Source organism: Mytilus californianus, unplaced genomic scaffold (genome assembly GCF_021869535.1).
Source record: "Mytilus californianus isolate M0D057914Y unplaced genomic scaffold, xbMytCali1.0.p SCAF_5, whole genome shotgun sequence".
Taxonomy (NCBI): Eukaryota; Metazoa; Mollusca; class Bivalvia; order Mytilida; family Mytilidae; genus Mytilus; species Mytilus californianus.
In genome coordinates this window covers 105142956-105255993 of record NW_026262701.1, presented here as the reverse complement: position 1 = coordinate 105255993, position 113038 = coordinate 105142956, and the positions used below count along the sequence as shown (strand labels likewise).

The 113038-nt window shown below is 31.9% G+C and overlaps 2 protein-coding genes across 6 annotated transcripts; one reads left to right on the top strand and one right to left on the bottom strand.

Annotated features, from left to right (window-relative positions):
* The first annotated feature begins 14399 nt into the window (after positions 1 to 14399).
* LOC127700450 (high affinity cGMP-specific 3',5'-cyclic phosphodiesterase 9A-like) lies at positions 14400 to 76119 on the top strand. Its single transcript, XM_052203923.1, has 17 exons — positions 14400 to 14733; positions 32204 to 32274; positions 35464 to 35541; positions 40543 to 40586; positions 44848 to 44902; positions 47276 to 47346; positions 48938 to 49046; positions 53963 to 54059; positions 57465 to 57539; positions 58261 to 58347; positions 59244 to 59431; positions 60515 to 60671; positions 65335 to 65451; positions 66890 to 66994; positions 67534 to 67662; positions 70176 to 70253; positions 73834 to 76119. The coding sequence occupies exons 1-17, from the start codon at positions 14665 to 14667 to the stop codon at positions 73861 to 73863; spliced, it is 1560 nt and encodes a 519-aa protein (XP_052059883.1). The 5' UTR covers positions 14400 to 14664; the 3' UTR covers positions 73864 to 76119.
* Positions 37657 to 104965, bottom strand: LOC127700449 (uncharacterized). 5 transcript variants are annotated; one of them, XR_007981577.1, is made up of 4 exons: positions 104727 to 104965; positions 91628 to 92865; positions 84665 to 87415; positions 37657 to 37706 (listed from the first exon to the last, which is right to left on the bottom strand). XR_007981577.1 is itself a non-coding variant. In XM_052203920.1 (3 exons), the coding sequence occupies exons 2-3, from the start codon at positions 92861 to 92863 to the stop codon at positions 86756 to 86758; spliced, it is 1896 nt and encodes a 631-aa protein (XP_052059880.1). In that variant the 5' UTR covers positions 92864 to 92865; positions 104727 to 104965; the 3' UTR covers positions 83845 to 86755. The 5 variants fall into 5 exon arrangements, 3 of the variants coding, with proteins under 3 accessions (XP_052059880.1, XP_052059881.1, XP_052059882.1); XR_007981578.1 differs by lacking the exon at positions 37657 to 37706 and adding an exon at positions 37915 to 38085 and having other exon boundaries at positions 85043 to 87415; XM_052203920.1 differs by lacking the exon at positions 37657 to 37706 and having other exon boundaries at positions 83845 to 87415.
* Between the last annotated feature and the right edge of the window lie 8073 nt (positions 104966 to 113038).

Genomic DNA, 113038 nt, shown 5'->3' with positions numbered 1-113038 from the left:
AAAGTGAATAATAGAATAAAATATGAAAAAACGCCATTTCCATTAAACTGTATGGCGCCATATCTTTCTCTTGATTCTTACATGCGGATATCACGCATTTATCTTTCTGAAAAAAGGTATGAAAATAACAAGGGGAAAGGCAAAATTCATCAGTCTATGAAAGACAGACAATATGGTCAAAATTTTAAAGAATTCATATGTCAGAACGGGTAAGCATTTAATATTGCTAATGACGAGAAAACATTCGATAATGGCATTTTCTGATAAAAAAAAAACAAGTAAAGGGGACGAGATTGTGGATACTACAATCAGAAGTCAGCTGTAACACAGATATATCCCAATGGTCTACCTAATCACGATGGGATTCGTAAAATTCAAAGAGTTGATGTCAAATTTATTATTAGGAACCCTCGTTTCAATAGATTCCTTGTGAGAAGCAACAATCTATATATTTATGATTTCCCTGAATACCATATCAAATAGGAGATACATACCAATAAAGAGGTGCTGCAGGAATATCGTTTCATAAAATGAAAGGTTCACAATGGGGATATCTAATTTATCGTTTTCGTCCATTTTTTCATAGAGTTTACTTATCAACCGAAAGTATTTCAATTTCAGAAATGTAAAGCAAGATATATATGAAGCAGCGCTAACTACCGTTGTATATTCATTATTGCAAATTTGATCCTAGTCATCAAATTTTAATTATAAAATGAAAGGATATCATCTACATAACGAATTATAAACTAAAGGAATAATACTACGTTTTATCACATTCATTTCAAAAATTCCACGTAGAATGCCTGCTTCTTAAGAATAAAGGAAAAAATAAATAGAAGAAGGACACACTTTGTTTCGATTGGACTGCTTACTGTCTGAAGACAACAAAAATGTAGTTGGTGTTAGTTTCAGAGAATCAAATTGTTTTACTATCTATTATGTATCCTCTCTTAAAGTACAACGATTGGAGTCATTATGAATTATACATTGATTCTGTAAATTGACGAAATCACAATTAAAGAGCAGTAATGGTAGTACCACTGAACTGGTCGTGAAAAAAATATCGAGTCAGTTCACAATTACCATGCACGAGTTCATCGCACAAAGATCTACTTCACAAAATACACATGATGTTTTACGCAGATATGCAAGACTTGATTTATGAATGAAATATTTTTCACTGGTTCAATAAAATTTCTGTAGCTTCTTTAACGCGATATTGTGAAAATGGTGATATTGCTTATGGCGTGAAAATTAATACAGAAAATGTACGGAATACCCGATAAACTAGGCCAACTCCATTTGCAATTATTGACTTTCATCGAATTCACAACGATATCCGTAATAATTTTTGATATTTCACCTCCAAATCTGAGTTTTCATATATAAGATGGAATATAAAATAACCTGGTGCTATTTAGGATTGTCTGTTTTCTTTATCTATCTATTGCCATGGATTTGTTTAACCTGTTCATTCACTATTAACACTATATATGTTACAATAGCTATTTAGAAGCAACACATAAAGAGTAACCGGAAAGGTGCAGTTATTGCTTGAGAGATGCTGAAACTATAAATAAAATATACACACATTCGATGATTTTTGTTGGACTACCATATAACATAAAATTAGATGAAGTCAGTTATGTTTACCAACGAGACAGCTATCCATAGATCTAGACTTAAGAACAAAGATAACAACAAATACAGATTACCGAGGGGCCTTCAACATTTCATATACCTGGTCCGGGTTGAAAATTAAATGACATGACCTTGCAAGAACATGAGAAGCGAAAGTAAACACGACCTTGCAAGAACATGAGAAGCGAAAGTAAATACGACATTGCAAGAACATGAGAAGCGAAAGTAAAAAGATCAAAGAAGAGTTACATGCAACTAAAATGTTTGAAATAATTATGAGGTCGACATAACATGAGCTTTCCGATAAACTACAGACTAGTTGCAAAATAATAAAATTGAGAATGAAAATGGGGAATGTGTCAAAGAGACAACAACCCGACCATAGAGCAGACAACAGCCGAAGGCCACCAATGGGTCTTCAATGCAGCGAGAAACTCCCGCACCCGGAGGCGTCCTTTAGCTGGCCCCTAAACAAATATGTATACTAGTTCAGTGATAATGGACGTCATACTAAACTCCAAATTATACACAAGAAACTAAAATTAAAAATGATACAAGACTAACAAAGGCCAGAGGCTCCTGACTTGGGACAGGCGCAAAAATGCGGCGGGGTTAAACATGTTTTTTGAGATCTCAACCCTCCCCCTATACCTCTAGCCAATGTAGAAAAAACAAATGTACAACAGTACGCACAGTAAAACTCAGTTTAAGAGAAGTCCGAGTCTGATGTCAGAATAGGAAACAAACGAAAATAAACAAAATGACAATAATACATAAATAACAACAGACTACTAGCAGTTACTGACATGCCAGCTCCAGACCTCAATTAAACTGATTGAAAGATTATGTCTTCATCATATGAATATCAGGCACAATCCCTCCTGTTAGGGGTTTAGTATTATACCATCATAAAAAAGTATATGAGAAGAACATTACCCGTGTCATGCCAACAACTGGTTTTAGAATAAATATGTTTAATTCCGATGCAAAGACCCTATAAGTGAATCAATATTAAAGCCAAAATATGCAATCTTTAATGACCTGACAACAGTATCGTAACTATATCCCTTCTTAATAAGTCTGTTTAAAGGTTTTGTTAGCTTTTGAGGTGAATACTAACATTTTTGTGAAATCAAAAACCTGTTTCTCATTACAAAGTGCTTCCTCCCTAAAATGAATGCGATTGTCTTCAGCATGAACATTGAATTTGTAAAGACATAATAAATGTGAGTTGTGAACAGATTATCCATCAGATTAAAGACAAATGTTAAAAATAATGGCCAACGTAGATTCAAGTATCTTATCTTAGGTATGAATAACTTGTAATTTGTAAAAACATCATATTTGTTGCTCGGTCTTTAGTTTTCTATATTGTGTTTTTATGCTGTTGTTTGACATTTGATCGTTCTTCGTTTTTTTGCCATGGCGTTGTCAGTTTGTTTTCGACTTATGACAATGCTATAAACACAATGCCAAATCTTTGAATGTTGACAAGTTGAATCCTAGTCCCGATAATCATGATGTCTGCGGAAGTTATTTTTCTATTTTGATTTTAGACCCCTTATTGACGTCACAGGAAGGCCTCAAAGCAAAAATTAAAATAGACTTCAAAGACGTCATACCTATTTGTACTAGTTATTTCCGATCGTATCATACTATGCTACGTGATAAAAAAAAACATGTCAAAAATAAAGAACTTTTACTGACCGGTATGTTACCATATATTCTGCATAGTTTTAGAAATTTTCAAAGAAGAAAATATGAAACGTATCCAAAAATAAATTTCCCATTCTTTGTGTAAGAAATGAAATTTAATAGAATAGAATAGAGTAATGTTTATTTTGTATCACAGCGCCCATAGCTGAGCTAAATAATTTAGATAAAAGGATTGCAATGATTACAATGATTCTTTATAACTACAAAAAAGAAACTTGTAAATAATAAAATAAATATATGTAGTAATTTAATTTTAACCAGCAATAAAATATAAAAATATAAGGTTCATGTATGGATAAGTAACGTGACCCAGTACCATAATACCGACAAGCTGGGCTATACCTACCCGCCATTTCTATCTATGATAGTAATAAAGTATCACTATAATCCGATTTAATTATCAATTGACTATTATAGTATGACAAGATAATTGTTTACAATTTGATAATCACGGGATTCTCAGAGCTAATGAGCCAGACAAATTAACACTCACCAGTTCATGTCAATAAATATTGAACCTTTTTAATACATGCAAGGAGAAAGCCATTTATTTCACTGAGACAAAAAATGACGTAAAGAGTAAAATAACAAAAATGCCAAACTCCAAGAAAATTCAAATCGGAAAGTCCCTTATCAAATGGCAAAATCAAACGAATGGAAAACAACTGTCATATTCCTGACTTGGAGCGTATGGCGTACAGTGTGATTTGTCGTGATTCGGCGCAATACAGTAGTTCGTTGGATAGTTTGTCTTCTTTTGTAGTAATTCTTCAATGTTTGTATTATTTATGGCATAGGGAATCACTAAAGAGGAATTACTTACCGAAATATCCATCTAGTGCAGTACAATTGATACCATTTAATGTTATATGTCAATATAGTTGAATAAATGCAATAGATAAATAGAAAATATGTAATGCATTTCAATTCAAATAGCTTTGATATTGCAGAAGATAGTATTACATCGTTCAATACAGATGACGATTTCAACGTGAACATCAAAAGCAACGCCATCTCCTGTTCAATCAGCATGATGTTTATGGTGGATCAAGTGGTAGGGCAAAGAGGAAGACGCTTATCTTATCGACGCATCCGGTCTCCTCCTTTTGGAGTTCCTGCAATCTCTCTGTTTTTGTTTGTTTGTTACTTTGATTTGTATCTTCTTTAACGATTTATGCGATTTGAACATCGATAAACAAATGTTGCCTAAATTTACCACCCCAGTGTTAGAACTATTAACACCAAGAAGTAAAAGCAACGTTACCTTTGACGACTGACATCCCTTACACGTTTACAGAATAATCATATCTATTTTTTCAAAAGGTGTTGATGAGTTTTTGACCTTTTCGGTTACATACAATGCAACTATATTTGATAAGTCTTTGGCAGCAATGAACTTCAAGAAACAATAAAATCCCACAAAATATTTTGATTTATGAATATGATATATCTGTGGTTGTCCCAATGGTATTTTCTGACTTTTAACGAATCCATTAATACACGAATAAATATGTTTAGGATTGGCGTCTTCTGCATAAGATATATTCAAAACGTTTCTGTATATGAGAGTGAATGCATTTTCCACATCAATAATAATCTATCGGCAATAAAATATCTAATCATATATGCATTAATATATGGCGGCTTCCTTATAATGAGCGACCGTTGCAGGTGATTAAACGGTGAGGGTGTGTGCAGCATAGACACTCCTAAAATAATTTGTAAATATTGAAGGTTGTTTATTCCCTTATTTTCATCTAGTTAGATCACAGTAAACAAAGGTTTTGAAAGCCGGTATACGATAACTTTAGAAGCTCGAAAGCAATAAATACAAACATAACAAAATTTACGACGGAAGAGACGATTTATTTGTTCCATATTGTTGATTTTCCTTTATTGAGTGGTGATGTTACTTTGGACCCTTTTTGCGGGGTGTATATTACCTAAATCGATCCCTATTGCCGTGTCTGTAGTGAAGTTTTAGATTTTGGCGAGCGTTATCTATGTATAAGTAGTAAATTGTAAAGTCTAGGATTTCTTTGCTGCAGATTTCTCAGGACTCTGTCTGGGTTCTTTCGTTAAGTATTTGGTTCGGAAGTTTAGTTATACCTATATAATTCTTATTAGATATGGGTAATCATGACTTTTACGGTGATTTTGTTTGTGGAGCCCGTAGATTTGGATGAGGTCCATGTGGACTCATTAGTCCTTTGGATTGACTTATTTTTGAAGGTTGTCGGTTTGACACCATAGTGGGATCTTTGGATGTTCTATTTTATCGGTGCTGGTATCGATTTTATTTTTGATGATTGCGTGTGTGTAGCTGTACGGTCGTAAGGGCGTATGGTCCTGCATCCTGTCGATACTATTTACTTATTTTGTCGCATTGCACAAATTCGTTCTTAAATTATACTTTTTATGATGTCTGTACACTAAGTCCGTTAATGTTTACTTATTGATACACTAGTCTGGGATAATATGATTTATAATATTTACTCTCAGATCGGTACTTTGTGTCTTTTGTATTTATGTTAGTTGTTATTGTGCTTCATTACAATCTGTTTAGTTCAGCCATTTCCGACTGATTTTTACAGTTTGCTCTTATGTTGTGCTGTAACACCACTGTCCCAAGTTTATGGAGGATTGAGAGCTCACACACATGTTTAATCCCGCCACATTATTTATATTCCTGTCTCAAATCAGGAACCTGTAATTCAGAGGTTGTTGCTATTATTTATATTTATTTTTCGTTAATTGTTTTGAGCGTTAATCAGGCTGTTGATTTTCTCTTCTTAAATTGTGTCACATTTTGTTATGCCTGGGTCTTTTATAGTTTATTATTTAATGGGTTTTGCTCATTATTGAAGGTCGTTTGATGCACTGTAGTTGTTTACCTCTGTGATGGAAAGTTGTCTCATTAGCAATCTTACCACATTTCCTTGTTTTTATAAATAAAGGAAAAAGAAGGATTCGAACAAAAAAGGATTGTTTTGTTTTGATTTCCTTAACTACGGCAACAAATAAAACAACTAGTAACAGTAATGAATCGAAATTATTACATTCTCCCTTTTTTGTACGGATAAAACACGTTAATTCCTTTATGTACGGATAAAAAAACTTCGACAAGACAGGTATAATTTCTGTTCTGTAATTGTACACTGAACACTTTACTTTCCTTCTATCCTACACTCTGTGATTAGTTTTTTTTAATTGTTCACTGTAATATTCTTTCATCTTAATCTCTCCCTTCAACTCTATATGTTTTTGTAATCTTCCTTTTATTGTTACCTTTTTGAAATGATCAATGATGGTTAACCTTTAATCCTAGCCCGTTTCGTAAGTTTCTTTCCATAGTCACTTGATTTTCTGTCAATGATTCCATTGGTTCCATCGATTACATGATTTGCTTCCTAATCTCTGATAAAACCTTTTCCCCATCGTTTACTGAATTTTCTCATTTTGTAATCTTTCGTCCATCACCGATATATTGTATTGCACTTTTATTATATTCTCTGAAAAGCGTTCCTCTAGTGTTTATTGGATCGTGTTGCCATCTGTATCTCTTCAACTCTTCAAAAAATCTGTATTCTCCTTGCAGAGTAACTAGTATTAGACTTAATTGTGACCCCTAGTCTCTCCTGGGGGAATATCTTTGTCATGTAATCTAGTTCCATTGTGTTGTCTAATAGATCGGTAACAGCACTATTGATATATACAAACTCAATTTATCGTCTACAATTCTGTTATATTCCAATGCAACCTTGTCTAGGAAATCATTTCAAATTAATCAAATTTACTGTTAAAATAATCTAGAATGGCAATGTTCAAATTGTAACTGTCAAAATGTTGTAATGGGATTGACCTTCAAATCAGGACGGCGTATGTAACAGTCAGTTTTGTCAATTTTAAGCATTCATTTGAAAGGACATTACAAGGATCTGTGTCAATTAGAAGCTTAGAATATATTAAGAAAAAATGGCTGAGACAAATGTACCAGCGATTATTTAGATGCATGTCCCATAACCTTGATCTACCTCAGTTGAGTCTTTTTCAATGGCATACGCACAGAAAAGTACACGAAGCCTACAATAATAAATGACGATCTCAACAATACATTTACATGTCGGATTAACTTAAAAAGGTAGCGAAGACTTTCTACCTGTTAGCGTAAGTTCAAGGTATTATATTAAACTCATTTTTTATGATAGATTCCCGTATGTACGTTTTATTTTGAGGCCATCATCCTAAACTGAAATATTGTCATACACAGTCCTTCGTTATCGCTACACACCAATTTACAAGTATGTGGTTGCTACTACAAAATGGTTTAATACTATATTTACTATATGCTATTGAAGTAGTCAGTTACCATTTAATAAGAATAAAAATGAAAACAACACGTTATAAATTCCGTGCGTCCGAAGCGCTTTTCTGGATTTACCTTCATCAGGAACGCTCAAAGCCGAATATTTGAGGCCAAGGATTATAATATTCTAAACAGTTGAAGAGCTATATGACCAAAAAGGACCTAAAAATAACTCTTTATAAATCTCGTGCGTAATAAGCGCTTTTCTGGATTGACCTTCATCAGTAACACACAAACCTAAACATTTAAAGGTCAAGGATGTACAAATACCCGTATACATGAGGAGCTATATGAGCCAAAGGGGCAAAAAAGGAATAGCCATTCATATAAGGCAACTTTGACTGGAGAATCATATAAGGCAACTTTGACTGGAGAATCATATAAGGCAACTTTGACTGGAGAATCATATAATGCAACTTTGACTGGAGAAGTTACAACCTTAGTTTCTGAATAATTTCTTAATTTCTAGATACATAGGTTCTAGTTTAGGCTAGAACATTATCGACCAACGACGAATCTTTTAATTCTCCCATGAGTTTCGTTTTACTTGCTTATTTTACAACTTGCTTGGGTTTTTTTTTTTTACGACATAATCATAAACCGGTTGTCTATTTATAGATCTTAATTATATCTTTTCCTATCTCAACAAATCTGTCAACATTTACATTATCATCAACAGTTACGCCAGATTCATTATAATGAATACTGTTCGGGCTGAAGATTAGATTTCTCATTTTCAGAAACTCACAAAATATCTCAATTACTCTGTTGCCATGTTTTGTTCTAGCTTTTTTTCTGATTCCTCATAAAGCTCAAGTTAGTTTTGTAATTCATATCGGTGAATTGCTAATTAGTTGCTTATTTTCTGTATATTGCGACAATAAACTAACGGGGTAGCTACTTGACTCTTTAACTTCGCTCAATCCTCGACCATAACCTAGTACTTGTTATTATCATGTTGACATTGTTTATCTCCATCTTGTTCCCTATATATATTTTCGGACGTCAAGACTAATCTTTTATATAATTTGACTTTCGAAGTTTTGGGTTTGAGAGTTCCCTGTGTGGTAAATCCAGAAAAGAGCCTTATAGTCATGAAGGTCGCTACCGTCTGTCGACGATAAATGAATGGTAGAAAATAAATTTAGAGAAGCTGTTGCTACATTTCTAAATATGAAAAGGAAAAGAAGAACAAATGGTTTCTCATTCATTTTTGTGAATCTTCCAATCCGATAAGTACCATCATTTTCCTTGTTTTCGTATATAACTCTATTGTATATTCCAGGAGGAAATGATTTAATATATTGATATATCTACTGATGTACATATGGTACGCTGCCTACACATTTGTGACAATGTGATGGGCTTCAATATATATTAATAGGGAACTGTCCTTCAAGAGAATCATGCAGTAGTTATAAGTTGTATAAGTTAAGAGTTAAATTACGCTCAAGTACATGCATGTAAGTCATTTTATAATGATAATTAATCAATGTACTGGACATACGTAAGTTTAACAACAATTAATTGTCCAGCTTGGTCAAAACATGCCAATAAGCGTCCTCTTGATGGATTAAAATATCCCTACATCTATTGAAGAAAAGATATAATTGTCATACTAAAAGTAACGTTGATGTACTGTTGGTTTCAATTGTAATTGCATATAAACTTGAGGTTGTGTTGATAATGGACACATACCGGACTTTGGTTAAATAAAACTGTTGTTACATCTACGTTGTTTTGTCACATATTGTAAACTTAAGAGGTTGCTTCACGATGAAAATTTTGTTTGACATCAAAATCTATCCTTGTAATGGTATGACGTGTGAAAAGTATTCCATTACAAATGATCATTTTTTTTATGTGTACTTACAGAGAGTAGTAAACTCAAAAATGGCTACAAGGTAATCTACTAGTTTCATGGACGATAAGTGACCATGCACAACCGAGTCCGGTGGTTATTTTAATCCATCAGGATACTTTAAAGTCATAACATATCTTTAATTTTGAAATTAAAACTGATAAACTATGAAAGTCAATATTTGAAATTGCTTTTAATATACATGTATGTATTTATGGTAAAACAAAGATAATTCCACGGTCGTTAATATGAAAGTTACCCTTGATTTCACATTGTTTCTAATAGTTAGAAATTATTAAGAATTAAAGTTCCAACTTCCTCTTGCAAAGTTGACTTTACATGGACTTCATTTTGTCATAAAGCTCCTTATACGTTTCCAAGTACTTATACCTGTACGTCTTTGGTTTTCAAATTTTAGAGTTTTAGTGTTCCTGGTGACGGTATATCCAGAAAAGCTCTTAGGACTCGCTATTTATTTTTTATTTATAAAATAAATTCTACATAGACGCTTCTTCGTATAAGTGTGATATTGTTAATTCCAAATTACTCGAGCTTTTCCATAAAAAAGAATTAACCGCATGAAACATTTATTACACGTGTTTTTATAGAAAACAATACTAAAAACAACAACTTAAAATCATTATGGCATCAATTGGCAATCGAACCAAAGTGTTGACCGGAGTATTGAAATATGGTCATTTTCTTGACTAGCAGTCAAACCCCTGCTAAAGATGGACGTGCGTTTAGCTGTGCGCAATGTATAAACATGCAGCCACGTTCGGTCGGAATGAGGACGTTATAATCGTTGCATCATGTAAGATGAATGCCTAGACCTCTGCGCGATAAAAACTCCTTAGATGGATTTGGTTTTTCTTTTATGACTCATTAGATCATATAGATCTTTGCGTGTTTAGATGGTTAAACATCCATAACTTTCATTTTGTTTTAGTATCAGCGTTTCTGATGAAGGTAAATCCAGAAAAGAGCTTTGGACGAAACACTTATAAAGTTTTATTTTCAATCTTTGCAACAATTCTCTGAAGGAGGGAGTCCTTAGTTGGCATGTTGCAAGGAAACATGTCTGCCTCTATCCAACATATCCTCATTTTCCAGTGATTGTCTAAAATTACCGCCCATTATCACCTTCCAGAAAGTACGTTTTGCATTTATTGTTAAGTTGTTTTCGTCCTAAATATGAATAAAATATTTGCCACTGGACGTTAAGCAATAATCAATCAAACGATCATCTTAAACTTTATTGTATATTAATCGAAGTGAATAATCACGAATTTTCCTCCTACAAAGCAGGAATATATGTAGGAATACATGTCGTTGGATTTAGATTTTGCCGCGTTTTGTGATAGACCTATGTTTTTGATTTATTGTTTTGATTGTGTTACTCAAATATTGTATACTCAATATTGCATTTATACATTTTGGTAACATCATTATAATGATCATCCTAAACATGCATGAAATATTTGCCACTGGAGGTCAAGAAACTAATAATCAATCAAACAACCATCATTATGTTAGTCGGCCGGCTATCTAAAAATAGGACATCAAATTCCTAGATGAGTAATTGCTCTTGCTATATCACGGTAGGTATAGTGTCCGGCTAGGATCGTGGTTTTTCGAGTGAATCTGTCCATTTTTTTCGAGTGTAGATCGGGCTTTTTCGAGTGATAAAACATGCGATCAGGTCAATTAACTACTAATTCGTAATTATAATAGTTTTTTACGTGACTACTTATCTTATTTTGAATACTATACATGTTTTGAGTAACAAAGAAGCACAATTTCCTTGTATTTAACCATTAAATTCAGTGTTTGTTATTGTCCGGGCTTTTTCGAGAGGAACTGTGAAACCGTCTGGGTTTTTAAACAAATGGTCCGGGTTTTTTAACGAAAATTTTAATAAGAAAAAAGTTATTTCTGGCTTTAAAAAATGACTTTTCTAGTATATAAATGTAATTTAATGAATGAAAATATCATATATTCTCAATAAATCACCAAAACATATTACTACGTTGATCAAAATTAACCTTTTTCAATTTAATGCAAGTTTTCTGTTCGGAAAACGTTCTACCACAACTTTCCAGTATTAAATTAGAAATTATTGGATCCTTTATAAAAAGGTCTTAAGAACATAGTGCAGGAGACTCATAATCTTTTCAACTTCATTTTATGGTATTTTTGTTGTCACAGTTAATATTATTTTTCGTGGTGAACCCCGGAGTTTTAAAACGGTACGTATTATGGTATACCGTTGTCCGTCCGTCGTCAGCATGTCGGACAAAACTCAAAAACGCTGTAACCAATTTACATGAAACTTCGTTGAATTTTTTTTATCTATTGAGGTATCCTCCCTTTCAAATTTTATAAATTTTAGATTTTACGTTTTCGAGTTATAGGATTTTATTAAACAAACTAGAGGCTCTAAAGAGCCTGTGTTGCTCACCTTGGTCTATGTGCTGCAGTGCATATTAAACAATGGACACTCTTCTACATTTAAGACCAGAATATAATTCATGACAAAATTCTCTGTTTTGGTGATGGTGACTTGTTTGTAGATCTTACTTTACTAAACATTCTTGCTGTTTACAGTTATCTCTATCTATAATGAACTTGTTCCATAAGTATTAGAGGAGAAGATTTCTGTAAAAAATAGACGTATATATCTGAGCATCACGGGACGACACAATGTAAAAGTTAACGGACGACGACGGACAACGACGGACGCCAAGTGATGAGAAAAGTTCACTTGACCCTTTAGGGCCAGGTGAGCTAAATAGGGGTGATTTTACAGTTTTTGGACAATATTTTTAAAGTGTTTTGAGGAGTTTTCATGAAACTTTGGTGACTGCTTTATATAGATTAAGGTTACCTCCCTTTTAGTTTTTTTTATAAATTTTTGATATGACATTGAGAAATTATTTATAGGTTTCATAACGAGTGATAATGGATATCGCTTGATATCAACTCGAGTTATTTAATTTCAATATAATATTAAACGATGCTCCGGCGAGTTTGATATCAAGCGTATCATGCGCCCATGGCCAAATGTTTACGTCCAACGGAGTAAGAAACCTACTGGACAGCAAAGAAGAATCAGAAAAACGCATTTTGTTTTGTTAGATGTATTTCTATTTGTATCCATCTGATGAGTTAAGCCTTTTTCAACTGATTTTTATAGTTCGTTCTTATGTTGTACTGTTACACTACTGTCCCAAGTTAGAGGGAGGGTTGGGATCCCGATAACATGTTTAACACCGCCACATTCTGTATGTATGTGCCTGTCGCAAGTCAGGAGCCTGTTATTCAGTGGTTGTCGTTTGTTGATGTGTACATATTTGTTTTTCGTTTCTTTTTTTTACATAAATTAGGCCGTTAGCTTTCTCGTTTGAATTGTTTTACATTTGTCATTTCGAGGCCTTATATAGCTGACTATGCGGTATGGGCTTTGCTCATTGTTGAAGGCCGTACGGTGAGCTATGATAGTGGTTAATTTTTGTGTCATTTGGTCTCTTGTGGAGAGTTGTCTCATTATCTTCTTTTTTATATGTAATAAAAAATATTCTACTAAAAGACACTTTATCCGACCAGTTTTTATTCCCATTGACAATAACATCTGAATTAAATTTCATATATAGTTAACAATGAAATTAATAATTCATCAGCTCAATTCATTCTTTGTACGTACGTCTCAACCCAAATTGTCTATGCTTACATTAGATTGTTGACATCATGAATATATACTGTACATGTTATTTATTAGATGTGACAAACAACAATATATACAGATGGCTGATACTTGTTTATAAAGTCTAAGTGTTAGTACACCTTTACTAAACTGATGAATGCATTGGTTTCGTGCCTTAAAAAGTACATTATTTGAACCCTTTTTTATTGTTTTTAAACGTAAATACACTGACACACAACATTCTAAGCTATAGGAAATTTGTATAATCACTCGATAAAACACGGACGCACTCGAAAAAGCCCGGACTGCTCTCGAAAAAACCAGAACACATAGAAATGAATTTAGTCTCAAAATATCGTTTTTCAATGCAACATCAAGAATTTTTGTAAAGTGTCTGTATATCTAAGGATATATGGATTCCATGTATGCATTTCCATGGACGTTTGCATTGGTATATGTATAAACATGGCTTTATTCTGTTTTTTGGAATAAAAGCATTGTAAGGCTAAATTCAACTTTTTGAACGAAAAATAATGTCGGATTGATAATATCTTTTTATCTCAAATACTAACACCCCTTGTATATCCTTGTATATTAAACTCAAGCTTCTATATCACGTCTTTTCAGAAAGTAAGTCTGTTTGTTTACATTTTTGATCATATTCATTCGAAAAAAGTGGTCACACTCGAAAAAACCCGATCAAATCACTCGAAAAACCACGATCCTAGCCGGACACTATACCTACCGTGTATATTATATTTTAAGAATGTCAAGAAAAAGTGGATTAAGTTAATTTTTTTACCTATGTAGGAGCCTGAATATCGATTCGAATCTGCTTCCTGTATATATTTTTGTTCTCCCCAATCAGCAAATTTAGATTTTTCTAACACGACAGAATGTCACATCTTAAGTGGTAAAACGGAAATATGTAACTAGTCATTATTTTTGCCTGATGGAAATTTCGATAAAAGTATGTCGGGATGAATTGGCTTGATTTTATATATTAATTCGCGACAAGTGAAATGCCTGTTGAATGATAATACCAAATATAAATTCCTGATCAGTCTAATTATCGAGGGTATTATTGATCTCCTATCCAGCGACAGCCGTACAAATTGTGACAGTATTGATACAAGTGATCGGTCACTTCACAGCTTTCAGATATACCTATATATAATTATACGTTTCTATGACAATCATACGCACCTTGTGTTACCAAGGCGATAACATCAACAACATTAGCCAATTGATTCCTGTGTTTAACGCGAGTAAAACGTAGAATCAGATTCAAATATTGATATGGAAACAGTATATTGAATATATCGACATGCTAGACTTTTGAAAATATTATATGTAGTTACTTTTGAAATAGACATGGGAAACGGATCGTCAATAGAGAGTACCAAAACTGTTTATCTGGACATAAATGGAAAGTCAGAAAAGGTAGGCAATTTATATTGTTTTAATCAACATGTAGATTGGAAATATATTTCAATATCTATCATCTTTATTGTGTAAGTTTGTTTTATTTCATTTTATATGTGAACAAATATCAATTTATTTCTGTAAAGAGTGGTGTTGATTGTTATATAATGTTTGAGTGTGTACGTGTGTGTGTGTGTGTTTTGTATTTTTTTATATTTTTTTGTTGGTTATATTTTGAAAGGCTTAAAACAATAAAAAAAAATAGTACAATACTAAGATAAAATATTTTGGTATAAGTGACAAAGTGACAGTATAGATGAGTTCAAAGATGGACAAGCTTTAGGATGAAAGCCTTATATAAGTAAAATATGTATGTTTTTTTTTATATACGCTGATAAAAGTCTATTATGCATATAAAAAATAAAACGTTTCCCATGCAATATTTGGTGAAATATTGTTCCTAATTGCTTTCAGGAAAACATATTTACCGCTGCTGTTTTTGGTTGTTTTTATCGTTGGGTTGCTTTCACATTGACGTATATCCCACTTCTATTATTCATATTGTTTGATCTGTCAGTTTTTATTATAATGACCAATCCTTGTCGAAAAAAGAGTATTAAATTGAATAGTTTAACACTTCGGTGTGAAGTGAGACAAACAACCCAGAGTAAATTCTATGTGTCATCAGTTACAGTTAAGTCGTTAATTAATACCTAATACATATTATTAATACTAATAAGTTTTACTGTCATTATTAGTGCTGTGACCGTTTTGTATTAAATCATGTACAAATTAATCACTGTATTTTTGCCTTGTGTCTTAATTACTAGTTAAATGTTAATGTTGAGTAGTTAATTTTATGTTCACATTCGAGTAAAAAAAAGTCTCTTTGATGCCAGATACATGAAACTTCACAAATTTTACAAATCATAATAATCACAAATTTCATGCTGAATTGGTGAATTATTTCAGTATTCTTTTCTGGACGTGCGAAGACATTGTCAAATTCATTATTCAACAACTTAATGAATAGTTAATATTATATTTTTAAAAAAAGGATACACATTAAATTGTTATGAAAAGTCTATGACGTGAACACTGTTTGTGCTGTTTATAGGCAAAACGCAGATGTTTAAAATCTGATTTTTTGTCCCAAAATTTGACTTGGCGTAAAAAAAGTTCTGATGTAAGGTTGGTTATGACTCCAACCGAACTGTTGAAATAAAGTTCAAAATATTAAATTGAAAGTACATCGATAAACTTTCAAACATGTGTCAGTTCATTATCAAATTTGTTTTCAAAAAGTACTTTTCAACAAAACAAAAATAAAAAAAAACTAGCAAAAATGAAGCCGCTGATTGCCTCATATTTAGTTCAGTGTAATATGATCTTCCCCAAAAGTCGATTAAATAATCTTTTTTTATATAACTTTTGATGAAGCCAACATGTTTACCTTAATTGTTGTTTGAAGCCGAACAAGGAAATAGTATCTGACATTTAGATGGTTGAGGGACATAGCTGTTATTTGTTTGTGACCTTTTGTTATTCAAATGTCAAGTAGTATCAAGGAGACGCAATAACAGTAGCGAAACAACGCAAAAATGGAGTCCTTATTATATAAACAATATAAATAGGGAGATAGTAGGAATGCAAATGAGATGTAACTATCCACTCGAGATCAAAGGACGAGGATGTAAGCAACCACACAAAAAGTCGTATTTTCCTGAACGCTGTAAATTGTAACTTGTTTGTTTCCTTTCTGTTTTGGTAACGAGACTTTCTGTTTTGGTAACGTGACAAGGTTTCCTCGTAGTGTTAATTATACAATGTATATCCTTTTAACGGGTTTAGTGCAGCTCGAATATCTTTGTTTGATATATATGCCAAAAATTGTTAAAATGTTGCATCTTGGACATTCAGGAATAATTTATAAGTCGATCGCAATATTGTCAAGAATAAAAAAAAATTATCTTTCACTAGTCTTTTTTCGCTCAAATTTGTAATTTTAATCCAAACCCCAAAAAGTACTGGTCATTATAGATGCATTATAATTTTTTTTTGAGAAATGACCTTTTTGTGTGTCATTAATTCCACTTCTAAACAGATTCCAAGAAAATCTCCACATTTCTTTGCAGCCTACCAAAGTTCAGCTTTAAATAACCAGAAAATTTGCAAATCATTCAAGATTCAAGATTCAAGTTGGGATAACGTTTAACAATTTTAATAAACGGTCCAACAAGTATATATGAGATGTTACAATATTGAGTTCGATGTTTTCGGTTAGCGCCCTTTTCCAAAACTGAATATAAATTATTGTAAGAAGTGTATAAAAACATAATTATAAAGAAATAAAAAAAAAACATAATTATTAAGAAATACATGTATTTGGGGATAAAGTAATTATTGTCCATTGTCATGATATGTATCTGTTTAAAACTGTCTTTGGTTTTATCATGTATATCTATTATATAGTCATTTTATAATATTTACTGTTTGCAAAATTATAAATAATTCTAAATATAAAGGATGTTCTTATCCCAGGCAGAAAATCCTGGCCGTGTTAGGCGCAACTTTTTGGGAGTTTTGATCCTCGGTGCTCTTCAGCTTTGTACTTGTTTTGGCTTTCAAACTTTTTTTATCTGAGCGTCACTGGTTAGTCTTGTGTGGACGAGACGCACGTCTGGCGTATTGAATTTTAAGCCTAGTGCCTTCTGCTAGCTATTATTCGTGTGTTTCTTTGTCCTATATGTTCTCCCATTTATTTGTATTGTGGTCCTGTCATGTGATGTTGTCGTTTTGGTGTTGGGTTTGACGTTGCCATAAAAGCGGGAGGTTTGGCATGCCACAAAACCAGGTTCAACCCACCATTTTTTTCTTAAAATGTCCTGTACCAAGTCAGGAAAATGGCCATTGTTATATTATAGTTCGTTTCTGTGTGTGTTACATTTTAATGTTGTGTTTTCGTTGTGTCGTTGTTCTCCTCTTATATTTGATGCGTTTCCCTCAGTTTTAGTTTGTAACCCGGATTTGTTTTTATCTCTATCGATTTATGAGTTTCGAACAGCGGTATACTACTGTTGCCTTTATTTGACACGTAGATACGAAATCCATTATGGATTTGTTAAAACATGCATTTGAATTAAAAAAAAATAACAACATGTGAAAATTTGAGCTAGAGATGACATTTAAAAATTTAAATAATAAAAGTCCGAGAGATAATAGTCCAGCTAATTGAAATGATTTTCGTCCGGTCATATTTTACAGACAAATGTTCCTAATGAAAATCTTATAACGAGGCTTGAATTACATATTGCGTGATTATGAAAAGATTTATCTTTTGTTTGGCATTTGGCTTTTATGGATTTGGCTTTATTTCTCAATCTTTCATTTTTATAATCCTTTCTAAATCTATTACATATATTAACTTAGAAAAGTACCAAAGGCATTTTTTATTTTATTTTAGTCGTGTTCTCTCATTTTAAATCTAATTTATCAATTTTAAAACATTAAGAATATGTATATCACATACAAATGTACATCATTTTTTAAATTTATTTTTAGATAGTAATCTCAACATTTCATAAACAATAGTTTTTGTTCTCTTTGTATACATATTTTACATCTAAACATTGATAAATATTGTGGTGATCTAAGTAGTTCATCTTAAGTATCACTAGCCTGTCAACATTGATGTTGTGAGTTCGAACCCTGCACGTAGCAGGGTGTGCTCGACTCGGATCTTAATTGACTAGGATTGTCAGTTTTCCTGCCGCACGTAAGTGGTTCTCTCCCGACCCTCCGACTTCCCCCGCCAATAAAAGCTGGCCGTTACAATATAGCTGGAGGGTTGAAAGTGGAATTAAACACCAACAATCAATCTCATTGAATTTTAATGAAAGTGGTAATATTACCGCAAAGGAAATACGTTTTATATTTAGATTACACAAATATTCAATAACAACAAAATATAGGCGAAAGCCGACATTTAAAACTCATAAGTAGAGAGAAACTGACATCGCCATAGCAAAACACGAACATAAGACAGAAGATACCGAGGGGAAAACCAAAAATCTTTATTAAAAACAGACAATACCATGGCCAAAAGAAAAACGACAAAAAGACTCGCAATAGTGTACAAAACACTACACGGAAAACTAAACATCAGCACAAACTTCACCAAAAAACCGGAGGTAATCTCAAGTACTCTGGAAGGGTAAGAAGATCCTGCGCCTCTACTGACACACGTCGTTTTAATACTGGCAAGTAAAAGTTAGGTAAAAAGTCGCATTAGGTGATGTTATAATCACCGACTAGAGGAATGTAAGGAGACTAATATGATTTCAGTCAGCGTTATTAAATAACTTATTTTTCAGTAGTACTGTATTTACACTATTTCATTTCGTATTGCTTCTAAGAGTGCGGTTAACAAGTTAGAGTTTGAGTTAAAGGCCGAGTTATATAAATCGGGGGTTTCTTCAGTCTCTGTCTTTTGTTTTCTATGATACTCAGTACTGTTTAAATTAATGAAAGTGTAAATAGTAATCTTTTGTTCTGCAAAACTACGTTAACACCTGCACATGTTTAATATCATTGTTTTATGTCGTGAACTTCGAATGTGCTTGGAGCTATGTATTGTTTCTATGCATTGGCAGTAATATTAAACTTTGGTATTATTATTCAGGTTTTCGGTTGTGTCATGTGATAGTGTACCTATTTGTATTCCTGCCGCATGAATACGTATGGACTATTAAAGTGTTCATGTTTAATACTTGTTGTATTGGTGTGTCTTTGTTGTTTGGATTGTTGTGTTATACTATTAGTTACATAGTGTGCTAGTGACTTAATACGGTATATATGGAATTTACTGACCCCATATATACCGTATTACGTCACTAGCACACTATGTAACGAATTTATCTTACCGACTATCTTAACGTGTGAAATTTAGACTAACATGAGCAAGTCTTCAATACCGTAAGAATTAAGAAACTACTTCCATTGATCCTACAAAAACAGATGCCAACAATAACAACTTGTTAGGTTTAAATGTGTTTTATGAATTCATTTCAATCTTTCATCATCAATTTCTTCGTCTGCTGAAACCTTTAAGATTTTTTCTCATTACCGTTTTGTTTTTATAAAGGGACATAACATCACTACTTACCGTGTATGAAATAAGCCCCCCCCCCTTCTAACCTAATATGTAATATACACGGTCTCCACGCGGACGCTTTTAACCAATCATATTCCTAGAAATGTATAGGAGGTAAGATAAAAATGTCTATTAGGTCTTTCTTAAGTGTTATATGAATGTCATTGACGTATACGAACATCTGCGCTCATGCCAAATAAATAGTCCGTTTGGACTCACATTTCAAATTACAATGCAGTGCTAAGGGAAATATAACATAGCCAAGCGTCTAAATAACTTGCATCATAAACTCACTCCCGTAATGGAGCCGATAGAATGTTTTATATATCTATTATAAGGGCCACCTGTATTTCACCCTTGGTTTTTGATTAAGGTCGTGTTTCCTTAAGTTTTTATGTGTAGTGTTTTGGTGACTATTATTTATCTGCATGTCTATATTTCTGTTGGTTCGGTTGTTATATGCATGTCTATATTTCTGTTGGTTCGGTTGTTGTCTGTTTGTCTATATTTCTGTTGGTTCGGTTGTTATCTGCATGTCTATATTTCTGTTGGTTCGGTTGTTGTCTGTTTGTCTATATTTCTGTTGGTTCGGTTGTTATATGCATGTCTATATTTCTGTTGGTTCGGTTGTTGTCTGTTTTTCTCCAGCTTGTGGATTTTAATTGACACCTTCGTGTCTTCTTCCCGTTTTTTCTGTGCTTAATGAACAGTTTGCCTTTATTTAAAGTATAGATAGCAGCTCACACACTCAACAGCCATGGAATACTTTGGAAGTCTAACGACCTTGTTTTATAAGTTTAATTCATGTTCGTTAGTTTCCGTAGTTCAGGTGATAAGTACATTCGTTCTTACCTTTTTAATGCTACTGTTTTCTCAATTACTAATTTTGATATTTGCTTTTAAACTTCGTACTTTATTTGGCCTTTTAACTTTTTTGGTTTGAACGACACTGATGAGTCTTTTGTTGACGAAACGCGCGTCTTGCGTACACAATTTTAATCCTGGTATCTGTGATGGATTTCTTTATAAACGTTTTTGATTCATTGTAAATTGATCAATTATAAATGTAAATGTCACAGGAAAAAAAGGTTCTAATTTCTGTAAGTAAAGTTGAATTTAGATGGTGTGGTTGTTCCTGGCTATAGTTTGATACTTTAGATTTTTTAAAACGTTATTGACCGCTATGGAATATCTATGTCACAGAAGACCACGGATTTGTTCCCCTTGTCGTTACCACAATTCCGTCCTCTATTTTCTCGGTTGTGACATTAGCGAAGCGAATTATCACCGGATGTTTGCCCTTCCGGATCACCTGATCTCCGGTGTTATTAAACCTTCAGTTTTCTATGTAATGTTTTGTTATTGTTTTTTGTCTGTTCGTCGTTTTAATATGTAACATGAAGTTGTCTGTTTTTTGATTGGTCTAATAATTTTCTATTGCCCCCTTGTTTTTTTTTTGTTTTTTTTTATCTCTCTTTTGGTCTCTTATCGATCCTGACGAAGATAGACCTGAATAAAGGTGTTTCGAATGCAGTAATTCTGTATGTTTCACTTGGCTTGATTAATTATTACACTTAACTTATATGAATCGACGACAGGTGATACAGCAGAGAATAAATATACCGGGAAGATTTATTACATTCATAACGACAAAATGGCAGGTGGCGCTAGCATAGTAGACGCTGTTAATCTTGTGGACGTCATTCCTCTCTGTATCGGGTTATGTAACTTAGTTTTGTCAATTGAAGTTTAGTTGTGTGTCCACTGTTATACTTTTTCATAATGAAAGAAAATCAGTGACATGTACATTTATGGCTTTTATCACTTTTTTAGTTGTGATATCAAAAGCAAATTTTATCTAAAAAAAAAGAAATTCATACATACGAGTTGTTTTAGCAATACGATAAATCGGACGTCATATTGATGCTAAACATCTTGGGTACTTAATTCGTATTGATTTTTATTCCTCGGATAATACATTTTACACAAAAATAACCTTTGACAATAAATGATTAGCTTTCTTTGAAATGCTGTCGTTAACCAGAAAAATGTATTCTGTGATAAACGATATCTATACAGTATACCAATAACCTGTTTGATAAAAGTGGTTCCTTCTATCTGGGTGATGAAAACATGTTTTTGAATTTTTGGGCACCTTTAAGGTATGGGCATTAAAAAAGAAATGGTTAAGGAAATTGTTTTATTCGTGCATTAGAGTGATAACACAATGTAATTCGTGCATTAGAGTGATAACACAATGTAATTCGTGCATTAGAGTGATAACACAATGTAATTCGTGCATTAGAGTGATAACACAATGTAATTTTATACGTTAATGTTATTTGGTATCAGTACATTTTATATATTTTATTGCTAGTCATGTTTAACAGATAAACACGTTATTTGGTTTTAGCATTTTATAATTGTTTACTAAATGCTGTGCTCAACGTAGTATTTGTTTCACTTATATTCATATTGGACATGAAAAGGTAATCTTACACGAATCTCACGGTAGTTTAACATTGATTTAACCGTTTCAGAACAAATTAATGGACCAAATATAGATTAGAATTGTTTATACCAACATTAAAATGTTAAAGCAGACAAATTGGCATTTTGCTAATCTTTCGGCTTAATACAATGAGCTTTCTAGCAATACGTTTCGCCAGGAACCAAATATAGATTAGAATTCTTCATACCAACATTAAAATGTTAAAGCAGACAAATTGGTATTTTGATAATCTTTCGGCTAAATACTATGAGTTTTATAGCACTACGTTTCGCGAGGATGAATATTATTGTAATGTCTGTTATATTTTGGCCTTTTAAACTTTTTTGATTCGAGCGTCACTGATGAGTCTTTTGAAGACGAAACGCGCGTCTGGCGCAAATACAAAATTTCAATCCTGGTATCTATGATGAGTTTATTTACAACCACTGGGTCGATGCCACTGCTGGTGGAGTTTTTATTCCCCGAGTGTATCACCAGCCCAGTAGTCAGCACTTCTGTGTTGACATGAATTATCATTGATATTGTCATAATTATAAATTAACTGTTTAAAAAACTTTACATTTTGAAATACTAAGGCTTTTTTACCTCAGGAATAGATTACCTTAGCTGTATTTGGCAAAACGTTTAGGAAATTTTGGTCCTCAATGCTTTTCAACTTCGTACTTTATTTGGCCTTTTTAACTTTTTTTGATTCGAGCGTCTTTTGAAGATGAAACGCGCGTATGGCACAAATACAAAATTTCAATCCTGGTATCTATGATGAGTTTATTAATGGACGTTCAGTTTGATTGATTGATTGATTGATTACTGCTTAACATCGCGTCAGCGCAAAAAATGACATTAAGCAACGACTAGTCAGTCATTATAACAGTATGTTTTTTATTTCATTGAATGTGAACATTAATCTTAAAGAATGTTGATTAAGTCAAAATAGAACTTTTATGGTTAAACCAATGGTTATATTTTACGATCAGGGTAAAATCAAGTGGCTTCCACCTTCTTCGATTGTAAAATAGCAGAAATACAATCGGTCTAGAACTTCAATTTTTACAAAAGAATGCGATCAATTCGTAAGACTTTTCCAAACTGAAGAAAATTATTATTTCGAATCTTTTTATAAAAACAGAATAATTTTTTGTTTGATTATACTTACTCTCAACTCATCGATGTAAGAGGAGGTGACTCGTATAATATAATTCTATTAAGGAATGTATTGTAAATTTACCTATTTTGTTTTGTTAAAGTTCCGTTACCCCAGGAGTTTTCTTCTGAAAGCACATTTTAACTATGGATATTAAGTTTGATTTTTTCAATGTATAATATATATATAATGTGATAATATCGTGATATAAATTATATTTTGGCAAATTATTAAATTTTTTAATTGTATTTAATTTACACTAAATCCCTAGATAGCTTTTCGGTTTTGGTTTTAAGTGAAGTAACCAAATAAATGTTTATTGAAACCGGTGTCGCCTAAAAATGATTTAACGAGATACAGTACCATATCTATGTTGATCTATAGATGTCTATTTGATATTGTTTAGTTGTTTAAAGACGATTTAAAAGGTTAACATTTTGTAAAGGCACCTGTCTTTTGTTGAAAAATGTATACCTTCTAAAATATTCTTTTGGTTTATTTTGCCGATAGGTTGCTGCCTTTATTGACATATAACAGACATCGCATTTTGCATATGTGTATTAAGAAGATGACATGACAATCAGGAAAAAATTCACAAATACAAAACAGTTCAAACATATCTAAAGTTTCGTGGTAACCTTTCTATAAACTTTCCTTCGTCATGAAAAAAATCCGGAAAACCTATATGTAATCAACTTGCGTTGACATATTTATATGATCAAATGTCAGAAGGCTACCGGCGTTAATAACTCAATTATAAAATAGTTTTAAGCTTCAAAAATCAATTAGTTTGATACTGCATTGATGTCATTCTAAGATAAAATATCTTCAGGTAATCTTACAACGCAATAGATCTTCTTCAAGTTTTCTTTTTAATAGAACCAGGTGCAAAAAAGTATTAAAGTAGCGTTGATGATACTTAAAAGACACTGTCAAACAATACAATGAAGTAACCTTTGTGCTATCAGTACGTTAAACAGAGGTTAATAACAAGCAACCTGAGATAACATATCAGATAGAGTTGTTCAGGTTTATTGTCAATATGCTTGGTGTACTAAGTATTATAAGTTTTCTTAGTAAATGATTTTATACATTTTGTTAAAAATAAAAGCGATGAATTCTCTCATCGTTAATATCAAATATTAGCAACCTAAAATATCCTCACAGGAAATAAATCTCGTATCTTGTTCATTTTCCCTCACATCTCGTATCTTGTTCATTTTCGAACACAGGGAATAGGATCTCGTATCTTGTTCATTTTCCTTGACAAGGAATATGATCTCGTATCTTGTTCATTTCCCTCACGAGGAAAAGGATCTCGTATCTTGGTCATTTTCCCTCACAGAGAATAGGATCTCGTATTTTGTTCATTTGCCCTCACAGGGAATGGGATCACGTATCTTGTTCATTTTCCCTTACAGGGTATAGGATCTCGCATTTTATTCATTTTCACTCACAGGAAAGACGATCTCGTATCTTGTTCATTTTCTCTCACATGTTATAGGATCTCGTATCTTGTTCATTTTCCCTCACAGGATATATGATCTCGAATCTTATTAATTTTCCCTCACAGGATATAGGATCTCGTATCTTGTTCATTTTCCCTCACATGAAGGAGGATCTCGTATCTTGTTCATTTTCCCTCACAGGGCATGCAATCTCGTATCTTGTTCTTTTTCCCTCACAGGGAATGGAATCTCGTATCTTGACAATATTCCCTCACAGGGAATGGGATCTCGTATCTTGTTAATTTTCCCTCACAGGGAATGGGATCTGGTATCTTGTTTATTTTCCCTCACAGGAAAGAGGATCTTGTATCTTGTTCATTTTCCCTCACAGGGCATGGAATCTCGTATTTTGTTCATTTTCCCTCAAAGGAAACAGGATATCGTGTCTTGTTTATTTTCCTTCACAAAGCATAGGTCTCGTATCTTGTTTATTTTCCTTCACAAGGAATAGGTCTCGTATCTTGTTTATTTTCCTTCACAAGGAATAGGTCTCGTATCTAGTTTTTCCCCTACAATTAACGATGTCAAATATTTTTACCTGCCTTTATGATATGTGCATTGTAATGGTTGGAATTGAAAAATAGTCCGATAATTACAAATAAAAAAATCCGTAAAAGTTGTTTTGAAACTTAAGGTTTTATAAGCAATATATAAAAATGCAAAAACATTTGGGTTTAGGAAATGTTCTGTCTTTTTTTAAATGTATTGTTCTATGTCAATGTTGCTATCGGTGTGACACATAGCATATCTTCACTTAAAAATAATATTACATAAATGTTTCATAAGAATCTGTAAGTTTGATTGGCAGACAAAATTTGCGAGACATTCAATTTAAAAATTATATTTCTTTTCCTCAATAATTTCATCATTCATGATTGCACGTGCTGTCTTGACAACGTTACAACAATGCATATGAAAACAAAAGAAAAGCTTTATTTAACTCGTTATTCCATATTTATAATACAAATATAATTATAAGTATTTAATGTTGTAGGATGAAGAAGAATGAAACGTGCGCACATTTTTAGTATGAAGCGCTTTGACACGTAAATAACATTACTAAAAGAAGCATATAGAGAAAATACACGAGCAATGCACATTGTGCAACTGTATGGAGTGGATGAGGATTAATAGAGCTCTACAATGCTCTTTAATTGACTGATAGCACAGTATAAAGCCAATCATTACAAATGTTCGACAATGATGTTAAACTAGTTAATTTTTATCTGAAACAGTCATTTTGATCTGAACAGGTCTAAAATGACTGAACAACAAATTATTATTTCGTTAATAAACGTACATTTATTTTTTTCCTCGTCATATGTATTAGGTAGTTATGCACGTACCAATCTGTTATTACTAGAAATGGTAAAAGGATAACATTGCTGCCTTGATGATTGAGTATTTAAACTATTGACATTTAAATAGACATTGCGTGCGAGACACCAACCGTTTTATAGAATTCTGGGTTGGATAGTTTTAATCTCGCATAATACTGGAAACGGCAAGGTTGTAAGCATATACAATCTGTTGAATAGAAGTTAGATTTGTCTTTGTTTCGAGTAATTTAATTTCCTACCAGAATCGATTAGACAATTTATCACTAACTAAATTCAATTAGATAAAGTTAAGTAATCAGTTTTAACTGTCAATTTTAACTGATTGATGAATTACATTAAATCACTTTAAATCGTCCATACTGTTTCTGCCTTGTTTTCAGAAAACATTGAAGATACAATAAATAATGCAACAGAACTTTCATAATGTTGTCGTGGATACATAGTTTTGATCTTGAAAAAAATATATATTGCCCTGTACTTATTATCATTAGTAACCGAACGTTGATCTGAAACGGTCAATTGATCTTAACAGCCCTTAAAAGACTCAATAATATATTCATTAGTCATTTTCAGTCTTTCTTTTGATTTTCAGAATTATCCACTGCAGTAAATTCAGTATTGTTCACACAATTTGTGTGCAGTCAATTTACAATCTGCTCAGACTGTTCAGTCTATTTTATGTACCATGAATACATTGACAACATACTGAATTGTCTGAAAAGTTACTTAACAGTACTGAATTGACTACAGGCGATTTGTCTGAAGAGTACGGAATTAACCGCAGTGGATAAGTATGGAAATTGACTGAAATACTAAACATTACTTAATAATTTATAGCTCAGACTTTTCTGATAATGTAAAGATCAAAATGACGTAATATTTATTTACTAGTGTATTAATGAGCCAACAATGACCATTTGGCATGCGCGTGTGCAAAGTTTTGTACATGACTTGATGTCGTATCCACAATTGCACCATGGGTTCTTTATATAAAAATCTAATATTTTTCATACGTACTAATTCAAATCTGATAGTGAAGTCATTGGTGACGAAATCTGACATAGTCGTTCTTTTGAATTTATACATGAATGTTGACGTGAAATATCTACCATTCCCACGTTTATAAGGGAAAAAACTAATCAAAGATACAAGGATTATAATGTTGTACGCCAGACGCGCGTTTCGTTTACAAAAGACTCATCAGTGAAAATGGGCGTTTATATTTAAATTTGACTACAATAGTTTGACTTTTTGGAAATGACAAATTAGTGGGTCAAATACAGATTGTAAAAACAAAATAGTAAGTATGTTTTGATACGATACAAGCACCAAAAAAAATGCATTCTTATTTTCATTGGGGGAAATTCATTGAGTTCTCCCAACCGACTGTGCTGAGAGTGCATTTGTCTGGTTGTGCTATGAATGCGCTTAATGCACCAAAATAGAACACATTTAAAAGCTGTTTGGGGAATTTTAAGATGACCTAATGCAAGACCAAATTTGTACTGTTACCCAAAAATACCCCTTTTCCAGTGACTGTCTAAATCCCACCTTCACGCTTTTGATAGGATGTTTATTTTTCGTTATTTTACAGACCCAAAAAGCCATAAAATGTAACTTATCTTTATATGGGCATAAACCCTGTCATTCGATGGTGTATGTTTGGACGCTTGTTGTTATTTCCATAGAGATTTTCAAGCGATAATTAACTATGACAAATTAACACGATATTAGCTCATTGTTTCGTACCTAACCAAACATGTTTTAGTAATTAAAATTGTACATAATAGCACTGAATGTAGAAGCATTAAATGTTAGACATTGACCAGCGTGATTCATAGTTTTGTTTATCTACACGTAACTTAGTTGAGCAGGAACTTCTGAACCTTCTAGAGCATCAGGTTTTTTTTCTTTTGACCCCGATGGTGTCAGTTTGTTTTCGACTAATGTTGTTTTTTTACCCCTTGTTATCGTCTTTCCTATTCGAATAAAATATTGTCTAAATAACTGGCCTTTTGTAAATTTATGGACTCAATAATACCATATGAACAAACAAAGACCTCTATTGATTCTAGTAAAAATTAAAGATCACAACAATTATCATCAGATGGTTCTGGCAAAAATTTAGTGCATGGAATATATCTTTTGAATTACGTGCCCAATTTTACAAAACTTAGTTTGACAATGTCTCTTGGAATGAAAAGAATTAATTGATTTTTAGGATATCAGATCAAAGGTCAAGGTATTGGTCGACAATTGATAGACTGAAATAAGAGTACAATGTTGGTGCCGGATGATATCGTTTTGATCATAAGTCTAATCTCCACCAAAGTTTAAGAATATCCCTTGAAAAAACAAGAACCCTACTAATTTATTTTGAGATAAGTTTAGTTCAAGGTCACAGTTCCTATAAATAGAAAGTTTTGGCACAAGTTTCGTTTCTTAATATAAAATTTTGAGATATAAATAAGGTCTTTACAAATCTTTGGTTGATAATGCGCCTTGAGATGAAAAAGACCAGCATTAGTTTTTAGGTTACTAATTTAAATATCACAGTAGCGATTGATATACTGAAACTGTGACAAAAAATACTTCCCGTATGACATCTTTTGAATCATATCTCAAATGACTGAAAACGCCCATGGAAAATAACACATTATCTTTTTCTACATGGGTCAGTAGGTCAAAGTACTTATACATAGACTGTTTTGTGACAACATCTTTTGATCCGTAAATAAAAACTTTCCAATTTTTGGTGGACAATGCACATTGCATTGCAAACATACATTTGTTGTGGTTATTTTTTGAAAGGTCACGGTTACAGCAGCAATTAAAAGACTACATTTTTCTTAATTTGATTTAACATTGATTGCCAACAAACTTTACAGTCTTCATCCCAAAAACCAAAGAAAAAAGCAGTATCCATCACAAAAATTACCTGTAACTTGTACAATACTTCTATAACAAATCCATAAAGATTGCAAATTGACTGATGCAACTTTGTGACAAATATAAAAAATATAGCCATTGCACTGACTTTCACCTATTCCATGGCATTTTAAAATATCCTTGATTAGAAGAGAGTGCAGCTGCTAGTACTTCTATGAACCAAATCCATTATACAAACTTAGTTTCCTGAAGCTAATTTAAAAATGCTCAAAGCAACAAGTACTGGTGTTGACATTTTCTCTTTCGTCGCTTTTCCTTAATTGAATGTGGACCACTTTAAACTCAAAGACGAAACAGGATATTACTTTTTGTAAAAAGGTGAGGTCAAATGGTAGCGAAAGAATGATATTTATAAATAGGTTTATTTCATTTCTGGAAAATGTTATATATATTGAAATAACCTTTATGCCACTGTCATACAAGTAAGAGATTTAACTAGCCATAAAACCATGGTCAATCCACCATTTACTACATAAGGAAATGTCTGTACCAAGTCAGGAGTATGACAGTTGTTTTCCATTCGGTTGGTGTGTTTAAGCTTTTGATTTTGTCATTTAATAAGGGACCTTCCGTTTTGAATTTTCGTTGGAGTTCAATATTTATTTATCAATATAAGAAGTAAATAATTATAAACGGTACTGTAACAGTACACCAACAATATATGGAAACTAAAATTAAAGTCAGGCGTATAAATGATCCAGAGGAATGACTCAACATTATTATTATTTTTTTATGGATGGTGAAAAAATAGCAATAATTAATACTAATTAATGAAATGATCCTTATTTAAAATCGTCACTGACCTCTACAGTTCCGTTACAACACATTGATAATAATGTGTGGTATATAAAATAAAAAGACGGTGTGGGGTATGATTGCCAATGAGATAATTATCCACCAAAGACCAAAGGACGAGGATGTAAACTACTGTAGGGCTTCAATAATGAGCAAACACCATATCGTATTGTAAGCTTTAAAAGGTCCCGACAAGACAAAATGTGAAACAATTCAAAAGAGAAAACAAATGACCTGCGTTATGCTTTAACAACAATGATAAAAACAAGACAGACATTAACCAACGACAACCACAAAATTACAAACCTCTGATTTGTGTCAGGCCTATAATGAATGTGACGAGGTTAAAGATGCAAATTAGAAACGATATCCGAAGTGCCAACATTACATATGTTTATACCCGAAATGCCAAAATTACAGATGTTCAAACATTAATCTAGAAGTTTGATTATAAAATCTCATGTTAAACTTTTGACATAGAAAGATGAATTGTCCATTAATAAACTATAACTGATAAATCGTTCGATATAATATTGAAGGAACGAATGGGTTAACCAACCTTATTTCATAGAAAACGTCCGTTAACGCTTGAGAATTAATGTTACTTTGAAACGAATTGAATTTCATTATCTTTTGATCTCTCAAAAGAAATTACAAACCCCATTGATTGTCTATGTTGGACATCAAATGCTACTTAAATGTAATGTCATACCATCATTGATTGTAAGCGACTAAATAAGAACTGTATGAGTGAAAGAAGGATTAATTTGAAAGATTAGGTAACGAACCCGTAATGAAAAGAAATTCCATATTTCTTGCCATTATCAATGTGAAATTAATTGTTATATATTTTACAAATTTTCTGAGACGGATGTAGAAGTAGATTTTAAATAGTATCACACGATATGAAATGTCACAAGGCAGAAGTTTTCTGTAGCAAATGAATTCGTAATGGGATCTATTTAAATAGCGTTCAGTCATGGAAATTTATTGGTGTTAAGAAATGACCGTATATTGTTCAAAGATTGACTTTTTTTGACGTGTGGGATTCAGAATAGTATTTTCTGAAATATTCATCTAGTAGAAGCGCTGGATTAATGGAACTATTTCAAAATTAAGCTATCGATAGATGAAGTATAGACCACATTAGCCTTTTTTTAAAGTCCTTTTTGTTGCGAACTCTCTCTCTTTCTACTTTACTAAGTTTATCAATTATTTTTTTTCACTTTTTTAAGTGATTGAAGAACGGTTTGCAGTCAACTTCAATGAGACATAAATCGAACATTACAATAAATCAAGACATTCAGGATTCAACAAAGATCTTAAACATAAAACAAGTGTGTATAAACTATGTAATCCTCTAAATCGCCCAGAGTAAGGACACTTGTTTTTCAACATTATCATTCAAGAACACTGCCAATTGATCACTGTGAACAAAAATACCTTTTCCTTTAATAGTACCGTCGTATCAAGTTCAACTCCTGCATACTGCGGGTTGATATCAATTTCTTTCACTGCTTTTCATCGGTACCGATTTGTAAAACTATGCAACATGGCAATTCAAGAAAATTTTAAAAGTTAACTCCCAAATTAAATGGAATCCGTTGTTGTAAAGAATGTATACTTGTGCTAGAAATGAAAATAACACACTATAAATTTGGTAAGTCTGAGACGTATTTCTGAATTTACCTTAATCCGGAACGCTCAATGATGATACATTTTGCGTTAAAAAAATGATTAAAAGATAATAACACATCATTTTGCATGTAAGTCCCGATATGAACATTGACCTCAAATCATACGTTCTGCTTATGTCTCGCGATCGGACTGAAAAAGTGTCTTACGGTGGAATGATGGATAGTAATCTACATGTATTAATTTAGTTATACTATTGTATAGATGGGATTAACCTCTATCATAGTCCAAACTAAATACTCTTTAACATATGTATTATGTTTTGGATTTCCATTGCAGTAAAATTGGTACTATCAATGTTACCCTTTATCTTGAGTTTTTGAAAAAGTACATTCTTGAAGGATATGCGCAACACATAAATACATTTATCAAGTACATTATTTTTTTCCGTTTTAGATCATTTTCAGTAGACATTGTAGTTCCAGAGATATACATGACCTTATTGCACAGGTTGCGGGGGTCGGCAAGTAAGTAGATATAATATTACTTGTTAACCTTTGAAAATTCCTGTTAATTCAAATCAAAATGACGTAACAAAAGCAGTAGTTCCTTCAGACATTTGTTCGAAAATTTTAAATGTCATAATTTTGTTATCCTGCCTCCACGGTAATTAAACACGATAGTTATTTAACGCATTGAGCCTACTGATATTTACTGAATACTGATTTGAAAAAAAACTAGACTAAGTTGAATTTTATGTTTAATCTATCGAAATGACACACAGCAAAAGGGTTGCCATGTGCCTGAACAGTTGAATATGGATAAGAATTATCAGAGGGGTAAATAGATTAAGGGTTGGCAAAAAATTCATAAAGTATTGGAATTGGAAAACATTGTTGGCTATTCGTGTAAGAATAAACCCCCCTGTGCCAGTCCGCTGATGTATCATGGATATATCTAAATTCGCCTCCATGTATATATATGTATTGAAGACAATACTACATGTATATATTTTTTCTACACCTCCTTTGTAAAACATAAAACAAATTAAGATTCGACAATATAATACGTAATCATGATTTTACCTTTTTACTGTAAATCAAGATGACTTTTTCGATTAAGAATAAATGAGGCTTTCAATAAATATTTCTCAATGGTAACTCTCTAAAAAATTTTTCCCCGCAGTAACTATGATAATATGTTCATCATAATATATGATTTGCTTTATTAATTTGTTATGTTGCCAAAATATTGAGGATGAAGGTAAGGTAATTGCTGGCAAAGTAACATATCACGAAAATTTTTAGAAAATCCAAATAATCTAATCTACACCAAAACGGATACTTTTCCGGAAATAACATTCAAACAAAAATAAAATCAATAAGAAAAACTATATAAAAAAATTATTTCACGATTGACGTCTTGACAAACAGAAAAATTGTGTAAACAAGTGCATGAATGTAGAAACACGCGTGATTAGCTACGCATTTGTTTGTATAATTCAAACTATCTAATTGAAAATACATATTTATAAATTCACTCAATATAAAATAAATTTTGAAAACTTGAACTATAAATCTGATCATGTATTTGGTCATTAACAATTTTCTATATCTGTCAATACTGAGCTGATGGTTATAAAAAAGTTTTCTTTCAGCCATACCCATTAAAACCCGAACAAGAAAGGAATATGACAGTTGTTTACATTCGTTAAATGTGTTTGAGCTTTTGATTTTTGCCATTTGCTAAAGGACTTTCCGTTTTGAATTTTCCTTGGAGCTCGGTAAATTTGTTCTTTAATTTATATTACTGAATATTTGTTCAAAATAACTAACCCCATCAATTGATATATTATAGTTAAGCATTAATAATTCGAATCACGTGATGTAATCTTGACTTAAAAAGTAAATATGTGCCCGACCAAACTTAAACATGTGTACAAGTACAGATACCCCGTTCAAAATTTCAGAGACGTTCATCACTAAATTGTATCTGGATCCCCCCACATTTGTCAGAAAAATTAATATAATCTAATCAAGAATAAAACGGTTACTTTTCCAAAAAGAGCATTCAAACAAAATAGTTCTATATAACGTAAACATGAAACTAATTTTTATCATTGACGACTTAGAAAATTGTGTAAAAAAATGAGGAATTTAGAAACACACGTGATTAGCTACATATTACTTTACTCTATTCAAGCTATCAACTGTAAAACACAAATTTATAAAATTACTCGATTTAAAATACGTTCACACGGTTTTCATCTCCTATTAAGGCATAACATGATTTATATATCTATCAGTTCTGTGCTAACTGTAATATCTAAAATTTTATATTGAGTTTTTAAAAGAAATCTTTTGCGCCATATCCTTTACAACATTAGCAAAACGTCAGTTTCATTTCCTTTTTGGAAGATTGAGAACAAGCAAGGATATAAAATTGAACGGGAATAATTTTAGATTCCAATGACAAGTATAATTAAATTTTAATACGATGTAATGTTTTTTTGTGGTTTAATATTTAATCAAATCAATAAAATCGTCTAGCATAGACGTAAACGGTTGCATATAGTGCAATTTCCAATATGAACTTCTTTTACGCCTGAAGTTTCATAAAAAAAATCATATCCTGGAATGGAAAGTTCATGTGAACTACTAATGTCAATAACTTTAAAGGTCAAAACATAATTATATTTTGCAGCATTTTTTTATCAATTTATATGCATCGAACAATTTAGAGTTAAGGTTTATATCAAAATTCAATGAATATTAAAAAATCTTACCAATAGAGGTCCTGATTTGTGAATCATCTTAAGTTACAAAGTGCAACCTATACCATAAAATTGAGAATGGAAATGGGGAATATGTCAAATAAATGCAATAGTAGTAGTATGCTGTTCAAAGAGACAACAACCCGACCAAAGAGCAGAAAACAGCCGAAGGCCACCAATGGGTCTTCAGCACAGCGAGAAAATCCCGCACCCGGAGGCGGGCTTCAGCTGGCCCCTAAATAAAAATGTGTACTAGTTCAGTAAAAATGGACGTCATACTAAACTCATAAACATATAAATGAACTAAAATTAAAAAAAAATAATACAAGACTAACAAAGGCCAGAGGCTCCTGACTAGGGACAGGCGCAAAAATGCGGCGGGGTTAAACATGTTTTGTGAGATCTCAACCCCCCCCCCCCCCCCCCCCCCTAAATACCCCTATACCAGTATACATAACATATTTTAAACTTTGGTGGGAAACGTTACAGCCTCTTGTTATCGACCCTGTATAATCCTTATTTTTGTATAGATAAATATACACTTAACCCTATTGTGGAATTTTTTTAAAGACAATTAATCCCAGCAATTTACCGATCTATTATATCAAACTTTAGGCATAAATAATTTGCAGAAAAATGATGTAATAAAGACGTAAACGGAAAGCCTTTTGTAATGAAACAAAACTTAAAGTAGGAAATGCGTCAGAACAATTTGAAACACGTGTATGCTGTCAAGTACACTTATCCAGTTTAGAATCAATGAGGCTTTCAAAATGTATTTCATTTCTAAATGCCGAGTTCCCACAAATTACTTTCTCGCCTGAATAGCTATTATATTTATAATAAATAAAAAATATCTGTTTTATGTATTTCTTATTCATAAAAAATATTATGCTTCAATATTTGTTTATGATATCATTTGTTTGATTGTTTTATTCTTCAGATTCAGCGAAATATCACTCAAAGATTGCCAAGGAGCACATGTTTCATTGGCTCCTACAATGCCAATGAACTCAAATGGGTGAGTTATACTGCGAGTAATAATCTTATGATAATACGTTTAAAAAAAACAATCGGTTACGTTTGAAACTGTTTACTCTTTGGGGGTTGTAAGGGTTGTTTTTTATTTTTTGTATTATAATTAATATTTTCATTGTTACTAGATTCACATGAAAAGACTAAATCCCTATTCAGAGCATTTAATTTTATATAATTCAAAGTCTGTCATTCCTCTCAATGCTGTTTACTATTCTATATTCCCTTTCTTTTGTTTTTGAACGCTATTCATATTTTACCAGCTGTTTTATCTTTAAGTAAGACTTCAATATATTTGCGTTTGTTGTCAAACTGGCTGAACGCGACCACACAAAATTGTCTACTGCCTTTTACTTCATTACTTTAATTTATCTAAGTTCAAAACAGCAAATACTGCGTTTAAAAGTTTTTTCATGAATTTATCTTTACTTAGTATGCTCAAGATCAAAGTTTTGAAGGCCGTGGATGCACAAGGGAGCTTTTAATGAAAGAAAGATGGAAAAGAATTTATTAAATTCCCAAGATCAACTTAACCATTCATGTAGAAAATTGATACATTGATTTTGTCAATATTTCATTATTAAACACATGTAAATTTATCAAACTGTACGAGATAAACCCAGTTTTTGTGATGATGACAATTTGTTTTCCATGTGTACATCTCATTGTTGGCTATATATGTACGGCAGATGCAGTAGGTAACAAACATAGAAATATGCTGTACCCGATAGCAAATTCCATTGTATTGCAAAGGCAATCTGGAACACAGACAAAAATATGTTGTGTACGTTAGCCTAAACAATTGTTAAAAAAAAAATCGGGTAGGCATATCCTTTTATATCTACAATACCGAGTGCTGTTAATAAGGTGTGATGTGGTCATCTTAATTTTCAAAACAAAAATTATCCAATAACATTAAGGGTACCAATTTGGCTGAACCATATTAGCATTTTGACAATAAATGTCACTTCAGTGATGACCGAGGCCAAAATATTTGAAAACTCTAAACTTATTAAAAAAATTAAGAGCTTAAATACAATAGAAGGAAAAAAAGTATAGCTAAATAAGTTTTGACTAGATATCTAGTGCCTGCAGGCTTGGAAAACTATTCATACTGTTACACTTTTAGAAACGTCGATCAAAATCTCAAGCCAGGAGGTCGTTTGTTATATAAATTAATGGCATTCAACTGTTGTATATTAACACATCAATGAAATGTAACTCCTGGCAAATATCCTCAAGTACCATGCATTGTTTCCTAATTACTGAAATAACTTGATCGTCAATTTAAATTTCCAGTAATAATAGATTTGATGAATTTCGATAGAAACTTAGGCATGCTATCCGTCTTTCAGTCTATGATTAAGTGAAACAAATAATAACATGTCATCGAGACATCATATGCTTTAACGAAAGTAAAAAAAAATATTAAACATTACTTTATTTTCAAATGATTCATTTTTTTCTTCTGCAGACTCGACAAAAAGTTATTTGTTTTTTTCTGCTTTCCTCTTAACTATGTCATATTTTGCAAAATGACACAAAGTTAATGGTCTGTTTTTTCAATAATCGGGATAAATTCCGCAAAACACAAATATAAAAGCTAGTCTCGCCAGGATTGACTCTAAGCTGACGTTATCAGTACAATAATAAGAGAATGGCTATAAACTAACGCCAGTAACGGTATCAGTTCAATAAGATTGAATATGATGTAACGTTATCAGTACAATAAGATTTGATTTGGTATTAAAGTCATGGCTCAGTTAATGGGTTAACCGGAATTAAAAACAATAAAAAACAATTCGCTTATCCCTTCTAATTTTCTGTAAATGTTTGAATGTATTATTTCGAAATAGATGTACATTTGTATAGAAACAACTTTTAACCAGGAAAACATACTTAAAAGAGTTTTATAAAATATCAAATCTCCTAAAGCAGTCCATAGATTTTTCTTATAAATTGATCCGTTTTCGGGTACATACATCTCTGTTTGATTGATATAAAATAATCATTTGGAAACTACTTTCGTTTGTAGTGTATTGACCAATTACTATTACTGTGATGCTAGGAAAATCGTCGGAAAACGACGTTTTATAGGTGCCACGGTAGTATTTGCATTCCGGAATTTAGGTTGCTCTTTTGTGTACCCTACTTAAGTCAATGTATCTGAATAGTGTAATTGAACAAAAAATACAGTATCAACTGAACATACTTTCCCAAACTGAGGGATGAACCAGGTGTAGAAAAATATGAAATAATTTTACATACAGGTGAAAATGAATTTTTGAGAATTTTTTTAAATTTTGTATTCACTGCATGATAAAAGACATAAAAGCACTAGTGGCCTTAGGTTTTAAAGATAGCAAAAAAAGAAAACGGTCATGATACATATTCAAATTCATTTCTGAATATTATAATGAAAGTACTTCAGTTTACTGTGTATGTAGAATTTTGGGCAGTGTTAGAAAGTGGTGAAAATTCTAAAAAGGCTATCATTATCCCTATGACCCAGGAAATACTACCGTGCCACCTATAGCTTTACAGTGCCACGAAGTTTAGCTTATTTAGACGTTTTGTGGTATTTAAAATTGAAAATCAGCTGACAACACCAAATCAATTTACAAAAAAGTATGTACGGACTGGGTGTTGCGAAAGGAGTTTTAAAAACAATATTGTGAACGTTTTCAAAAGATATTACGTGCAGTTTATTCAAATGTTTACCTATTCAAAGGATATCCATTCAATAATAATATTGTAGCAAGTTTTATCGATATGCGTTTTGCTTTAATTATTGAATTATAGTTCAACGTGTCAAAGATGTATGCAAAATTTTACAAAAGTTCTGCGAGATAGCTTACATAGTGTTCCTTTACCTCGGCCCTCGTTATGAGTACAATAATATCTGACGACTAGATTAAGGTAACATTATCAGTATACTATGATGCGATTGGCTTAGGGTAACGTTATCAGTATACTATGTCGTGATTGGCTATAAGGTAACGTTATCAGTATACTATGATGCGATTGGCTTAAGGTAACGTTATCAGTATACTATGATGTAATTGGCTATAAGGTAACATTATCAGTATACTATGATGCGATTGGCTTAAGGTAACGTTATCAGTATACTATGATGTGATTGGCTATAAGGTAACGTTATCAGTATACTATGATGCGATTGGCTATAAGGTAACGTTATCAGTATACTATGATGCGATTGGCTATAAGGTAACGTTATCAGTATACTATGATGCGATTGGCTATAAGGTAACGTTATCAGTATACTATGATGCTATTGGCTATAAGGTAACGTTATCAGTATACTATGATTCGATTGGATATAAGGTAACGTTATCAGTATACTATGATGTGATTGGCTTCAAGCTGACCTTATCAAAACAAAAAGAAGTCATTAGCTTTGCATTTTTACGCTGACGTTATTAGTACATTACGATATGATTGGCTTTAAGCTAACGTTTTGAGTACATTTAGGTGTACGCTGACATTATCTGTGATTTGCTTCAAACTTATGCAATAAATTCATTAAGATGTTACCAAACAATTGATACATTCATAAATAATTACTAAACACAAATTGACCTTAAATGAATTGGTACCAGGAACGCCCAAATAAAACAGTTAAACCAAGTAATATTTAACGTGATTACGTAAGGAGCGATATGACCAAACGAGAACTTAACAGAATAGCCAAATTTATCTAAGGTTTACTTTGCCTGAGGAAGTTAGAGGCCTTTCTTAAAAATTATTCCGTTATTTATCATTGGAAAATTAAATAAAAGTACGTAAAAAAACCAAATCACTCACTACTGAGCTTTTGATACCTTCGGGGACTAACGGTTCACCGGCAGTGGTATCAACTCAGTGCTAGGACATGAAAATAATATTGTTTTAAATGTCATGCTTCAGAAGCGCTTTTCTTGATTAACACATACCTGTATTGATGCATTCTTGGCTTTCAATATTTATTTTTTTGGGGAAGGGGGGTTGGGCGTTTCTTATGAAGGTCAATCTGAAAAACGTTACCTAGCATCAAATGTATAAAGTGTTATTTATATTTACTAATTAAAAAGGCAATAGTAGAAACGTACTTTAGATGAAATCTGCTATTCCGTTTATGACCTTTTTGATCATCTAGCTTCTAACGTATCATCGTATGTACGCATTCATGGCTTTCAAAAACATCATAAAAAATACCATATTTTATACTTATGCATGCCAGACGCGCGCTGTGGTCGCACAGAATTTATAAAGTGTTTATTTCATTAACACTCCTGTAACTTCTCTCATGCGGTTTTTAATATGTTAAATTCTCTCATTATGAAAATAATTTTCCCCAAAGAGACAGAAGATACCTAGTGGACATTAAAAATTCTTAATTAACGAAAAACTTATATGGCAATGGCAAAAAGACAAGAAGACGAACAAGTTCACAAAACACTACATAGAAAACCAAAGATTGAGCAGTACGAACCCCACTGTCAAGTTTTATGCAGAGAAAAATCTAAACAATTTTATATATTTTCAGGTTTATCGTTTCTGGTTGTTATACATGTGTGTACATTTCAAATTAAATTTGAAGTTTCCTTGAAAATGTGTGTCACAAACGGACAAAACAAATCGATGTGATTGGGTTTTCTCACATGATATTTTGGCATAAAGTCAACTAATGATCTTGTTTATAGAAATATACTTCTTAAGAGGAGTTGACTTGTTCATCGATGATATTTATTTATTTTATTTTTTCATACTTGGTTGTTCTTTGTGTTAATCAATTAAAATAAACTTCATATTTTTTTTTAACACCAGTAATGCTGGAAAGTAGTTATAAGCCTGGTATTTATGATAAATGTTTTTCTGTTTTTGTTTTTTTTTTCTGAATATCAAAGTTAATAAATGAAAACTGTTTTATGCAACTAAAGATTTTTATTTTTTGTTACCATCATCATGACAATTATTTATGCTTCAGATTACCTTATAAAGTAGCCATCAAGGACTCGGCTCCTACATCAGGTAAGTTAATTTGAATACAAGTAAAATCAATTGGCAATTACTTGAAAACAGATATAATATTTCAGTTAACGCATTTACACACCGGGCAAATTACTTTTTGCAACATGATCTTCCACAAAGATTAATGCTAGAGACCTTACCTACAACGCTGTAAATGATAAGGTATGGTATCTCGAATTTAATTTTTACACATTATAATACATCTTTAAATTAACAACACGGGTATCATTACTATTTGAAGTAACTTATCTAAGTACAAAACTGTTGATGTGTTTATATCTAAAACGGAAAAATTTTGCAAAGAATTGATTTAAAAATGATCTATCGAGCTCGATTCTATTTGCCTTGATATAACATCTGTCCCAAGGACACTATGAGCTCGTCCATAACTAAAGTGAGCATAAAGTGCAATCTAGTGACGTTTATATTTTAGGGGTATGTCTCGGCTGTTATCAAATAGTTCGTTTCTATGTATGTTGCGTTGGCGTTTGTTTTTTTTTTTTGTTTTTTTGCACTTCAGTGTTTCTGTTGTTTCGTTGTTTTCCTCTTATAGTTGATGTGTTTCCGTCGGTTTTAGTTTGTAACCCGGATTTGTTTTCTCTCAATCGATTTATGACTTTTGAACAGGGTATACTACTGTTGCCTTAATTTAAGAAAGATTACTCTTTATATTAGTAATAAGCTTGTAATAGTCACTTTATTAAATGCTTTTAAATTACTCATGTGAAACAAAAGTTCTATATTCCGTGTTGCTTAAAAGCTTAAAATATAATTATGGAAACGGTTGACAAAAACGTATCAGTGATTATAAGAGAAACGCCCCTCACCTTTGGTTTACTTCCTTAATTTATTAGATAAATAAAAACACTTTGAATTTATTTTTTACTCGATGAAATTCTATATAAGGACATTAAATTAAATTCATTAAGTCCATACAAAAACTGGTCGTCCCAAAGTCTGAAAAGATACATTATAGGTTGCTCGTTATGTGCGTTACTATAATTTTGTAATATTGTCAAACACTGTCACTTTGACTTTTTAAGCAGGGTTGAAGTAGGGAAATCAGTATAAACGAATGGACGATCAGGGCAAACATATCCAAAACCACTGCAAATGATTCTGGCTATCAAAACTGACTCAAGAAACTGCGATATCATGTATTATTTTAATAAAAAAAAAGATATAGAAAATATCCTTCCACGACAAACTCTGCTTTATACGATTTGACCACTGAACATTACATTGTAGTAGCAACAAACAATCCGCTCCTTAATCCTTTTCTTTTCCTGTGAATAGTTTTATTCACCATCTATTACATTTTCTCCATTGTCTACGTAAAGGGCGTTCAATACATTTATTTCAAATTTTGTTATAAGCGAATTTCTTTCTCTTGAAATGCAGACGTAGACGTTGTAATTTCATTATTAAAAGGTTGTTTTACGGCGTGTTATCTAACATATTCAATCATACCCAAAGCAGTAAAATTGTTTTAAATGATTAAATGATCGAATCTATGTTGATTGTTAATCCCTGAGGGTATCATCAGCTCATGAGTGTTTTGGCACTGCCATGATTTTTAATAAACCTTTCTTATGTTCACAAATTATTTAGAAACTTTGGTTCCAACTCTCTCATTATTTACTTAAGATGGCTTGGCTATTTTGTCTGAATTCATTTTGGTCATATAGCTTCTAACGTATTCCAATATTTATAACACTTTATTAATCTCGTGTGTTCGAAGCGTTTTTCTCGATTTACCTTAATCAGGAACGATCAAACCCATGCATTTGAAAGACAAGAATGTATAGGACCAAAACACATGAATAGCTTTATGACTTAAGGATGTTCGCTCCTGTTCTTTTTGAATTTTTGCCAGATATTCGGAATCCTCTGGTTTTATCGATGTAGTGTCATTATAAATTTTGCCCACTAACCCCCACTATTCTTTTCATAATTTTATTACATATAGTTTAAAAAGCCGTATTTGAAAATCTTATAAAATCTTTGTTATTTTTTAATTGTTTTTGAAAGAAAAAGGGTGTCAATGTTAAATTTAAGAAAAATCTAGAGAAAATCATTTCCCGCCAAATTTTCATTGGCTTATGTTTCGAAAAAAAGCACACGGACCCTTCATTTTTTTCTGCTTTTTTAGTTCCTTTATTTATATACTATCAATTTATAACAGTCTTTTAAAAAGCTTGTTATTTTGAAACAGAGTAGCGAACATCCTTAAATGGAACTAAAACGAGCAAAATTCTTCTAAGATTGAAAGGTTCTGAAAGTAGAATGAAACAAATTTATGTTGTAATTGAATTATTGAATTATATTGAAATTAATAGAAAAAACTAAGGTTCCATCGGCCTCAGGCAAAGTTGACTTTAGCTAAATTTGGCTTTTCTTTCTAGGTAACGTTCGGTCATATGGCTCATAACATTTGAAAGTATTTATACATCCCTGGGTTTCCAATGTGTAGGTTTAAGAGTTCCTGATGAAGGGAACAAAGCGCTTCGGACACACGAAATTTATGAAGTGTTATTTTCATTTATTTCAAACAAAATGCATTACTTATCAAAAAGTAGTGTATAAACAACTCTCCCTGTTAACAGAAGGAGGTCATTAATTTGATATATTGAAAAAAAATCTTTTTAGATTTCCCTCCGACAAGGCAGCTGCAATATTTTTCAAACCAGTGACCATTATTTCTGTTTCGGTTCCATTCAGCATCAATATAAATACAACTAGCATTTTCAACAAGTCAATAAAAACACCTTCACCGAGTTTTAATTGACACAGAATAAGAGAAATATGGGTTAAGTTATAAATTCGAACCGGGATATTATATGGAGGACATTAAGTCGTAATTCTGCCCCGAGTCAACATCATAACCATCAACTGATTAAAATCCTTAGTTTGTGAGTATTGTTCGATTGTGTTATTAAACAGCAAATGCTGACAACGGAGTAATGTTTATGTTGCAGAATAAATATTCGTCCCTCCCAATTTAGACGATCATTAATGTATTGAACAATTTGACAGTAACGAAAATCTTATTCAAACTTTGCAAAGTTAATTACTTTATGTGTACAATCATCCTATGGTAAAAACAAAAACAAAAACAAAAAAAATCAAAAAAACGCTTACACTATTTCATATAAACCATTTTTTTTTTTTGTATTTCATTTCTTGTGTCTGGTTTTATTCTTTTTGAAAAATGCTGACAATTTAGGACTCTTCCAACAAGGGTCATCAAGTATAACGTACCTAATCCAATCAGATGACTTGTGTATTCATTATAACAGCAACACTGCTCCCCTCTATACTGATGATATGTCGAATAAGAAAAGTGTATACTCCCCACTGCATGAAAAGACCAATATTTCTTTTTATCAACAGTTCAACGAATAAAACCTGTTTTCTATTTTGATAACCTTAGTGCTTTGCCATCTCAAAGAACAAACTCTTTTAATTTGAATATGTCTACTCACGAAAGAATTTTACACGTATTGATTAAATATTCGTAAAAATGTTTTAGCAAGTAGTTTATTCGTTTGAGTTAATGAAACCTTTACTTCTGATAAAATTTGCTTCTAACCATCTAACCTTCTGAAATTGTTGCAATTGTTATTGTAATAAAATCCTATGACGAAATATACCTTGTTGTTATAGAGATTAATCAGACTTTTTAATAGCAGTTATGATTTGCATGAATACATACCATTGTTTTAAATCAAATGAATCATGTTGTTAGCACGAAAATCAATTCGGTTCGTATAAAGAAAACAAGTATATTATTGCAGATATGTTTATTATGAAATTCATACATTATGAACATTCAATTTATCTAATTCAGTCGAACAGATTTATTTGAGTAATACATGAGAAAGTCAAATTATGTTTAAATCATATACATGTAGGAAACAAATCTGAAAGGATAAAAATGTTATACAATAGAAGGCTTACTTCGGTGTATTACAGGTTGTTTTGCATGCTTTAAACTGTCTAGCGTCCATGTTCTTGGCTTGAATATGTTTTTAGTACTACATATTCCACTAAAACTACAGAGGATATGGTATTGTCGAATTTTCTGATTAAATTCATACAAGCATAATTATGTGTTGGAATGTACAACAATTCACTGTAGTTCGACTCTTGTAAAACACATGTGATAGAATATAAACATACAAATAACTCCTAGTGTGTGGTGTGTTGTTTTGATCCCATTATTTACATGAACAATATGTAACAGTACGTTTCTTTTCAGGTGATAATGAAGTCATCGCTCAGGTATTGACAACAGTTACAGAACAATTCAACAGGTAACCAGTTATTATTATTTCTATTATTATTTTTCCAAATAATAATCTAAATAACGGGGTACGTATACAATCGCGTATTTTGTTAGTATATTGTAAACATTAAGCCTTATTGTGAATTAACATTATACAAGATCGTCAATTTAAATGTGACCGGGTTATGTTCAAAACGTATGCTAAGTATGACACATTTCTTCTTCAGTGTCAAGAAGTACGCGGAACATCATGCAATGAAAACCGGTTTTTTCAAATGTTTAAAGGTGGAAATACCAAAAGAAAAGCAAATCGCAATGGACTTTGCTTTTTATTTCCTTTAATTAGTTTTTGCAGGTAAACCAAGTTAAGCACTTGTCATAACGAAAATCAAAATTACTGCTGAACATATTTTTTTTACCTTTTCTAGAGTTGTTGATGCTGCATGTTCTCATTAAAGTAAGCTTTAATTTTTGCTCCTTTTTCAAACGGCCTAAAATAAGTTATGGAAGGAACTAAGCATTCATAAGACAACAATGGTTTTAATTTAATTTTTATTTGATTTGTTTTGTTCATTTTTTTTATGGTGGGGAGTAGTTTTATTTTGCTCCTTTTAATAAAATATTCAGAAATCTTCTACATTTTATACAAACAGTTCAAACGTGGCGTTCAAACATGCGTTGCAAAATATTAGGTTCCAAAATACTTTTCATTATTCATTTATTTATTTATTTATTTCATTTCATTTCTGCATCGTGATTTTGTTTTAACAATATGCATGTTTGCACTTAATGCATATTGTAATCTTCTCCATTGGAACCTCGAGGGGACCGAATTACAAGTTTATTTGAACAGTCGGAGTATTATTACTGAAATGCATTTAATTTCCAAGAGATAATGATGACACCTCCAGGATCATCCTGTTTCTGTGTTATATTAAGTTGATATAATCATACGAACGTGTTAAAAAATGTTTGAATAACGAAAAGGTCACAATCGTCGCCTTAAGTGGAAAAACTCTTAAATTTACAGCGCTAGAATTGTTGTGTAATGGCTATGAATTGTAGCAAACTTCAATAACAATACAAGGATGTGTTTTGTATTTGACGCTATTGTTATCAGTATAATATGCTAGCTCAGCATCTAAAAAGGGGTTAGATTTACAGCATGATTCATTGTGTATCTCTTTATTAGATTAGCTCTTCCAGACAGGGCATCGTGAGTTAAATGTACACTCATCATTGTCATTCTTTAGTTTCAACTGTAATAAAACATGCAATATCGTATTACTGAAGAGATATTCCATGTTAAGTGTTGTTCTATTTATATATATTGAGGATGAACTTGTTTCTATTTATTAGAAAGATCTTGAATAGAGAATCCCGACTTGTTCTTATCTGGCTCTTTCTTAACCCCATCTACTTTTTATGGAAACAATTATTGAAATCCATGATAAAAGGTGAACACGGATGACTTGATGTATCTTGATATAATCTAATGGTTATTTTTAGAAAAAATATACTTAATTAATGATTTGGAAAGAAGGCGCAAGTCAATTCTGTGTAATAACTAGGTTAATTATACTAAAAAATGGCACAAACACGTTTTACATGATCACGTTTATTAAGATTATATGCAATGTATGTTATCCTTTCTGCGATTTGGATTCACGTGTTTAGAAATTATCTAAGTTTTTTTTAAACTTTGTTGCTTAACTTCAATTAGAAAAAGCACGCTATCGTTATAAAAGAGGGACGAACGATACCAGAGGGACAGTATAAGATTATCTACGGTTTTACAGTATTAGCGATTGTGACCTTTTCATTATTAGTACTCAACATGTTCTTTTTAGTTTTTAAAGCTTACTCCTATTTCTGTTTTAACCTGCATGCTTTATAACCATTTCACTTCTTTCACGTGCTACAAAAACGGAGGTTATATTTCATGGACCTTTAATCACGTATACATTATCATTTGTACATGTGGCTAGTTCTAAAAAGGCGGTCATGCATTGATTAGTGTGAAATGTAAAATAAACAGGCTACTCAGATATACACCAATCTTTGAATATATATTAACACTTTTTAGTCTCTCAAACTTCAAGTGCCTTGACATTTGTTATTCTGAATAAAAATAATGAAGATACTGATTATTTTATTGGAAAATGTATTATAATAAGCATCACCCGTTTTAATAGACTGCGTCTGTCTTGAAGTAAAACATTGGAGATAAAATTTAAAATCAAATAATGAAACGTGTTTCCGAAAACAAAAATTACTTTATTGATTATATGATTTAAATTGGCAAATTAATCTACGAGTTTTGTTTTCTTTTCTATATCTATTAACTTTCTTATACTTTTTTGTTCAATTATAATACAATGCTATGTAAATTGTTTTTTAGAGTATTTAAAATGGAAGAGCTAAAATCCGATATATCTTCAAGGCTTACTGCATTGGAACGAAAAATGGAAAGTAAGTGATGATTTAGAATACTAATGGATTAAAGGAGATTAACGATACACGTTAATGACACAGCTTCCCACAACAAAGATAAAAAAAAAAGACATTTGGATGTTAAAATATTGTCTTCACCAAAAACAGGTGTATGTACAATATCAAGCTCTTAACCGTCTCTAGTCTAAACAATAACTTTATCTTTATCATAAAAGTGGTCAAGTGTTAATTTTTAATATACAGTTAAAAGAGGACAAGGCATTATAATGTTAATAGCTTTGCGTTATTTTAGAGTTACGTCCCCTTATGGCTAATTTTATTTCTTCCATGAAATAAACATAATATTACTTATAAAAAGACATTATGATGATATCGAGACTACATTTTGAGAGTAGAATTGTCAAGCATAAATACTACTGTCCCTTGTGCAGACTATATACAAAACATATCTCACGATTACGAAATTGACCTTTTCATAAGTAGATAGTTTGTAAATGTAGACATCGGTTTATTATTTACCTCTAGATTTATTAGTTGTTGTCTCATTTAAGCATACTCCACATCTCCTTTCATACATATTACTTTAGTTATTATGCTACGATACAATTTTGGAGTTTCTTTGTAGGTTAGGCCCCGTGATAATATGAACCCTTGATATATTTGACTGAACGAAAGGTTCTAAAAAGAATGAAAAGACGAAAAGAGTTTTAAGCTCATAGCACTATGGGAATTTCTGGCTGTGAAGATTGTTTCAGATAAAAATGATTAGTTCAGATTGCATTCATTGATTTGATTTCCAGGTTCTCTGATATACGATACAAAATGTGGACCAGCATTTTTATCTATAGTTCTAATGCAATTCGTTTAGAACGATAATTTTCATCGGACGTTGACAAATATTTTGAAGGGTTAGATTCTACGTTCTACCAGTCCGTATTACGGAAAGCCACCATTTTGAAATCTGAATTTTTTTGGTATGTAATTTCTCAAAAAATAAACAAAAACGTAACATTTTGTGCTTCAGAATCTTCTTTTTGGAAATATTGAAACCATTCAGAAGCGTACGAAAAGTATGTGTTTGACATCGGGAGTATACCTATGACTTCACATTGTTAAGATGCCAAAGACGAAGTAACAGTTTTGCGGACTTTCATTTATGGCTTTTCTTTAAAGCCAAAACATTTACTAATATGCAATTTATTTTAATATGTGGCATTAGAATGGAGATAACTGTATTGTATTTTAAGGTTGGCCTTCGTAAAACTTGATTTTACTGTCGCAAATATCCGTTTACCTAGGCCCACTACGCGCCTCTTGGTAAACTCAATTTGTGACAGCAAAATCTACGTTTTACGAAGGCCAAGCTTAAAATACAATACAGTTATCTCCTAAATACTGTTTACTTGTCATTGATTAAACATTCTGAGAAGAAGCTTTGTAACGACTCATATACATTTTTCGCTGAAAATGTTTATGAATTAATCGGTATTGTTTCAACGAAAAAAAATTTGAAGGTAATTAAAAGATTTTAGAATAATTAATGGTCGATAAACAGATCTTAAAAAAGTAATATGTTACAAATAGCCTAGTTTTCTTTTTTTTTTGTCAGTTGAAGGGCTTAAATCTGTAGAAATTGAGAAATGTAAGCGAGATATATCTGAGATTAAAGACCAAATATGGACAGCACAAAAGAAATTTGTTGACTTTAACAGAATAAGGTGAGTGTAGTAAATTGCAAAACAACAAAGATTTAAAAGCAAACGGATATATTCTGCATACTAAAGCAAACAAAAGACATTACGATAAGACAACATATTAAAATGCACGGATTTGTTTCCATTTTTAAAGAGACAGTCGCTACGAAAATCGTATTTTAGGATGAAAAAACTCATTAAAGATACCAGGCGTATTATTTGATATGCCAGACGTTCGTTTCGTCTACATGAGACCAACCAATGGCGCTCGAATCAAATCAGTTGAAAGGCCAAATCAAATACAACGTTAAAGAGCTTTAAAAAATCTAAAAGTTGTGCCAAATACGGCTAAGGCAATCTATGCAAAACACTTAGTGTTTCGAATAATTCAACATATTATAAGAAGAAATAATACAGAAAATAAAAATATCAATGCTACTAAATGCTGTATGTGAATCAGTAAGGATTTATATTTAAAGTTAATGAAGCACGGAAGGCGTCGTTGACATTTACAGAACTATTTTAATATTATTGGCTGAAACGCATTGATAAATATTTTTATCAATGATCTAAATAAGGTTGGTTTAATGAATGCAATACATGCTTGTTGTCAAAATCAATTTCTTTTGCTACACTTGGGAGCGAGGGATGAGAAAAAACAGTTCAATTTAATGGTTAATATCTATACACAATCCATAATTTAGGCGCTATTTTATATTAGGGCTGTTTAAATAAGACAAAAAATGACTTCTGTTTACTTTTGAACAAAAATATAATACACGACAATGATCATATATTGATGTTATAATAAATTGTATCAAATGAAAGTTTTCGACATTTTTAAATGCTACAAATAGTGATTGTTAAAAATTATTCCTTTTACTTTCAACTAATATTGCTTTTTTTTCTTTCTACGTTCTGCTCTGTGATGTATCCTTTATCGAGCCTTTAAGCTGAAAACCAACGCTTATCTTATGTTTTGAATAACAACAATGCTTTAGTCACGAATGTGCATTATACTTAGCACTCACAATCTCACATATTTCATCGTGTTTTTAACGTTGTTTATTTGTAAATTAACGTGCTAGCACATTCTTTCCATACCTACGATCAATGATTTAGTAACTTCGGCTTGCCTTTCAAGTCTGACTGAGGCATTTAAACTCTCCCATCGATCATGCTGTTTCCCAACATTAATCTTTGTTCTTGCATTTCTCGCTAAAATTTCTATACGATTTCTTTTTCGAGGCGAATTCTGCAAAGTTGCCGTTGTTATACGATTCCATTTTGTTTCGGTTGATACATTTTCTAATTAAAAAAAGCTTTATACGCATACACAGTTATTAAGTTTATCAAGGGTCATATGAATATTGGCGTTTTTCTGAATTTGTTTTACGTAAATAGAACGTTAGGATGGGTAACAAAATATTTTCATTCGTATTTTATATACGAAATATACTAAATCTTTGAAAATAGTCCTAGATGATGTATCTTCAAATAAACCCACAGCATAAAAGGACACTGTATTCAGATTAGAAAAATAAAGTTTTATGAAACAATTTTAACAGCGTCATTTATTGTTACGTCAAAAAAACTAAAAAGAAAATTTTATTCACAATAGGAACCTTTTGATTACCGCAATTTTAATGCTAAATAGTGTATTTATACTTGCCATAATAACTCAAGGTTTAAACGGTTTACTGTGTGCCTTTGATAACTGGCACTTATATCTATGTCTTTGTAATTTTGTCTTGTGATTTTTATATGTTACCTATAATGCTTTATAATAATAATCATAATATGTCATTCCAAGTGGCTTTGTTAGCCAGGATGGAACTATTGTTCTACAAAAAGTAAATGTTGTGCAGTTGTGAAGCAGAATGTATATGTTTCATCACACTATTCATCAAACCATCTATTTTAATATTTTTCTTTTCTGTTAATTTTCGCATGCTTTTGTTGTTGTGTCTTGTAGTCATTGTATGTGTAGATTGAGAAAATTCCTAAATACCATTACGTTTGATTATCTAAAACAATCAGTAAATTATGCTACCTTATGTACTTTAAAATGGAGTTTCAATAATTTTTTATGAATTTGATTATTAACATCTGAAAAAAAACCACTTAAAAGTATAAACTTCAATGAAACATCATATGAGAAACAAAAACAGGGTAGCCACAAGATTTGAAAGTTATTGAACAAAAAAGGGAAGTTTCAATAATGACTTCAGTCGAAGGGTACATAAAATTTTAAATAAACCAAAATGCATAACACAAAGACTACCGGAACCACTTTAAACTCTTTTCACCCCTGATTTGGTACTAACATTAACTTAAAAAATGGTGTTATTAGATATGGTTTGAAACAATAAACCGTTCATTTCTATGAAAATTTGTTATTATTCTACATATTTGCAAACTGATTTAGCCCCATATCACTTTGAAGTGCCAGTCCCATCAGGAACCTGTTCGTTCACTTTTTGTGATATCGTAATGGCGTTTTCCTAGGGAGATGGGTGTTGATGCCAAATCTTATTTTGATATTATCTGCTGCATTTATTGACAATTTATTTAGAATCGGGACAATATAGAGTTTAAAATATGGTATAGACACTTGTCTAATTAGTTGGACCAAATGTCGACCTCCTTTGTATTTTCAGTTTTTTATGTCGAGTTGAGTTGCTACGCCATTAGCCTATACCACACTCCTCCTTTTATTCATTTTCATAAAAAAGTAATTTGATAAGTGGGTTGTAATAGAAAGTATCATAATATAATGGTATATATTTACAACATTTATAATAATCATCACCATTGCAAGTAGCAGCAACATTTGTTGTTATTACAACGAGTGGTAATATGGTTCGGATACCAGAATATTAAATCCTGCTGTTAACCAGCAGTCAATTTTACAAAGTTCTACATAGTTTAACGTAGAGCTATTTACACAAAACCGGTAAAACCTTCTTTCTGGGAATCATTTCAGATTATAATATTAAAAAATTCTTATTCTGGAGAGGATAATATTTCCAGATGAAGGTAAATCCAGAAAAGCGCTTAGGAGAGTTATTTTAATTTACGTCATTCCCCATTACACCATGAATCATTTTCAATTACAACTTTAATTATACAAAGTAAAAACTAAATTTTGAGATAGTTTATGGTATTTAGATGTAAATTGGATTGTTTAAATATTAGGCTTTGTTGTGTGTCTTATGCATGGAATGTCTCAATGATATAACATGCAAAAGCCAAATAATTTCTTTGATTTTTAACCTTCTAGTCAATGTATCATACGACCAATGAAGCCTACATGTTCAACCAAACTTTCAATTTTCACAGCACTAGCACTCTAAATAATTAACCTTACGTTTCTTAATAACTTCATAATAACCATATGCATATATATCAAAACTGGTACATGTATCACATCTCTGTATACCAATTTTGCATCTAATGTGTGGCAAATGACGTACGTTTCAGAAATAGATATAAGAAGATGTGGTATGAATGCCAATGAGACAACTCTCCATCCAAGAAAAAATTTATAAAAGTAAACCATTATAGGTCAAAGTATGGTCTTCAACACGGAGTCTTGACTCACACCGAACAGCAAGCTATAAAGGGCCCCAAAATAACTAGTGTAAAACCATTCAAACGGGAAAACCAACGGTCTAATCTATATAAAAAACGAGAAACGAGAAACACTTATGAACCACATCAACAAACGACAACTACTGAACATCAGATTCCTGACTTAGGACAGGTGCAAACAATTGCAGCGGGTTTAAACGTTTTAATGGTACCAAACCTTCACCCTTATCCGAAGTACGTTTTACCGAAAATATCAATGCTGAAAACATTTAATAAGATTTCTATGCAGCACATCTACCATCAAGTTGTAACGTAAATTCATGAACAAGTTAACTTTGGCTCAACATGGTCTAAAATATTTATATTTATGCAAATTCATTTGCTAGTGAAATTGTTAATAGCAACTACATTAAACGCACTATTTGTGGTCAGAGTATGCCTACTTTTACATATGTTGTCAATATTTATTGGTTGAATTGGTGATATGACACTTCTTTAATTTTTGTGCTATTTTCACATTTCTTGATCGGTGTGAGTAAAATATTTCTCCTGACTAGTGAAATATCAAATTTAATTTTGACGTCAAATTGTCTTGGTTTCTTCTGAATATTCCTATTGTGACGTCATGAAAAAAGGCGACCATGCCTGATGACGTCACATTAAAATTACACAACTTTCTTCAAATCTTTGAAAAGGAAGGATAAAAATCATTAGAGAAACAGATTCCACCACTATAACTCGTGTATTACGATATTTCTCCACTTTCAATAGTTAAATTTTAATTATTTAAAAAGCTAGGCAAGCCTCGCGCTTTAAATATTAAAATTTAATTGTTTCGAGTGGAGAAATATCGTAACACACTTGTTGCAATGGTGGAATCTATATTTCCATATGTTATGTCTGATAAATATTTTCAGTTATGTATATGTGTGCATGTCTTTATGATCCATGTTCTCTTTTTCACTGTTTTTCTTCGCTTTTTTTCCTTCGTGCAATCTTTTAAATGTTCAACAGTTTGGAAATCTGAATAGTAAAGGTATAAAAACTATTCTCTTGAAAATGTTTAATTTGGCAGCGCTAAGCTGTGTTCTTGTGATGTCAAATACCATGTTCATTTTGATTTACTAGTTTCAAAATAATTATATAAAGGAAAAAACGACAGGCGAAAGTGATTAGAATTGTATATAATTTTTTCGTTTTATTATTGTTTTTATTATTGTGTATAGATAATAGTTTTTTTTTATTTGAATGTGTTTAGATTGGTCTTGCGTTTTATATATTGTGGTTATCCTGTTTTTTTTTATGGTTTGGTTTATTTCATTTCATTAATCATCATTGGCTTCCAGACCACTCGTATATGGATATGGTTTTGATCCTTTTTACAGTTCTGTAAGCGATGAGACGAAAATCAGTTTAAAAAGGGATGTTCCAGCTTATCCAAAGGTATTAACACCGATTATGAATAACAAAAGAATGTAATCCATAATAGATATTGAAGAAAGTTTTATTCTGACGTTTATATTTTAGTTTACACTGACTGCTTTTACTGTTTAGGCTCTCCCAGTTTTTTACGCTGTCAGACGTTTAACATTATTGTTCACTTAACGTTTATTATAGCGATTGACGGATAAAGGTTATTCAGGAAACACGTATCTTGTTTCCGGAAAGCGGTATCATACGTTTCTACGGACATATTTGTCTATCCTTTTTTTTCAAGAACAGCATGATAGTTTGAATATTTCAAACTTTTCAAAACAATACACCAATACTGATGCATATTGCAATTTAATATATTTATCAACCGGGAATAAAAGACAGAGGAAAACTATGTACCTATCTTATGTATAGCGTGAATTAATGTTGTCCTTTAATGCGATTTTCCTAATTCACAAAAGCGATGAGCTTTATTTGTTAAAAGCTAAAGGCGTTTGAAAACACATTATCTACTTTCGTGCGAGATAGTCTTCACTACCAGAATTAGCTAAATTTGCACATGTATCACTAAGTTTTTTTCTATTGTACATAATTCCGGACTTTTGCGAGACATCTTGAATAAATGGGAAGTGGTCGATCTCACACACACAGAAAGCGTAAATAAAGAAAAAATGGTTTTATGTAAATGATTTTTTCTCTTTTGGAAATTTGAGAACTCCTTTCGCTTGAATTTGTTTTTTTAAACTTATATTTTAAACTTGTATTTTATGTAGAAAAAGGGTGAGGTTTGTTTTTTTAAAGATGCTCATTAACTTTAAAACAAAAATCTAACAGTAAAATGGCTGATTATTAGAGTTAATGATTCGCTAAGATGAAACAGGAAAGACTTTCATAAATGTATAAGCACCGAATTCAAACTTTAGTAGATCTTTTTCTTGATAATGATTAGCGTACTCATCGAAGATAGCAGGCTTTTAAATTACAGCACAATTGCGCGTTTTGTTCTATGATTAAGTCGCATCAGTTGCGCTAAACATTTGGAGGTCCAAAAGAGAACGACTCCTCAATGAGCTTGCCCTTATATCAAAATAACATACTTATGCAATAGAATAAAACTCCAATTAGGATTGTTTTAGTAACAAATAAATTGTATATTATTTTTTGTCTAATGCAAAAATAGTATTAGGAAAGTTGTTTTGATATATCGTTGTAATAATATGATACTTTGTAAATGAGCATCAGAAAAGTTTCAAATAATTTGAATACAAATTAAATGAGTATGAACAGACAGAAATATGACTCTTATTATTGAGGAAAAGGCATTACAACAAAACTTAAGACCCCGAATGAAGAGTGTAAAATTAAAAACAACCCAAATTAGAACGATATAAAACAAGTCTGTTTTATCGACACACGTATAATATATACCTTTTAAGAACGTTCGATGCTGTGAAAGATAAAAATATTATCACGCATATTAAAAGTAACACGTGTAGAAAAACTTCAAGGAAGCTTTTCCTGGCCATTAATTTCTGACCGAAATGAGATTAACCAGCTGAATAAGGCCTTCTAATACCTTTTTTTCGTTACTTAACGTCGTCATAAGTTGTAACCATAAATTTCTAACATTTTCCATCAGATTTTTCCCAGAAGCACGGAAATGTAAATTTTAATTATATTGCAACGGAAATCGTTTCATTTTATATCAGATGTCAGAAGCTTTCATGCTAATGAAAGATGTATGTTGGAAAGAGTGAACAGAAATAACAGCACGCAACGAAGTGATAATGTGAAATAAAAATTGACAGACATAAATACATAATTGTAAAGTTAGTCAATTCTTGAATGACTTCACTACAAAATCTATACAAAATTAAGAAAAACCAATAAATCATCACTTTAAGACGATCAGAAATATCTATTAAGGATTAGATCTTATATAGTGGTCAGCAAAGGTTGTCAGGCAGTCTGTATAGCAAAGGCATTATTCTTATTTTTGCTATCACGATTCCTAATTTCGAAATTAAGTAATTTTCAAGTCTTAACTTTTAATTGGTATGAAAACACTCATCAAAGATACCAGAAAGAAATTTAGCGCGAGGAAGTAGTAAAATTTTTTGAAGGCTATATATAATTCATGATAATTATGTAATATAAAGATGACATAATAAAATTCTAGCTAATATGTAACTTCTAACCACCAAAAAACCTATTTGATATATCATCTGAATTAAAGCGAATTACGTATTGCCTTATAAATGTGTATAAGGGGGTCATTCCACAGCTTTTTGTATTTGTGTACACAGTATTACTGACCGTTGGTATTTGCTGATGCCGATTTTTTACATTTTGTCTCATATATTTGCTTAAGGCCATAAAATTATTACCTATAGCAAACTACGATAAGAGCTTGCAATACGGGCTCCTAATGAGATATTGTCCTTATATTTACATATGAGCATAAAACTTTGCCGTACGGTGACCAGTATTTGATAATATCATCGGATTTGTATGAAAGTTTGCAAGCTACTATCGGGAAAATATTTGTTTCTTTATGACTTTCGAGATTCCAAATTGAATATCCTACATATAGATAAACAAAAATGTATACAATGACGTGAATATCGCTTATAAAAAAGTGCCGACCATATGGTATGGGTTTTTTCTCATTGTTGAAGGACGTACGGTTGCCTATAATAGCTTACATCAACTTCATTTGAACTTTGGTGGATAGTTGTCTGATTGGCAATCATACCACATCTCCTTATTTTTATATTATTTGACCTTAAATTGTCTTTCGTAGTCAAATCTGTTTATTAATTATATGTTATTGGCATTGAAATGTCTGTCTCTGTTCTATCAATAAATAACTTTTAGGGTGACACTTTTCTTTTTTTATGCATAAATAAATTATGTACAATGCCGTTATGATGTCACTCTTATCTATTAATTTTTGTGTTTTTGACACACTGTTCACAAGAATGGACTTTGCTTAATAAAATTTAATTTGGTGACTTCTATAAATTTTATAATAATAAAACGGAGATGTCAGGGGCAATAGCAATTTGAAATCAAATTATTCGGCTATTTTGCGATCTAAATGTGTATTTTATACATTTGTTATTCTACTTCCAGATATCTAGTTTTTTTTGTCTCGGAAGTTTATAGCTGCCATGTTTCATTGTTTCGAGATTCGTTTACAGTTTTATTGCGCATGCAATATTTCATTAAAACCCAAGAGATCATCAAATTTCGTACCTGTTGCATCAAGCGAAAATTCTAATGTATATTTGATGTAATTACATTTTTTGAAAGCGCGTCTTCTCAGTGTCCTAATTATTTATATGTTTAATATCATTATATTAATAGTAATACGTAAAATATCTTATGCATCAATGTATCGTCATTTTCCAGTACACATTATCACATGAGACAACCGACTACCTGAAGCAGCCAACATTTGATATCTGGCATTGGGAACCCAATGAGGTAACGTAAAGACTTTTTTATTTAACTAGATAAAATTGTCTAATTTTACGTTTGTCGAAAACAATTTGGCACCATGATTTTATATCATAAACTAGACAGAGTGCAGTGTGGACATCAAAACAAATGATTTAATATCCAAAATGACAGAATGAACAAGCAATATGATAAAAAAGACTTTTGCTATCGTACCCTTTTAAATTATTGAAAGATGTCATGTCATGTCATTTTGCACTCGTTATAAATTCTTTTTTATGGATTTTACATTTCAAATGTGAAGTATAAACATTACAACCAACGCGTTGCATTACTATATCGATAGCTAAGACAATTTAGCATGCCCTAAACTATGTATTTGGGATGATCTTTGCTTTGAAGCTGTCAAGAAATATTCGGAAACCTCGCAATGGAATATAGTTGATTATATTTAGAGAATCCCATAATCTCTTCACATAAAAGATTCTTTTCTCCCTATCAGATATGCTCAACATATATATGTGCGTTAAAAACACACACCTGGTCGACCTTACCATACTTTTGAGTGATTGTTAAAATTCGATAACCATTTTCGTTCATACAATCTACTGTTTATTTTTAGAGATCAAAGTGAAGAACACCAATTGATAGTATTGTAAATAATTATTATGTCTGATTAAAATTTTATTTTGTTGTTTCAGAGTTTCAGAGATGTGATCACAAATCATTGTTTATTTTGTTGTTACAGATGCTTAGTTTAATGGAGCACATGTATCACGAACTTGGATTAGTAGCAGAGTTTAGCATAAATCCCATTACACTAAAGCGATGGATCGTAAGTATTACTTTATGCACTGAAGATAATTGAAAGAAGTATGTTTTTATACTTATTTATATCTGTAAATTTAATTACAAAAATACAAAAAGGAGTATCATTCGATCCGAAAATTATTCTTATAAAATTATATATGTTTATTCTTACCTCTGAAGAAAACTCTATTGTCACCATTTGGTTTTATAATGCACTACACTTGCTTAGAAAACCTTCCATTTTCCTGTATTCAAATACAAAATGCGACTTTATTGCCAATGCGACAACTATCAACTATAGACTGAAGGAAGATAAAGTAAACAGCTGCAGGCCGCCGTACAGTTGCCAATAACGATCAAATCTCATGCCTCATTGTAAGCTATAAAAGGACCTGGCATGACAAAATGTGAAACAATTCAAAAGAAAATACAAGATCTGATCTATGCCAAAAATAGTCAACAAAAAACAAACAACCACTGAGTATCATACTCCTGATTTGGGACAGTCACATATATAATGTGTCGGGAATAACCATGTTTATGAGCGCTTTTTATGTTATATCTCTATAAACAGTTATTGATAAGAAAATAGAGAGGTTAGAAATACTAAGTGTGCAATGGCCTCAGGAAAGATAGTTTCTACGGATGTTTCGCCGCGATATAGCCTGTTTGTGCTGAGGCGGCGGAAAGCAACCATCAATCTAATGATGTTCGTGACTAATAATTGTTTTACTGACTCAGCACTGTCAGAAATAATGATTATTGATGACTTTTCTAATGTGCTAATTTTTCGTAACAATTATTTTCATAGAAAATTCTTCAATAAGTTCATTAGATCATTATTAAATCAGTGCACAAAGTCTGAATCAAAAGGAAATGGTTCATATAAATTACTAGCAAAAGTATTCTATCTCTTCATAGCTCTGTGTTCAAGAAAATTACAGAAACAATCCTTTCCATAACTTCCGACATTCTTTTTGTGTGACTCAAATGATGTATGGAATGATAAACCTTTGTCGTTTATGGGACCACATGTCCAGAGAAAGTCTTGGAATTCTGATGACAGCATGTGTGTGCCACGATTTGGATCATCCGGGTTATAACAACACGTGAGTAGTATTAAATTAATTATTGTAGGTTGTCGATGGTTCTTGTAACTTTATGAACAGCTTATAAAAAGATCGAGAGAACCTGTTGTTATATAACAGCTTTTTTAACAGTCGGTAAATTTTAAAGTAGACAATTACAGCTTAGCTGGACATCATATAAGACATCTGTGTCGCCATCATCTTGACATTGATTCTGGTTTTATATGTCGATATTATATAATTTTGAAAATTTCAAAACATTAACATAATCGAAAATGTATTATCATTTTCTTGCAAAACCAACACTTTTTGAATACTTATTCCCAAGATATATTTCAACATTATTTTCCTTAATAACTGACTTATTCATAAATCGAAATATCTGAGATTTTTTCAGTGGAGATATGTATGTTCAATTAAGGGGAGATAATTAAATTGGCTTTTGTTGTAAATCATATAAATTGCACACTGTTTTAGAATATAGCAAGAAAGCAGGAATCGATACTATTTTGTTTTCTCCTGAAATAATTTGATAGAAACAATTTCCCCTAATTAATATTTTGATAGTTAATTTCCTAATTTCTACTGGTAAGATTTTGTTTTATTCTGTAATGGGTGATTTCCCACTATAATCAATATAACAATATTAAGTTTTAAACTTGCATTAGTAAGTAAGGACGTCAACCAATTTTATTTTTTAATTCCTTTTTCTCTCTCCATCTTTCAGAAAAATCTATCGCCGATTTCTTGTAGGGTCGATCCACATTAAGGAGCGTTTTACAATCAAAAGACTGTCATGAAATGAAAATGAATTATAAGTTTAGAGCTTGACATTTTATTTTTATAGATGTTAGCTTTTTCAGTCAAGAAATAAGTGAGCGTTTTTGAATAATATTTTCGAAAGAAACACCAAAGATTTGCCTTAGATTTTGTCATTTGTTTTAAAGAAATGTATGTTCATCGTTCGTAAATATTATGTACGTTTGCATTGAAAAAACTTATGTTAACTGTTGAAGACTTTAAAATGTTAATAAATACTACTATGTGTATATTTTTCTTTATCATCTTCATTGAGCAAAGGAATTTCTTAAACTTTAATTGCAGATATCAGATAAATGCACGAACAGAGCTTGCCATTCGATATAACGATATTTCACCACTAGAAAATCATCACTGTGCTATAGCGTTCAAGATTCTATCTAATCCTGAATGTAATATTTTTTCGAACGTTGATAAGGACACATTTAAACGAATCCGCTCTGTAAGTATTGTTCTGTTATTTACAAAGTAATATAAATGATAAGGTAAAAATAAAGCCGAATTATAGAAAAAATGGAAAAATGTCACATCAGTTGATTCAAACATTTTGTGTGTTTAACATGATAATTCACTTGTTACTGGGCTACATCGACTTCAAAAGTAACATCTAATGCCTGATATATAGCTGATAGGTCTTACTTGTATATAAAATATTCTGATTTATGAAAAAATCAATTATCGCATATCTCAATATGACACTGTTGCAGGATTTCTTAATTGAAGTGTTGGATTATGCAATAACCCGATTGTGTTAAAACTCATCCTTGTCTGTAGATAGCATATCAATGTTTTAGTTGAAAGAGAAACGTATTTTCAGAAAGTGTATGGTGTGAATGTATAAAAACATAAGGAGATGGTATGTTTGCTAATGAGACAATTATACACCAGAGTTCAAATGACGAAGATAAAACAAATTATCGTTCACCGTACGGCCGTTAACAATGAGAAAAACCAATACCGTATAGTCAGCTATAAAAGGCCCCGACAATTAAAATGTGAAATAAACTAGAAAACTAACGGCCTAATTTATACAATACATTTTAAGAAAAACAAATATGACAGACATGAAACAACGACAACCACTGAATTACATGCTCTTGACTTGGGACGAGCACATTAATCATTTGGATCAGTATATAAAGCAGACCTTCTAATTTTGGAACTATACTTAATTTCAAGCTCACTGGGATGTATGAGATGAAAGCACTATATTGATTATTTATTGATAGAACATCATCAATATATCTGGAAATGAAATAAAAAAACTTTGCAAGATGTTTTTTGGTCTATTAAAAGATTCTGTATGAAGTCTGCTTTATATGAGTACAAAAACAAATCGTGCAGTAGTGGTGCACAATCAGTAACATTGAAATATATACCGACTGTCTCCTTAAAAACAATTCCACTGAACTCAACAAATGTTGTCGATCAACTCAACTCAACAAATATGTGGTGTAGTAACACGAACCCTTAAATAGAGAGGATGAATTCGTGTACTGCAGAAGGGGACAATAACTATTATGTCTTTAAAAGTGTAATTGATTTCTTTATATTTCTTAAATCGGATATTTATTTTGATACTTTGCCTCAAACTTTTCATCACACTTTGTTTTAAAAGGATAAAACATACATGATTGGATATGATATCCATCTTTACAAATCACTTAATAATTCGAAACAAGACCAATCAATTCATATGGTTATTTTGTGATATCTATGACCATATGAAGAATTTTATATCAGATTTCAGAATTTTTTGTCAAAAATTATTTATACATATATTTCCATGAGGACTGTAGATTAGGAAAATGGTAATGACCCTTGTAGCCAATAGGAATGTATATAGCTGTATGGCCCAATTATTGATAATCTTTAACAATGCGCAGGTAGTTGAGAGCCTATTTCAGGAATGTAATCTAAAAATAATTTAGATTGATGTTTAATAACAGCAGACATCAATACTTCCTCACTTGTGATTTAAAGTTTGAGTAAGTATATAGAAATCTGTTTATTATTTGAGACAGTATTTGGACCATTACATGTCTTTTTGGTATTTGTGTCGTTGAGGACTGCCACATCAACGTATACATTTTATGTACTTGTTTACATATTAAAAGTATTATTAAAGCTATGTATAGTTATAATTGTATATGAATTATAGATGTTAACATATTAATATGTTTGATAAATGTTAATTGAAGATATAAAATTGGCTAAAATTTTCGTAATTATCCGTTTCTGAACTAAAACTTATAAAATTAAACATTTATTATAATCACAGCAATAATTGTTTTCATGACTGGAGTGTAAAATAATAAAATATCAATTACTTATAATTAAGGATGAGAATGACTGTTGTAATGTGAATGAATTTTCACTTCACCATGAACCTATTTTAAGCTCACCTGGTCTACAGTTTTGAGCTATTGTCATCTCTTGGCGTTCGTCTGTTGTCCGTCTTTTTTTAAAACCTGTTCAATAAAAAATGCTAAGCCAATTGCAATCAAGCTTGGCCACATTTATCCTAAAAGGTTCTAGTATAAAACTTTGTCCGATGAACCCGCTGGACTACCATCATGACCACCAAGGCTAGCAATATACATTTAACAGATGTGGTAAAATGCAAATACCCATCTAGTATATTGAAAAATTTTATAAATAAAGGAAATGTGACCTCGGCAAAAATGTTTTGAATATCTAGATCTACTAACTGCCCATGTTGACCAAAACTGTCAAAAGACTCTTTATAGAAAAACAATGATCAAAGATACCAGGATTATAATTGTGTATGTGTTTCGTCTACAAAAGACTCATCAGTGACGCTCGAATGGGAAAATTAAAGGGCCAAATAAAATACGATGTTGATGAGCAAAATGAAGACCCAAAATCCCGAAAGGTTTTACTAAATAAAACTGGTGTCTATTCCTACGGTAGAAAATCCTAAATATTTCTAACAATTGTAAACTGTTAATTTATAAATATGATAATATCAATGATAATTCATGTCAACATCGAAGTGCATACTTCTGGGCTTGTGTTTCCCTCGGGTAGAAAACCTCCCTCAGTAGTGGCATCGACCAAGTGGTTGTAAAAACAAATCATCAAAGATACCAGGATTATAAAAGTCATTGCCCTTGAATGACGAATTTTTGTTTTCTTCAAATTTTTCCTCTTTTTTTTGAGGGGGGGGCTTTTATTTAAAAAGTTGAATAAATAGAGAGAAACTTTGAATTAAACAAGAAAAGATCTACAAATCATTTAACATAGCCGACATGGTCAGTCGACTCTTGATAGAGAATAACGATTTTAACATATTTTTTTTTGTACAAAACTATTTTAGATAGAGAAACTGTTAAAAGTAAAAATGGTCATAAATAAGATCTACAAATAAGTCAACATGGCCAAAAATTTAAATCGACTCTAAATAGGAGTAAGTGTCCTTCGATGGTTAGTTACACTGACTGTTTGCATTTTATGTGGAAACTAAGGTAAATAAAGTAAAAATGTTAACATGTTGGTCCGCAAAAGTAGATTTACAAATCAGGTTTATGTCTGCAAATAAGCCTATAGAAAATATGTACTTCATCTGAACATTCATAGTCGTTTATCTACACCGGTGAAATCAAAGAAATATTTAATCCCAGGAATGATAATGAAAAAGTAAAATAACAAAAATACCGAACTAAGGAAATTTCAAATCGGAAAGTCCTTTATCAAATGGAAAAATCAAAAGCTCAAACACATCAAACGAATGGAAAACAACTATTCATATTCATATTCCTGACTTGATACAGTCATTTCCTTATGTAGAAAATGGTGGATTACACCTGGTTTTATAGCTAGTTAAACCTCTAACTTGTATATTGGAATAAGGAAATGTGGTATGATTACTATTGAGACAAATATCCACCAGAGACGCAAGTGCGAGGGTGTACAGATACATGTTAATGCATGGGATATAATCTTGAAAACTTTCATAGATAGAGAAAAACTAAAAAATTGCAATATTTATCAGGAAGAAAAGATCTACATACAAGAGAAAACGGTCGAAATCGTCCGTTGAATCCTCATAGAAATAATTGCTCTTAAACAATGATGTTAACCAATGTTTTGCGTTGTCAAGAAATAATAGAAAAATGAGAGAAACTGTTACAGTAAAAATGATCTGCATAAATAAAATCTACATTTAAATCAAACAATCGAAATCATTAGTCTACTGATAGGAGTTATTGCCTTTAAATGATAATGTTTACATTTTTAACGTTAAGGCTATCATTTTGTAAAGTATAATAGATAAAAAAAAAATTAAAAAAAACGACAAATAAGTGAAAATGGCCGAAATTGACAGTCCATCCTGTATAAGATTTATTGCCATTCAGTGACGATGTTAACAATTTTTGGCGTATTTGTGAAAAACTAAAGCAGAAAGAAGGAAGCTGTAAACGTTGAAAATGATCAGTAACATTAGATCTATACATCAGTCAATATTGCATAAGTTCTGAGGTCAGATCGAAGGGTAAGTTAAAGGAGAGACAAGAAGATAGTGAGAACACCCATATGTGCAATTTGGTTATAATATTAAAAACAGATAGAGAGAGAAACTTGAATTGCCAAAACAAGCATCAATATTGATTTAAAAAAAAATATTAAGATCTATAAATATAGGTTAATTTGATTACAACAGCTGTTTGCGCCGTTCTACTTTAAAACTATTACCGACAGACAAAAACCAATTCAAGTAAACATTATTAGTAAGACAAGATTTTTCTGGCTCAAATTTCCATTTAAGACAAATATTCTTGTTGCATTTTGTCAGTCTTATGCAAAAATGTCTGGTGAGCAATACATGCTCCATTGAGCCTATTGTTATCAATTTGCAACATTTTCAGGAAATTCAGCGTCTATTAAGTGACGTTGTTTGAAACTTTATATTGATGTTTCAAATTGTATAAAACTGCAAAGTTATTTGTCAAAATGTTAAAAATATGTATTATTTATATTGATTGTAGAGAATGGCCAATAATTTTCGTAAAAAATATTTTCTGGCCTGCAAATGATAAAACTTACTATTTATTTCATAAATTACAATAACTGTTATTATATAGGGAATGACTATGTTGGTATTAGCTACTGACATGGCGCGGCACGGTGAAATTATGGATGGGTTTAAGGAAAAATTAGAACTTGGATTCGACTACAGCAAGAAAGATCATATGGACTCGGTAATTCTTTTGCATATTGGTGCATATGGTACCTTGTGGATAGTTTTCACGTGTTAGAGCTATCATAAACAATAGTTTCATCTGTTGCCAATGAAGATATAAAATAAAAACAGATGAAAAAGTGTATATCAACTAAAGAATAATATCTTAGCAGAAGATGCTGTATAAGCTAAAAAGGTTGATTCATTAATTTGTAAACTTTTGGTTTCTAATTTTCTTTATGTTGCTTATGAAAACATTTCTTTTTTTAATACTCGGGAATATAGCTAGAAAGATGAAACTGTTGTGAAATTTTTGATAAGCTCTCATCCTCTGTTCATTGTTCATCATAAGTCATTATCATTATAATCCTCTTTGTATGTTACATGTATATCTTGTCTTCAGGAAATAACTAATCTGATTCTGGCCACAGACATGGCACGACATAAAGACATATTAGAAGCCTTTAAAAGTAAACTCGAAAAATTCGATTTCACCAATACAGAACATAGTCTGGCGGTAACTCTTTCTAAAAACTGAATAGTCACCATGTAGTGCTTTAATGAACACTCATTTTTATTTATTACTTAAGTTTTCTTATTTGCTTCTACACACAATTTGTTTTAAAGAAACAATGTTTTCATGTCATTCCCTTCGTTATAATTTATTTTCAAATATATGTCAACTTGTACCTTTATGATTTTTATTATATATATTGTTTGATTGACCTTTTGAAGTTGTTTTTTTTTAATTTAGCGTTAAATCCTAGAATCATTTATGAATTTATCTGAAGAGAATGACATATGTTTTAAGGTAACCGGATCATATTCAAATGGCTGTCAAATATCAATTATATTTAAACACAGGAATAAAACAAAAAGCCATAAGCAAAAATGGTAATTTTCCTGAAAAAATGTCAACTTCACTTAGAAATCTGTTTCAAAAGTTTAATGAATAATGTTTGTCAATATTATGACATTTTTTGCAACGAATATTCAGGTCTTTACATATAATCACTTGATTAATTATGAACCGGTTACCTTAGTATATAAATTTATTCTTTGGGGAATTTGCATATAGAGTAGCTGCTTATTATTATATTTTTATTATAATAAAGATACACAAAATAAACTTGACTACTTAGAAATATAATATAAAATAATTGCAATGTTTTATTTAATGAAAGAGTAAACATTTTGTTATTTCCTTTTGTATGCGCATGACCTTATATGTGAGCATGACTGTTTCTACTCTTATTACTATTTGATCTTTGATAATATTGCTTAATCTGACTAGTTCAATTGTTAATTTCAATTGTAAACTTTTTAAATAATGCATAAACCAGCTATGCTTCTTTCTAGCTTGAATATTTCAATCAGGTAAAGCCCTTATATAATTATTTGAAATGAAATTCACTAAATAGAAAATTAAATTTTGCTGAATTACTAAATCATTACAGCTGAAGATGGTTTTGATTAAAGCTTGTGATATTTCGAACGAAGTCAGACCAATGGAGGTATCAGAACCTTGGGTAGATTGTTTGTTAGAAGAATATTTCAATCAGGTAAACAACTATCATTATCTGAAAATTTTCAGATACATTTCACTAGCTAAAATACCATGCAAATATTTAATTATTCAAAGTGAAATAACTGTTCACTCGTTCATACTGACAAACGTAAGCGGATAGCTTTGATATTTATGATCAGAAAGCAGTCCTTAAGTCGGATATCCAACCAGGTGTTCGCTTGGTATTAATATAACTACATGGCAAAGTTACAATTAACAGAACTTGAGACATTCGCCAATATATGGTGAAAATTACGAATACTCGTAACAAAATTAAAATTTCAATATGTATAGTCAAAAGTTTTTAAAAAGGTCGCGTTTAGTCTCAAATTACAATTTGCATATACATTATGAAACGTATACTTCACGTTTCTTCCATGCATATTGCCAAGTTTTGGTATAATGATCTCAATCATTGTGGAATTATCAAGTATAACCCGCAATATTTACTAACTGTGTGTGTGTGTGTGTGTGTGTGTGTGTGTGTGTGTGTGTGTATGTACATAAATGCTACATTACCTTATTTATTTTTAGTCTGACAGAGAGAAAAGTGAGGGACTACCAGTAGCACCATTTATGGATAGAGACAAAGTAACAAAGCCAACCGCCCAGATTGGATTTATCAAATTTGTATTGATTCCTATGTTTGAAACGTTATCAAAGGTACTAGTAATATCAAAATAACATATACACTAAATTCCCTGTTAACAAAGACTGTTATAGTCATCAAATCGTATCAATTGTCCTACACATAAAGCTAATTTCAGACTGTTACAGTGATAATCACCAATGATTATTGGTTTAACGTCCCATTAGTAGTCCGTACAAACCTAGGCAATGGTTTTAATATGAATTTCAGTATATATTTGTTAATAACTGTTCTTTCAAAATTGTTATTCAAAACTAAAAGAAACAGTTTCCATACGTGCACTAACTATTTATTTAACATTTTTTTTAAATATCAAGGCACTAAGTAAAATCAATAGCAACAACAGAGTTGGTGGCATTCTATAACGCGGACTTAAGAAGGCATTACCATAGGTTACATTAATTTGGATACAAGATTTGTTTTAAATGTAATTCTTTCAGAATTTTTTTTAAACGTGATAAATATTAATTATTGTAAATTTTATTAATTAACCTCTTTTAATGAACCAATGTTCAATTCTTACACTTTAATGTTTATTTGTTAAAGTTACAGAGGCTTCTAATTGATTCCTAAAATTGTATGAATTGCTTGAACATATGTCAAAGAACTGTAGGACTAAGCTTTGATGAATAAATCGTCATCCATAAATTCCAATTTCTAATGGCTCTTGATTGTGCACCACTTTAAGACTTTCAGACTTTTTCTTGACTGATTTGGAGAAGAATCATCTATACAAGAAATTAATCTTACAAAAACCTTTTAATTTCACTTTCAGGCATATTGGTGATGTCATTTCATTCAATATCCTTTAAAAATATTTTATGATAAAAACTAGGATCTTTGAAAAACGAAGTGATTAAGGTTTTTTCAACTTCCTTTTTAATTGTAACATACTATCTGCTCATGCTCATAGCAACTTAGTTAATAATATATGCTATAACATTTCACCTCATCATGACAATTTCACTAAAAGCTAAACTCTCTACTAAAATATAATAACAGTAAGAAACAATTGAAACTATTACGTCACAATATCTATATTTGCCATTGTGAATTGGTTGACCGTTTCAGTGCTCTAGTTTCAAAATGTACTAAAGATATTTCACTCTGTCATAGATTTCACAAGTAAACTGCCGTTCTATCATCTGACAGTATTACCAGTTGTGTAAAAGAAAACTGACTTCGAAACTCCCTACATGATTAGACTGGATTAATTTGTACGATGGGTAATTCATAAAGGAAATGCTTTAAGTGTTTCACTGTTGACGCATCTGATCTGACTCAATCATATTCAAAGACTGAAAATGTATAAAATCGAATGTCATACTTCTAATGCGTCCTTTACAGTTACCTCTTTTCAATCAATATATATAGCTCATAACATTTGAAGTTCTTGGAGAACTTTATTATTTTTGTAATTTCATTTGTCAGAGAATGGCTATTATAATGCATCCTCCTTTATGGTCAGTTATGTCACAATAATTGTAGTTCTAGAGTTCCAAAAAATAGTTCTACACGTTTTAGTTCCGTAACTGTAAATGATTAATTTTTGTACAAAGAGATTATTTTGATCTCACCGAATGTGTATAATATTTGAAAGACGCTACAATTTAAACTTCGCATATACCTAGCATTTATTTATACTCAAACAACACACGGTTTAGCAATACTTTCAATGTGGTCTGCCAACTACGTTAATATAAGGACCGAAGAGCATCTTCTTCTTTGCAATTTTAATTGATCACGTGAAACAAAAAATATAAAACAAAATGTTTTTCTTGTATATAAACAGGATGTATAAAGAAAATTGAATGTTCTTAACTCCAATGTAATTTAATGGTAGAAAGTCTTACACTACTTGTAAGAATATAGAAACACTTATGCATCACCGAACGTACAAAATGGCATAAAACTGTCATATCCACCACTTAGTGCAGACAATTTTCACAAAAAAGCTTATATACATCAATAAAAACAGAATTCTGACTACAATTTAAGATGCTATTTTTACTAACATCGGTACCGTACCACCGTAAATAATAAAATGTGCTTTTAAATGCAGAAAAACGACTAAATAAATGAATTAAGGCGACCGAAGTTTACCGGTATTCAAATCTCAAGGTAACAATCAACGTAACAAACATAAATTATGGGAACTGCATGAGCTATAAAAGATCGAGACCGGATGCCTCGACAGGGTAAGCATTTCATTTTATGTATGCATTATTTGCCATGCGTATTCACACTCATTTAAAATGTCACAACCGAAAATAAGACACAATCGCCAAAATTACAGATCAGACGACTATACTGGTAAATAAAGATCTAAGACCGCGAAAATAATATCGGTATTTAGTTGAGACACCAACACTTTATCAGTCAGCCAATTCGTCATGTGACTGTATGTAGGGTCGATTTCGGTTGTTCTTCTTAATAGCTCTGATGGAGAAGTGTTGGAGCAAACACTCCGTATAGTGTGAACTTGCTACATAAGTTCGTCCTTATTAATTTACAATTTTTTTTTCAGTTATTTCCAGTTTTAGATGAAACTATGGTAGAACCATTGCGAACAGCTCGTGATCGATATGAAAGCATGAAAGAACAGGTAAAACAGCTGACAAAATCAAAATCAAGTGTATCTTCTAAAACTGGATGATTTATCATTATTATTTTGTTTTTTTCTTTTGGTAAAAATATTCTACGACAAAATGTTCAATTTTACATAGTGTGTTTGTGCTTTTTTCTTTTATTGTTTGCAATTCATAACTATCATTTCATGCGCATTACTTTTATCTAAGGTGCAATATTTTTTGAAAAGCTTGTGTTACTTTCCTGTTTTATGTATTATTTAGTTTTATTCTTGTATGTTAGTGTAGTGATTGTAAATGTTCACATAGAACATACGAACCCCCATTTATAAAATGGTTGATACTTAATGGCGAAATGTTACTGGTTTGGTGGTCTTTATTAAAAGCGATATATCTATGGAAATTTGAATGACCGAACACTACAAAAGTCAAAAAGTCTGAAAAGACCAGTTTTTGTCTGAATTTGCATGAATTTTTACTCGACATTCTTAATTTGTCTGAATAATTTTTAAAAATTCTTGACATAGTATGAATTTGTCTAATAAGGTTCTTGATTTTTCTTGACAAGTGTCTTGACAGTATGAACATTGTCTTAAAATTTCTCGACACTTCCTGTATCATCTGATAAGAGTCTGGATTAGTCTCGACCAATTCTTGACTGTCTTAAATTTGTCTCGATCTGTCTTGACATATTCTTGACATTCTTAATAATGTCTGAAATTTGTCTCGACATATTCTTGACATTCTAAATAATGTCTGAATATGTCTCGACACATTCTTGACAGTCTTAAATATGTCTTGACACTATCTCAACAGTATAAATTTCGCCTGAAATGTGAACAGACTTATTCTGCACTGTTTATGACATTCTATTGCTGTTATATACCCCTTTTTATTATGGCTAAACTAAACTTTGAAGAATCAAGGATTAATTTGGTATAGTAAGATACCCTTTTGGTGCAACTAAGTTGGAATACCCTGAATAATCCCCCATGTAGTTTAATTTTGATTTATTTTTATTAAACATTTAAGTAATTGTTTTCACTTGGAATATAAATCTAAGGTATTGACAAACAGCATTTAGATTTTTGCCGTTCGCAAAACTGCCAGTCAAATTTGCTTTACTAAAATAGGTGTCTTGTATCTCTTTTGGACCCCACAATTCATCTTTTGGGTTTGTGTGGCTAAAAAAAGAGGGGGGGGGGGGGTCTTTCGTTTAGGTCAAAGAATGTGTTCCCATCTTGATTCAAAAACCTTATTCATTTTTTAGAACAACCCAAAAACATTTTTTATTCAAATTTGAGTGTTGAATTTTATAACTTTTTATCAAAAATAAATATTTGTGATAACCCCTTCCTGAAAAGAAAAAAATGTTTAGATCTATATTATGCATGTCTGTTTGAGAACCATTTCATAAGACCGATGATTTCTATAGAAATCATTGATGTGACCCATTATAAATACATTTTTTTTTTATTATTCCTGGAGTAGATAATAATTTTCTTTTAATCTTTGGGAATTATTCAATTTGTTTTTATGTTAAAATAATTACCTTCATAATTTTGATGAAGAAAATCCATTTCAATTCAATTTTTTTTCATCAAAATGATGATTTTCATTTTCATCTATCAACAAACTTTTTAAATTGTAGTGGCATGGTCGGTCAACTGATAAGTTGTATGGCTGATTACAGGTAAAGCAATAACTTCTATTTGACAGTTGTGTGTACTCTGGGGTGTGGAATACCTTAATTTTATGGGGAACATCCTGTCCATGTGTAATACTTAATATATTCCAACAGATGACATTACACAATTTTTTCTTCTGTTAAATGAATGATTTGTATATCATCATAATTTGCTATTTATATAAAAACCACATTTTGGTATAATAATTATTTACTATATCAACATTGAATATTATGAATGTAGAATGAAATATGTCTACAGTATGATTGGTTTGAATCATTTAATTTATAAGATTTAGGAATCAAAATTTGTAATTATTTAAAAACCCACATTGAAATTATTTTATATCAACACACCCACATTTGAATTATTTTATACTTTAGATTTCATAGCCATATTTGCATTTGTAAAAATATGTATATACCCAAATTTTCAATTATTTTACATGCCCAACTTTTATTTTTGTTGTAAAGAAGTGTAACTTGAAACAACAGTATATCATATAAAGAGAAATAAAGATTAAAGTTATATCATGAATATTGGTCATGATTTGTAAAACTCAGAACTGTCAAGTAAATTTAAGACACAATTCAAAATGTTCAGAATATGTCAAGCCATACTGAGAAAAAATAAGAATGTCGAGAATATGTCGAGAAATTTCAAGACAGTATTCAAATATCAAGAATTTGTCAAGAAATTTTAAGACCATATTCAGAATGTCGAGAATATGTCGAGTAAATTTCATACAAATTTAATATAAATGAGAATTTGTCAAGAAAAATTAAGACACAAGTCATACTTTTGGAGAATGTCGAGTAAAAGTTCAGGCAAATTAAGACAAAAACTGGTCTTTTCAGACTTTTAGACTTTTGTAGTGGAAGCTAAATCAATAATATCTTTTTTTCCAATGTGTTATAAAACAAAATTGCATTGTTTGATCGTCCGTTCGAACATAATGTTTAAGCATTAGAATAAAACAAAAGATATGTATTGATCTATACAATTTTGGTACATGTACTTTCACGTTCACATTTTCACTTTGTAATGTATTAGAATCATAGTAATAGTGGTATACGAAAAATTTCCAAATTATAAATTATTGAATTTTACACTTATATATAAAAGCTATCAAGTGAAAGGCTGTTGAATGTTGCAATTTATGGTGATATGAATTTTTATTTTGTAAAAACTATAATGTTTTTAATGAAGAGTAATGTAAAATGTTTATTTTTTTTATTTACTTACACTTTTCATTTTGCACGTGTTGTTTTTTTGACTTTATTATTTAGGAAAAAAAAGAATAAACATTAATTTGAATGCAGATTTCCAATCATGGCAGATTATAAATTCTTCTGATTTTTATGCAAAAAGGTTTTGTTAAAACTAAACGACAAAAACACTAGAAGATATCGAAGGTACAATAAAAAAAATATCGTAATCGAGAAAAAGCCCGTTACCATGACAAAAACCACAAAATCATCGAAAGACAAACAGAAGTCAACAAAACACTATTTAGAAAACTTAAGACTGAGCAACACAAACCCCACCAATAGCCGGGGTGGTCTCAGGTGTTCCGGAAGATTCTGCTCACATGTGACACCCGACGTGTTGCTGTTGATAAGTACATAGTTTGTTATAATTCTCATTTGATGATGTCACAATGTAGAAAAAAGGATGGGTTTGTGACAAAGACAGTTGGAACAAAGAGTGATAGTTATTTGTGTCGATGTATTGCTGTCTCTTTGACATTTACCCCAATTTTCCTTTTATTTATACCATTGAAACTGTCATGATTGGGATTGCTGTAATCAAAATGATATAATTATTTTTTTAACAACTCCGAGTTAATAAAGTGTTACTTTTGTATAATTTAGTATAATTTACAAAACAATCAAAAATAAAATTTCAGGTTGCTCAAGATGAAAAGGAAAAGAAATGAACATTCAATACACAATAGACATTCGTTGAAGGTACAATTCAATTGACATTATGGTTGAAGCTCATCAAAGACTGGTGATAAATGTGTCATAGGTTATGCACGATTTCTGATTTTGTGAAAACTTTTTTGTAATAAAGTTCCTTTTTAATCTTACAATTATGATAAATGGAACCAATATTGTAATATCACTTTACCACATAACAGAGTCGTTTGAAGAAAGCAACATATGGTATATCTATGTTATACTAAACGTATGTATCGGAGTTATCAGATGAATTTATTAGGTATTTGGAATTTACTGAAACTTTCGATGGGAAATGTTTACATGAATTATCTCCCTTTGACCAGAAATACTTCTAACCTAAAAATCACTTAAATTTTGAACGTGCATTGCAAATTAATCTTGTGTCTTATTAGCATGATACTTAACTAAAGCATCACTTATGTCGCTTCTTTAAACCTCTTTTTTGGAGTTTATTACAATATATTAACGTATAGAATATTATGTTCCAAGATTAAATTTATTATAAAGGTGCACAGTTCTATTTTTTTTTAACAATTTCGATGGATTATTGTTATGCAGAATTGAAAATAAAACTTTGGTATCACGATCTTTTAATTTTAAAGATAAGCATATAAAATGTGATAATTTTACAGTGCATTTAAATAAGTATGTTCATGCGGAAAGTAATTATTATCAATTTTTAAAAAGTGACCATTCAAGACATTTCACATGAAAAATGATTTGGAAGATAATATGCAATTCTTAGAATATATCACGAAACCCTATAATGATACGTAGTTGTAATATATTGACAAGTTGAAGGAGAAAAATAACGACGATTTTTTCAATATTTATTTAAAACAGGACATAACATGTATATAAATTTGTAATTAATTACAACTCTCAGGGTTCTGAAAGTGAAGTTTATTACATGACTATGTATTTAAGTGTTTAGTGTAACACGCAATCTGCCAAAATATCATATATGTTCTATTTGATACATGTTATCAAGTCCGTTAATGATTTTAGGAGGTAAATTAAGAATTATATCTTTGATTAATAATTTGTTTATAATTCTTAAGTTGATAATTACATTCATGAAGGAACGCTCCTGTATATAGGACGAAATTTTATGTAACATTTTCAAGGAGTTCTTCACTTTAAATTTTTTTTAACACATAATTATATGCGAATGTATGTACCATAAACAAATTCTTTGTCGGAATGCTTGACTGTGATTTATTTTACGTTAACTCATTTGAATGAATCAAAAACGAAATAATATAACAACGTATATAACTTACATACTGAAAGTAAAACAAAACACAAACGGGATACTTTGTCTGCCACCAGGTTATAATGCTTGAATTTTCTTACTTCTACCAGTTATACAAATGTCTAAATAAAGTAGTAATGTATCACTGTACGAATACACTCCAATTCATTCATGATGTGTAGCGATGATAAACGGGGGGAAAATTAATGTAACTTTAGGACAATACCGAATGATTTCAAATAGAATACAAATCAAATTGCTGTTTCTTTCAACTTATATCATCCTGAAAAGATTATGACGGAAAACAAATAGAGGTAGTGACCTACACGTAACTTGGCAACGTAGGTAGAGGTAGTGACCATGGTCCTACACGTAACTTGGCAACGTAGGTAGAGGTAGTGACCATGGTCCTACACGTAACTTGGCAACGTAGGTAGAGGTAGTGACCATGGTCCTACACGTAACTTGGCAACGTAGGTAGATGTAGTGACCATGGTCCTACACGTAACTTGGCAACGTAGGTAACAGTCTTTCTAATAGTGACGGTTCTGAGTATATATGTTGAACATTGACATTGTTACTTCCAGTGGCATTGGTAACGATGAACTTTTCTTTTGTAACTGTCGAAATTTAATTGATTATAAGAATGTTCCGTATGATGTTTGTACAATATCAAACGGTATGGGTTGCGAGGATACTTGTCGTTTTCCAATGTTACTGTTTATGACCAAGTATATTACTCTATTTTGTACATAATTTATTTCATCTATTCCATAGTCATACTTATATATTTTTGTCATGTTTGTTTAAGGGTTATATAAAATTGCTAAAGAAATGGCAATTTATGTCGTTCAATTTTCATAATCCGTCCTTTTCGTTATGATTCCCAAACATTTTATCGTTCAAAAAAATTCAATTGTATTAGTTGTTATATGTTTGTAAATTTTATATGAAATAAAGATTTTCAATAGATTTATATAGTGTTATTGTTTTGAATTAAGTTGAAGTATTCGAGTTTTAAATACGGTTTAAAACGGCAAAAGGAAATATCTTATTGGGTAGCTAAAAATCTAAAACGAACAAATCTTCTTGGGTAAGAATCTAATTGCCATTTTAAAGAAAAAGCATTATCCTTTATCCTTCATGTTTCACTATATAAACGATGTTTTTAAACTGTACAGGTAAACAAAAGTTGACTACGTTTATCTCATCTATACCATTGCATTTGAAATTAGTTACGTCAGACACTGTTTGGTCTGATTCGTACACATAGTGCTCCTTACATTAAAACTGCTTCAACAGAGTTTTTGAGAAGAATGACTAAAATCGACATTACATAATTTTTACGACCACCATCACAAATTAATTGACCGATGTGATGTGTCATTGTCGCAACTCACTACTGACATTTTTTGCAGTCTTAGATCTTTAGATGACAGCATGGTCGTCTAATCTGTAATTTTATCGATTGTAATATTTTAACTGATTGTGGATTCGCATGGGGGGGTGATGCATGCATAGTAGGAAAACTTTATCCTGTCAACGCACCCGGTCTAGCTCTTTTTTCGATATCTGTAGTTTTTGTTTGTTAGCTTGGTTTGTCCCTTCTTACTCGATTTACAAGATTTGAACATCAGTACTAATGTTGCTTTAATTCATACCCTTACTTTCACAAAGAAATCGACAGTGAAACTCGATTGAGAACTAACCAAAAGCGATGAACTCGATTTTCCCATTGTTAACATTCCATTTTTATGTAAAATGTATTCCAGCATCACCTTTATATATAGTAAATATCACTGAATTATTACGATATTCCAATTTTTGCGTTTTACAACAATATTTCCTAGATAGATAGTTGTTGGTTTTGTTGGAAGTAGAATTAAGGCGACAGTCGTTTACCGATGCTCAAATCTTGCAAGATGAAACAAATCAAGGTTACAAACAAAAGCAAAAAAACTGAAGGAATCGTATGGCCTCCAAAAGGAGCGAGATCGGGTGCGTCGACAGAGTAAGCGTCTCCTTTTGAGCATCAAACCAAGTCATGATATCGAAGGTTTTATTATTGATATCGTGACTTGGATTTTTTGGTTCAATTTGTTAATTACACAATCCCGTCCTTCTTTCTCACTAAGGACTTACAACGAATACAACTTTTCACTTGTTTTACTTGCCATGTGCGCTTCGTGGTCCGTCGTTTTTAACTTTATTCAAAAACCCTCTTGTCTGAAAGCCCTTGGTCATTTTTCACTTAGTCATAACAGAAGGATCTTAAGTGTATTTAGTATGAAATTTGTGTTAGCTGTTTTCTCTCAATCAACCAGCATGGTCGACATGACTAAATATATAACATACATGTTAATTTGCAATATTAATTTTAATTAATTGAAAACCATTATAGATAGAAAAATCTGACTGAAAAAAAAAACACGTATTGAGCGTTTCTGATGAAGGTGAATACAGAAAAACGCTAAAACTCAAAAATCTAACCGCCAAGGATGTATGAATACTTGTATACTCCGGGAGCTTTGTGCCCAAAAAGACCAATTTTGCATGAGAGACTTTGAAGTCTAGTTTCTAAATCATTTCTTAATTCATTCATGTAGAATAAAAGAAAGGTCTGTTATAAAACATATCAGTAACAAAGTAACAAAACGCTGACTAATAAGCGGAAGAAATCATGGGAGACTAGCACTACATACCAGGAAAAGTCTGAAATGGGCAGTATTTGTACTCAAATGCATTGATTCTTACTCGACCATTCTAAAAAAATCAATCTTCATTCTACTGAATATTTTTCGACCAGCCAATGGTTACGATCAGGCCCCTTACTGTTGTAACTTGCTGCATCCAATCAAAAGACGCCTGTAAGAGCAACGTGTGTAAGTGTAGTAAATGTAAATAAACAATTGCAATGTGCAGATTGTGCCACGAGTATTTACCCCCAAAAACATAGGACAATATTTAGTAACATTTTTAAAGATCTAAATTTACTTATTGAAATTCTTGGATATGTTCGGCGTGCAAACGATCGAATGCAACGTATATATGCGGTTTTTGCTTCAAGAAATTTGCAATACACTGGAAGCAGTCGTATTTCACACATCTAAACTAAAACTAGCACAAGTGCTTTCATTGGTCAAGAATAATGAAATCAGAGTTAGCGTTACTTCTGTCACCAGATGGCGTGGCGCTGTTTTCACAAATTACACTGCCAAAAGTGAAAAGGAGGGGTACGGATCGTAACCCTTGGCTAGCGAAGATGAATTCAGTGCTTTGTTACTGACATTACTTTAAACAGACCTTTTTTACATTATCCGTTAATGAATGAAAAAATACGAAAAGAATATGTCTGAGGACAAGAGTGCCCCCGCTCAAACTTTGCAACAAAAATGGGACGGACTGACCGACGAAGAGACGGAAAGACAGACAGTCAAGGGTAACCTTAATGCCCCCATCGCCTACGGCGAGGGCATAGTGTGATTAAGACAACAGAATTCCAACTCTCTCATGCAAAATTAGTCTGATCCTCAAGTATTCAAGTAGTTATACATCCGGGGCTTTTCGATTATTTGGTGTTGTCGGTTTTCTTGATTCAACTTCATCAGAAACGCTCAAACCCAAAACATTCAAATTCGATGACACAAATATTAACGAAATTGTGCGAATACTTGTAAACTAGACATGTAAATAAAATAAATGCATTGTGATTGTTTTGTACAACATTTTGATATGTTATACCTTATTAACATGTCGATTCTTTGAGGTTTATCGAAATACCACCGACGATCTGTCATCAGCACGAACTTCCCCAAAATGACAAAACTATATATTGTGTAAAAAATTCGTTCTGTTTCGTGTGCAAAGTTCATGTTAAGTACCATGCGTTCCGGCCAAGTGTCCTCGCCTTTAAATGAAAGAAATTCAAGAATTGTGTTACACCTACTTCCTTTGCATCAGGTTTTAACTATCTTGTATTATCTGAGTATCTAAGTATTACGCAGTGGATTGGGTTCTATCTGAAATATGCGAGTTTCAGGTGTGCAAAATGAAAATGAAAATGAACGAAGAGATATGTAGTTTGCATTTTAAGACAAATTTCAGAGCTCCTGATTTGTACAATGTTTTTGATTTCTATTTTAGTTATACTATAAGACCTAAACTAAGGTTGGGGTATCAAAGTTTTACAAACGCATTGTAAATAGAAAGTGTAGCACCATGTGCAAATTAATCTGATTTTTCTCTCGATGATAATTTCATTTTGAAATGTCAATATAATTTCTTTAAAGACACAACCATGTTGCACGTCATTGTTTAAGTTATCGTTCTTTCCATGTCTACATTACTTGAGTTTTATTTTTAATTTTATTTCAGTGTTTTATAAGGGGTTTTTCATTACGTTATAAGTTTATATTCCTATCTTTCTCTTCCGATGAAATGTTTTAATGACGTCTTTCCAACCATCGACTGACACATACACTTGTTGAGATGAAGTATCACTTATTTACAAGGCAAAAAAATACATATCATTACATATTTAATTGGTTAGAATTCATTTACTTTTACTATTCATCAAAATCAAGCTTTAAATTATCTCAGACAGAATTGATTTCGTCTTGTTTCGTTTGTTCAAATTAAGGCTCTTTTTATCTTATGTTTCCTTTCTTCGAATTTTATCACCATCGTAATTCATCACAAATAAGTATCTTTAATTTTCATATCTCCTAACTTTTTCTTAAGTTGGTAAAGATGATTAATCACCCCCTCTATTTATTAGATTTTAGTTTGGTTCAACGAAATTTATACGATATATTTGGTTACAGTTTGATTCAGAAGAAACACCGACATAGCTAGATAAAACAATTAATTATCTAATTACTACCACAATTTGATATTAATAAGTATTGTAATTTTCATTGTTATTAATAAATGTAATGTCAGTATTACAAATCTAATCTTGAATCAATCCAAATCCTATCTTATTTTTGGGAAATTTTTTTACAAATTCAAATGTGACGTCACTTTGTGTGTTTTTTTAGAATTTCAAATGTGACGTCACTTTGTGCGTTGAGGCTTTGGCTAACACGGCTGTGTATTTTTATGTGTTGGATTAAGTTGTTTTATGTAATGTATCCGTTTTTATTCTGTAGTTAGTCCCCACTTCGGTTTTATCATGTATATCTATTATATAGTCATTTTATAAAATTTACTGTTTGCAAAATTATAAATTATTCTAAATAATAAAGATGTTCTTGTCCCAGGCAGAAAACCCTGGCCGTGTTAGGCGCAACGTTTTGGAAGTGTTGGTCCTCGGTGCTCTTCAGCTTTGTACTTTTTTTTTCATCTGCGCGTCACTGGTTGGTCTTGTGTGGACGAGACGCACGTCTGGCGTATTGAATTTTAAGCCTAGTACCTTTTGTTAGCTATTATTCGTGTGTTTCTTTGTCCTATATGTTCTCCCATTTATTTGTATTGTGGTCCTGTCATGTGATGTTGTCGTTTTGGTGTTGTGTTTGACGTTGCCATAAAAGCGGGAGGTTTGGCATGCCACAAAACCAGGTTCAACCCACCATTTTTTTCTTAAAATGTTCTGTACCAAGTAAGGAAAATCGCTATTGTTATATTATAGTTCGTTTCTGTGTGTGTTACATTTTAATGTTGTGTTTTTGTTGTGTCGTTGTTCTCCTCTTATATATGATGCGTTTCCCTCAGTTTTAGTTTGTAACCCGGATTTATTTTTATCTCTATCGATTTATGAGTTTCGAACAGCGGTATACTACTGTTGCCTTTATTTAGATGGAAACTTATTATCATGCTTGTTATCTGGGTTATATTCTCTGTCCACGGTAAGATCTGAGTCTTTGTGCTACACTGCCTCAGGTAACGTTGACCTTAGAGGAATTTGGCTATTACTTTAGAACCGTTTTTGTCATATAGCGCTTCAACTGTTTCGGTTTCTTATACATCCTTGACTTTCAAATACTCGGCTTTGAGTGTGACTAGTGAATGTCAATCCAAGAAAGCGCTTCGAACACATGAAATTTATAAAGTGTTTTTTTTTCACTTTTTTTCAGGACTGAGTCGGTTCCGCTGTTGGTGGACTATCAGACCACGTTGTATCATCAGCTCAGTACCTCGGTACTGATATGATTTATAACAAACCTTACTTTAATTTTCCGTTTAGAAATTTAGAAATTATTCAGAAATTAACGATATGCAACATGTCAAACAAAACTAATTCACTATGACAGTTCATGTCTATATGAATCACTTACCATCACCCCTTTTACATAATTTTGTTTGACAAAAATCAAAATCACTTTATACTAAGGTTCATTCGTTTCAATGTTGCGGTATCCCTTTGACTTATCACCCTGAGGTAACCTGTTACCTGTCCTACAGTACAATTGTGACTTAAATGATACCTTTCAAAACACTGAGTGTATAAATTATGAAATTTTACTTTGTAAAGCTTGATCATTTAATTTCACATACAGTTGTATTGATGATGTTATTTCCATTAACAATCCAAACTTTTCCGAGCTAATATATTCTCCTGAACTTAAGATTAAACAAACCACAGATACAGCTTCCTCCGCCTCATTTCTATTTGCTCAGTCTAGTTTGCTATGTTGTGTTTTGTGTACAACTGTGTGTCTGTTGGTCTTTTTCTTTTTTAGCCATGGCGTTGTCAGTTTATTTTCGACTTATGAATTTGAATTTCCCTTTGGTATCTTTCGCCTCTCTTCTAATCATTTACCTGGAATTTGACAACAGGTGTCATGTCAGTATCTAAATCTATGACAAACGAACGAGACGATTTCAATTATGACATTAAGATTTGTCTTCAACCTTGGCAGCAAACCCGTATGGAGTACACATTTCTCAACTCATACTATATTCAAGAACTAAGCTGCAACTTAGACTGTAAAACGTCATCGGTGTCTGAGCAAAAATATCAATGATCCAGGGTTTAGTAAAAGAACGGTTCGTCTTTTTCTCAAAAAGTCCATTGCAAAGTTCCAAGAACTAATACTAGTAGATAAACATTCAGTGTCTGTTTCACGAACAATACAAGATGGTCTTGAGTTATAGATTCTAGGTGCTGAAGTTGTGTATCATTTTATTTACTTTACAGTTTTTTTCTTTTATTTTGTCTTCGTGGTATTATGTTTCTTTAGGTCGTATGTCTTTTGACGTGACTCTGTATTTATGCATCCTGCTATCAGGTTTTTGACTTTGGACGTTCCTGGTGCAGTTGGGCCATGGGTGCGACTCGGACACAAGAGGTTTTTACAGTGTTGTTTACATTTTGTTTACCCTTGCATTTATATTTTACTTAAGTTGTACTTTATTGAAAAAAGTGTATACTTTATACGGTATGAACTATCAACTACTAGTACCAAAACGTTTTTGTTGGCGTCTTTGTTAGATTTATTTGTAAGTTTTTTTGAAAATTTTTGGTCTGTTGTGTTGTATTTCTGTGAATTTCGTGTTGCTTAGTCTTTAGTTTTCTATGTTGTGTCATCTGTACTATTATTTGTTTGTTTGTCTTTTTACTTTTGGTCATGGCGTTGTCAGTTTGTTTTCGATCTATGAGTTTGACTGTCCCTCTGGTATCTTTCGTCCCTCTTTTACACAGTTTTGGGTGCCCAATTATTGTCACACAAACTATTATGTCTGTTTGGGTTGCTCACCCAATTTTGTCAATATAATGGAACATAATGGAACTATAAACAACTGGCATACAAGTGGGAGGTTTAGCTAGCTATAAAACAAGGATTTACCCATAATTTTCTTCGGAAATGCCTGTACCAGGTCAGGAATATGACAGTTGTTTTCCACTTATGATGATCAACTTCATTTTTATAGCAACAAAAGACAATCACTTTCCAAAATGGACATCAAGATGTCACAAATGATGTTCAGCAGGAAAAAGACCTTAGAAATTAGGGAGCTTTTAATAACCCACATACGGGAAAGGGGACGACTATTTTTATGACCGACCTACGATAGTCTGTGCGTCGGTTCGTTCGTTTGTCCGTCCGTCCGTCCGTCCGTCTGTCTCGCTTCAGGTTAAATGTTTGGTCAAGGTAGTTTTTGATGAAGTTGAAGTCCAATCAACTTGAAACTTAGTACACATGTTCCCTATGATATGATCTTTCTAATTTTAATGCCAAATTAGAGTTTTGACCCCAATTTCATGGTCCAATGAACATAGAAAATGATAGTGCGAGTGGGGCATCCGTGTACTATGGACACATTCTTGTTTATTATGGGAGGGGTGCAGGAGTATTTTTGAAATCAATATGCTGGCCTGGTAAGAAATGAAAAATATCTTTGCCCAATACAGGATTAAAATGAATATTCTGTTCTACAAAAGGCAGGACATTGCAAGAGATGAATGTGTCTTGAATTGAAAATAAATTTTAGCGAGGCCATATTCAACAAGCTTTGCATAAGGTGAAAATGAACATCAGAGAAAAACATCCTCGTGCAACGCCCCATTCCCCCACAATATGAAAGAGTCATCACCTCGGTATTAAAATGATTTTCAGCTAGGGTTTCTGTTGTTATAATAATGCAGTATCACGTAAGATTATATCTGCCCTCTTTGTGTTGTTTTATAACATCCTGCAGTCCTTGCTCGTTCTGAAATATACCGCGTTTAAGAATCAGCTAAAATAAAAAGTAATGCAAGTTAAATGTTTTATGTGTTTATTGGACGGAATGAAAGTATCATTGGACGGAATGAATGTATCACATAATAAACAACCAACAAATGTGCATTATTTTCTACCATGTAAACTATGTCACACGCTAACCAAAAATACATGTATATAAATCTAAACTAAATAGTATTTATATGATATTTAATATGCCTTTACATGGCAAGATGGTTGGTTAATGGTTTGTTATTTAAATAATGAGTAGGGAAATGAAATATAATAATTGCACTATTTTTAATATTAACATAAGATAGAATTTCAAATCAGTCATCATTGTTCATTTATCTGATGAAAAGGGGTTTTGTTTGCTCTTAGTTCTAGCCAATAAATAGTTCTTAGTAGACTTAAAATTTATATATTCCTTCCGTGACCGTGCTATTATAAGCATGGAGATTTATTGAGATTGGCAACCACCCGTATTTTTGCTACGAAAATTTTTCAACAAATCACATTGAACAAATTAAATAACACCCGAATACAAGATCATTGAATAATTAAATATAAATATAAATTCATTTAGATTTTACATTTGATAATATACGTGAATGAAAAAAATATGTACAATTGTGTTTTTAAATTATAGCACTCTTAAGTTTTTGCGTACTAAGTGTATAAATTAAGTCAAAATGTCATTTAGTGCCATGCCTTTCTTTGCATCTAGCAGCTATCATCTATTGATAGCTTACAATGAGCCACGATCAAAGGATCAGCATTCGAATGACTGTTACATTGTTACGGTGGCACGGTAGTATTTACATTCCGGAATTTAGGTTGCTCTTTTGTGTACCCTACATAAGTCAATGTATCTGACCAGTGTGATTGGACAAAAAATACAGTATCTACTGAACATACTTTCCCAAACTGAGGGATGAATCAAGTGTAGAAAAATATGAAATAATTTTACATGCAGGTGAAAATGAATTTTTGAGAATTTTTTTAAATTTTGTATTCACTGCATGATAAAAGACCTAAAAGCACTAGTGGCCTTAGGTTTATAAAGATAGCAAAAAAAGTAAACGGTCATGATAGATATTCAAATTCATTTCTGAATATTATAACGAAAGTACTTCAGTTTACTTTGTATGTAGAATTTTGGACAGTGTTAGAAAGTGGTGAAAATTCTAAAAAGCTATCATTATCCCTATGGACCAGGAAATACTATCGTGCCACCTTACAGAATTTGATTATGTGTGCCTAAAATACCGGAATGAGATTATCTCTGTCGATGGGTTTTAAAGCACAATCATACTATAATACGAAGATACATCTGTAAATAGCCATGCTGATTAATTTGATGTACATAATTCCTGTTTCGTATATCGAAATGTAGTGTGATTAAAAATCCGCAAAAATATTCCATCAGTTTGTAGCTGTCTGTCTTACTTATGATTTGACAATAATTGCATTTTTACAACTTATAAATCTAAGCCGCCGTCATACTGTATACTGCACATTTATTTTTTCACAAATGCGCTCTGGTGTTACTTCGGTATCGTTGAGGTGCGTAACGACTAACGTTATCAATATTTACCCGTATTTACGTGCATCAAGCACTACTTTGTGAAAAGGTTTAACATAAGCATAAAAGCATAACGCCCGTTAAGTTTGAAATTATTGTACAATCTATTATGTCCATTAAAATTGAAATCCACTGAATTACAATTTGTCAGAAATATTAGGATACAATTTTTATTGGCCTTACAGTAAACTTACTCTGATGCTTGCATAATGTAACTGTAAATATGGCATTACGAATGCATATAGCTATATTCACATCACTGTGAATCTTGATGATTTTGCACGATATATTTTAAAGTATTTTAGTTATACGGAACGTCAACATAATATTTCAGGCTTTAATACTGAAATAGTCAGCAGTGCTGAAAGTGCTGTTAAACCCCAATTTCTTAATCAATCAGGTCTACAATTATATTCAGCTAGTGTAAAGGTTGTGGGTGAAAAATGTAATACCGGTACATAAAATGGTCAGGTAGTAAGACAGTTTTGTCGTTGCCAGTCTTATAATATTCTATTGTTACTTATTAAAAGATCAAATCAAATTCGACAATTTCGGGACAAAGTAATATATCCAAATATTTCAAAAAAGCGTTATTATCAAAAGTGTATACATTGCATAAGAACAAAAAGTAATGGCAGGTGCACTTCACATTTCCTCAACAATTTAATCACATTTATGAATATGTTGAAATTTAGATTAGAAGATTGATTGACGGAAGAGCAATAAATTAAAACTTAATTACTCAATTAAATTTATAAATCAGTCAAAAGTGATCGTTAAATAAATATTGACTTTACAATTTCAAAAGTACTTGGATAAGATTAAAATCCTGAGTGAATTAGTTTTATAGGAATTTTATTTTAATTGTTATATATTCTGCTGAAACGTACATTCTCAAATTATACATGTAAAAGGGACAAAAATCTAAACCATTCTGAATTATAATTTTTTCATATTCATAAAAGAATACTCAGTCTACAATAAGTATTTAGAGAGTTAAAACTATCTACAATCGGTCACATAAGTTATAAAATTACATTTTGGCAATGCATGAAAGCGTCTTCTGTTGTGCTTTTATCATATACAAAAAGGTATTTTGAGGTATATATATTTTTAACACACTAAAATGAATTATAAGTAGTTCTTAATTTTTCAATTTTGAATGACTTTTCAGAGCATTGATTGTATATAAATTCTGATTATGAGAAGCTGTATTTTCTTACAATCTGTTATTTAACAGCTTTTACAACTTTATTCTATTATATACGGCTACGGTTTGCTCTGTTATGTATTTTTACTCATTTGTGTATGCGTTGAGTTTCGCTCGGCTTTTTTTAAATGATAATTACAGTTAGTTTCATTTTTCAGGAGTAACTGAACACTTTCACCATGCCATCATTCTGAACAATGATCATCCTATTGCTACTGCTGACTTCTATGGCAACCGGTTTGTCCAATCCGCTCTCGTGTCCCAGAACATTCCTTTGGAAGACCCCATCATTTGTGCACAGTTGGACCCTGTTGTTGCCATTATCCGCAACAAATATGTTGCCAATTTTGTCAACACTAACACCCTGCGGTTTCTTTAATCCATTTCCACTTTCTGGTCTGTACTGGGAAAGTACCCGCCCGTAATTGTCAAATGAAATGACTGTACCCTGCTCTACATCCGACACAACAATAGCTCCATCTGGTGACACTGCTACATAGCGTGGCTCTCTAAAAAGCGGTGATCCAACAGTGTCTGAATGTATGGAACGAATGACTTCCCCGCCAAGTTGTATGATGTCTACTAAACAATCCCGGATAGAGCTAACCACCAAAAAGGAATCCTTGAAGGAAAATGCAATGCCATCATACTGTCTTTCTGTTTTCGCACGTTTCAAAAGCTGCATTGATTTCCGGGTTGATAAGAAGATAACTAACTTCCCAACCAATGTAATAGCAACGTCATCATTGCGTCCAATAGTAGTAATATCACGTGGTTCATCTTCAAGTTGTACGTAGTCCACTAGATCTCCAAACTAAAATGAAAAATGAATATATAATGGAATGTTAAGTTACTCGAAGTCGAAGCTTAATCATACTAATCAAGTCATCTAGCATGCTAAGCCTGGGTGACTATCAAAAATTGTTCGCCTCATTTTCCCGATTGAGAAACATCCAAGATCTGAAGGCCTTACCAATCAAATTATATGTTTGACAGCCTTAAGGATGCCATGATTCAAACAAACAAACAAACTGCTTCATTTTATATTTGTCTATGACTTCCATGCCGTTAATCGATCTAGCATTTCATCTAATAAAATGTTTCGGATGTCGCTATTGGAGTAGGTTTTTACTTTTCAAGAAGATTCTAGTAAAGTCACCTTGTATGCGTTAGGATTTGCAAAGTGGGTCGACAGGAATGAAGGGCGTCCGTGTGGCTGTGCGGGATGTATGAATACGCAGCCATTTGTGTTAGAGAACCATTGCAACATTTAATATACAGCAGCCAGTTGTACGAACGTGTCATTAGTCTAATGAGTCATTAAGTCTTCATTAGCCTAATGCATCATAAAGGCTTAAAGAAGACTTAATGACCCATTAGGCTAATGCCACGTTCGTACAACCGGTTGCTGGTAAGTAAGTGATTTTTTGCAGGGTAAAGTTTTGAACCTATCTTATATTCCCTCTTTTCCAGTTGCAAATGTTCCAGCCCCTGAGAGCTGGAATTCACTGCCGAAAGGGGAGAAGTCCAAATGATCACTAATCTTCACAAAGTTAATCCTTGAAGTTCAGTCTAATTTTAATTTTAATTCTGAAAGTCCTAAACCTAATACAAACGTTGAAGAGCTGGAAAACCAGACAGGTCCAAACATAAAGCCAAACCTGGACAAGGAGTCAGAGCAATGTGCCAAAAGAGCAGATACTCATGTATATATTGATATACGCATTACAATCAAACAAAGATTAAGTTATATTCGGTTAAGGAAACGTTAACTGTTACTTTTTTTGTAAGGCTTGGAGTTTTTTTTTTGTGAGTGGGGGAACAACAAAGGATACCTTTGAATACACCCCTGCAATTCATAGAATTGAATTGTTATATGACTGGAGACAACATCAGAATAATAATAACTTATTTCTTCTATACAAATTTTAAACAACGCCTGTCAAATGTCCTCGGCTGCAAACGAGATATCTGATATGTATATGAGACTCAATGTATTCAGAATGTGAAACGATATAATTGCTACTTCTTGTAGATAAGTCCAACTCAAATATTTACACATGGGTAGACAAGACTACAATATACACCATGAACTTAACAATTATAAAAATTACCCTGTAATAAAGATATTTTAACTACAGCACTGACGTGTCAGCTTAATGATCGAGACGTTGTTACTAGGTTTCAACTAAGCGAGAAACAACACAGTGTAGGGCTATAAATCATTTATTTGTTAGTAGGTTTGATTGTAAGTGTTTTTAAAACATCCTTCTTTGCTACTCCTTTTAAATAAGAATCCTTAATGTTATAAACCATGACACCACTTTTACTCTTACACTTGGGTTGGGCTGTTCTTTTTAGGCCACATTTAAATACATTACTCCCCATTTGTTTATTCATTTTTGATTTTACCATCCTTGAGAAGGTTAAACGAAATAAGTGCTTCGAACTCAGAAAATTTATTATGTTGTACAAAAGCATATTACAATTCGAATCAAAATATCAATTGTATTTTCCAATTTCCATCTCTCAAAAAAGGTGAGAAAATATGTGTACTATATATATTGCCTGTTGTTCTGAACATATGGAGAATATGTACTATATAAAAATATTAGTAGTTTACAACCGTGAATGCACAATTATTTATAATTTCCATTTTATTTTTGATGTACTGATTTTCTGGAGAGTCTGTTGGAAAAGTGTGTAGACATCTAAGAGGTTACATGTAGATTATAATCAAAGTACTGAAGTACTGAACATCGGATGACCACAAGTTCTTGAGGATGGTCAAAAGCACTTGTCTCAGAAAAAAACAACATATCTCTTTACCTGAAACTGAGGTCAATGTACAGAGATATATTTTTTTCTGGGACAAGTTCGTGCGTGGATGATGAATAAATGACAGGAAATTCAACTTCACCGTAATAACTATTATATTGTAGTGATACAAATCAGTATACACTGATTTGTTGTTATATATTATATCAAAATAACAGTTACATATATATATGATTTGCATCCATTTGTATATCATTCAATTCTACTATTCTAATAATAGTGCAATGCAAGTGCATGGTGGACACTTTTCTGTAAGAATTCGATTTTTCTAAGATTGGATACGAGTAGGCATTCATATTTTCCCGCAAAAACAATTACAGAGTTACCGGTCCTTGCCGGAATTGTCACAAAACGTTCTTTGTTTATTTTGTATTTACATTGTATCATAGGTCAAATTTATTTGTTCAGTGTATGTTCAATGGTGTTAATATGTCCTTTGATTGAGTTAAGCTATTTCAGTTGATATTTTATAGTGTGTCTTTCTATGTTGTGATGTTACACTATTGTTTCAGAAAAAGGGTGAAGGTTTGGTACCATTAAAACGTTTAAACCCGCTGCATTTGTTTGCACCTGTCCTAAGTCAGGAATCTGATGTTCAGTAGTTGTCGTTTGTTGATGTGGTTCATAAGTGTTTCTCGTTTCTCGTTTTCATATAGATTAGACCGTTGGTTTTCCCGTTTGAATGGTTTTACACTAGTAATTTTGGGGGCCCTTTATAGCTTACTGTTCGGTGTGAGCCAAGGCTCCGTGTTGAAGACCGTACTGTGACCTATAATGGTTTACTTTTATAAATTTTGACTTGGATGGAGAGTTGTCTCATTGGCACTCATACCACATCTTCTTATATCTATTTGAGATATTCTTCCGCATGCTTTAACACAATTTTTCGGTACGTGTGCATTGATATTATCAATGATTTTTTACTTATATATATATATCTAACTACAAAACATTTTCATATTATTAATTTATGTTGTAAACAAAAATATTTTTATCAGTATTCATTGAAGAGATGTATTTATATCAAACGATAAGGAATGTTATTTTGCACTCGTTTATGTGCGCATATTTATCATGTTTATAGATCGGTTACAAACCCAAAACTAATTTACATAATGGAATCTAGGCGATAGCATTACATCGAAATGACCTCAAGGTCATCGCGATGTAAAAATAAGAAGAAGTGGTATGATTGCAAATGAGGCAACTATCCATAAGAGACCAAATGAAAGAAATAGAACATTAATATGATGGAATATGAAGAGCAAAAAACCCAAACTATAAAATATAAGGGCATACACTACAGGCACGGAGACACATTCTACTGCAATTCTAGCGTGTTCTCTGATATTTCTGTTTTACTTTTGTGCTAATATTTTAATATTTTTTTACCCGTGTGTATATGTTTTTGATGGGTGTTTGCTTTTTATCTGTTTAATTATTTTATCGACATTGACAGTCACAAATTTGAATTGCCTTACAATTGCTTTAATTAGTTTGCAAAGGTACCAGGCTTATAAATTGTTACGCCAGATGCGCGTTTCGTCTACATAAGACTCAGATCAAAAATTTTAGAAAACCAAACAAGTATAAAGTTGAAGAGCATTGAGGACCCAAAATTCCAAAAAGTTGTGCCAAATACGGCTAAGGTAATCTTAAATTTAAAACGCATCATCTAATATATAAATACAAAACTGAACTAGTTGTACATAAATCAGGCCGTTAGTTTATTCGTTTGAATTGTTTTACATTTGTCATTTCGGGGCCTTTTATAGCTGATAATGCGGTATGAGTTTTACTCATTGTTGAAGGCCGTACGGGGACCTACATTTGTTAATTTCTGTGTCATTTGGTCTCTTGTGGAGAGTTTTCTCATTGGCAATCATACCACATCTTCTTATTTTTATAGTATACATTATTGTTTAGGGGTCAGCTGAAGCCCCCTCAGGCTGCGGGATTTTCTTGCTGCGTTAATGACCCTTGGTGGCCTTGGGCTGTTTTCTGCTTTTTGGCCGGGTTGTTGTCTCTTTGACGCATTCCCCGTTACCATTCTCTATTCTACAAAGGCAACATGTATTGTATCTGTTAACACATATGCAAGGTTTTATTGTGTTTGATATCTTATTAACGTTTACTACACATCTCTATTGATTCATCAGTACCTTTATGTTTCAATACGAACCCTTACCTTGCTAAACTTTTGAATCCGCCTGTTTTTACAATCTGTGACAATGATGTCATCAGTATGGGTACACGTTACGCCCCAGGATGATAGACCAATATCGTCACTACTGTCATCTATACTCAGATTTCCTACTGCTTTAAATTCCTGCATGAAACTGTCAACATTCTCGGCAAGGTCAAAGTTCACCTTCACAACCATACTTTTAGGGTCAAGTTCGGCAACAGATCCCTGGCAAGAATCTAACTGCTTCTTCACTTGGTTGTATGCCAACAGAATATCTACATCACTACCATATTTCATTAATATCTTCATTCGCTCGTGCGCAGCTTGAATTGTTTTTGATCCACTTTTCCTAGGTTCTATCCTTCCTTTTAGAATTTTGCGTGCTTTATATGCTGTGTCGTCTAACTGTCTTAATAGTTTGTCTTGTTCTTCTCGGACTTTTTCGATGAGGGAATCACACACTGAAATGATTTTTATTCGAGCACTGTCAATACTAGATTCTAATATTTTATCATTTTCTCCTAACCCGTTTGTGCCATGAACTGAGTCCTTCAGAGAGTCTAGCCTATCCATAATATCTTTGACATCAGTCCGTGATGTCATTGCGTCTGCAACTGTTATAACGTTTTCACATCTTCTGTGTGAAACAGCCATGCATTGAACGCACAATGGCTCCCTACAATCTACACAGAATAATGTTATTGTTTCGTTATGTTTACCACAAGGAACTTTGTTTTTCTTTTTCATCAAATTTTCCAGAGGGATCTGTCTCAATTCATCTGAACGGAAAACTACATGGTTCGCTGTTGTTTTGCCATGAACATGAACTTTAAAACAAGGATCACAAAGCGCATCAAAACAGTCCATACACCAATTTTGAGCTGCAACCTTTTCCTCTCTACGAACACAAATATCACACATTTTGTCGAAACTCGTGGCAGCTACTAATTCTACTAATTTTTCCATAAAACTATCCATTGGAAAAGAAGCAGCATATTGCCCCGGTAACGCGTCGTTCGGAACATCAATTTCCATATCACATGTAGGACAATGGAAAAATCTCTGACCGTTGCTTCCTATTGACTTCTTAATGTAAGCTTCCAAACATGCACTGCAAAACGTATGCAAGCATGGAAGAGAACGTGGCGACACGAAAGTTTTCTTGCACTCTCCACACAAACTGATGTCATCTGAGAATGCATGTCCATTCTCTAAAGGTTTCCCGTTCGTAGCCATGTCTGAAAAAAACGATAGAATATTGATGAATGTGCATCCACTCATTAATATATAAAAACCTTAGAATGTATGTAATACTTAAACAAACAGCAGTATCTATCTCCGTGTAAGCTATGTTTGTTTTCTGTTTGAACATGCAGATTGTACATATACCTTATGCACTCCTATGTTTGTACTTCTTTAACACTTTCAATTTATCAGTATTGGTTCATTTTATATCTATTAACTATGGTGCATTTTTTGGTGTCCAGTACCTATACACCATCCATCTCCATCTTATCTTAAATAACTGTTTTCGTGTATAAAATCGTTAATATATTCTAATAAATTTTAAATGCCGATATTAAATTAAAGTTAATGGAAAGTTGACGCTCCATTTCTTAAGGTTGTAATTTTCTTCACAACAAGTGGGAACATGACATCAAAGTAATTCATTTTACGACCCATTCTCTATATATGTATTCAACATACATTTTGTATGCTTGAATTAAAATAAAATTGAAAAATACAAATGTTGACAATAAATGTATTCATTTTATTATATAATTTGGTTTAATTGAGTCATAAATATAAAAAAAGAAAGAAATGGGAATGATAAAAGATGTCTGGTATAAATCAAAGTGACAGCAAACCTACAAAACAATAAAACTAGAAAAGACACCATGATGGCCAAGGTCTTCAATTATAGACAAACAAGGGTAATATGTCAATTATGTTATAAATATCTCTACGTCCACACACTTGGCAATTAAATTTACACAGAAACTAGCAAAATTCTACCATCATCAATTTTTAAAGCAAAAAAAATAAAGACATAGTCAACCTCTGATGAGGATCCTTACTTGAGGCGGAGTTAAACTTGCGAGGCTCTACGCTATCCTTCGATATCTCCATCAACAGAATAACAATAGATATAAGAAGATGTGGTATGAGTGCCAATGAGACAACTCTCCATCCAAGTCAAAAATTTATAAAAGAAACCATTATATGTCAAAGTACGGTCTTCAACACGGCGCCTTGGCTCACACCGAACAGCAAGCTATAAAGGGCCCCAACAATTACTAGTGTAAAACCATTCAAACGGGAAAACCAACGGTCTAATCTATATAAAATACGATGCATGTAAATTTCAGGTCTAAAATTACTTTTGAATTAAACTCATCATATGTGAGGACATGTAGCCTTTGATAACGAAATATGAAACAGCATACAAATAGCAATAAATATGAAAACCATCTTTGAAGAAAGCATAATATTTCTTACAAATTTTAATCTACCGGATTTGATTGTTACACGCTGAAGTAGGAGTTACTCCATTTTTTAATACCAGAACTTCAAAACTTTTCTAGATTCAATCGTGTAAAATCAACAAAAATACAATGCAGCCTTCAGCTCAACAATTGATAATGGTAGTGCACCTTGTAACAGAAAAATACCATTCAAACTTAATATTAATGGGTATATGCTTGATAGAACAATATCGATAAGAGGCGTATTTTTTGTATGATTTTGGCCACTGTACAACTTCCATGACAAAGGGTTGTATATTAAATTGTGTCAATTTTGATCGAGTACCGTGATAGATTTTGGATATTTTCGTCCATTAAAAGCACCTGTGTGGCAAAAAGATCAATTGATCTTGATATCTAAAAACCACTGTCAAACGAGATCATCAAAATATATAGTAAAATATTAATGAATGATTTATTTATAATTTGTATTCCGGACTGATTCTATAGAATTACTCAAATATATCAAAATTAAATGGAGTAAATAAACCTTATGCTATCTATTCATTGATTGCTGTTGTTATACGTCACAGCAGCACACACTACCTCGGTTCGATATACACTGTCGGCAATGATGTATAGATTGTCAGTTTCATGCCTAAAAAGCAAATAGCTCATGCAAATTCTGAACAAATGAAAATTAGTATGATTTTGATCAGTGTAATCGGTAGGTCATGAAAGCGAGTAATTTGATTGTCACTGGAAAACAAGGTATTGAGTATTGGGTATGGTCAGAATAAAGAGAGACGATACCACGGGGGGCAATGATAAACAATAAGTCGTATAAACACAGACAACACCAAGGCCAAAAGACAAGTCTACAAGATACTACATATAAAGCTAAAGATTGACCATCACGAACCTTACCAAAAAGAACGAGTGTAAACTCAGAAATTTGACCTTACAACATAATAAATCGAAGCACTTGTTATTATGAACAGAAAATATATATAATATATGGTTACTTTGTTGCTTTAACAACAGACAAATCCTCATCTCCGACTTTTCACCAGATGAAAGTAGCCTCACAACATGCTAAATAAGACCAGGTGTTACAACGTACTAAAATATATTACATCCGACAAATCGACAGCACAGGCTTACAAAAGACGAAAGGAGACTCGCGACATTTCAAATAAGGTCAGGCGTAAGTACATTTTTACACATCATCGCAAAAACAACAGTAACATCCTTAGTACGTGCTTAACGCTTTAATGAAGGAGCCTTTTAACAAATAGACTAGGCGGTAGTACTTATTAATATTATCCTTCACCAAGAAAATACCCGATACATGTACTACACGGGCTTAACCCTAGGCTGAACCCGATACATGTACTACACGGGCTTAATCCTAGGCTGAACCCGATACATGTACTACACGGGCTTAATCCTAGGCTGAACCCGATACATGTACTACACAGGCTTAACCCTAGGCTGAACCCGATACATGTACTACACGGGCTTAACCCTAGGCTGAACCCGATACATGTACTACACGGGCTTAACCCTAGGCTGAAAGAGCCTGTCCTGTCAAATTAGACTAGACGTTACTACATCCTTATCACGGATTTATCGTTAGACGAAAGGAGTCTGACAACGTGTCGAATTCATTCAGACTAGCTACAGCACAGGTTTTCATCCGACAACACAAGATTTTACTACTGCGATGAAAACTTTGTGTCTTTAAAAAAGACATCGTTTTAGAGGGTATTGCCTTGTAGAAGTCCAATTATCAAGTGTCTTTCATTTGAGTCAGCAACTTTCAACTATCTACTGACTTGCTCATTTGAATAATTTGAAGTCGTCTTCGATATGCAGGTTGTACAATAAAAAAAGCAGGTAACGGCACTCACTGATCAGGGTTTTTTTTATTTTATTAAAACAAGTGGTTGCAATAGAACCTTTTCCGTAATGATAATGTAATGCCATTGTCAATGGAAATAGTTGTTGGTACGAAAATGTATTGCCCTGTATTCCAGTAAGAACTCTAAGTTGCTTTTCTTTCAGGAAAAAGTTCTGGTTTAATTTCTTTTGAGGCTGCAAAGATTTATTTCTACAAAACACGACGAATACCACCAATACTTCAGTATTTTGTGAATCGATAATAAGGACCAAAATAACAATCATTACGTCGATCAAATCTTTTACCATTTTTTTTAAAACAATTATCTAACAATCTTCTTGGGTTTAAATGAGGTCACATAGTTGTTACATTCTTTACCTTGTAAATTGTCAATTTAAGCAATTATTGAAATCGTCTGTTATATCTTTAAAAAGTTTAAAATGACAAAAATATTTAAATACAAAAATGTATGTAAGTATATCTCTTTTATCTAGCAAAGGACATTAAATGGAGCCCAAATACTTATACTCGTAAACAATTAAAACTGTTGTAATATAGATAATTTAAACAGATTAAAAACAGAATTAGTAATCTGATAATTCTTTTAAGTTTATTTGATAAAAACTTCCAAAGAGGGTGGTCACGCAATTAGGAAGAACTTGAAATACCAGTATACAAGTTTATAACAAAGCCAACTAGCCTTGAACGTCGTTTCAACAATAAATAAATCTTTGCATTCAGAATTATTGGGGTTATTGTACATTCAGTCACTATTAAAAAAAATCGAAGTAGAAAATATATATTGACGAAATTGCACTTGTCTTTTTGATATCATTATTTGTTTGATCAAACTGACAAATGATATGATAAGAAAAAAATATGAAAGAAACTTTATGTTTGTACAAATGGGTGTGTTTATATGGGATTTTGATTGTTTGTAAAAGGTATATGTTTTAAAACTTTTCTTCAATTTTATCGAACATAAGACAGGTACGTGTCTGTGGTGTTCTTAACAAGCATGTGTCCTGTAAATGTGTCAACGGAAATTATTTATTAGGCATGTCTGTACAAATTTTTATTAGAAAAAAGAGAAACCACAATTTATTTTAGAAACAAAATTGTAAATAACAATCGCCATATAAATTAATCACAATCCTTTTCTTTGGCATAACACTAGTAAACTTTTGCATAAAATCGCATATTCCTTTATTTCTTGAGCAAGTATATCTATTTTTGACGTCATTGTTGAAATTTTTTTCTGAACTGTCAGGACGAAGAACGTCAGCGTTGAATACTTTATTATTATAAATGAACTGTCAAGACGACGAACGTCAGTGTTGAAAACTTTTAATTAACTATCAGGACGAAGAACGTCGTTGTTGAAAACTTTTAGTGAACAGTCAGATCGAAGAACATCAGTGTTGAAAACGTTAATGAACTGTCAGAACGAAGAACGCTATTGTTGAAAACCTTTAATGAACTGTCAGGACGAAGAACGTCAGTGTTGAAAACTTTTAATGAACTGTCAAAACGAAGAACGTAATTGTTCCCTTGATAGGATGTTATTACACATTATTACTGGGGGTTGTTTTGTGTGAATTTACCCCTCCACTCAATACGTGAGACAAAGACAACTAGTACTATGACATTCAATTTAGGTGAAGTTGTAAAAAGATAGCTTCTCTGATCTATCCGCATTCACGTAGTGACAGAAGATGGACGAAGAAATGAATGATACAATTTATAAAGAAGTAATAAATAATTGATTTATTGTTGTCTCCCTGTATTTAAAAAATGTTTCAAACAAAGTTCGACCAGATGTAGTTTTAATTCTCTAAATTTGTTTTTATCAGATATAAAAAAAAATATAATTGTTTTAATACTGTTGTCGTCAAAACTAACATTCTATCACTGTTGACTTTAAGGAAGAATCACATATATTACAGATCCATGCCAATTAAACTGTTAATTGCCAAAAAAACTGCAACTTTTACTGATGATTGCAATGTTAAACCAATTTTTAATTTTTTATAAGAATTTAAGTAAATTAATTGGAATCGCATATCACAAATCTTTAAGCTACCCCAACATGAACATTTTTATTTGTACTGAAGATAAGTTAATTTCATTTGGAAACATGTTGTTTCAAACTTGTCAGACCTAGCCCATATAAAGTTTAAACAAACAAAATCTCTATTATTTTATTAAATCAAATGTGAAAAGTAATTCGCACAATCCTTCAATTTCACAGTATTGTCATATTTAATCGATTTAATTAAAATATATGAAATATTTACTTATTGTATTTAGAGAAGTGATTCGACTGAGGTGTGCTTTAAACAATTAAAGGTCTGTGACTTATACAAGGTACTTCTTGTTGACGTTTTAATCGTGTTAATTGAATGAATTAGAATTCGACTTTGTAGAAACTAATGTTCATATCAAATTTCAAAATCAGACGTATTCTACAAGTACATCTTATTTGCTGATTAGCCATTTTAAAGATCTGGCTCTATTTTCTTGTGCTCGAAGATTGCATTTTTTTTTTCATTCAGGTATTTTTTTTACAAAGAGTAGATGTATTGATATTTGATATTGTATTGATATTGATATCTGGGAGCGTAACATTTTGGTAAAAGTAAAATGTGTCAACAAAAACATTCGTTATATAAATTTAGTACATACGGCGCTCATTGCCAATGACATAAAATTGTATTCAAGAATTGAATACATTAGGTTTCTTCAGCACCAACTTGAGGTCATTACAATGGCCAATCAATAGTAGATGGGAGACCCCTGTATTCCTTTTACACAGTGGTAATAAATAACCGTTTTGCTTATCCCTGAATTGTTACAATTAGAGACATATATATACATGTATACATGTCTCTGCTACAATGTTTACAAAGAAACTTACCACAGATATAATTGTGTCTTGATATGTTATAATCTCAGTTATTTAGAATGAAAAACTGTAACGCTTATAAATGTTATTGTCATAGTAACTGATATCGTATAACTGTTGGAAATTTTATTGACTCGTGTCTCCTGCATTTCCATCCTGTATATTGCATGGTCCTTGATTGGAATATTTTTTGTATGGTTTAATTACCAAGACTTACTTATGCGTTCGCAATGTATGTTTTCTATTGAATTATTGTTCACCTATTTAGGGATGTAATTGATATGCTTGTTTATGATAGTTTTAATTTACAATAAATATAAGGCACTATTTATCACATGTGAACACTGAAGTTTTATTTTTCACGCAATTATGTGGTTCAGTAATATGGAAATTGCTTATTAAATTGGCAAGCATGAATGGAATTTCCCCGTCTGAATGAATACACAACGAATATATATTTCGTCCTATTCTATTGAATACATGTACTTAGTTTGATCATGTTTGATGCAGATGAATTCGGTGGGTGGACTATGGTGAATAAATAGCACCTGATGGATAGTTGTCTCATTGACAATCATACCACGTCTCCTTATTTTAATATTGTTCTTCATAAAATTTAACCAATAACTTAAAAGATAACAATAAGAAGCTAAACAAAAGAAGAAAATAGAACTGTATAAAGTATATGGTTCCAAAGCACTTTTCTGGATTAACCTTCATCAGGAGGACTCAAAGCAAAACATTCGAAAGTCAAGGAAGTATAAGAACCGACACATGCGAAGATCACCAAACGGGCCCTAAACATATCAGCTAAATTCATTTTAGCTCAACATTTAATGAGAAAATTGGAACCTTAGTTTCTTAATAATTTTTATATTTATGAACGGACAATTTATGAAAGGTTTGTTATAAATCATCTCAGTATAGAATTGACTACTGAGCTGAGGATAGTTCACCAGCAGTGGTATCGACCCAGTGCTATACAAAATGAAAATTACACTTTATACAGTGTGTGCGTCCGAAGCACTTTTCTGGATTAAACTTTATCATGAACGCTCAAAAGACGTAATGGTTTAAAGCTTGCATATCGGATAAATTAATTACACGAACTCTATAAAAAAATATGTGGTATGATTGCCAATGACACGAAATTATTAAAATCAAGACAAGTAACCTTCCAAAGTATTGGAGAAATAACAATAATAAATTCCTTTATCAAAGCTAAACAAATATACATTAGTTAATTATCCTAGTGTATTTCATTGTACATCCAGATCTTAATAACAGGATAATGCCATGACCACGTGGCCATGACATAGTATGAATCTACCGTAAGAAGCCACACCATATAGACACACATGTATACATTTCACTTATTAGCAAACACTACATTAAAACAAATGTAATTTATATTGTAATGTTTTATTAGTTATTACTGTTTAAATGTTTAAACAATAGCAGATATGTCCCCGTCTTATCGATGTTAAAGCATGATTTGACATGAGCGAAGACAGACAGGGAAATTCTTTTAACAATTAGGTCTTGTATTGGTGTTTCTTGAAGCTTCACATGTAGCCATGATTACTGTTATATAAATTTAGATAAAACAAGCTAGGTGTGGGGTAAATGCATTGAAACACTGTAATTTACAACAACATAAAAGTAACAGTAAACATACGGTCTTCAATGGTAAGGTGTCCATATCATATGGTTAATGACTAAATTTTTCGTAGTCAATTTAATGAACTTAACAGAGACTATCAAAGATCCTTTGTTAAAACCAAATTCCGTATCAATGACGAGGTTCCTGGTTTCTAGACAGTCACATTAGCATGGGACAGGGCTCGTATCCTGTTTTTACGGGTATATTAGCACGAGACAGGGATAAAACTAGATTTGTGAGTATCCTAACTTTGTCTGCGTATCATCTGAATTAGATTAGTTTTTCCTTAAAAAAACAAATACTAGTAGCTCGAAACGAGCTCTTTTAAAAAAAATCCGAATGTGATTAATTCATGATGGCTCGGTGTGTAGATATTCTACATACGTGTTTAATTGCCTTGCATATATAGTTTTATTTCAAATGTTTTCACGCAGAATGTTTCATGCCATGTGAAAAAAATACCTGCATGTGTATATGAAGCAGACAACAGGAGCTTGGTGCTTGGTATATAAAACTCTTTTCTTCATTACTTCTGGTGACTATAGAATTTACACATAACGACGTCAACGAAGATCAATACATGAATTAACAAGCACCTGTCCCCAGGTAGATATTAATCAATGAATAACTAATCATCACTCGATAGTCAGAACAACGAAAGTGTCACAATGCAGTCTGACTTCCGTACTTAATTTCAGTAAATTTGATTAACTGTCTCGTATTTATACTTAATAGTAATATAAGTTTTGCCTTTTTAATAATCGGCATATGCAGAATTGAAAGGGAAAACACTACTAACCATCACAGGATTGTAATTATGATTATAATAATTAGTTGTATAACAAACCATATAAAGAACGCTTTTTATGAGCTAAGGCTGAGAACAGATGGTTGTATAGGGTCAAAGAAAATAACCGTCAGTTCTCGAATTAAGTCAGTAGCTGTACATTTCCTGTATTCTTAATGGGAAAAAAACTTCATATAGGAAAACCGCTTTCCCTATAGACGTATGGAAAACCGTATAAGAAATTGTTTTTACATTTAAATTTAGCAAAATTTTCAAAGTATAAACAGAGACACATATAATTAATGTCTCTGGTATAAAGCTATATAGAACTTTTATTATTTCTTTGTCTGCAATTTGCTAAATTTTTTAACAGTGAGCAAAGTGATAACATGCAATGACATGATAATCATTGAACGAAATATTTCTACATTATTTTGCACCAGCAATTGGCAGAGGTCAAAAGGTTTAAAACAATGATTTTCAGGTGCTTTCTCACAAGGAAAGTTGCCGATGAACATAAAAATTCCAAAATATATATTTTTTAAAAGTTTTTCAAAGATACCAGACTTATAATTTGCTACGTCAGACGCGCGAGATACGTCTACATAAAAGACTCATCCGTGGCGCTCGAATTAAACCAATTGGAAGAATAATTCAAATACAAATTAGAAGAGTATTAAAAACCAAACATTCCAAACGTTATGCCAAATTCGGTTAAAGCCATCTATGATCGGGGTCGAAAAACTATGTATATTGAAAAAATTATCATTTTTTATGATCTAAATTTACAGAAAATGACCATATCAATGATATTTCATGTCCACACAGGATTTCTGACTACTAGGCTGGTGATAACCTCAGAGACGAAACGTCCACCAGTAGTGGCATTAACTCAGCGGTTGTAAAAACTCACCAAAAGTACTGCTGGTATGCAAGGAAAAAGATAAAGATATAAAAAGTACTAAGGCATGCTTCACAACTGATAAAAATCCAATACACATTTAAGCTGGGAACAGTTTATCTAATATATCAAATATATATGCTCCTGGTTTAAGCAAGAAACAATCATTTGCTTGTTTATATATAACCAGAATTTTTAACAAATTTTATCAAAATGACATTAAGGCCTTGCACATGTATGTGATGTCAACCTACTTCTCCAAAACAAACATTCCAATTCTTCACGGTAGTTTTATCTTCTGTATAACAATAATTCATAAGGACGTCTCCCCTGAGTATGTGCCACTTAGAACAGTATTCTATCATTAACATTTCATCACAGTAAGACACAGCGAGAATCACAATGGTCAAGTAAAAGTTATAAATTCAACAGGTTTGAAAAGGTGAAATATAGGAAGGATTAGATGTACAGCGAACAATGCAGGTTATCTTTTGAAATGTACAATAAATCATTCAAATTCAAATAAATAGGACTAGCAACGCAGGTATTGTATTTACCTAGATGTCCAACCAGGTAAAATAATTGATCCGTGATCTGTGCCTTGTCAAGGCACGAAAAATTAATCAAATATTTATAAAGGTTAATACGTATATAACCCTTAGCTGACAATTATAACAGTTTAATCTTATAGATAAGTATAATACTTTTCTTATACTGTTGTGTACAACAAGAAAAGGATCAGCAAAGGCGAGGTGTTTATTCAGTTGGACGATTTGTTCTCATTGTGTTAAGTGGTCTGGAAGAGTTAGTTACTGTGATGCGATTATTTGAGCTACATATCGTTCTCAATAGATAAGCAATTAATATTAACCTTTTATGGACATGACAAAAATCAGTAATGTCCGAGTTCAATATTGGTTCAGTTTTCCTTAAAATTTTCAATAATCTGGTAATACACATGTGAAAAAAAAGAGTCAATACAGGGTTTTATCAAACCTTCATAATTAACAGAATGTCACTCGGACAGGATGTTTTAAATTAATAAAATTGTGTACTCAAAACCATGTTCTGTAATAAAGTCTGCAATCATGATATTTTGATAAAAAAAACCCAACAATAATGCAATGTATGACTTGGTAGAATACTGAAAGCACTCGATGGACTTGTTGATACATCAACTATAAGATCTTTTAATACGTGACTAGGACGTATTGATTTATCAATTAAAATCTGCTCATTGATGAATTAGATTCTTTCATAATTTAAAAGACGGAAATACAAGCACGATAAAAATCACTTTGGCATAAACTAGTAAAAAAAAGGTTAAAACACATGGCTGAAAACAAAGAAGATTTTACAACTTATTATTTTTCATTTAGAAGTACAACGTTCAAATGATAAAAGCAAACTTTCTGCGTCATACGACATTATTAAAACGCAAAATGCAAGCATACAAGATACTTTAGATTTTACCAAATAATATCCCATCATGTCAATCTAAAAATTTACACTGGTCGTTGCTTTAGTTTATTTGTCAAAGCAGGAATTAAATAAGTCATGTTGTATATTATAGAATGTCTGTATACACTGTAGAGTTTCACTTTATACTAAATGTTTTTCTATTGTTAGTGTCAGTATTTGTTTGGTAGAGTTCGTGTCATATGAACGTCAGCAGTCAAGATTAAATAACACCTTCTGGTATGTCGAGAAACTTGCAGAATAACAATTTCGAGTCATCAAAATACATTTGAAATCTACTATTATCTAGTATATACCAAAAAAAAGTATGTGCAGTTTATTTAACAGACATTTTTACAGATTGTGACTTGGATGGATAGTTGTCTCCTTGGCACTCATACCACATTTTCTTATTTATATGTATCGTTAATCGTTCTAATTTTTATGTATCTATTCGACGGTTTTCTTAATTAAGCCTATTTAATGTAACGAAACACGGGCAACTTATAAACTACCAAAAGCTTAAATCTATATTAACTTTGGATCTCTTTGAGAAACTTTATTTTCCTTTAAAGTGGAGAGGACTAGACATGTGAATGAAAATGTATTTTTCCACCACCGGTAGTTTCCATATGAAATAACAGCATAACTTCCTTCATAAAACGAGTGCATGTTCTCATCATAATGGATTATTGATTTTCACATGAATTAAGCTAGCATGTTATACATGTAATATGCGGTTATTTATGTACAACCCATTACTAAAGGGTTTACCTTTAATTACATACCCCCACTGAACATCGACAAAGATATCAACAATGATGGCATGATATTATATCATAGAAATTGAGTTCCGACTTGAATGAGATTGGATTTCCAAAGACGTCCGCTTAATTAAAACATGCAATTTGAGTTAATTCTGTTTACGTTCGAATACATTAAATACAAATTTGTCAAAGATCTATTTAAAAAAGATTGTGTTTCCAATAATATTGTATATACAGGTGTATCACTTACCTGTCTTTTTCTAATCAGTGATCAGCTGCTCTGATGAAGATGTAGATTCCTTATGAACATACCATTAAATGAATCTGACAGACAGATATATAACTCTGAATGATGAATCTTAACAATCCTTATTCATACATGCAAATTGTATTGAAAATTTGACCGAACGGTAAATACGACGTTCAAGACTTTAAATGATCAACGATCAATTGATCAAGTTTATTACCTGGTGAATTCAGGTAGAAATTTATATAAACAAACATGTACAGACAGTGACTTTTCAGTAAGGCATAGGACCAGAGGTGCGGTTTATCGCTTATTTTGATCACATGCTTTTATATATGTTATAGATTCTTATAAAAGGTTGATTGATTTTACTCAATTGACAATACCGTTATGGCTTGCGGTTTGATATAACTAACGGCAAATGGTGAAAATATCTTCGGATTTACTTTCTTTTATCGGAATTTTTAAACTTTAAATCATTAAAATATTTCTTTTCAAAATGGTTTAAAATTTGACACCTTCAAATTTTTAAAGTATTCAAAGCTATTTAAAAGATATCAGGTTCGAACTAAGGAAATACTATTGTGAAAAAAGATTTATGTTTTACGCTGTGTGAAAATAATTTGTTATCATTCTAACTGCAGAAATTGTTTATTGTTAACATGTAGATTTATTCAGTTTTATTTAACTGAAATTTCAAAAGGATATAAAAGAAATAGATAAGCTACCTTCACTTTTTTGCTATCTCAATGATAAATGTGTCAACCGATGAACAGTTATACAAAATAGATATTTATAAGAATGTTCTTTATATTATATTACCTTAATGTTCCAAAAATATTTACATCATGAGCAAAATTTTAAAGTGTTTTAAATGTCAAGAATGTATGCTGATGCAGATTGATATTTCTAAAAATTATGAAACTAAGTTCGAAGTTGGGAGTTCAGAAAGTAAACTTTTCCCTGAATACCAAGTGAATAAAAACAAATTCACATTCATAAATTTTCAAAAGTATAAAAAGTAATTTCTTTTTTCGAGCGATATCTACGTGAAGTGACTAGATATTACCAAAATAAAGAAGTTGATGGTAAATGGAGTAACAAACATTCTACGATGTTCTCTGCATATTTACTTGATTATTTTGTCCCTTCAAATTTCATTTTTCATTATCACCTTTTTAGTAATTTTTGAATATAGAAGTTGTTTCTCTGCGTCCTCTTCGAATCCGATGTCAATACTTCCTAAACTCTTTTTAGGAGCAACGGTCGCGTTCATATTGCCGTTAGGAAATTAATTTTCTTCATTTCTTTATTTAAGCTCAGATACATGTGAAACACGAGGACCAATAACAAATAAAAAAGAAAAGTAAGAGTAGACGGAAATATCCAACAAAAATGTACATTCTAACATTACAAACAGTTTATGTAACTACTTGAATAAATGTAGAAGATTCTTGATAAATATAGATACCTCACGTTACAACTGACAGTAACACAATGCAAGAATCTTTTCCATTTTCAGTACAATTGGTTTTTAGTATAATATGTATGAATGCATTCTTTTCTTCGATATGAAATAAAACTGTTATTACATACATATGAATAATGGTATCCACTGTCAACACATTCTGCGAATACTCGTATATCGGTGCTTTGTCTATTATTGTTTTAAGTTGTTTTATGTGCTCGTACCTGAGGTAAGCCATTTGCAACTGATTTCTACAGTTCTTCTATTGTGCTGTTACACAACTGTCCCAAACTAGGGGGATCATTGAGCGCTCATAAACATGTTTTAACCCCGCCACATTCTGTAAGTGCCTGTCCCAAGTCAGGAGCCTGTAATTCCGTGGTTGTCTTTGGTTCATGTCTGTCATAGTGATTTTTCGATAATTGTATTGTTATAAATGAGGCCGTTTGATTTTCTCGTTTGAACCATTTCACATTATTCATGTCGGGGACTTTCATAGCTGACTACACGGTATGGTTTTTTTCTCATTGCTGAAGGCCTAACATGACCTTTAATTGCCTATATCCAAGTCATTTCAACTCTGGTGGATAGTTGCCTCATTGGCAATCATACCACATCTCTTTATTTGTATATTCGTCCAGTAGAAAATATCTATATCATATCCATGATGATAGCATATTAATGAGAATTGAATATGGCATGTGTTTGTACTTGACGGAGACGCTGAGAGGGATTTATTTTAGTTGCTATCCCACAAGGGAATAGTCCACGCCAGAACGCATGCCACCATACATATACACATTATTCCGACTCTAAAACCCACCATGCAGTCTTTGCTCTTCATCAGAATTGTCGCATGTTTGGCAGAGAACCAGCAAATACCCTTTTTGAAGTCTTTGGTTTGACCTAGCCAGAGATCGGACACAAAACCCTCCTTCACCAAAGTTTGACCTAGCCAGAGATCGAACACTAGACCCTCCTTCACAAAAGACTAGTAATTTACCACCAGCCCACTTAGATGATTTATATATTTAAGTTATCAGCATACAAATATTAAAACACACTTTTAGGTATGAATCTTGATTTGATTTGATTTGATTTGATTTGGCAGATGATAATGAACTCAAATGTCAGAGCAAACTAATGGTGATCCAATATTTAAATAAAACATAAAATTTGAAAATATATATATATATATATCTAAAAACTAAGAACTAAATAACATAATAAACTTACATCACAAATTAATTATCAAATAGTCCTTCGTTTAAACAGAAGTTATGACGTTCTTTAAGACCTTTTGGTGACATTTGTCAGAATAATTACCTATAATTCTTTCACATGTTTTGAGAAAGCACCTTTCAATTTACAAACTTACATGCAATAATCCACTGTTACACAAAAAGCCTTTAACTCTTTAACTGATGACGTCATACGACGATTATTGACCAGCAGTTTGTATTATAACTGACGTTAAGTTGATGTAATGTTATAAAATGACAAGCCCAACAGCAAAGTAATTCCACATAATGAAAGGAAAACTATAAAGACGTAAGCAAAATAAACAACAACAGAAAACAGAACAAAAATCATGAATCATCTTAAGTTAACTAGGACAAAAAGAAGAAAATAACCATTGTTGCTCTTTTGCATCTGTTCCTGGTAAGATATTGAATAAAACTTAAGTTTAACTGAAAGAATGTCATTAGACGAAGTGTTAATATAAACCTAAAATGAACTAACGGAACAGATTATGGTATGCTCTTTAATGTTTCAACAACAGTAACCTGAATATGAAGTCTAACCATAAAAGCAAATTGCTTCATTTTTAATAAAATTGATTTCAAACAGCAAAGAGTACCGCTGAGTTACATTTTATTTATAGATATAAGGGAAACACCGGCTGGCCGGAAATTGTTGTTGTATTGGGGGATTAATATTGCGAGTACAATCAAGTTATGTTAAGTCTTTGATGATACTTCAAACTTAAGCAGTTAACTTGTTTAATTTTGTACTGAGAATTTAATGAATCTGAATTTTGGAAAATGATACCAAGGGGGCAATCAAAAGCTAGGAAAACTCAAAAGCAAAACGAAACCCACCAAAACCTGGGGATAAAACTGAACTATTCGAGAAGGATAAGCAGTTCCTGTTCCACAAGTAATAGCCGTTGTTTTGCTCATGGCGAGTAAATATCCTGTTGCACAATAGAGGAAAAGTGGACGGGGTCCGGGGCCTTCGTATGTTTCCCCCTTGGTCGTGGGGACTTCCACTCCGGCTTACCTTTCCCCGCTGACGACACGCAGCCTGAAAATTTTCTCCTTACTGACAATCTCGGGGGTCTTCATATTATTGGGGTGATTTTAAAACAGGTACAGCATATTCGTAGTAATAGGAGAAATATTTTCTTTAATGGCCACCTTATTTATGATGGCGCTCGTAAAACGTCCAAATAGATGAATTTTAAGCAGCTACTCTCTATTAAAGAACTCATGATATAAAATGTCAGCCGTGGAATATTGTATAAACTGGAAGATATAAACTCCATATGCAGGTACTGCTGGGATGTTGCTACGTAGAACTGTAAAGTTTACAAAGGAAAATTTGGAATTATCTTTTTATCATAAACCTTTGTTTTCAACCGGACCTCAAGATGCATTTCTATATCAAATCAAGGTATAAAACAGTATTTACCGCATCTGTGGTATTTTATATTCAAAGTCCAATAGGTATACGATCAACATAGTCATTAAATTTAGAGTTTTTCAAGTAGAAAAAACTCACGTGAAATTTAATGTTAATGATAGCTTATATCTCATTCTTCTCGAGAAGCTCCTGCAAAGGAATAAAGGAACAAGTTGACAAGAAAACTGAGGACCAAACGGAGTTTCAAATAGGATTTACGACTGAAAAACACCTCCACCAAAGGTAACAATATGTTGCCAATATAAAAAAAAGAATTTTGATAGTGTCAGTTAAATAATTATTTTATATGAATCGATTTATTTTGTTTCTAAATATGATTGTCGTTCTTTAAACAATAAACATGTGTCTACGTTAGCCATTCTTTTGTATGAAACAAAGTTGTCCTTTTCCGAATAATGGTTTGATTGCCCAGTTTCTATCTTCTACTTCTTTTTTTATTTCAATCTGAACTTACGTTTAGAGTGAGGAATACTTGTGTAAAACGTAGAAACGTCACATGTTGTTTTCCTTTTGCATAAGGAGAGATACTTAGGCGGTATATACTCTGACATCTCTTTACAAATTTTAGGTGTACAAAAAGTAAAATCACAAAAATACTGAACTCCGAGAAAAATTCAAGAAGGAAAGTCCCCAGTCAAATGGCAAAATCAAAAGTTCAAACACATCAAACTAATGGATAACAATTGTCATATTCCTGACTTGGTACAGGCATTTTCTTAAGTAGAAAAAGGTGGATTGAACCTGGTTTTATAGCTAGCTAAACCTCTCACTTGTATGACAGTCGCATCAAATTCCATTATATTGACAACGATGCGTGAACAAAACAAACAGACACTATAGGTAAAAATGTCAAAAATAGGGGTACAGCAGTCAACATTGTGTTATCATCTTAATCACTATAAAAACAAACAAATGTAACGAAGAAGCACAAAACGGCATACATCAAATTTAACATCCTCATTTTGCTTATATGTAAAATCCACCCATAAAGGATGGAAGGTTTTAAGTACTGGCGTAAAATCGCGCTTTTGAAATTATAGCAATATATAGCTTGCTGTTCGGTGTGAGCCAATGATCCGTGTTGAAGACCGTACTTTGACCTATAATGGTTTACTTTTATAAATTTTGACTTGGATGGAGAGTTGTCTCATTGACACTCATACCACATCTTCTTATATCTAAATAAGGAGATGTGGTATAAATGCCAATGACACAACACTATCCACCAGAGTTAGAATGGAGTGGATATGAGCAATGATACTAGGCTACCGTACAGCCTTTGACAATGAGAAAAACCTATACCGTAAAGTCAGTTATAAAAGGCCCCAACATGACAAATGTGAAACACTTCAAGCAAGAAAAACTAACGGCCTAATTTATAACAAATCGATTTACGAAAAACAAATTTGACAGATTGAACCAATGATAACATCTGAACTACAGGCTCCTGAATTGGGACAGGCACATATAGAATGTGGCGGGGTTAAATATGTTTGATGTCGCTCAACCCTCCTCTAACCTTGGACAGTAGTGTAACAGCCCACCATAAGCACATAGTATACTCTTCTTGTTTACACCACCCCCTGTCGAGTAGGTAGATTCACCGTCACTCTGAAGCCATGTTTTGATTGTTTATAAAGTAGAAATGAATAATTTTGAAAGAGGTTTCATGAAGCATTTTGCAGACTGAGCACTATAATGCCATACACTTCCGTAATTTAGATGTCCAGTAGAGTGAATTAAGATCAACGTCTTCATCTTTGGTTGAAATTCTACTGAGACAAAAACATATTGTTCATGTAGGTAAAATAGGTGTTAGGTTGAAGTTTAGCGTCTTGTACATGAAATTTTTACTTTGGAACAACAAAATATTTTTCATGTAGGTAAAACAGGTGTTAGGTTAAAGTTTAGCGTCTGTACATGAAATTATTACTTTGGAACAACATGTTTTTCATGTTACGTAAGACAGGTGTTTGGTTAAAGTTTAGCGTCTTGTTCATGAATTATTACTTAGGAAACAACAACATATTTTTCATGTAAGTAAGACAGGTGTTTGGTTAAAGTTAAGCGTCTTGTACATGACGTTATTACTTTGGAACAACCCCATATTTTTCATTTAGGTTAGACAAGTGTTTTGTTAAAGTTCAGCGTCTTGTACATGAAATTAATACTTTGGAACTACAACATGTTTTTCATGTAGGTAAAATAGGTGTTAGGTTAAAGTTTAGCGTCTTGTTCATGAAACTATTACTTTGGAACAACAACATATTTTTCATATAGGTAAAACAGGTGTTAAGTTAAAGTTTATCGTCTGTACATGAAATTATTATTTTGGAATCAAAACTACTACTGGTATCTGTTTACTAAGTATCTGAGGGTACCGACCCCTGGTATTGTATTGACACACATGACTTATTGATCAATTTTGCTTTTAAATTCGTGGTTCATAAATGAATGAAATATTTACTAAACCTCTGGTTTGTCTAAAGTGTCAATGACATTATAGTACATTGTACGCTTTGTTTTAATTCTCTGTGTACACATAATTACTGAGTAAACTATGAAGAACTTTATACCGTTATAACATTATCAGTGTCGAGTTTCGGTCGTTGTTCATCCGAGGGTATAACCCAATAGTATTGTACTGATATACATGATTTACTGAACAATTTGGTTTTAAATTCGTTGTTCATAAATGAATGAAATATTTGATAAAATGCTGGTTTATCTTAAGTGTCATTGACATTATAGATTGTAAGCTTTGTTTTGATTCTCTGTGTACAAAAAATTACAGAGTAAACTCTGAAGAGTTTTTTACCCGTTTTATAACATTATCAGTGTCGAGGTTGGTCGTTGTTTGGTTTTCCTGACCATTAAAGCTTTGTTTTTCCGTAAATGATGGCTTTTATCTTAATCGATTTTTCTCCCCCTTTGGTGTAAGTTGGATTGTTTTCTCAATGACAATCGTACCAAATTTCCTGATTTATATACTATAGGAGATATGTACAGAACCCGACCTGTATCGTATGCACCAAGTACAATATTTTCATATTTATATAATACCGAGTTTGTACTTACATAAGCAACATGACGGGTGACACATGTAGAGCAGGATCAGCTTACCGTTCCGGAGCACCTTTGATCACTCCCGGTTTTTGGTAGGTTTCGTGTTTCTGAGTCTTTCTATGTTGTGTTTTGTAGACTGTTGTTTGTCTTTTGGTCATTTTTCGGTTTTTTTACCATGGCGTTTTCAGTTTGTTTTCGACTTATGCGTTTGACTATCCCTTTGGTATCTTCCGCCTCCATTTTACTTTTGATAATACAATTATTCGACATTTTAACCAGTCAGTTCTGCTTATATATAGTTTATGATGCAAACTTACACAATATGTTTCGTTATTTATCTGACAGAATTAAAGCCTAGGATTTTTAATGATTTTAAAATGCCTTAAACGTAATTGTTATATAAACTTTTACATGTATACCATAGACGTACATATAATTCATACTTTGTCCAAGGTGGTCCATTGTATTACATCTATAAATATCAACAATATCAGTAATATTTACCACGACTACTAATATGTAAACTATGTGTAAGAAAGCACGCGATACAGAAATAGAAATCCTACTAGGGATCAAATGAAAGGTTCAAACATATAAAACAATCAGTTTCTATTATGGATAAACTCCTCATAGATACCAGGATTAAAATTTTGTACATCAGACACGCGTTTCGTCTACAAAAGACTCATCAGTGCCGCTCGAATCATAAAAGTTGAAAAGGACAAATAGTACGATGTTAAAGAGTATTGAGGACCCAAAATTCCTAAAGATTTTGCCAAATACAGCTAAGGTAATCTATTCCTGGGGTAGTGGACATGGAAAAACGCCTGCTCCATGTTAAAGTCTACAGGTGAAAGTTCACAATAAATATTTTTATGTCATTTATTGTTTCATTACTGTCTCGGTGACTTTTTATTTTGAGGAAATACTGTAATTTTTTTTTTAAATTTTGTCCTTTAGCACAATGCTAAGATGTGGTATGATTGCAATGATAAAATTGAGAATGGAAATGGGGAATGTGTCAAAGAGACAACAACCCGACCATAGAGCAGACAACAGCCGAAGGCCACCAATG

Bases quoted from the DNA above. Each gene is read 5' to 3' on its own strand.
- LOC127700450 (XM_052203923.1), top strand. From the start codon at position 14,665: ATGGGAAACGGATCGTCAATAGAGAGTACCAAAACTGTTTATCTGGAC. The intron at 47,347-48,937 runs GTAAGTGATGAT...TTTTTTTGTCAG, and splicing joins ATTGGAACGAAAAATGGAAA to TTGAAGGGCTTAAATCTGTA. The intron at 65,452-66,889 runs GTAATTCTTTTG...AAATCATTACAG, and splicing joins AGAAAGATCATATGGACTCG to CTGAAGATGGTTTTGATTAA.
- LOC127700449 (XM_052203920.1), bottom strand. From the start codon at position 92,863: ATGGCTACGAACGGGAAACCTTTAGAGAATGGACATGCATTCTCAGAT. The intron at 87,416-91,627 runs GTAAGGGTTCGT...TTTTCATTTTAG, and splicing joins GGATTCAAAAGTTTAGCAAG to TTTGGAGATCTAGTGGACTA.